The 117,541-nt window shown below is 38.8% G+C and overlaps 3 protein-coding genes and 1 non-coding gene across 10 annotated transcripts; 1 reads left to right on the top strand and 3 right to left on the bottom strand.

Annotated features, from left to right (window-relative positions):
• Positions 1–2,390: 2,390 nt before the first annotated feature.
• LOC105188504 (U6 snRNA-associated Sm-like protein LSm5) lies at positions 2,391–3,578 on the top strand. Its single transcript, XM_011150012.3, has 4 exons — positions 2,391–2,405; positions 2,841–3,063; positions 3,170–3,366; positions 3,527–3,578. Exons 2-4 carry the CDS (start codon positions 3,018–3,020, stop codon positions 3,557–3,559), a joined length of 276 nt encoding a protein of 91 aa, XP_011148314.1. The 5' UTR covers positions 2,391–2,405; positions 2,841–3,017; the 3' UTR covers positions 3,560–3,578.
• A 30-nt stretch (positions 3,579–3,608) lies between these two features.
• Positions 3,609–9,428, bottom strand: Mos (proto-oncogene serine/threonine-protein kinase mos). 2 transcript variants are annotated; one of them, XM_011150010.3, is made up of 4 exons: positions 9,013–9,428; positions 8,736–8,908; positions 4,194–4,579; positions 3,609–3,984 (listed from the first exon to the last, which is right to left on the bottom strand). In XM_011150010.3, exons 1-4 carry the CDS (start codon positions 9,102–9,104, stop codon positions 3,679–3,681), a joined length of 957 nt encoding a protein of 318 aa, XP_011148312.1. In that variant the 5' UTR covers positions 9,105–9,428; the 3' UTR covers positions 3,609–3,678. The 2 variants fall into 2 exon arrangements, with proteins under 2 accessions (XP_011148312.1, XP_011148311.1); XM_011150009.3 differs by having other exon boundaries at positions 8,736–9,428.
• A 7,291-nt stretch (positions 9,429–16,719) lies between these two features.
• Positions 16,720–111,171, bottom strand: Ae2 (anion exchange protein Ae2). Of its 6 annotated transcripts, none has more exons than XM_019843808.2 (10): positions 110,805–111,171; positions 84,307–84,509; positions 42,223–42,403; positions 38,432–38,513; positions 37,570–37,947; positions 31,321–32,008; positions 28,436–28,498; positions 21,837–22,431; positions 19,608–20,712; positions 16,720–18,050 (listed from the first exon to the last, which is right to left on the bottom strand). In XM_019843808.2, the coding sequence occupies exons 2-10, from the start codon at positions 84,367–84,369 to the stop codon at positions 17,387–17,389; spliced, it is 3,819 nt and encodes a 1,272-aa protein (XP_019699367.2). In that variant the 5' UTR covers positions 84,370–84,509; positions 110,805–111,171; the 3' UTR covers positions 16,720–17,386. The 6 variants fall into 6 exon arrangements, with proteins under 6 accessions (XP_019699367.2, XP_019699368.2, XP_019699364.2 ...); XM_019843809.2 differs by having other exon boundaries at positions 84,307–84,512; XM_019843805.2 differs by lacking the exon at positions 110,805–111,171 and adding an exon at positions 91,849–91,978.
• A 5,771-nt stretch (positions 111,172–116,942) lies between these two features.
• On the bottom strand, positions 116,943–117,015 carry TRNAF-GAA (transfer RNA phenylalanine (anticodon GAA)). The gene has a single exon. It is a non-coding gene; the product is annotated as a tRNA-Phe (tRNA).
• Between the last annotated feature and the right edge of the window lie 526 nt (positions 117,016–117,541).

The raw sequence follows: 117,541 nt of genomic DNA on the forward strand, positions 1-117,541 counted from the left end.
TCGACATTTGTTGCAAATTCGAAATTGAATATCTCGACACCTAAATATCCTAGCAGTAAATTTCAAAAACGGTTTGAAAGCTTTGAAACCGTACTTTTCGAAAGATCTATCGAAATTGTGCGCAACGATATTTTTTCAAAATGGCGGGTGATAAAAAGGAGAACATGAAAAGTTGCTAAAAAAAGGTTCGAGCGTGCGACGGCGCATGGAACAAAGTAAGTGTCGCAGCTCAATGGGACGAAAAGTACCTAAAAGTATAGAATGTTTTCTTTAAAATACTTCGTTGTAGAGCTTGATGCGATACTTATTCACTGAATTATGCAAATTTAACAAGAAAACCGCATTTTTAGCAAAATTTGGAACAACTCAGTGAAAAATGATCACATCGAGCTCGGTAAAGTAGCATTTTAAAGATAACACTCTATACTTTCATGTGCATTTGGTCCCATTATGCTGCGATACCTGATGCACACCATGCACCATCGCAAACACGGACCTTTGATTATCAATTTTGCATCCTCTCACTTTATCATCCGCCATTTTGAAAAAAATGGCCGAGCATAATTGCCATTCAGATATTCTTAAAAAGGACGTTTCAAGCTTCATTTTGCATTTCTGCGCATATTTGTATCTTCATTATTTACCAAATTATGATCATTTGAAATTTTGTAATTTTTTCCCAAATTTTTAGTGTACCGGGTTTTTTGCGTTTGAGTGTACAAGAACTGTCAGCGAAGATAGATTGGCAGAACATTGGGATTTCTCAAATTTTGCACGAGTTTCCCGATACCGATTGTTTTAACCGACTTGAAGGGTTCCCCTCCTTGCCACTAGAAACTGAGGAATCTTTTACAGGCTTTGATTGTTATTTAGATAATAAAGTAACATATTCTATGGTCATATGGTGAGTTCTCTATCATCATTCATAATGTAAGTACTATTATATGTTCATTGAGTACTTTGATTGACTTTTTCTGTGTTGCAGCTTAAATATTTGTTACGAAAGGGGAAAGGAGAGACAACCTCTTTCTTCACTTACTTTATTTTGTCGAGTCTACTCAGAAATAATCTGGCACGGTTCATTAGTTGGAAGGGTTCTGGAAGGATCAAGCTCAGTTTTGAGAAATTCAAAGTAAAAAATCTAGTAGAAGGTAAATGAATATCATATTGCTTTTTAAAAAGTTTTTAAAAATTTTTAAAGTTTTGAAAAATTTTCTAACTTTTTAACTTTGCTTTTTCCATATATAAACATGTACATAAATGTGCACATAATATATGTATATTAAACCTCTTCTTTATTTTTCTCAAATAGATGTTTGCTTGAAGAAATTTTCTAACATACAGATTTCGGTATTTGAAGAGATTTCGTCATATGAAATGATGGTTCAATACTTCCATGCAACGATCAGACTAAATTAAGTTCTTTTTTGGGATCTGTTTACATTTTTAAAGTGCAAAATATTTGTAAGTTAAACTGGCTGTGTCTATGTTTGAGATCTTCTTTAATTCTTTAATTCTCCCAAAATTTAATTAATAAATAGTATTTAGAGTTATTAGATTTTGAAAACTATACTGAAGTTTCTTTGTTTTTGGAAAAAGTGATACTAATAGTTTTTTCAGATTTTCTTTAATATTAATATAGTTTACTAATATAGTTTATAATTTCTTCTTTAAGAAATAATATATATTATACATACTATGTATTACAAACGCACTGTAATAAAAAATAATTATAATTATTTGTCATTGTTATCTTATCACCTATAAATTACTGATACTACTTTTGCGCAATATTGAATACAACGGTATGTATTAGTCACAATGACATCAAAATGACGTCCAATTATAATCATTTTTATTCCCGGTTTGATGTCATAGTGACTTCTGCTGTTTTGATGTTTCTTGACGTCATTTTGATATTATCATGACTTTTTGTTCTCCTTGGGTAAAGCTAAGATAGACTCACTGTTTTTGCTAAAGGCTCGTCTACATTAACTGTAAGAATAAGGCTGTAAGGTTGCAAGACACGAAATGAAATATTTTCATTCGCTGACAGCTTACTTTACAGCCTTACAGCCTTACTCTTACAGCTATTGTAGACGAGCCTTAATGGTTGCTTCCAGCAAGAGATATTTTTCATTAGTTAGATATCATCTAAAGATGACACCAAGATGATATCTAGCCATTGAAACGACTGTGTATCTCTTGTTGGAAAGCAATCAATGGTTACGTTCAGAAAACAAAACGCTCACTGAGCGCTTAGTAACTATTGACCCTCACTGTTAGATCCTTACATTCAGACCAATAATGTTGACTAATCACTCAACTGTTGTGTAACCGTTGTGTTTTCTGAACGCAGCCAATGAAAAATTGCCAAAATTTAATGGATGGGACGTTCGCAAAAAGTTTGAATAATGAAATGCTTTTTTAGTTTCAGTTTTTTTAATTTTCACGAATCTTTACAAATATAAAGTTTAATTATTTCTTATGACAATGTATCTCTATATTACATAAGTTTAAGTCAAGATTCGTCGAATGTCAAAATAATTAACAAAGTTCCTCAAAATGTACCATATACACATTATTCTATTTGAAATGATGAACTTTCCTCTTTAATTTATAAGTGAATCGGATTGCAATTTTTTTCACCGAATTATTCAACGTTGTAGCAAGAAAACGTTTCTTCTGTTTTAATCGCTTATCGAGAAGTGAACGACGTCCATTAACGAATAAATAGAAATTTATATATTTTCTTATTAAAATACATTTGTAGAGAGCGTTTCTTATGCAAATATCTTTCTGTTGAGAAAACATTTGGCACAACATTTTTCACACCATAGTGCAGGAAATCCAGCTAAAGGTGGCTAAAGAGAATTAACCTCTACCGGTCTCTTGGACTCTTGGAGCGTACAGTGTTTAGTTTGCCCGCGATTTGCATGATACTGATCAATCGTGCTAGTGATATCCATTATATTTTTGCAAATTATCACATAGATCGTTACGCTGTATAAATCGCTATGACTACTTCGGTCAGCACGAATCCGTCTACATTGTTGCCTTTAGGTAAGACAATCTGTTCTACTCCAATTTCGTCAAATATACGATTCTAACCTTAAACACATGAATAGCTGAATGGACATTTTGTATTGACAAACATTTACGCTTGCAGAATTGGTGGATAAATGCATCGGTTCCCGAATACACATCATCATGAAGAACGATAAGGAGATTGTCGGCACTTTGCAAGGATTCGACGACTTTGTGAATATGTTACTGGAAGATGTGACTGAGAGCGAAGCAACACCTGAAGGCCGCAGAGTCACAAAGTTGGATCAGATTCTCTTGAATGGCAGCAATATTACAATGGTACTGCAATAATTTTATGTTTTATTTTGGAAGTATTAAGCCTGAATTTTGAAGTATTGGATTATATATATTTTCTACAGTATAAAATAGAACACAGGATAAAAAGAGGACACAGATCCTTATAATTTATTTCTCAATTTATTTCTTTATCCTATTGCAGTTGGTACCTGGTGGTGAAATGCCAGATACATAAAGGAAACTGTATGCCATATCCAAACCATCATTATAAGACCACGAAAGCAATTATCTAACAGCAACTACTGCAAGTAAGACATGTTTCGTGCTTAAAAGATAATTTCAATAAAATAAATGTTAACAATGAAGCAAGAGGTCGAGTCTGTTGATTATTTCACCGAGCTTAGGCCTTTCTGCAGCATTCTGCGACCATGTTGCTCTATATAATTTTTTGTAGCCTCCATTGAACTCGTCATCCAGAGCCTCGTCATTAGGGCGTGTTCCTTTTGCGGAGATGTATATAATTGTATGGATGTGTAATCCATGGAAAGGCACTTGCCGAGACAACATTTGCCATGCTACAATTCCTAGCGAATAAATGTCAGCAGTGAATGTAGGTGCATTTCCTCTGAGCATCTCCGGCGCTGCATAGCCTGGTGTACCCTAGCGGGGACAGACAGAAAGTACCCATGAGAAAAAGAATTCTATCAAAATCTACTATTGTCTACACATGAGAATCTCGAAAAAAAATGCAGAAGATCCTAATTCGTTTTGCGAATTTCTCGGTCACGAGTTTGCCGGAAAATATTAGAAGCTACTGAAGATAGGAAAAGCTATTTCGTGTAAGAGATTCAACGATCGTGTATGCATACTCGCGGCTTGATAGAAATGTGCAGTTCATCGAGCAGGAGAGAGCTACCGAAATCAGTGAGTTTTGGTCGACCGTCAGCTGCCATCAGGATATTGGTCGGCTTGACGTCCGCGTGTATCACGCCAGAATTGTGGCAGAATCGGAGCGCGTGGGCGATATCTCGCCAAATGGAGACACGCTCCTGCCTCGGGAGAACTGTCTCCTGCAGCTTGTCCTGCAATGACGTGCCGCACAATTCCATCGTTATCAACGATAAACTACTGCCCTGTTCTACGTTCAATATCTTCACGATGTTGGCGTGCCGCAGGATCGCCGCATGCTTCTCCGAGTTGATCAGTTCGTCGTCGTTTTGCCTGTGCTGGATCACTTTCGCCGCCACCTGATCTCCTGGAGAGAAGAACGATGTGTAGCAACAGCAAAATGCAATTAATTTATAGCCTTATCGCCACATTCATGAGAATTCCGGGAGATTGAATTCAATGAGGAGACTCATCGTTAAAAAGATAGTCGAAAACTCTATCAAGAGAATGTTGATCTCTTGCGCAAAATTTACTTCACACTGGTCCCATGAAATTACAAATGCTTTTGTACGATGAAAGCACTTGTAGAAATAAGTCGGAACATTGTTCGATATATAATGAAAATAAAAATATAAAAATGTGTAAAAACGAATTAAAGATTTGCCTGATGCAGAATTTTTGCAGCTTGCATATCGAACGTATGTTTACTCCGCTCGAGAAATTTCCAAGAACACTGAGTTTTATCTTTTCGCAATTAAATTTCGAAGCTTAAAGATATACAAAAAGTCTGCAAAACCATTTCTATATATGTGTAGTTACGTTTTTTTACTAAAACTGATAAAATAGAGCAGCATACATCTAATTGAGTTTATTGGCTTGTTCGATAAGCTTATAAGTATTTCTGCGAATAGTTCAAGCTTGATACTTTTATAGTTGGACATAACTTTGCTCAATAATATATTGGCTGGAAAGAATTGGCATTCTTTCAGTATAGCAGAAAGTCATACGAAAAAAATGCTTCATTATCAGTTTATCAGTTTCAAAGTTTTCATGGAAATCCCTACGAACTTATCGAACAATCTAACATATCCAGCAAACGCAACAGCATACAACAGTTACATTATCGTAATATGACGAAATGTAACATATAAATGCAACGTAATAAAGTATCTAAGTTGCGAGTAACATACATGTCAATTGTAATTTCTCACACATACAAAATTGCAGTTATATAACATAAATATAATATATCGCTAAAATATTACACGACAGTTATTTTATAAAAATATGTTATAGGTTATTTTTTAAATAAAAAATGATATTTTTAGTTAGTAAAATAATATAAAAGATATTTTGTCACTCTAACTTGATCAGTTACTACAATTTATTCACTCCCATAAAACCATAAATGATATTTTCAGTGGAAAAAATTAGTGATTACAATTATCTTTTATCCAAAGCACCACTTCTCACTTTCTAAGAGTGGACTCCACAATACAAACTTCATCTGCGATCACCGTTCGCATCTAAGTTAAAATATATCATATTTTATGTATAAAGAACAGAAGTCATAACGGATTATCTGACATTCATATACAAAAGATATTACATAGAATATTATACAAATACTTATAGAAGTAATGATAACACTACACTTGTTATACGACGTGTCATGTATAAGTTACGTTGCTATCATAATTCAGAAATGACAAAATAATATAATAATTTTTAAACACAGTTACATATTATGCCTACAAAATTGTGTCAATTGTGTTACGAAGGCAGTCTGAAAAGTTCTCGGCCTGACACATAGATGACATTAGAAATTGTCAAAGTATAATTGTATTGGAAAGTGGCATCCCTGATATAAACCCATGTAAAATTTTATTTCGATCTGTCAAGTCATTCGAGTAGTAGCACCAGTTTAATATTGACGTGTCATTGTCTTTTTTAAAATGGATAAAATTGAATATCGTGCAGTGATTAAATTCTTTGTTTTGGATGGTTTAACACCAACAGAAATTCATCCGAAATTGTTAAAAGTGTATAAGGATGCATCACCTTCACTTTCCACTGTGAAAAAATGGGCTGCTCTTTTTAAATCTGGTCGTACAAGCCTCGAAGATGATCCACGCGAAGATTGTCCAAAAACTGCTACAACACCACAAAATATTCAACAAGTCCATGATATGGTGTTAGATGATCAGCGAGTGAAAATGCGTGAAATAGCTGAGGCCATAGGCATCTCAAAAGAACGAATTGGAAATATTTTGCATGAAGAATTACATATGAAAAAGCTTTGTGCAAGATGGGTGCCGCATTTGCTAACAATTGACCAAAAACGCATTCGAATGCGTATTTCTCAAGCGTATTTGGATCGTTTTAAGCAAAACGGAAAATGGATTTCAAGCGTCGTTTCATAACTGTTGATGAAACTTGGATCCACCACTATACACCAGAGCGAAAAGAACAATCGAAAACAATGGATTGAAGCAGGTGGACGTGCACCAAAGAAGGCAATGACGGTTCCATCAGCAGAAAAAGTTATGGCAACAGTTTTTTTGGGATTACAAAAGTGTTTTGTTGATCGATTATCTTCAGAAAGATAAAACGATTAACTCTGAATATTATTGTAACTTATTATTGTAATTTTGGATCTATTGGATGCAAAAATTCGTGAGAAAAGACCTGCTTTAAAGAAGAAAAGAATCGTTTTCCATCAAGACAGTGCACGTGTTCACACAAGTGTTTTGACAATGGCAAAATTCAACGAATTAAAGTACGAATTGCTTGAACATCCAGCGTATTCACCAGATTTGACTCTCTCTGACTATTATCTGTTTCCAAACCTGAAAAAATCCCTGGCTGGAAAGCGTTTTATATCAAATGACGAAGCTATTGCAGCCGTGGATGAATATTTTGCAGACCTTCCGGAATCACACTTTAATAATATGGTATTGAATTATTGGGAAAACGTTGGAATAAATGTATTGAAGTTTCAGGAGATTATATTAAAAAAAAAATATTTCACGGCAAAAAAAATTTTCTTTCATTGTTAGGCCGAGAACTTTTCAGACTGTCTACGTACCTCACTATAAATGAGAAATAACAGCCGTTATACTTCCCGCAAAAAAATAATTATATATGATTATCCAATCAGAAAAAAATCTTTAAAAAATGTTTCTTAAAAAGACATTTTTAAAATGTTAAAAATAATTTTAAAAGAGTTATTGGTATAAGATAAATATTAAATAAGCGTTAAATAAACGTTAAATAAAAAATCTTTCCTTAATCATTATTTTGAATGAAGAATTAATGTAAAATAAACGTTAAATAAACTTTAAATAAATTTCGACTCTATATGTTCACATATATAAACATACGTATAATTATATATATGTTCATATTGAAAAAAATGCTAATATAAAATATAATCAAAGCAACTGCTTAAGTTTATGGCAGTCCATGATTTACAATCGAACGAAGCAAATTCTTCTTTTCTCCATTTAACGGTGTTTTTTTCAATGTAAGAAATGTTTGTGAACATATACAGGGTGTCCTAACTTATCGATCTTTGAAAATTTTAAAATCATCAAATTAACAGAAGTCAGGGTACTATTGTAGCAATATATTTTTTAATAAATAGAGTAAAAAAGTCTAGTATCACTCTTTCTTCCGAGTACAAATAGCGAAATATCGTAAGTTAAATATTGGAAAAGTTATCAAGTTTTCCTTAAATATCTCGAAAAGTACTAGACAAATAAAGAAATGTTTCAGACAAAAGTTGTTCAAATTAATTGGTAGAAAAAGATGATATAATAAAAAATTGGAATTTCCATCTAGGAAAAGTAATGATCAATGAATATCTATATAAGTAATATCAGTGAATAAAAAGTGACACCATCTATAAATAAAATGATATAGTTATTTTATGTTCCCTTTGGAACTATACAACTTTTGTCTGAAATGTTTCTTAATACCTTTCATATTTTTTTAGATTTTTGCCTGGTTCACTTAAAATGGGACACTCTGTATGATTACGTATGTTTACATGTAACCATACAGAAACAATCCATGTATGGATCATATATAATAATATATACCATTTGTCATAATTATATATTAGATTCTAAGTATTTATATATAATTCTCTCTTTTCTTTCTGATTACTTGATCGGATTACTTTTACATTATATAGCAGTCATTCTGTTTGCTGGCTATATAGAAGAGAGACAAAAAGTGATTGTATGCCGATGCTTATCCGACATGATGTTTTAACGATCGTCTCTACCCTTGCAGAAAAGTATTGTTGGTTGTAATAAAATTGTCAGTTATAAATTATTGTCGCTCGGTAATTTTATTATTCATATGAGTACATTAGAATTACTGAACAACAATAATTTATCACTGGCCAATGTATATCACGGCCAGTAATACTTTTCTATGAAGGTTATCGACATTCTTGGAGTCCGTCATCCACTTTGGGATCCCCTTGACACGAGTCGAGAGCGGCACGCCGTTACCTTTGTAAAATGCCTTGTAAACGGTGCCAAAAGCACCCGCTCCCAACACAGGATATTGTTTCTTCGGCAGACCCTCCTTCAATATTTTCATTCTGTTGGGTGTGTCGATATTGAAAGGCGACAACAGCTTCTCATTGCCCGGCCTTCTCGCGAGGTTTCTCGGCGTCTTCGGACTTGCCGGCAAGAAGAGAAAGGTGAGGAACAAGCGACATCCCCGAGGAATTGCAAAAACGTCAGTCGTGGCTCGCGCGAGCGACCAGCGCGTTTCTTCGCTCACCTGACGTCCAATACGTTGTCGAACGATCGGGGCGACAGGCGCTTGAACGTGGACACTATTCGCGGCGAGGCCATTTGTTGCTGCGCTACCATTTATAATCGCCATAATAATTGCAAGAATAACGCGAGGTTTCCAATGAGACCGCGCTCTCGCTGGAGTATCCATTCACGTGCCACAATATACGCATCGCGCACAGACACTGACAAGGGAGCGAACAATGCGCGAATGTATATCGGCTATTGTGTACAGAGGCGTTATACGGGGTGTGCCGAAGTAATCTTGAGTGCACGTAGCTTGCAAGATTTTAGGGCTACATTTTTGCTCAACTTCGACTCGTAATCCGCAGGACTTTTTCGCACGGATCTGCTCGCTTTTCATGTCACCGATAGGATCATATGTATAAATTTTATTATCAAGCTGGCAAGAAAGTCATGTCATTTTTTTCTACGTAATTGAAAAGCGATTTTTTCATATAATACAAAATAAAAACTTTATTCTGTAATATATTGTTTAATTCAATGACCCTTTGCCATCTATTTGGTAGCTTCATGATTCCGGCCTCATAGAACTTCTGGTTCATATCGGAAGAACTCCAAGAACCAAGAACCGTTTGATAGCCTCATCAGAATCGAACTTTTTTTCCCTTCTAGGAATTTTACAAGGAGCGAAATAAATGGTAATCTGATGGTGCAAGATCAGGCGAATATGCTGGGTATGGTAACACATCCTACCCAAGCTGCAACAATTTCTGGCGAGTGACCAACGATGTATGTGGTCTAGCGTTGTCGTGATGAAAGACATCTTTACGATTTACCTTCTGGTTCTGGGCGCTTCCGCTTGATTGCTTCGTGTAATTTGTCCAATTGACGACAGTGCAATTTCGAATCGATCGTTTAATTTAACATTTAAGCAGTTCAAAAAACACGCTACCCTTGTAATCCCACCAAACAGATGGCAAAATCTACCTTTGGCGAATTTGTCTGCTTTAGAAATGCTTGGTGGCGGCTCATCACGTTTTCTTCACGATTTTTTTCGTTCCACCTTGTGAGCAATTCATATTTCATCGCCAGTTAACATTCGTTTCAAAAACGGATCGTTTTTGCTCACGTTTCAGGAGAGAATCGTTGATATTGATGCGTTTGGTGAAACGAACTTCTTTGAGCTCGTGGAACCCAATCGAGTTCGTTAACGTAGTCAAGTTGTTTGAAATGGTTTTCAATGCTCGTATGTGGTACGTTTAGCTTCTCAGCGATCTCCCATGTCATATAATGGCGGTTGGATTCAAACAATGCTTTTATGTTGTCGTCATCGATCTTAATCGGCCTGACCGTGGTGTGCATCTTTCACAGAAAAATCTCCTGAACGAAAATGAGCAAACCAACGTTGGCTTTGGCGTTCTGTTGAGGATTCCTCAGCATACACAGCACATAACTTTTGACGGGCTTGCACAGCGTTCTTTCCTTTTCCTTTTTCGAAGTAAAAAAGCAAAATATGGCGGAAATGCTCGTTTTAATTTTCCATTTTTAACTCAATGCCAAACAAACAATTCTTTGCCGAACGATGCACTTTTTTTTAAAAAAAGCTTGAAACGTCAGCTGTCAAATAATATAAAGGTTGTAGGATTTCGAATGAAGTTGGTTGCGTTTAATGAGTAAAGTAAAGCCATCTATCTGTGAAAAACGACATGACTTTGTTGCCAACCTGATATAATTATATATATAAATTATATATTATTGTATACGATCCGTGTACATAATCCATGTTTTGTGTTTAGATTTGCCCGATGACCTTGTAACTTGTAACGGTCTGACGTTACGTCCTTCTTTCTTCAAGGAATATTACATTGGTATGGAAGGCTCGTCGTATTCGTCAAACGTAACAGGGAATAAATTATCCAATTTCGAAAAATTAATCATTCTTTCTACGGATGAAACAAATAGCATTGACTCGGTGCTTCTTTAGATATCTAACGAAAACTTTTTATTTTCCTTTTGAGGCTCCTTTTTTTGTCGTCGCAGTCATCTTGAATAATGGCTCTAATACATACTCCGAAAATCTCTTTTTTGCCGAAGCAGTCAGCAAACAGGTGAAAAGTCAGGGCGACAAAAACATGAGAAAGGGGAGGTTGAAAAGGAAAGTTGTACGTCATGGTTAATTTTATGGTTATTTATCGCATGTGTTAGAACAAAAGGAAAATTGCCGGAGTACTTCAAAAATGTATGCTCAATCGACATTGCAAGTTTGATCTTACGGGTATATTTGTTTTATCTCGATGTAATCCCTAGGGAATTTCTAGCATGTAATTCCTAGGGGATTTCCTCGCCTTTGACGTCATCGATCAAATTAAGAACTCTAACACTCCAATCTTTTGCAAGAGAGAAACTGATAGAAAAAAATGACAAATTCTTTCTTCTTCTGCAGCAACATAACAACGGCCGGCGAGTTTGGCGGCGAGGTGTAAATGAGACAGAAGCGCGAAGAGCAATTAAAATACATTTTATTTCTTCGGTCGCTAATTTAAGGCGTAAATCAGCCACTGAGAGCTACCTATTGCTAATTATTATTATTATTATTATTCTCTCTCTCTCTCTCTCTCTCTCTCTCTCTCTCTCTCTTTAATACTGTACTTTAACTAAATTATTTACAATTACTCTATCGCACCGTAACAATATTCGCCTCGACAATTTCTCGTCACAACATAATACCAATGATATAGTGACGTGTGCACGTACATGCACGTGTGTGTATGTATATATGTATGTACGATGTGTACGTGTGCACGCGATATATCGATAATAGTCTACGGGTCGATTAGATAACGCTAATTAGAATCTGAGTTACAAAGTGGTTGCTAACATTAAGTGCTCATAGGTACCGTCTTGTTTCTGAGCGATTCTTGTTCGCTATCACAATGTTAAGTGTTACCTTCCCCCTCCCCCCCCTCTCTCTCTTTCTCTCCCTCTTTATCCTTATTTCTCTTTGTTGTTCTCGACTAATTAATTAATTAACAATCGGTAAATCTATAATAAGCGGAAACGACTTTACAGAAGTTTTTTTTTTAGTAAAATACTCTAACGAATGAAAATACGGTGTATCCTCTATGTATAATATGTATATATATATATATATATATATTTATATGTATATATATCTTTTTCTATTTATTTGAAAATAGTTCATTTAGTTAACTATAACACCGCCTCTCTCACCAGCCTTATTCCTTACTATAGTCCCGATCCGCTCTAATTATAGCGTCATCGATCGCTTGGTCTTACCTGAAACGTGCGCGTTCACGCGAACCTCATCCTCTTGCAGCTTTCGAGCAAATAACAGGTATTAAGAAAAAAAAAGATAAAGAAGTACAAGATTAAAATCGTAAGTGTGATCACTAAGTGAATAAGCTCGCGCGCAAATACCGGTCCGGTAGGAGGTGCGCAGTGATTCAAAACGTACGTAGAGATTTACAAGTTGATACAATAGAGATGAACGTCACGACGCTTCTTCGTCGAGTCGCAAGGATAATCTATCTACGGGCGCGAGAAAAGTTCACGAGACTCGAGAATCCGTGGATGTGTCTGGCAGATGTATAAAAATATGCAAGAATCTCTTTTCGCCGCTCTTTCCATTTCTCTCTCCCTCTCTCTCTCTCTGTCTCTCTCTCTCTCTCTCTCTCTCTCTCTCTCTCTCTCTCTCTCTCTATTTCTCTCTTTTTCTCCACTCAAGTGAATCGGCGAAGTAGTAAGTACACGTAGATGCGAGTAAGGAAGAACGTGTAGAAATTCCAGTGTACCTAAGTTAGTACCTAAGGATCTGATAGGGGATATGTGTATCACGCGAACGGGGGACGGGGGAGGGGGCGGAGCGACGGAGGGCGTAAGAACCGGAAGTTGGACTCGAGAGAGAGTGTGCAGGCGGAGGAAATTCTCCTTTCTCCTCTCGCCTTTGATTCGGAAAGATCGTCGTGTGCAGAATGTCGCGCTCTTTAAGGTCCAAGATCCACGCGTGGAAGGTCGTGGAAGCGACGAGCGAGCCGGAAGAGTCCGAAGAAGGTTTTCACAACGCGTACGTAGTCAAGCGCGTCTACGAAGGAGGATCTCGAAGGTCCACACGCTCGCGAGCGAGCAGCAGGAGGAAGTGGAGGAGGAATAGAGAGACGTCGCGGGCGGAGAGAAGCTCGACAGACACCCCGACGTGAGACAGTGGCGAACTCCTCGCACCGTCGTCAGACATCCCGACGAGCTCGAGGATCGAAGGAACTACATGTGTAACGTCCGCGGAAGGGGAGATGTGACGCGGGACGATTGATCCTCGCGGTCGTCGCCAGGGTTTCTCGCCCTCACGTGCGCGATATCTCGATTCTTTAGAGTTTGGTTTCTTCTTTTTTTTTTTTGGCACTCTATCCCTACGCGTGCCGTTACATTAACGTTTCCTGAGCATTATATCGTCGAGCGCAAACATGAGGCACTCAGAGGCACCGGTATCCCGTATAATTTCAAGAACGCAAACGTTATTCTAGCACTCATTAGGCATGCGCGAACAATTCAATCGCCTTGGAACGGGGAGCCGTGTTGTTTACACAGCTCTTGCACGCTACGAAGCGGCTGCGGAACCGAGTAGGGATGCCGATTTTAAATCAATTTAATTGAAAATCGATTAATCGGAGCCTAAAAGAGCGATTTCAAATCGATTTTCTGGAACTAAATTGATTCAAGGATCGATTTGTAAATTCTGAAAATCGCCAATACGATTTTTTCAGTTTCTACTAGTAGAATCGATCTGTTTGAAAAAAAAATCGGCATCCCTAGAACCGAGCGAGATAAGGCGAGAACAGCGAGCAGTTACCGGAAGGAAGAAATGACCGTTGAAATAAAACAAAGTTGTGAGACGACACGGTCGCGGAATGGAATAGGCACGGAAACGAGGAGCCGAGTTTTGACTTTTTGTTAACAATATCCACGTGGTAACTCTAATAGGAAAAATAATTATATGTAATTATATCTGTGAATTTTGAGTTTCCACACGGCTAGTCGCACGCGCAATTATACGTGTTCACAAGGAGAAATGCCGTTACGCGAATATAATTAAAGTGAGAGAAGAGAGCAGTTATCTCGTTCGAGTAACCGCTTATGTGTTTCTGGCAGCCTATGATATAGATTATAAATGTTTAATTGAACGAAACTACCTTTCCGCCTTCATTTTTAACAGCGTTCTTTTTCCGTGTGGACATGTACATGTATACGTGTGATTATATATGTGATCGTGTACACTCAGAGGCAGGTATAGTGTCCCTCGGCGATGTCGTATACGCCTGTAAAACAATCGAAAGCCATGACAGGCATATACGCATACGCATATGGGCGTACTGTACAGCGCGAGAGAAGCGAAGAGGGAGAAGTGGTGTGAGACGTTCCGATGTTGCATCCTTATCGCACGTCGCACGAACGAGAGAGAAAGCATTACCAGACGTGGTACGGTTAATGGTGTCCCCAATAGCTGTCTCACTCTCTCTACGCTTGAATGCAGGCAATATGAGTGAGACAGCTATAGAGACACCGCGCTGTCTCTATAGGTGTCTCGCTCGCTCTAATAGCCATATATCGCGCTTTCCTCTTTTCTCCTTAGCAGAAATGCCGATCAAGGAGGCAATCCTGTCTATAGGGCAGAAAAATAAGCTATTTTCGCGAATTTTTTTTTTCGGAAACTAAGCAGACGATTGATTTCAAACTTGATAAAAATAATAACATATATTTTATTGGTGAGAATGAATTTTTATAGCGTTATATGAATAATAATGTAGCAAATATACAAAAAATAACGTGACGTGTTTAGGCGCGCGCCGCTTCACGGTTCCTATAAAATCTCGAAATACGGTAGACTGGGACAAAAAGGCAAGTCAAATAATTAATCTACGAACTTGCCGCTAACTCGTTTGAATTAAGGAAATAAAAAACGAACTACTTTTTTAATATTTTAAGGCATTTAAAAATTATATTTGAAAAATCGTCATAAATACCGATGATTTTACGTTAAGAATATTTTATTTGAAGAAAACGATATTTCATGAAATTTATGAAAAAACTTATTTTATGCCGTAAGATATGTCAAATTGTGCAATTCTTTTTAGACGCAACATATCTTTACTTTTGAAAAGACTACGAGGAGGGAGAATAAATGCAACATCTTTCTTAAAATGCTACTTAAAATATAGGCTCCGCTCTTGAAAATATAAAAAGAAATTAGGAGACATTTAATAATAATAAAAATTACAATAATAATAACGAGACGCTATATAGCATCTCCTGAAATCAGAGAAAAAACATTTTTTATATAAAAAAGTCAATCGATCGACTTCAGCATCTAATTACATATTCGAAACATGTCTATCTATCGTGTGAACTAGCGAAATAAAAAAATATTAATTTTTTATATGCACCGCGCTATCTCTATAGGTGTCTCATTCGCTGTAATAGCCAATGGCATTTATGCTCGCAATTTGACATATCTTACGGCATAAAAAATGTATCGCGCTTTTCTATTTTATAACGCCATAAAATTCATTCTCATCAATAAAATATATATTATTATTTTTATCAAGTTTGAAATCAATCATCTGCTTAGTTTCCGAAAAAAAAAAATTCGCGAAAATAGCTTATTTTTCTGGCCTATAGACAGGATTGCCTCCTTGATCGGCATTTCTGCTAAGGAGAAAAGAGGAAAGCGCGATATATGGCTATTAGAGCGAGCGAGACACCTATAGAGACAGCGCGGTGTCTCTATAGCTGTCTCACTCATATTGCCTGCATTCAAGCGTAGAGAGAGTGAGACAGCTATTGGGGACACCATTAACCGTACCACGTCTGGTAATGCTTTTTCTCTCGTTCGTGCGACGTGCGATAAGGATGCAACATCGGAACGTCTCCCACCACTTCTCCCTCTTCGCTTCTCTCGCGCTGTACAGTACGCCCATATGCGTATGCGTATATGCCTGTCATCGGTTTCGATTGTTTTACAGGCATATACGACATCGCCGAGGGACACCATACCTGCCTCTGAATGTACAGACAAAATTTATGTACGTATCATGTACTATTATATGTAATTTTATACAATTACATGTAATAATTACAAATACATACAGTTACATATGTAATTTTATATAATTACGTATAATCTTTCTCGCTCGGGAGCATATGTAGATTCTGAGAATGTTCGGAGGATGTCGCAAAAATGCATCGTGTATTTTCCCTATATATTCAAGATGTGCACTGTATTATACAAAAAATATATCGAGTACGTCCATTTTTTTCGTTTTCCCGCTGCGACCGAACGTACTCTTTAGTATGTAATAATATATTTGATATGTACATACATATATATACATAAACATATACATGTATATACACACACGTATACATGTATATACACACACATATACATGTATATACACACACATATACATATATATATATATATATATATAATTTTGTGTATGTAAAATTTTAAGGCATTATTACATATAGTTTTATAGTTATATACTATAGAACTTTTTTCATATATAACCCAGCAAACACAATATTACATGTAACGTGCATGTTAGTTGTAATTTCCTACTCAACAATATAACTATTATATAACTGTGTTATATAACAGTTATGTTGAGTAGGAAATTACAACTAACATGCACATTACATGTAATATTGTGTTTGCTGGGAATATAATATATGTCTCGACTGTAATATATATGTGAAAATATATATGATCTACTTTTGCGATATTTTCCTCAGATTCTCAAAATCTACTTACGTGATGTTGGGATGAAAACTCATATGAAGAGATTCGTGAAGCTAACAAATTCACGCAGCGTAAAGTCTACGGGAAACCTATCTCGGAATACCGAATTGGCGCGAGACTAAAGATAACACGGAAACCAAGAGACCCGTGTAAAGTCAAGGATCGCGAGGAACGAAGGAACTATGATAGAGCGAGGATTAGAGCGCAATCAAAAAGATTCGTGCAACCAAGGATCCGCACAAACAAGAGATACATCGACGGCCCGGCGACCGTCGGCGAACCTCTATATACGCATATCTTATTTCTATCCTGAACTACAGTCACGCCGCTTAACAGTTTCCCTATCAATGGACCCGGAACACGTTATATACCCCAATCCGACGAAAATAAAACTCTGTACTGTCGGATAGAACGCTGTTAAAGACGCTCGTTTTTGTTCTCTCTTTCTTGCTTTTCCTTCTTTCTCTTCTCAAGAGACCCTGATGCGAGACAGGTATATAAGTTTAACAGTTTCGGAAGGTATGAGACAGGCGAGTCCAGAGAGAGACACGTCGCGCGATACAGAGTACGATTAAGGCACAGTCTAACCAGGTAGTGGAGCCTCCTCGTAGAAGTCCAACTCGTCCTCGTGTTCGGACCCCTTGCTGTCGAGGGCGCGTAGCTCCGCGGCGGTGAAGAAGTGGCTCATCTGAGCACGTAGCGGGATCATCAGGATGAGGAAGAACGGTAAGGCCAATGCGGCCCTGGTGCTTTTCACGATCCACAGCACGGCCAGGCACAGGATCTGTATTAAGGTGAACACGTGCATCTTGTAGGTCTGTACGCGGCGCACGTAATTAGCCGTGCCGTGATGCTTGACCGGCATGAAGAATAGCTTGACGCGATCGAACAGCTGCACACCGTTTGTCGACGAGATGCCCATGTAAAGGAATACACCCAACAGGACGGACATCGGCACCCGCCGCAGCAGCGGTGCCATCAGCACGCTCACCCCTATCAGTATGGCGACCAAGAGGGCGCTCACCCTCTGCTCCTTCACCTCGACGATGTGAGGCTTGTCGCCGGGCGCGTGCGTGCGCGACATCACGGTCACGGCCGACACGTGCGTCAAGGAGCGCACCGACGCAGCGGAGCACCAAGGTGCGCCCATTAGACCGCATCCCACATTCATCAGACAGACCACGACTATGTCCATGTGATAGCCGTTGCCCTTCCGCAGTTTGCGTTCCTTCTTGTCGATGATCAGTCTGTGAAGAGGGTGTCGTAGCGGTTAGTCGAGCTCGGGAAAGGAGGATCGAGTTGAGTCAACAGAACGTAAGACAGGTATTCTGAACTCTCGTTTATCGACAAAAATGGTTTAACCCTTTGTGTGGCAGTGATAAGTGCACTTATCTTCCTCTCTTTCATTTTTACGATGTGTTACAATTTAATGAAAACAGGCGTGATCTCACATTTTTCTGATATATTGATACTTCACACGTTTCCCGTGATTTTTATATCCAATTGTTCATTTCTAATTATTCATAAAAAAGTAAAATTTGAAACAGCGATTTAAAACAAATTTAATTTCTTGAAAAGTATTTAGAATTAGAGGCTGAAAATTTTATTAAATACTCTTCACGTGTCAAAATATAATATATATTCTTTTTCCAGAATTTTTCGCACATTAAGTATTTTTTATAAATAAATTACTTGAATGAATTTTGTAAATCTTACGTAAAATTCGTAACTGACGATCTGAAAAATTTTTCTACATTGTATATCTGATTTACATTTACAGATTTACAATAATTAATCCCTATATGGCAGCCATATTGGATCTACCATTTTGCATTTTTGAAATCTGACTTCAGATTTGTATAATCAAAAACTCGACAAACATAGAAATGCAAGATTTCATCGTCAGGTAGAAAAAATATACCATACAAAGAGTTAATCGTTAGTTTGAAGGTTTGCTGAATTCTTTACAGGAAAAAAATGTTCAGAACACCAATCTAAATGTCTAAAGCCGATATTCACAATCGGATTTTATACTTAAGCCGTCTTAAGTTCATTTTCAGGTACTGTACTGTTCATTTTCTTGACTATGAATATCTGAAGTTAAGAGGATCTTAAATATGAAATCCGACTATGAATACCGACTTAAGAGACGTCTTAGGTCGCTGGTATTCGCACGCAATAAACAAATCACGGTAACGTCAGTATTACTTTAATATTGTGATTTTTTACTCAACAATGGAATTATCATGTATTATATCATACATGGCTCAATATTGAGGAATTGTACATATAATAAAAAATATAAATTATACTGATGTAATGTCGCTATTAGTTAATGTCTATTGGTCATAATTCGGCCTTGTGTTTAAAACAGAGTTGAGAAAGTTTGGAAAATAAAGTATTACTGTTATACTCTCTATTCATTAAAAAAAAGCCAATTCGTTTCTTATTGATGAAAATAACTCGTTACCATTATTCAAGAAATAACGAATCGTTTTACAATTTCTCTTATTTTTTTCATCAGGTTTTAAAGGTCTGTTTTTAACAATTATATTTAATAACGACTCGTTACAAAGTCGTTACCAAAAAAAGTAACAATAATAGAGCTACAAGTACGTACTCGTAGCTCATTACTTTCCCATCCTGATTTAAAATCATCTTAAGTTCATCCTCAGATAATCCGTAGTCAATAAAACGATCTGTTAATATGGGTCAGGAATTCAGAAGACATTCCGCTCGTCTTATACGTCTTCCAAGTGTCCCTAAGCTACATTTTGAATATTTATGCTGTCTAGAGTACTTACTCTGATATCTGAGTCTCCATGAATACTAGAATGTAGACCAGTAAGGCCGGCACCACGCAAGCCACCGCCATCCAGAACGGAATGGGTTTCTCCGTACCAGCAGGTGATACGAACCAGCTTCTATCAGGTATAGTTGGGCTGAGTCCTTCTGGGACCAACAGTTTCTCCGTCCTCACCATGGCTAAATAATCAATGAGGACGAAGACGATGATGCTGATGGGTACACCGAAGTCACCGAAGGCTCTCCGGGCACTGCGGCCCAAGTAATGGCTGTTGCGGAAGATCCTCAAGTAATAAGCGCCCAGGAAAGTGCCGAGGCAAAGTATAGTGCACATTAGGGCGGTGTTGGGCTGGTTAATCAGCAGCCTGGCAATGTCGCGCCTCGGTATCAACTCACTGGCATTCTCCAAGCGATACGTTATCTCGGTTGCGTTCCACGGCGACGTGGTGATCTTCATCTCGGTGACGTAGAGCGGGTAAACGGTGTCGTTGACGTCCGGGCCGAAGCTGTACTCGTGCAGAAGCGGGTTTCGCACGAAGTAGTTGTAAAGTTTGATGAACGTTTCGACGATGTAGAGGATGGAGATCAGGCCGGTGAAGATCTCCTCGGTGAAGCGCGTGAACAGTCGCACGAGGACCGAGCCCTCCACGCAGGCGATCACTACGGCGATGATGCCCATCCACGCACCCACGTACACTCGAACGGTGAGGAACTCGAGCTCATTCGCTATACAGAAGTTGTACAGGCTCTCGTCGAACAGCAGCAGCGGCCCGGTCGTGCCGATGATGACCAACGGCTGGGTGGCGAACAACGCCATCACCACACCCGTCCACGAGCCGGAGACCAGAGTCTCGGAGATGCCGATCACGTTCTGCGTCTTGTCGCTCATCAGACCACCGAAGGTGATGGCGGTGCATAGTGCGGCGAAGTACATGAAAATAGCGGCCGCGAGGCAGGACGAACTGAGACCATCCGTGAAGTCTGACAGGTAGAAAGGGTAGCGACGCTTGATGTCGTTGATGAGACAGCCAAATGGTCGTCTGGTGCGCCGCAGTGGATCGTCATCTTCCGGCGGTTTCTTCTCTTCTTCGCCCGCCAGGAGAGCTGTGGACCGTCGATGACGATTGGTTATCAACAGGTTGTCAATAGGTCTGGGTGAGTTAGTGCATTCTTTTTTTTTTGAGTAAGTTACGTTTAAAGTTCCGGTGCTACGAAGTTAACTGAAGCAAGTTAAGTGTTGTTTACACAGAAACTAACTCGATTAAAATTTAACTTAAATTTGTATCTTTTATTTTTTCACGTTAACTTATTACACAGGGCTCCCATTCCTTCGCCGCGGAAGTCTTGACGTCAGAATGACGTCAGAAGCAAGGAGAGATGCATACTGAAAATTCCTACGGATCATGTCGAAATGAAAGAAATAGCCGTGAAACCATGATACGTGCAATTGATTGAGCACATTTCGAAGATTCTCCGGAATCTTCCCTTCTGTCAAAGCATTTTGAATAAGTGTGCGAAGAAGCAACGTGACAAAATCATGAGGAAAGGCCGATTAAAGAGGAAGATTGCGTGTCATTGCGTTAATTTTGCGATTATTTATTGATCATTAGAGCACAATCAAAGTTCTCGGAGCGATTGATTGTGTCATTTTGCGCGAGTATATAATTTTATTTCAACATGAATTTTTTTAAAACGAATTTCTCCGCTTTTCAAATATTATCAAGGTGGCTTAAAATTAAAAGTTAATTACGCAAAATAATATTTAAGTTTTTCCTATAATTAATTTTTTAATCATGTAATTAAGCAATTGAAAGCTCTTCCACAAGAATATACCGACTGTTTTGTAGTTAGAATTCCACATAAAAAAAGAAGGAGAGAAAAAAGAAAGAGATCTTACTGGCGTTATTTTTTATTATTTTGCATTGCACTGTAAGCATTCCACAATGATTCTAAAATCGATGAATTATTCTAACTTACATGAAAAAAAAATTAATAAAAGTCGATGTGTTAATATATTTTAAAATAATTAGTTTAAGCTAAAAGAGTTCACTCTTTTTAATAATTAACTGAGAGTTATCTTTTTAATTTAACTTTTTTTAACCGATTAACTAGTTATTGCTCGACTTTGTTTAATAATGTGAATGACAAAAGGCCCGACAGAATTAGACAGAAACTTCGATTAAAGGTCATCAAAAAATGCCATCTCACTGAAAAGTCCAAGCACTTACCTTTCTTTACAGCCGCTTCACTTTGCACCGGCTTGGTCTTCTCCTCGAGCGCCTTAGCCTTCCTCTTTCTGATGGCCTCGCTCTTCGCCTTGAGTTCGTCGAACGGCAGCAACGCTTGTCTCTCCCAATCACCAGGTGGTAATACGATCGAATCGTCCAAGAACTCGTTGATAGCTGATAATAATTCTCGCCTCTCGGTAGCCTTGTACGCGACTTTGTGGAACGACGTGTTCGCCATCAGAGTGGAAATAGATCGACCGATCTCGTGGTAGTCCAGATCCGCGTTCCTCGGTCCCAGTAGGGTGAACATGAACCTCACCGGTATCGTGACTTCCGTGATGGCCGGCATGAATACACCCTCGGCCAATCGTACGAAAGCTATCGTCGGCTGGTCCAAGAAGTCAACGGCACCGACGAGGACAACTGTTGCCTCAGCACCGGCTGGAATCCTCTTCAGGATGTACTCATTGTGGCCTTTCTTCAGATCCTCGTTGCTACTCGTATACGTCAGTTCCTCCTTGATATCGACCACGGTGTGGTTACTGTCTAGGGCCAAGTTCGATGACACGATCTTCGGTTTTGCGTCGTGCAGATTCTGTCGAATTTGATGAAACTGTTAGAGAAAACTGAACGAGAGAGCTCGGCTGCCACCGAGAAGAAAACTATACAATCTCTCCGTAAGAATTAAGAGTTGAAAAAGTATCTTTGATCGTGTTTCAATATCATGAAACTAGAACAACCTGTGTATCATTCAATTATTTGTTGGAAATGAAAGAATGTCCATTTGTTTTTTTTTTAAGAATATAATATTTTTATATTATATTTATATTTAATATATAATAATATATATGGTATTTATATATTTTTATATGATGTTTGTTAGGTGTAATATTTATATCAAATATGATATAAGCAACACAATGTTCTTAAATTGCATTCTTTTTCTTGAAATGCAAAAGTCAAACTCTTCTTCGAAACGAGTAAAAAATCAAAGCAACAATGAAAATACTGTCACTTGAAGTCACAAGAGTGAATGTTTAATTAAAAAAATTGGAGAGTTCTTAATGCATACGAGTGAATTTTCTAATCGATTAGAGTAAATTTGTTCGAGTAGCGGTAAATATATTATACATATTTAATGTTTAATTTCGAATGAAAATATTCACTCGACAATTCAGAGTGAAAGAATTCTGTATGAGTGAAAAGTTACTTCGAATAACTCGATTGTAATTTTACTTTCCGAGCGAAATATCGATCTGGCGATTAGGATAGTCATTTAGAGAGTGCACAATTGATTTTTTACCTAATTTCATGATATTGTTTTACGTTTAATGATTAACAAAGAAATATGTTCAAATGTAATAATTCCCCGAGAAAAAACTTAATCGACTCTTGAAACTTCAGAATCCAAGGAAAGAAAAATGTGCCAAAGAATGGAAAGAATATAATTGCTTTTCAGTATTTGCATTACGATCGAAATTGGAAAAGAAGACGAAACACTTCAAATAGAAAGAGTGCGCATGGCGAGAGTATTCGTTTTAAATCGAAAAGCGAGGAGAAACGCTGTGTGTAAATTATCGCACTGCCACAGAGTATACTCGTGCCGTACATTACAGCGTGGTGCACAAAGATATGACGCAGTCTCACGCTGAGAAAAAAAGCGGTTGGACCAAAAACTCTGCGGACACGTTCGTTCAAAGAAATATCACGTCCATTGAACAAAGTATGTATTGACGTAGCAATATATTGCGCTGATATAGTTGTTAATCGAATCGCCATCATTGAATCAATCGACAACTCATCGTAACAACTATATAAAAAATCATGTATAAATTTTACCTATGTAACCATACATACTTATATATTATATATAATTATATGTTTTTTATTATATGTTATATATATATATATATATAGTACATTACATATCATATATTATATATTTTATAGTATATACTATATATTATATACTGTATATTGTATATTATATATAATTATATAATATAATTGTAAAATATAATTATACTCAACAGCATTTGACATATAATTATATATGAAAAAATATATATATCATTATAATTATATATATATATATATATATATATATAATTATAATGATATATGGATCTACATAGAGATAAAATCCATATATGTAAAATTATGCAGAATAGTCCATATAAGGCTTAACAACTAAATATCTCCAGAATCAAGTGATCAATTTTAATCCTTCAAGTCTTGAATCTCTCATAAATCCCAAAGGTCTTTAAATCTGGGTCAAGACTTAACTTTACTCATCTCCATTGAAGGGTAGAGTGACGATAAACTTTAAAATATCAAATGGGTACTTTAGTCGACAGGGTGACATCGCTATTAGCAACTTTTCCAGCGTCACTTTTGGGATAAAAATATATACTTACTCGATGTTTTTCACAAGGATTTCGCCTATATGAAAAATATCAATATGTGTCAAGCAAAGCTATTAAGTTATTAATCTCTGGTAATCTAATTATTAAGTTCTACGCGGGCCACCTTGTGTGTGATTATATATGCGACCATGTAGAAATAAAATACAAATATATATGTAAGGAACATATAATTATATGTGAGTCAATATTTTATATAATTATAAATTGTTATTATATATAGTTATAAATTGTTATATAAATTGTTTTTCATATATAATTTTATATAATTATATATAAACATTCTTTTCCCGCACAATTTGTTCAATCGACTGAACGAGCGAATTTTTTTTCTGTCCAAACAAAGTTTTATTGACGCCACCCCGTATTTTTCTCGGTGTAGGAGTCAAGATCCTCGAGATCGCAATGAATCGTGAAACGAGGCGTTGCGTCGTACCTTCGTAATTTGTTGCATGTAAGAAAAAAAGAAAAAAACTTAGGCGTGAAAAAATTACGAAAGGAAAATCCAGCGAGCGGAAGACGTGATTGCAAACGTTTGCGCGGTCGCCGATATCGACCGACGAGCGCCGTTCAACCGCGAATATTTCTGAAATCAGTTTATAACCCGAGTTCTGGGGCTAGTCGCGTTAATAAGGTGTTCGCGGAGGCACGACACAATAGATAAAACTGTGAGAACACGCTGCGGTTTGGTCTTGCGGCGATTCATTTGCGACGATCGCGAGGTAAACGGAAACACGGCGATTTTTCGACGTGATAACTCCGCCGAGAATCCGGTGCAAAGATTCAGCCCCGTTTAAACGACTTTCTCGATAGTCCCGATGCTAAGGGCGAAAGGAAATAACATTTAGAGACTACAGATCTCGAAATTTCTTGGAGCGAAAACTTTCTACTCAAAAACTTGAGTTGCCGACGAGCGATGGCCGAATCACTCGAATTCGACGTTTTTTTCTCGCTGTAGATATCTATAATTACGTGTGATTATATATAGCTACGTATAATCAAGATTTATACAAAATTGTTCGTATAAATGAATCCGAGTCAGGAGCTGAAGTGATTCTTCATTCATGATAGAGTGAATTTTCCGCTCTGAATCGCCAAGTTAATACCTTCACTCGAACTTGAAGAGTAAATTTGATGTATATATCCGACCATAAGACGCAGTTTGCGTAAATTTTTCCCAATAAATAAAGTTGCAGCGCTTTGGATCGTCAAGAGGTTCGTTTCTCTTATCGCTGAACTGGTTGCTCTACCTCTCACGCACTGGTTCTCTTTTTTTTCTGAACATATCTCAATACATCTTTTTTTAAGTCCTGAAAGTGCACATTAACTTAGTGATAAAAAACAAACCTATAATCGAAAGGCACTGTGTTTGCGTAGTAGCCGATTTTCATAGCTGCTGATGTAAATATTAGTCCTTTATTATTCTCCTTTTATTTTATTATTTCTTAGTTTATTTCTTGTTTTTTAGTTTATTCCTTCGTTTTATTATTTATCATTTTTGTTTATTATTTAGAGGAAAAGGTAGTATGACCTTGTCAATAACCAATGACTTTGTCAATAATCGATATTTTAAAGTGAGAACTGAATAATTACACTTATCACAGTATTGTTTAATCAATTACAGACTCAAATTTACGTAATATTTATTACTTAGAATGTTATTTATAAAAATTGTATGATTGTAATTTATAAAAATGTTATTTATAAAAATGTGGCAACACAGCATAATGGGCGAGAAAATGGAGTGGTATAATGTGACCTCCCACTAAAACTGATACAAAAAATTGATTTTGTTCAAAATAACACAAAGTGTTTATACACTTTAAATAACACAAGTTACGAAATTATGTATTTATTCAAATTAAACTTTTGAAGAGAAAATAATAATATAATTGCGAATAATATATATAATATAAATAATGAATATAATTGCGAATTTTTAATGTGGATATTAACTTGCTTGGTAGAAAATACAATCTGCCAGAAAGATAGCGGTGTAGTGCAAGCATAAGTGGACAACAATGGACTACAGATTAAAATCGACTTATCGAATAATTACTTTGGCATTAAAACGTCGAAAAAGAGATAATATTTATCGGCACTTTTATGGGGCCACATTAGCAAAATGTCATGCTGTTTCATTTAACTTTGCACAATTTGAAAGATGTGCAGCCGAATAAAGTGTCAAGTGACAAACAAAATACTCAACTGTACATATATTCGTATGATAACACGTTCAAGTTTAAAAATAATGAGGAAACACGTCTGATTAAATGCTAAAATGTACCTTGAAAAACATTTTGAAATGCTCGAAAGTAAAAATGCGTTATAAAAGGTGCTAGCTATCGTGTATTGATATATTAGCGTTGTTGCGCTAACGACGAACTACTAAACAAATGATTCCATAAGTAATAACTGGAATTCGCTACCTAATAACAAAGATATTAAGAGTGGCCATAATACCTACAAGGGCCATAATATCATAAGACACCACCTTCTCCTCTCCTATTTACTTCTTAGTTTATTTTTTTCTTATTTTATTATAATACCCAATATTCTTATTATTATTGGCCACTTTATTACACTGTTGTTTGACAGATAAGGTTAAAAATTAGAGATGTGCAAACTATTCCAATTCGAATCCGAATCCCTATGATTCGAATCCGAACAATTCGAAAATTTTGAATCGTGAAGATTCGAATCAAATATATTAGCGTTTACGCGCATCAGCTACGAAACAAGCCATCTGGACCTGTATATTTGAACCCTTAACTTGTAATTAACTTAACTTATAATTAATAACTTAATTATAAATTACTTCAAACATTTAAATATATATTTTACTTTAAAATGATATTACAATATCAATATTCCCTTCCATATTAAAATCTTCCATCATTATTTGCATGTTTAATAGTCATGTTAAATTTTTTAATGTTTCGATTCGATTCGAATTCGAATTTAAAAAATAAGATTCGATTCGATTCGAATTCGAATTTAAAAAATGAGATTCGATTCGATTCGATTCGATATAAAAATTCTTGATTTGCACATCTCTAATAAAAATATTGTTTTTCTCCGATCCCGCGTTGCAACTATGACAACTGATGTCACGCATATTGTCACTTTGGTTCTTGTCATCATCGGTTATTGCGCAAACGCGTCAGCAATTTCTCTCAATTGCGACAACTTGAAGCGCTGCAATTTCATCAGGTAAAATGTGCGCAACTATTTTATGGCCGAATATACATTGAATTCCTAAACGCTTTGAACGCATTTTTTACGCAGTCAGCAACTTGTTTCTGAAAAATTCCTTAAGATTAAGTTCTCTTGTATCGTACATCCGCAGCCATCCGATCGCATGCACAAGAATATTTTCGCTATCGAGTAAAAATATGACCGTGTCTCACTCGTTTTGAAGTCCCACTCCAAGAAATTGAGAGAGAGAGAGAGAGAGAGAGAGAGAGAGAGAGAGAGAAAGAGAGAGAAAGAGAGAGAGAGAGAGAGAGAGAGAGAGAGAGAGAGAGAGAGAACTAAAATGAATCCTACACGCTAAGATCACACGACTCTATCTAGTTGTCTACCAGATCTAATGACGGCACTATTGATGAGTGTTAGCTTTCTCTCAATCTGGTATATCTTTGATATTAGGCGTATACAAGACACAAAACATATACCAAGAGTGAAGAGTGTGAAATGGAAAAAAACAATGAAGCCAATGAACTCTCTCGCTTCGTAACATAGTAATCGAGAAAATCGATAAAGTCGGTTTGATTCATGCCAGAGATTCAGGCGCGTATTAATCGGTCGTAATCTGAAACTGTCTCACGTGAGATACTCGGATCGAAATTTAGAGTTAGGCCTGAGACTTTGGGTTAACTTGCATACCCACGTGACGAATTATGCTTGCGACGGCGATTCAACCGGAAAATTCGCATCCAACTTTAAGCCCCGATCCGGGTATTCCTCGAGACGAGTCCCAGGCAACGGCTATTAATACAGACCTTAGAGAGTCTTAGAGAGACTTTACATTAGAGAGTTCCTTAGAGAAGAGGTACGAAAAAAAGGTACAAAATAAAAAGAACGCCGCGTGATAAAGTGCGGGCAAACAGGGTGAAGGACTAGCGGCAAGAATGAAAAGAAAACTGCGTTCGATCCGGGAAACGAGAGATTTACATGTTGGGTCACATGGTTCTCAGCGGCTTCCCGCGCAGCGTCTTCTTCCTCCAGCCAGATGGACTGTGGAAACAACATTAGTACACTGTCAGTCAGGCCTGTCCTCTTGCTACCAGCCCACTACGACTACTCGCTACTATTGCTCGCGACATTCATCGTCCTAGGCAGTCTTCAGCCGTTCTCGAGGCCCGTGGAGCGCGCCCGGGATTCGCGTCTCAAATTCATCGTCTAAGTTTACTACGGGCACAGCGAGAGAGACACGTCGATATCCGTCAGCAGCGATCGCGATTAAGCCACTTTGGTAAATATACTTAAGGGACTCATATCTAATAGTCTTGATGTCTGCATATATTATTGAACTCACCCTTCTGAGTAACATTCAAAAGGTTTTAGCTCATTGTTTATTAAAATATTACTAATCAAAGGAGTCTCACAAGTGCAGCCTATTTTTCCGACATAGTGTAAGTTAAAAATGTTAAACGGCACATATGAACGGGGGAAAGGCAGAGCCTCTCCCACCCTCGAAAAAAATCCAGTCTAACCTAACCTAATCTAATCCAATTTATTATATCTTTGTATATTGTTAGACATTGTTGAAAAGGTCCCTTTAAAACCCACTTATGCGAAGAAGAAAGCTAAAAGTTGATGCTTTTGTATGCCATTAACGAAAATTAAGAAAAAAATTTGCTACCGGTGCTACAGCGGCATCAAAACCCTCGAAATTGTCGTTTTTAACAATTTTTCGCCATTTTTCTCAAAATTGTGACGTGGTAATCAAATTTAGACAACGGATTCGTGCTCAACAGACAAAAATACATTGGAAATGACTATTCATACTCATGTTATTGGAAAGATTTGCAAATTGTTGCCTCAAGATTTGCGGCAGAACGCCCCGGAGCCGGAATTTATCATGGGCAAAATCGGGCATTGAATACAAAGGATCTAAAGAATTTTCCTTCTAATATAACTAATTTTCACATGCTCTTTCTATTTATAACATCCGTTTTTGAAAGTAGTTCTTACAACTTGGATGGGTCCCTTGTAAGCTTTTTTCGGGAAAGAAGTGCAGTCTCTCGCCTACTTATAACTTTTTAACTTTAACTTTTTAACTCACACTCGGAAAAATAGGCTCTATTTATGGAATTTCTTTTGTTGATAACTTTTTAATAAATAATGTGTGACAGCTGAAACCTGTTAAATGTTACTCAAGATGGTAAGTCCTATAATATTGGGTTGGCAAATAAGTTGGTTCGGTTTTTGTTTCAGTGTAAGTTTTATGCGGATTTGCTTTTCTTTTCTCAGCGCTATCGTGCAAATCGAATACACATTTGAAAGGTTATGTTTCACTATTGATGTTGTGCTGTGTTTGGTTTGGCTAACATCAGTATTGTATGTGCTGCGTAGCTGTGAACATGGAAATAAATAACGTGCATTATCGTCACATTTTGCTCTATTATTTTTAAAAAGGCAAACGAGCTGCGGATGCTCATAAAAAGATATGCCGTGTGTATGGAGATGATGCCTTAACAGAGCGCGTATGTCAAAAGTGATATGCCAATTTCCGTTCTGGAGATTTCGACGTCAATGATGCGCCCCGCTCCGGTCGTCAGACCGAGATTAATTCAAGTGACATTAAGGCTATCGAAGTAAATCCATCCTAATCGGTACAAGAGATTGCTACGACATTGAATATATCCCACACAAGCATAGAAAAGTATTTGCGCCAGCTGGGATACGTTTCTCGGCTTAATGTTTGAGTGCCGCATCAATTAACCGAGACTAACTTGACCACATATCCATCTGCAATTCGCTACGGAAACGCCAAGAAAACGATCCTTTTTTGAAACGAATGGTGACGGATGACGAAAAATGGGTCGTCTACGATAATGTAACGCATAAAAGATCATGGAGACATAGCAGCGAGCCACCGCAAACAACCTCGAAGGCGGGATTGCATCCGAAGAAAATAATGCTCTCCGTATGATGGAATTTCAAGGGTGTTATCTATTACGAACTGTTACCGTCAGGCAAAACGATTGATTCAACTGTATACTGTTCGCAATTAACGAAATTGAACCAAGCAATCCGTACAAAACGTCGAGAATGGACAAATCGCAAGGGTGTCATCTTCCACCACGGCAACGCCAGACTTCATATATCATTGACCACTCGGAACAAATTGCTTCAGCTTGACTGGGATGTTTTGCCTCATCTGCCGTATTCACCAGATCTTGCCCCTTACGATTATCATTTATTCTGGTCACTGCAGAACTCTATGAATGGGAAACCTTCAAGGATGAAGAGGCCGTTAAAAACCACCTGGATTGGTTTTTCACCGATAAGCCCCAGACGAACGCGGCATCATGAAATTGGTGGAAAGATGGCTAGAGCTCATCGATAAAGATGGCCAATATATAATTGATTAAAATTTATCTTGTGTATCAAAAAATTGTGTTTTATTCTACTCTAAAAAACCGAACAAACTTATTTGCCAACCCAATATACGTTAATATCAAAACCACTGGAGGTGAATTCCCTAAACAGCATATTTACCCTCGCTTTACTTTCATTAGAGACCCCGAGTTGTTACCGGCTATCCATAGAGTCGCGGAAATCGACGAAGATCCGTGAGAAAAAGATACGCTGATCGCTCCAACCGAGCGTCAACTTCGACTCGTCGCCAAATCGAATCTACACTTAGCAGCCCCGCAGCCTGTGAACGAACTTCACCTGTTGACGACTCATCGTCACGATTCCCCCACCTGCCCACCGTCTCACTACTCGTTTATTTTACAGCGCAAGCGAGCTTTGCAATCAACCGATTTATCCGGCCGTTGCCGATGACATACGCGACGGAGAGTATCGCCGATATAAGCGACAACTACCTGAAGGCTGGTGTAGCTGGAGTAACTCCTCTTAGCGCCGAAACGGAAGCCGCGCTCATGCTCGTGCACGTGCCGATGTCTCAGCAATAGTGCTCGCATGACGACCGGCCTGTCTTCGGCGAGGATCAGCTCCTCGACGACCATCTGCTCGACCACCCTGTAGGCCAGTCCCGGCAGGTCCTTCTCCTCCAGGTCGAGCAGGACCACGCCGGTCTCTAGGCAACGGCGGAGATTCAACAGCGAGTGGAAGCTGAGCGAGGCTACGTGAGGTCTACCCCACCTATCGGCACCCTCCTCGACATCCTCTTCGTACTTGATCCAGCGCGCGGTTTCCCTCCATTCGCGCTCCTCGCCCATGCCATGCAGTTCGTCCAGCTGGACGAACACTTCGTGCGGTGAGTGATCGTACATCTTCTTGAATGTGTCGTGAGGGATACCGCCCTCCTTCCGCCGACCGATCTGCACCACCGAATGGGCCGCTTTGTGTCGGCGCATGCCGCGCGGGTCGTCGCTGCGGTGCGATTCCAGGTCGTCGATGTCGAGTTCCTGCAGAGTGCTCGCCTCCTCCGGCTGGACGCTGACCCGACGGGTCAGCAGGCCCGAGCTGTCCGGTAAACCGGCGCCTGAACGTTTCCGCCATTGCGGGTCCTCCTGCAGGGAGTACTTGCGAGACTTGTGGTGATGGCGTCTGAAACAGTGGTGAAGTAGCCGATTAACACTTTATATGCGTGCGATGGAATATTCCGTTTTTTTCTGTCTGTGCTTTTTTCTTGTAATGCTTCCACACAACTGAAAGATTCTCAATTTCAGACCGAAGAACGGTATTATCGATCTGCAAGGCGGATTCATCTCATCGAAATCTGAATCGTTGTAAAAGTAAACGCGAAATTTCCGTCGCCCGCATAAGAAAGTGTTAACACACGTTGAGACATTGAATTTCCGCTGATCATTGTGATCGGCTCGACTCGAGACCGAATCGCCAAGTACGCGGTAAATATTGGGTTGTTTGGAAAGTAATTTCGGATTTTTCAAATAGATGGTATTAGTTGCCTTTTTAAGCAGTTAACCTTATTCTAAATCAGAAAATTATTTTACATTTTTACAACGCACATTTCAAGCTTCATTTGAAAAAAAGTGGTTTTGAAATCTGTCAAATTATTTTTGTTTGGCGTCGTACCAAAAATGGAAAACCAACGTGAGCATTTTCGTCACATTTTGTTTTTTATTATCGTAAAGGCAAAAATGTAGCGCAAGCAAGAAAAAAATTGTGTGCTGTGTATGGAGAAAATGTATTGACTGAACGCCAGTGCCAAAATTAGTTTTGGAAATTTCATTCTGGAAATTTAGACCTCAAAGATGCACCATGTTCTGGAAGGTTCTGCCAGTTCAGGCTGATGAAGACCAAATAAAGGCATTGATAGACGCAAATCGTCGTCATTTAACAACACGAGAAATTTCTGAGTGATTGAATTTATTGAACTCGACCGTGCATGAGCATTTGAAACAATTTGGTTTCAAAGCTCGATATTTGGGTTCCACACGTTCTCAAAGAAAAATATTTGATTCGTCGCATTATCATCTGCGATTTGCTGTTGAAGTGTGAAGAAAACGATCCATTTCTGAAGCAACTCAACATGGGGATGAAAAATGGATTGTGTATAACAATATTAAACGTAAAAGATCATGAAGAGGACGTGATGAACCAGCTCAAAGCACATCGAAAGCTGATATTCATCAAAAGAAGGTGATGCTCTTTGTTTGGTGGAATTAAAAAGAAATGGTTTCTTTCAGCTGCTACCAAACAACCAAACGATTGATTCGAATGTGTATTTTCATCAATTAGACAAATTGAGTGATTCCATCAAGCAAAAAAGACTAGAATTGGCGAACAGAAAAGGTGTTGTGTTTCATTAAGATAATGTCAGACCTCATGCAAGTTTAATGACTCGCCAGAAGCTGTTAGCGTTTGGATGGGATTTGCTATCACATCCACCATATTCACGTGATCTGGCACCATCCGATTATCACTTGTTTCGGTCACTGCAAAATTCCTTGGATGGTAAAAATTTCTATTCAAATGAATGTCAAAAACCATTTGATTCAGTTTTTTGCTAATAAGGACCAGAAGTTCTACGAGCGTGGCATCATGTTATTACCTCAAAGATGGCAAAAAGTGTTAGACAAAATAGCCAATACTTAACAGAATAAAACTTTTCTTTTTATTAAAAATATCGTCTTTCATTTTTATGCAAAAAACCGAAATTACTTTCCGAACAATCTAATAAATGCAATTCGCGATGCATGATATGTCACTCAGTTGGGCATTAAGGTTAGAATCGCCGACGATTAATTACGCGACCTACTTTTATTGCAGCTATCGAAATGACGTGTCATTGAAAATAATGTATTATGAAAAGATAATAATGTATTATGAAATGTATTATGAAAAGGTGGTCATATTTATTCAATTATTTTTTGTTTCATTCCATGTCCATGTTTAAAATATAAAGTGCATCGTTATTTTATAAAAATTCGAGTAATTTAAAAGAAATTACAAACTAGTCGAAAAGTTTGAAGACGTTCGGTGTGATTTGGTGTCAATCGATTAAAATTTCAATTGACCAAAATATCCGGCAAAAATCAATAAACAAAATTAATTAATCGTCATAAATATAAAAATATTTACTTTAAATTATTATATTATTATTAATTCATTTATATTAAACTGATTATATTGTATTAAATACCACTATTAAATTATTAATTTTAATTATTAATTTTACATGGACATCCTGTTAATATTCGTACAATTAAATTTTATTACATTAAATGAATTATGAATAACTCAATTTACTAGTGAAATTAATTGTTAATTAATGTATAATCAAAATAATCGACCGAAGCAATTGTACATATATGTAATCATAATTTATTCCATAATTTATCCCATGTTCCAATTTTAATCGGTCAATCAAAATTTCAATCGATTAATGTCGAACGAGGTGAAGGTTTTTATTGGCTGTATATTTAATCCGCTGTGTGCACATTTGTGGAGAGGAGAAGGAGTTGCGTTTTATGCGTAAACTCACGAGATGTATTATCAATATTAATGCATAGCGGTTATTAAAACAAATAATTAAAATTATCAAAATCTCTTGTACGTAGATAACACAATAACTCGAAATTCTAAAAGTTTATGCGAGAGTCAAAGTTGACTTGAGTTCGACCTCTTGCTTTCGCGAAGTGTCTTTCCAGTACGAAGCACGCTGAGGCCTCCGACACATCTAAACGGAGCCGCTGGTGGATATAATATTTCGCTTTTTTTGTTTTAGCACGTTTTATGAATCATCATCTAGGACTCGGTACCGCTCCGTGCCGGAATTGTCACGCCGCATATCCGCATAGGGCTCGTTGTCCGGGATGGTACGAAATAAAGGTCGGCCGTTTCGTGTTCATAATTGCGCGGTTTATACGGTGCAAATACGGAGCCCGTAAAATTGTGACATGAAATGCGCGACCGTCAGATTTAAACTTTCGCCTAAGTATCGAAGATGATCCAGTTTTCGTGCCCGTAATATCCGCGACAGACACGACAGCCGAAATGCGCTCGTCTCGGCTTCCTGCATTATCATCGCCCTTAGAAGGGAGGAATTTCCATCGCGACTATCACCGTGACGGAAATAGTCCGTCTCTTCACTCGAGACGCTCGAACGTGCTAATTTCATTTCGATCCTCTCCCTTTGCCCCTGTGTCCGCCCTCTTTCACCGCCTCTTTCGTTCTCCGCGAGAGCTCTAATCCGGCCTAATCGAGTCTAATCGAGTCAAACCGACTTGTATAAAGTGACTTTCCCCGAACAATTAATCTATAAATAATCGGAACAATCTAACCGACAATTAACACCCAGTTATCGAAAAGTCGTCGATAGAACGTTATTACTACGGCATTGAATGACGTATCACGTTTTCTAATATGTAGGATAGTTTTTAACGTTGTATTAATATAACAATCATCATCACCATTGTTATCATAACACTTCGACATTTTCGGAACATTTTTACAATATTCAACGAGATCGTATTATCCAGTAGTATATTTTCAAAATATATATTTAAAATGTCAAGCGGAAATGTTCAAAGGACACACATAAAAATCAACATTTTCAGATATTGATTCAATGTTCTTTGTTTCTTAGGTTAACAGAATTGCCAACTGTGTAACTCATCGACTAATAATATTCAAAAAGATTCATAATTCTCTATGCATTAACAGGGTAGAACATTTAATACTCGACTAATAATATTTTGAAACAGAGTTTATAGACACAAAACACGACAGTTTCCCTCTTGTTTCAATAACAAACTGTCCTCTAGCTTGTTAACGATTCTGCCGACTAACTTAATCGTCGATTGGTTTACTAAGAATTCATATAAAATCATTCTTACATGTTTTTATCTCTATAACCGATTATAATCTTCGTTGACTAAAACATCTGACAATCAATAAATAAAATAAATTAATTGTCATATATATTGTATATTAAATCATATTATCATCAACTCGCGCATATTAATTATTATAATATATTAAATACTATTATTATATTATTTAATATAATATAATATTAATATTTAAATATTATTATTAACAATATTATTTTCGAATTGTTAATTTTAATTATTAATTAAATATGAGTATCATATTAATATTCACGCTATTAAATCTTATTAGATAAATCAGTGATAAATCATGACAAAAAAAAAGATAAATAATCCTAGATAAATCAATGTTTAAAATTGGCATTTCAGTCAGGCCTTAAATGCTCTATTTTGCCAGCGTGTACAAAATTATAAAAAAGGAAGGTCCATCAAAGCGTTTTTTGCCTTTACAGAGTTTTCAAAAAACAATTTTTTTTTTATTATATTTTTATATTATATGGTCACTAGGAATATCTAAAATAACCATTAGATGAGAAAAATCTTGATTCATAAAGCCAAAATTAATTATTAGTCTAGGCGTATCATTGGTAACTAAATCTTTTCATGACTAATAAGTAGACTGATAAAATATTTTCACTATTATATTTTCCTGCCATCATATTAACGTCATTCTAACCCATCAAGAGTTTTTGAAAATAGTATAGATAATGCTGCCTACTATGCTAGTATAGATAATGCTGCCTATTTCTTCATTTGTCCTATTGAACAGATGAAGGAAGATGAAGAAGAATCATTGAATTCTGGGCAATCATCACCAGAAGATGCTTAAGAATCGCGATCATAGTGTTTAATATATCCGAAAAGAAGACAGAAAACAAAAAACAACAAGGACAAAAAAACAAAAAATAAGAAACAAAATAAATAAATTAAAATAAAAGTTTTCACTATAAGCCTATTTATTTTCATCTTGAGAACGATATATGTATTGTAACCTAAATTAACATCAATCCTCTTTTACTGCCAGCCCTAAATATGATATAAAATAAATGGTGGAAATGTTACGACCAATTTGATGTATTATCTAGTAATTCTTCCCGATGAAATTTATATAATCCAGAACAAAATTTAAAATTGAAATGTGAAATGTCGGTAGAACACGCACTGTCTGATACACATTTTTCAATAGTTGGCGATGTACGAATTTCATCGACTTTATAGCCACCAAGTTTCTATCGTGATGGAATTCGGCAACCGCCTAATAAATGGCGTAAGATCATCGATAACAACGGAGAATATTTCATTAATTAATTTTGTTCTTTTGATTTTTAAATAAAAATTGAAAATTATTGAAAATCGGAAAGAATTAACTACTAAACCTTATATACGTGTTATTTGAGAGGAGAAATAGTCTGAACGTAAATAAACAGGATTGACCTTTTTATCAACTGAACGTCGACTGGATCGCAGTAAAAGGGTTGATATGACGGCAGAGAAGAGTATAATGAACAAAAATATATTATTAATCCACTTATTAGTTATGAAAAGGGTTTAGTTATATACACAGTGTAATATACCTAGACCAATAATTAATTTTAACTTGATGGATCGAGTTTTTCTTTCATTTTGGTTATTTGTGACATTTCTAACGATTATAATATAAAAACAAATGATTATAATGCAAAAAACATTTTTGAGAATCCTGTGGGAACAAAAAAATGCCCTTATCAACCCTCCTGCTTTGTTGCTTATCGCCAAGCTCTCATGGTATTCAGCTCCATATAAAAAAAATGAAACCCAGTCAGCGAGTCTTACTTGTGCTCGTGTTTCTGGTGTCGTCGACACTTCCGGTCCTCCTCGTGGCCACTGGGTGTAGTATCCGCCGGCGCTTCCGGAATCTGCGCGCATGGTGCCTCCTCTTCCTTGATCTTCTCGAACTGCACTCGCGGGCTGCCGACGGACGGGCTATCGCTGAAACCAGAAGCTGCCCTCTCGGAAATCGGCGCTTCGCTCTCGCTGCTGATTACGTTCTCAGTTTCCTCCGCCGTTTCTTCGTCAACCTCAGCTTCGACCTCGGTCGTGCCGGCCGGCTGCAGCACGTTGTTAATTCCGTCGACTTCCTGCAGTTCGTTGCTCCTCGGCTGTGCGTTACTGTGCTCCTCCTCGGTAGACACTTCCGCCGCCGATCCTTCACTAGGTGACATCGCGAAGAATAGCGTTTGAGATTCGCCGTCAGCGTCGGCAAAAAAGTTCCCCTGTCTAATCTAATCGAGACTTGTCTCGAGATGAGGAAACTCACGGAATTCGATGGGACGTCGCGGTAGTTAGAGCGAGAACTTTCCTCGCATCTTAGGAGTTTGCCTCTCAAAGTTACACACGCGTAAGAAGTTTCAAGGATCGCCGGAAATATCGAATTAGCCGCGCACATGTGTATTCGGGTAGTAATGAGAATCGATCGCGCTTGCCCGTATACTATGTACTTAGCACGAGAGGATACATCGCTTCATCTAGGAGGCTTTTAGGGCTTTGAAACTGGCGAAAGGGAGATTCAAGTACGATTTACGGTGGACACTTTACTGAATCCCTCTCCTTTACACCTATTTGTGTTTACGGCGGACAAGAAGGACGCCCGCGCGTGACTTCTGAAATGTCCTGTATACTGTGAAGGGTAACTTACGGTGAAAGGTGCCGCCGCATAGATCTGGAATGCAGGCTCTTCAGGGGCATGTGCGGGTGAGGGTAGCTCTTTTTCCGATGTTCTGTCGAGGATTTACCAAGAAAATGAATCAGATGTAAAATATAAAACATAAAATATATAAAATAAATATTAAATATATAAAATAAATATATAGTTCCTCTTTCGTCCGGAAATCTTAGTTCGTTTAACTAAATAAGGATAAGATGAAAACTCGAGGACGAGTAACAATGTTTCTGTTATCGCGATCGGAAAAATTCCTCCGCTGGATATTCCGCTTCTTTAAAAGGAGGGCATATATAGTCCTGAACAAAAATTTACCGAAATCTATTATAAAAATTGCAAACAATTCCAATATAATTTGATATAATTGTACTTTGAAATTTCACCTTGGCGAAATTCGAATTTAGTTATTATGATTTTCCGGAAAATTGTCTGAAAATTTCTGTATTTATAGATTTTGATTTCTCGAGAAAATGCATGTCCTTAAAAAACTCGTTTGAGCTAACGAATTACTTCGATTGAGAAAACAATTAACCAAATAGAAAACGATGGACATATATCGTCCTGAAAAAAAAAGATATCGAAATGTAAAAAGCAAAAGAATTTTCCGGAAAAAGTCATAATACCGAAATCTGAATGTCGCGACAATCTTCCGGTTTTATCGAAATATTGGAAATGTCGAAATAAGCAAAATATTGTCTCATTTTTATAGCCGCATGCATTAATTTATTAATACGAATACAGCAACCCAAGGAGAACAACAGGTCACGATAATATCAAAATGATGTCATTTTGACTTTAAATAGTCAATTTTTCATCAAGACTCTATATGCAGTAATGTCAAGATGATGTCATTGTGATGTCGTCGATATATATCAATACATTGGAGGCATCGATATACATGGTATGACATTGATTATAAGTTGCCAACCCGAAATGTGAAGGTAGATTGGGTTAAGATAAACATAAAAGTCCCATACCGTTTTGCGAGATTCGCAATAATTATCGAATTATTAATGACAGAAATCTGAGGAATGGGAGCGCGCCGACATAGATAATTGGAGAAGCGTTGCAGCTGCTTAGGCCGCAGCACGGCCCAGTTGATCCAGAAACTGTTGCCGGTGCGCGGCGAAGGGAAAGACAATGCGCTGCTATTCGTTGTTTTATCTCGCCTACGTCTCGCCGCACGCCGCCAACAGTTGCTGGATCGAGTGGGCCGCGCTGCGGCCTGAGTAGCTGCAACATTTTTCCAATCATTTACGCCGGCGCGCTCCCACTCCTCAGATTTCTGTTATTAATAACTCAATAATTATTGCGAATTTCGCAAAACGGTATGGGACTTTTATGTTTATCTTAACCCAATTTATCTTCACATTTCGGGTTGGCAACTTATAATCAACCACCCTGTATATCCTTTCTATCCTTCTTTATATCCTTGAAATAATAAGAATTGTTTTCATTGGCAACTGACAATTTTTATAATGACTTTTTATATTATGGACACATTTCACTTCAAAACTATTATTTGATTTATATTTGAGTTATATGGTTTTTTGATAGATGATTTGATAGATGATAGAATTTCAAGAGCAAGTAATTCTAAATTATATACAAGAACTGTCAGCAAAGATAGATTGGCAGAACATTGGGATTTCTCAAATTTTGCACGAGTTTCCCGATACCGATTGTTTTAACCGACCTGAAGAGTTCTCCTCCTTGCCACTGGCAACTGAGGAATCTTTTGCAGGCTTTGATTGTTATTTAGATAATAAAGTATTTTATGGTTATATGGTGAGTTCTCTATCACCATTCATAATGCAAGTACTATTATATGTTCATTGAGTACTTTGATTGACTTTTTCTGTGATGCAGCTTAAATATTTGTTACGAAAGGGGAAAGGAGAGACAACCTCTTTCTTCACTTACTCTATTTTGTCAATTCTACTCAGAAATAATCTGGCACGGTTCATTAGTTGGAAGGGTTGGAAGGATCAAGCTCAGTTTTGAGAAATTCAAAGTAAAAAATCTAGTAGAAGGTAAATGAATATCATATTGCTTTTTAAAAAGTTTTAAAAAATTTTAAAAGTTTTGAAAAATTTTCTAACTTTTTAACTTTGCTTTTTCCATATATAAACATGTACATAAATGTGCACATAATATATGTATATTAAACCTCTTCTTTATTTTTCTCAAATAGATGTTTGCTTGAAGAAATTTTCTAACATACAGATTTCGGTATTTGAAGATCATATGAAATGATGGTTCAATACCTCCATGCAACGATCAGACTAAATTAAGTTCTTTTTTGGGATCTGTTTACATTTTTAAAGTGCAAAATATTTGTAAGTTAAACTGGCTGTGTCTATGTTTGAGATCTTCTTTAATTCTTTAATTCTCCCAAAGTTTAATTAATAAATAGTATTTAGAGTTATTAGATTTTGAAAACTATACTGAAGTTTCTTTGTTTTTGGAAAAAGTGATACTAATAGTTTTTTCAGATTTTCTTTAATATTAATATAGTTTACTAATATAGTTTATAATTTCTTCTTTAAGAAATAATATATATTATACATACTATGTATTACAAACGCACTGTAATAAAAAATAATTATAATTATTTGTCATTGTTATCTTATCACCTATAAATTACTGATACTACTTTTGCGCAATATTGAATACAACGGTATATATTAGTCACAATGACATCAAAATGACGTCCAATTATAGTCATTTTTATTCTCGGTTTGATGTCATAGTGACTTCTGCTGTTTTGATGTTTTTTGACGTCATTTTGATATTATCATGACTTTTTGTTCTCCTTGGGAATAATGTATGCAAATGTAATGTAAATTACTACACTTGATTAATACATTTGTTTTCGAGATAATGATTTTTCTCCACAATTCTCGCACATTATAAGAAAATTGCATTTCAGGATTCATTGTCTCGATATTCGGACTCCGATATTAAAACTTTTCGGGGAATTGTCCCAATTTCCGAATTTCCAGATTTTATTTACGTAGGACAATGCATATCCCCTCCTAAAAACCTCCTAGAGGAACCTTTTCGTTCTTGCAACCAAATTTTTGTCTTCAAATAACGATCAAATCAATTACACGAACTGCATTTTTTCTTGCAACACTAAAAACAACACACTAAAAAAGTTATTTTTGAGAAATAATTAATTATCTTTTATCGTTACTCAAAAAATAAAAAAAATCGTTCCCGTTACATTCTTCACCAAGTTTTAGAAATCTTTCTTTTGGGAATTGTTTCTGTTTACATTCTATGTAATATATCCTACTTTTACAAGATAACAAGATAAAATTATTGACTGTATTCTCTCTCTCCCTCTCTCTCTCTCTTTCTCTCTCTCTCTCTCTCTCTCTCTCTCTCTCTCTCTCTCTCTCTCTCTCTCTCTCTCTCTCTCTCTCTCATTACCATCATTCCAAAAATATAATTGTGCTACCGTTAACGTGAATGAGGAAAATAACAATAATAATTCTTATTGACAAAAAAATAATGAGAAAGTAATAATAATTGTTATTGACAAAAAAATAATTTGTGACGGCGTTACGTGCAATACATTATTTCTCAACCATGGAGGAAAGTAATTTGTAACATTAACAACATTCGTAACATTACATTTCCTTTTAATACTTATTTCCCAATCTTGATCTCGCCATTTTCGATCCGAAGCAAACCCGAAGAGTCGATGACCCGAAGAGTAATATGAGAAAAATCTCGATAACACGACAGTCTCGACTTACGATTGAAGTCGCGATCGCCATATCGCGATGGCGGTCCGCGATCGCGATCTCGATCCGATCCAACAGACTCCGTAGGCGAGCCAAGCCGGGCTACGTCGAATTTTTCTCCTGCGTCCATCGCGAAGACCTTCTCCATCTCCTCATCGAGTTCCGGTCCCGTTTCCGCGCCATGCCCGTCGACCTGCGCCAAAAGATGCAAATAAATTTATATATTATATGGTATATAATCATATATTATAAATTATATACGTATCATACATCATATGTCATATCATATATTATATATCATATGTCATACATCATATATCATACAGGATGTTCCACAGGAAGTTGCTAAAACTAAACGATTAGTTTTCTCTTCGAAGACTTTAGAACGGGTCTTAAGGTTAATGGTCGTTTGCATTTTTATCGTCTGCACTTTTATTCTGGTTGTGGTAAAAGCAAGAAGGAAAGGTCTATCTATCGAGTACTTCTTTTCTAAAGGAAAAGTATATTGTAGTGCATATAGGAGGTTTCGTATTAAATACGAGACATATAAAATTACGAGCAAAAATACACTAAAAAGATTAGAATTCATTAATTATTTAAACTTAGATTACGTCCTTCCAACAGAATTCATTAATTATTTATTAGAATTCATTATTAGAATTATTAGAATTCATTATTAGAATTATTAGAATTCATTAATTATTTAAACTTAGATTACGTCATTCCAATTTTTGGTAGTAAATCTCCATTAAAATAATTTCTGTGTTGTTTTTAACAGAATTATCAATAATTTAATATCCAAAACCGTAGGCACGATCTACCAGGTCCTTCTGTGTCTGTAGCCATAGAAGAAAATATTGAAGGAATTAAAAATTATTTTGGACAAAATCCAAATGCTTCCAGTCGGAAAGCTGCTCTTCAAGCTCTTCAAATAACAAAAACGATACACAGGATTTTAAAACATTTCCTCAACATGCATCCGTATAAAATAATATCTCATCAACTGCTAATCAATCGCATTATGAAACGTATGGAATTTTGCAAAACAATAAATGGAATGTTTGAAGATGGAAATCTTGATGAAAAATTAATAATTTGCACGGACGATGCATATTTCTGACTAAAGGCTTATGTGAATAAGCAAAATTATCGATTTTGGAAGTCAGAAAATCCTTAAAGGCAATTATTATGCCGTAAATTCAAAAACAGTACCAAATTTATTAGCAGTTATTAAAAACGTCGTCGATAATATTAAAGACGACATGTTAGAAAAAGTTTTTACGAGTTTCCGTAAAAAGAAATTGAATATTATACAAATTCAGACGGTGCGCACTTTGAAAATGTGTTATTAATAGCTTATTCGATCATTAGCATGTTTTTCATAATTTTTTATTAACAAAATTAATTGATACACTAACGTCTTGTTTTTTTAATTTTATTTATACTCATTAAAAACTGCAGAATTTCCTCTTTTGAGTGCAATCTTTGTTTTCACAATAACTGAATACATTCGAAAATGATAGCTGATTAATTTCAGCAATTTCTTATAGGACACCCTGTATATCATATATCATGTATCATATATTATGTATCACATATCATATATGATGTATCATATATTATGTATCATATGTCATATATCATGTGTCATATATCATATATCATATTATATGTTAAACACAATATAACATTCCATATAATATTCATCTTGTTACGTCATTTGAATTTAAATAATCCATAAACTTATATACACAGTTTGAATTCTCTTGTAAAGGGTGTCCCAAAATTCACGCAAGATTTGAATTTTGCGCCATTTGTGCGGTAAAGTGCTGCCAACGAAAAAAAAAGACAGCGTGTCAGCTGACAGTTCAGGGTTTTTAAAATAGAGTGTTACACGAAAGAACAACGCGTTTTCATTGTTTATTTCAACAACAACAAGTGGATGCTGATTTTTCGAACAAAATCATCTTCAGCGATGAGGTTCATTTTCATCTTGATGGCTTGGTTAATCGACAAAATTGTCGCGTTTGGGGTTTAGAAAATTCACGAGTGATTGTTGAGAAACAAATGCATCCACAACGTGTCACTGTTTGGTGCGGATTTTGGGCTGGAGGCACTCATCGGACCATTCTTCTTCGAAAATGCGGCTGGTCAGGCAATAACAGTTAATGGTGCTCGCTATCGCGACATGATAATCCAGTTTTTTGTGCCTAAATTGCAAGATATGGATGTGGACGACATGTGGTTTCAACAAGACGGTGCCACATGCCATACAGCCCGAGAAACAATTCAATTACTGCATGAATCATTTCCTGGTCGTGTAATTTCCCGTTTTGGTGATCAGATTTGGCCGCCCAGATCATGCGATTTAACGCCGTTGGACTTTTTTCTTTGGAGTTTTTTGAAGTCTAAGGTTTATGCCAACAAACCCACGACCACCCTTGACCCACGCCTTAAAGGAGGAAATTGAGCGCTGTATCAACGAAATTCAGCCACATTTATGCAAAACGGTCATGGAAAATTTCAACAAAAGAGTGCATATGTGCCAGCAAAGCCGTGGAGGCTATTTACCCGATATGCTATTCCATACATAACTCTATACTGTATACTTTATGAATCAATAAAAAATTTACAATTTTTAATTATAAACCTGTGTTTTCTATCAAAATTACTTCTCGCGTGAATTTTGGGACACCCTTTAAAAGGTTGAAGACAAAATGTGAAAAATAGCTACATTCCTTTATAATTTTCCGTGGGAATGTTATTATCGCCTAGCTTTCTTCAATAGGAGTCAAGATAAAGATCAGATGCTTGTGGCACAAGAGTCCTTTTTGGCTGAAGCCTCTCGGAGAGGAACTCTCACTCTCTGTACATTAGAGTACTGTGCGATAAGCAAGTGCATCGTAGAAAAGTCATGCGCCATTTACTCTCTAAAATTCCCAAAAGTTCTCCGCACTCTTAACTGAACCCGAAGAGGTCGTTCAAATTGTTTTATAAAACCCGATATAAAATCTGATATATTCTTTACTGAAACGCATTGTTTATAACTGGTGATTCAGTTATAAGCACCGCGTAAAATCTCTCTGAAAGAACCAGTTAACAACACCGAGAATTCCCATTATCGATGCAATTTGCAAAACATAAACAGTGTCATCGCGCGTAAAGTGAGTAAAGTGAGGGAGCAATTAATTCTGCAGCGTCAAACGCTGCAAATGCGCAAAGTTGGCTCTGGTCACGAATTTATATGCGATGTTCAGCCGAAAGGTTGTCCGTAATTTTCTACGCGAATTTCCGAGCACGTCCGCCCTGCTGAACTCTCCCGTTAGAAAACAATCAGGCAAGATGGATACGTTCCAAAACTCACACGAAAGATTACGGGCGACTTTTCTGCGCCCACTGCTGCAGACGTTTCTGTGGAATCTTGCTTCCACTGAACAAAGTCAGTGGGATAAGTAAAACGGAGCGCTAAAGCGGAAGTGTTTCTGCTGAAAATCAGCGAACACTCATTTATTATCGGCGAAACACTTCTTTTAGCGATTCGATCAAAGAGACGTTATTATCGATTCGCTTTAACAGAGCACGACATTAATTCTCAGTAAGGGAGACGAGGACATCACTCGTTCTTCAGCGCAAAGGAATTCGCGTTGAGCCAATGCTGTACATCACGAGATATCGCAAGGAGAGAAACGTTCGCTCTTGTCCTTTGTTTCCTCACCGTGCAGATTTCTTGATTGATACGAACAGATGGACAGTCAGAGACAGAAGCGAGAAAATACATTCAAATATTCAAATTCCCAAAATTCAATCACCGACAGCACCTATTCAGATTTATATTTTTATTTTAACTTTTATATTTTTATATTATAATATTTTTATATATATTTTAATTTTAATTTTTTTCCCGCTATATGGTGGTTTGAAAGTATTAAGTCTAAGCTTTAAGACGCACTATAATAGTTGGCAATCCTGCTAACATAACCTCAAAAAACAATAGAAAGCGATGTCGTTCGCAATATTTAAGGCACTGTCTCCTTTTCACATTTCAATTGAAAACAATTCAATGTTGCAGAGACTAAAGAAATGATTTGTTCGGCTTAAGGCGAAAACGCTGATTCCTACAGTTCATGTAAGAAGTGGTTCCAAAGGTTTAAGAATGGAAATTTGGATCTCAAGGACGAAGAACGCCCGAGGCAACCAAAAAAGTTTGAAGACGAAAAACTCGAAGAAGTTTTGGAGGAAAACTCCTATCGCACGCAGGCAGAACTTGCAGATTTATTTGGAGTAACCCGACAAGCCATTTCCAAATGCTTACATAAGCTGAGGAAGATCCAAAAGGAGAGCCGTTGGATTCTGCATGAACTCATTCCTGAAAACAAGAGCAAATATTGCTACTCAGGTTTAAAAAGAAGCACCTTTTGCACAAGATAGTGATCTGTGATGAAAAATGGATATTTTATGACAATCCGAAGAGGCGAGAATCTTGGGTTTACCCGATCAACTAGCACAGCAAACCAACCACCAATCAGCACAGCAAAACTAAACATTCATGCAAAAAAGTTTTGCTGTAGATTTAGTGGGACCGGAAGGGCGTTGTTCACTATGAGTTGCTCAAACTCGGCCAAACTGGCACCGCTGAACGTTATCAGCAGCAACTAATTCGAACAAATGACGCACTTGAGAAGAAAAGGCCTTTTACCGACAATGGAAGAAGAAAAGTAATTTCGCTGTAGGACAACGTGCGGTCATACGCAGCAAAAATAACACTGGAAACTATCTCCGCTCTGGGCTGGGAAATTCTCCCTCACGTGGAATATTTTCCAGAGCCCGTCCCTTCGGATTACCATCTCTTTAAATCTCCGCAACATCACATGGCTGATTTACACTTTGCATCAGTTGAAGATGTTGAAAAAAAGCATCGTTGAGTTTATCGACTCAAAACAGCCATCTTTTATTCGAAATGGAACTTGATAGTTGTCTAAAAGATGACGGAAATGTATAGAAAGTGAGCGGGATTACTTTGAAGATTAGGTAACTATTCGTTTTTTTATAAACAAACATCAAAATCTTGTAAAAAGGGCCAAGAACCCACAGGATTGTCAAAAAATAATTTTTCTTATTGTACGATCATTAGGAATGTTAAAAACAATCATTAGGTGAGAAGAAATCTTGATTCCTAAAGCCAAAATTAATTGTTAGTCTAGGTAAAATATTTTCACACATTATATTTCCCTGCCATTATATTGACGTCGTTTAGATAAAAAAATTTTGAAAGTAGCATAGATAATTATTTGCCCTATTGGATAGATGAAGATAAGGAAGAAGAATCGTCAAATTCTGAAGAATCAGAAGATGCTTAAAAATTGCGATCGTAGTGTTTAATATATCCAAGAAAAGAACCAGAAAACGAAAAATAAAAAACGAAATACTTAAAAACAAAAAACAGAAAATAAAAAGAACGCTTTTCTTTTTCTTTAACAAAAAATCTGTAACCGTAAAATCAGGTAACCGTAAAATTAACGAGACCGAGTTATGAGGAAAATACGTTAAAAAAATCGGTCGAATGTCGTTTTTATTATCTATCGACTGATATGATTTGCTTACTGAATTATTTATGAATCGGCGAAGCGAGAGGAACGTGTTCGAACTGTTTACAGATTCGCTCGATCGATTTATGACGTAATACGGCGAGACGAAAAAACGTATCCTTTTATCCCGTTGTATTCCGCAGGAATTTTGAACGCGTGTTTCCTCTCCCTGTTGACGTCATCCGCAAGATCCGCGGGGCGTGAGGAATCAAGAACCTCAATAACCCGCGTCGCTTATTGCGTAAATCGCGGTATCGCGATATCAATATCCCGTGAGGAAAATTGCTGCCTCGGGTTTAAGGTTGTCGGGCTCGTAAATTGGACGAGGGAAGGACGGTCGAAAATTCTGATGAGCAAAAAAGAAAAAGGTCGTCGGGTGGAATGCGTCTGTCATTTTTCCGAACGTCAATTTTCAACTGTATGTATTAAATAACCAAGAAAACGGTTCGTGCCGTTTCTAGGTTCTAGGTTTTGTCATTGTCAAACCGCACATGCGCACACTAATTAAAAGTGCGGTTATGAACAAAAGCTTATTTACCAGAGAATTTACCGGCGTATAACATTTACGGAAATTAATTGTTTAGAGTTTTGTATGTATTAAAATACGAATTTTTTTGATTACCTAATATTATATATTTCATGTATGTATATGTATACAAAGTATATAAAAAGTACCGGGACGATAAAGTATCTCGAAAACTAAGCATTTCAGAAAAAAATATTTCAGACAAAAGTTGTTAAAATTAAATGGTAGAAAAAGATGATATAATAAAAAATTGAGATTTTCATTTAAGAAAAGTAATGATCAGTGAATATCTCAAAAGTGGCGCCATCTGCAAACAAAATGATATAGTTGCTTTATGTCGCTCTTCAAACCATACAACTTTTATATGAAACATTTTTATCCAAAATGCTTAGTTATGCTCGAGATATTTCGTCATTCCGGTACTTTTTATATACACTCTGTACATTTTACATGTATATATTATTGATAAAAATATTATTAAGTAGCAACTATGATAAGTCACTGTGGCAAACAATTTGACAAGCCAAAAAAGCTCCTTCGATGCGATAAGGAGGAGCAAATAGCGTCCTTGGTCGGGCATGAAAATTTTGACTAGAACGAGGGACAATCCTTCGCAAAGAAGGACATCTCTGGTGATCCTACGCGAATTCGACGGCGAGGATATCGTATGGTCGCCATCGGCGATCAAGTCGTGACGATGCCGCGAAGGGCGACTCTCATTGATACAGCCAGCGTTAGTTATTGCGTAAGTTAACGCGAATGCGCGCGACAGCGCCTCAGGATTAGTGCCACGTTGTAAGGGTTTCGCCAGAGTGAAGAGCTTTATGTCCTGCGCGCCGCGCGAGTGAGAGTAAGCGACGCATATAAAGCCGCCGCCGCCGCCACGTGTTACGTAATGAGGTCTTACGCGCATGACGTCCTTACGCGGTAATGAAATACCCGCGGCCGAGACACGGAATGTCGTTTTACTCCCGCGTCCTCCCGCGAAAAACTCCCATCTATAAATAGAGGCTACTGTGCTCCAGTTTCCATACACCTACCCCTTCCCCCCTCGCCCTGCTCCTGCTCCAGCTTTCGAGGGATGCTAGTGGGACTCTCATTCGAAAAGTCCCTCCAATGATGAAAGCAACAAAAAGTCGATCATCAGTCTTCTCTTCCAGCGTGAACTCGTGTGTGCGGAAAACAGAAATCTATCCGATTTTGAAAGCGTTCGGAGAAATGCTCATCTCTCGTAATATTATACCGAGCGGACAAGATCCGTCGTGGTTCCTCAGGAAGTTAATTGCAAGTTTCACTCTCCGACGTGAAGTCGCGAAAAGCGGTGATTTTCCAACGGTGGAAGAATTTGAAAATGCTCGTTTCTCGCGAATTCTCAGGCGAAGAGAATCCGTGATCTCTTCTCTCAGGCAAATCAATCACGAAGTTTTCCCTCTGACGTGAACCGTGAAAAATGATCGGTTGAAGAAAAAAATTCATAATCTTTTCTCAGGGAAATCAATCACGAGGTTTACCCTCCGACGTGAATCACAAAAAATGATCAGTTCCTGGCTGTAAAGCGCCTGGAAGTGTTCGCTTTTCGTGAGTTTAGACTGAAGGAAAAGATTCATAATCTCTTCTCAGGGAAATTACAATTTCGAAGTTTCCCTCTGACGTGAATCACGAAAAATGGTATCAGTTTCTGGGTTTGAAGCGTTCACTTTCCGCAATTTCGAATTGGAGCGAAGGATTCATGATCGCCTCGCGGAGGTTCTTCACGGTTCCGTGTGGTCGATCCTTTCGACCGTAGCCTGCATACAAAAACCAGATAATTGCACGCTAATTGCTCCCGGCTACTCCATCTATGCAATTCAGGCGAAATCGATACCGATATCGACTTCCGCGGCGAGAATCGCGGCCGGCCCTCGCGAGAGACCACGTCCGCGCCACACATCATTAGCCGTTACGTTTGCGTTACTCTCCCCCCCCTCTCTTTCTCTTTGAGGAGATGCATATTGTCGATCTATTCCGGAGGACTAATGACTATATGGAACGGCGATAGCGTAACACGTTTTAGGTGCGCTCTACCGGATGTATCTGACCACCCGTTTACCTCGATTATTTTGTAAACGCGGCAGTTTAGAAAAAAATGTATCAGAGAAAAGCTGTATGGTTTTAAGGGGAACATAAAACGACTGTATCAGTTTGCTTACAGATGACGCCACTTTCGAGATATTCACTAATCATTACTTTTCTTAAATGGAAATCCCAATTTCTTATTATATTATCTTTTTAATTAATCAATTAATTTGAAAAATTTTTGTCTGAAATATTTTTTTATTTGCCTAATATTTTTTGACATATTTAAGAAAAAGTTGGTAACTTTTTCAACATTTAACTTACGATATCTCGCTGTTTGTTGGAAGGAAAAATGATATTCAACTTTTTTAGTCTCTATTTAGTCTCAAGAATATATTGCTACAGTAATGCCCTAACTTTTGTTAACTTATCGATTTCTGGAAATTTTAAAATTATCAAATTAGTCAAAAATCAGGGCTCTATTATAACAATATATTCTTAAGATCAAATAGAATAAGAAGGTCTGATACCATTTTTTCTTCCAATAAACAGTTAACGAGACATCGTAAGTTAAATGTTGAAAAAGTTACCAAATTTTCTTTGAGTATCTCAAAATATATTAGGCAAATAAAAAAAATGTTTCAGACAAAAATTGTTCAAATCTATTGGTAGGAAAAGATGATATAATAAAAAATTGAGATTTTCATTTAAGAAAAGTAATGATCAGTGAATATCTCGAAAGTGGCGCCATCTGTAAACAAACTGATATAGTCGTTTTATGTTCCCCTTAAACCATATAACTTTTCTCTGATACATCTTTTCCAAAAATGTCGCGTTTACAAAGTAATCGAGGTGGACGGGTGGCCAGATACACCCGGTATATGACCACCCGTCTTCCTGCGCCGTTAATAGTGAGCGTGAAAGACCGCACACTCGTATTAGAGGAGCGATTTAGAGAGTTTTTTCCCAAAAACTAATTTACATAAACAAGGTAATGAACGAGTAACCTTAATCGAAATATTTTCCTTCGCTTCTTACAACTTTTTTCCATCTTCCCGGCAAGAGATGGATTCCGCGACGATAAAAAGAAAAATTCTTCTTTGGAGTCGATCCAATTTTCAACAAATTTTCCCACTTGTTCGAAGTTACGAAAGTGTGTATCCTCTAGAGTACGTTGCATCGACCGGAACAAGTGATAATCGGATGGAGCAATCGTCTGGAGAATACGCGGGTGCGGTAAGACTTCCCATTCCAACTCTAATGGCGTTTGCTTCGCCGATGATGCAACACGAGGTCAAGCATTGTCATGAGAAAGGATCATTTTGCGTCGTTTACTCGCAATTGGTGGTCGTTTTTGGTCCAATGCTCGCTTCAGTTTATATCATTGTCGTCGATAACGATCAGCAGTGATAGTTTCATTCGGATTTAACAGGTCATAGTACACAATACCTTCTTGATCCCACCAAATACACAGCGATATCTTTGAACCGTGAATATCGCGCCTCGAAGTGGATGTTGCTGGTTGGCCTGGATCAACCCATGATTTTTTTCGTTGGGGTTATCGAAATAGATCCATTTTTCATCCCCAGTAACAATTCAATACAAAAAATTCTTTATCTTTGTTTGTCTGGCCATCAACGAAATGCAAATGTTCAACCGGTTCGCAATGGCATTTTCCGATAATTGATGTGAAACACAATTTCCTTCTCTGTGAATCTTTCCCATTATCATGTAAACGTTTAATGACTGTTGTACAATCAACATTTAATGCTCTGGCAAATTCTGAAGTGGGTTGCGCTGGATTTTCGTCCAATAATGCTTGCAAATCTGCATTTTCAAGCTTTTTTCGTTGTTCCGAGCGATCTTTGTCGTTAATATTGAAGTCACTACTTTTGAATCGTCTAAACCAATATTCACTTGTCTTAATTGATGGAGCAACATCACCATGAGTTTCTATCAGAATTCTATGATTTTCAGCCGCTGTTTTCTTTTGATTAAAAAACAAAAGCAACGCGTGTCGAAAATGCTGGAAGCTCTATTTTCAAGATGGTATTAACGCGATTTTTACGGCGTTTATTGTTAGTAAACGACTAAATATCATGGATTAATATTTAAAGCATTAAGAAACAATAGCTGTGACTAGAATGTCTTCAACAAAACTGACATTAGTGTCATCTCTTGCAAAACCCACAAAAAACTAAATCACGCTACTAATAATATGTACGCAATTAACGGAGACGAAAAATTGATTAACTCTTTACACCTTGAATTAATTTACCCAAGACCTTATCAAACTTTTGGTATAATTAAATAGCTTTTGGGATATATTACAAACATAAGAAACAGGAAAATAAATGTTATAACAACTTAATGATTAAACTTTAAAGGGCGGTACCTACAAGTACCAACAGCAATGCAGGGTAAAACACAGAAAAAAAGGTTCAAAGATACATGAGGATTTATATAGAGCGACACTTTTAACCCTTTGTTGCACGTTTCTTTCTAGTGCATATAATTTTGTGAAACTTGTTACCCGGGGGTTTCTTGGATCGTTGAGTACGAATCCAGTGTCAAAAGTACAAGATTCAAAATGGCGGATCCAATGTGGCGGATGGAATTTTCAAAGTCAACTGGATCCGCTTGAAACTTGTTACTCGCGGGTTTTGGGGTCGTTGATTACGAATCTGATGTCAAAAACATAAGATTCAAAATGACGAATCCAATATGGCAGACTGGAAATTGAAAATTCTTCCAAATTTCGACAAGAATTAATGTCTATGGGTTTTTTGACTTCTGGATTAGACTAAGAGTGAGAGTGATAACGGATTCATAACCGTAGGCTCAAAAAACCCCTAGATATCAAATTTCACGAAAATTGGAAAAACTTTTAATTTACGGTCTGCCATCTTGGATCCGCCATTTTGAATTTCGAAAATCCGACAACGGATTTATAATCAGCGACCAAAAAAACATAAATATATATATTTTTCCGTACATGTTTATTACCAAATTTTTCCAAAAACGATTTCTACAGGAAAAAAGAATATTTTTGCAATTATCTTGTTTATAACAAATAACTAATGCAAAATAATAGTTGTGCGACATGATGTATGCATAGAATAATATCCGAGAATCTTGTGAAGACTTATTACATGACAAGAAACCCTTAACCTAAAATTTAAGAGACATTAAACGATGGCTAAAAAGGTGTCACATATATGTCACATATATTTGCAGCAAAGGGTTAAGTACCGTCAGGATGTGAAAGGTTAAACGGATGCGATGATGAACGCGCCAGATGCGTTTCGTTCGACGAAAACAGAATTCTCGGTAAACAAGAGATTACTCGCGCGTCTTTCATTGGCCTAAATTAATTCTCGGGAACACCTGGGAGTCTCAATACGGAGCCATTGCGAATTTCCGTTTCCGAAGTCCCTCAACCATCTTCACGTCCGCTTCAGCCGAAAACGCATTTGGCTCGTTTCCTGTTACATTAATCCCATCGATCTTTTGTCTCCATGAACGAGTTCATGTTTTGAAAGTCAGGACTCCCGTAGGAATTCTCTCCGAAATCGCACGTGGACGACTCCTCGAAGCGACTTAAAACTGACTTTCCGCGCAATCTCTCGAATACACTCATCCGTTGCGCTTTCTCGCCACATCGGAGCTTATACTCATGAAAAATTGCCCATCATCTCGCGTAGGCAATCTGAAAATGGATTGTTCATTCTCTGCCGGCGCAGTGAATCGCAGCGATCACGTCAACGGCGTCATCAGTGCGCGATTTTATTATCAATCCCGTTTCGTTTCAGAACAGAAATCCGCTTGAAAGTTCGTTCTCGAGTCGGCTCGAATCGACTCCCTCTCCCTCTCCCTCTCTCTCTCTCTCTCTCTCTCTCTCTCTCCCTCTCCCTCTCTCTCTCTCGCTCGCGCAAACTTAAAAACAAGTCAGCTCCACTATCTGTCCAGGCGTGCACAATGCAGGTTGACAATGCTCAAAGAGCCATTGAAAATCGATCTCTCGCACTTGGTTACACGCCGTTGAAATCCGATTCCTTTCTATATCAGGCGACAGATTTGTAACGCCGCGCGTCATCGCTCGTAAATGTCACAGTCTACCCTCCCCTCCTCTTCAGCCGAAAAAGGAGAGAAAGATCCGCGCGAGAATTCCACCCTCCCTCTCTCGCTCTCTCTCTCTCTCTCTCTCTGTTTTTTATTCGCCCGCAGCCGCCAGTCATTAAGCCGGCGCACAGTAGGGCTAGATAATATTCTTAGGTTCAAAATTCTCTAGAGACCTGAATTTCCAACCGATCATCGACACCAATGGATGAGGTTGATCCTGAATAAATTCCGAAGAGATCTGTCTTGCCAAAAAAAAAAATCTTTTTCTCAAATTATTAGCCCCAAAAGAGGAAACATTATCGTTAAACGCGAGAAACTTGTGAAATACTCATTATTCAACACTTATTTCTATTTAATAGCGTATTCAGCGGATTGAAACTATGAAATCAATCAACAGACACCTCGAGATTTATCGATCTTGAACTAGAAACTTATTAACCCAAAACTTATATGCCCAAAATACAAAAACATCAAATATAGACCCGTTAAGCACAAAACCTAGGGATTTTGAGTCTTAAGCCCATCAACCTAGGAATCTATCAATCCAAAAACTTTTTAGCTGAGCTGACGAGCTTTGAAATTCTGAGTTTTCTAAAAGGTGATTATAAGTTCTAGGGTCTCGCGTTTAGTATCCATAGGCTCGAACCCAAAACACTATACTTTAAATGATAAACTTTTAAGACAAACCCTAAACCCATGAACCCTGAACCGATAATTTTTTCAAAATTTCGGCTGGACAGATCTCTTTGGAATTTATTCAGGATCAACCTCATCCATTGGTGTCGATGATCGATTGGAAATTCAGGTCTCTAGAGAATTTTGAACCAAAAAGTGTCATCTGGCCTCACTGTACGGCGGTTTTCTCAGCTCGAACTCGCGGACGGCAAGTTCTAAAAAAAGGAAAAACAGGCGAGAGAGCGAGAGAGATGGTCGAAAGAAAAAATTACAGCCAACGGGAGAAGTTTCGCGTCGCGCGTTACAGCAGCGACAGCAGCAGTCACCAGGCATCTCAGCGGCGCCAACATCAGCAATATATCGAACTAATCTCGCGCGTCATCTGGCGCGGCCATCAGGACGAACGTCGCGTTCGCGCTCGCGAATTGCTCGCGGGAAGAAAAACCGGGAGGAAAATAGCGAACGAACGTGCCGTGACGCGCGTTTCACGCGCGGCCCGGGCCGGGCCGGTGCTCTCCAATGCTGCCCGCGGCAAAATTGCCAGTCGCAATTTTACGAGCGGACTTCTCGCGATTCGCGACTCGCGCGGCGAAAAGCAACTCCGAGCCGCCCCGCGAGACGCGAAAATCGATGCGAGAGCGCGCGACCGCCGCTGTCGTTTAAATAGCCGCCTCGTTATTCCAAGAGAGCTGCATGCGTGTAACGATATAATTAACGCGTTATAATTAACCTCGCGGAATAATTAGCGTGGAAACGGCGAGGAGACAATCAGCGGGCGATGGGCTGGACTCCGCGGCCCGTTCGCGCGGTCTTTTTTCCAGAACCCAGAGCGGAAGCTTCGTCAGCTTCGGAGCGATCCCCCGAGCCCCGAAGCCCGCGAGGAGGCCACGGTTAGAGCTCCTCCCCGCAACGGGCCGTGTCGGGAACCCCCGGATTCTAAGCCCTGGAAGGCGTCTAGACTCTCCAGAGGCTCTCGGAGCCCGCGGGCTGCCTCTGGCGACCTTCCCGCGTCTCTCGCTCGACTGCCGCATCACAGACTCGAAATTTCACTGAACGCGGAGGGCACCCTCGAGGGTGTTGAACGGCAACACGATAACTCTCACTCGCCCTCTTTAGGCCCCTAAGTACCGTCCAACGGCGGATCGCGCGAGTCCGCAAATGAGCGCTGAGCGGATCGGGGGGAGGTGATTTCGGCGGGACGTTCACCTGGTGCGTCGTCCGCAGGGAGCGACGTAGCCAGCGGAGCACTTTGCCCCGCGCCCGCTGCAGGAACGACTTCCCGGAGGAACCGGCGGCGGCCTCAGGCATGGCATCCCGGGCCGAGTGACAACCCGGCCGGTCGGCGCTCAGAGCTGGAGGAACCCGAACTGAGGGTGGAGGGTGGTGCCGCGGCCGGGAAAAGTGAACGAGATAGAGAGGGAGAAGGGGGAGAGATAGGGGAAGCTACGGCTGGTGGGGAGGAAGCACGACTGCGGGGGAGGGATAGTGGATCGATATCAACCCCATACGCTCAATCGCGAGCAACCCCTTCGCTCCTCCCGCACCCCCGCCCGCACATGGCCGCTTGTCCTCTCGGTGTTCCATTCAATTTATAACCTTTCAGGCTTTCCAATTTACCGTCCTGAGAATCAATTTCCGAAGTGGGCTGGCTGCGAAACTGACGCAAAGATGAGGGCGATGAGGAATGGCGGGGTGTTGTGTGTTAGGCACTCTCCCGAGAGAGACGCGGAATTTGAGTGGAATTTTGGAAGCTGAGAGGACGAAATCAGAGACGGGTTGTGTAGCAGGGAATGCGCTGAGATAAGGGAGGTACTTTCGCGTGTGGATCTCCCGGAGAGGGAAATCCGCTCCGGGAAATTCGCGCTCTTCCCGCGAACGCGTTCTGGAATGCGTCGCGCTTTCCTCAGCAGCGGATTCGATTAATCGTGCTGATAACATCTATCGGAGAACTCCGCTTAACAGGTCGGCTCAAAAGAAGAAACTACTCCCTTGCCCCGGCAGCGGGGTTCTCCTCCGAGGGGGGAAATCCTCGCGAACCGTCGGTGTACCTGGGATCGAATGTGCCGCAAACGAGCGCAGGTGATTGGTGGAGGCTGACGGGCGCAACAAGTGTCAATCGGCCGTGAAATCCGGGATAGAAGGGTCCGCCGCGAGTGGAACGGCTCTCGCTGGAAGAAGGAGAAAACTCACGCTGGAGGAGGGGAGGCCGTAGCCGCAGGTGGGAAAGCTCAGCTGGTGGCGCTGAATAGAGCGGGCGGTTGACAGGTGGCGGGAGGGAGAAAAGCGGCGGCGGCAATAGGGGGGCAAGAACCGGACCGGGTCAAGCCTGGCTAGGCCTAGGTCATAGAGGTCTGATCGATCATTGCCAGCAGAGGAACACGTGAGGAAGAAGAGGGAGGAGCTGCGGACTACGATTACCATCGTCGATATGTACGCTGCGAGGTGTACGTGCAGCGTGCGCTTCCGTGCTCGTGAATAGGCTCTCGCGGTGTATTCAGTTACGGTGTATACAGAATGTTCAGAAAGGGTGTACGAGTTGGTCGGACGTCCACCTGCGAGGACACTTCGTAGCCGTGAAACGGACCGCATCTGAATGGCCTGACGAGAAGTGAACGAATGTCGATTGAGACAATCGTCAAAAAGTTCATGTCAGATGAACACTAACATGATAATAATATTCTTATTATACATATATTATATCTTATCTTATTATATATATATTAGGTGTACAAATGAAAAATCCAAATTATTTTAAGCAGTTATGAAATCAATTTTAAATTGAACAGATTTTCCCGTTCTTTTGTAATTATGCAATGTTGATATATAGCTATTAAAAAGAACATATAGTTTGGCGAAAGGCCCAACATAACCTTCAAAAATGTTCAGTTCAGTACAGTCGAAAATGGCAACAGATAAAGTGCATATCCGACACTGCATTCTTTACGAATTCCAACAAGGAAAAAATGCTGCAAGAGCGTGCGAATCGATTTGTTCCTTTCTTGGCGAAGGTGTTGTATCGTACGATGTGTGCGCATTTTGGTTTAAGCAGTTTAAAAGCGGTAATTTCAGTCTAATCGACAAACAACGCCCTGGAGGCCCTCCGAAGTGCAATAATGATGATTTGAAACAACTGCTCGCTGAGAATTCGGCACAAACACAAAAAGAGCTTGCAGAACAGTTGGGAGTAACGCAGCAAACGATTCCCAAACACCTACATGAGATGGGAAAGATCCAGAAAGAAGGAAAATGGGTTCCGCATGAACTCATTGAAACCAATAAAAATCAACGAATGGCAGCGTGTCTTTCTCTTCTCAATAAGCAGCGTCGAAAGCAGCTTTCTTGTGGAAAATCGTTACGGGCAATGAGAAATGGATACTCTATGACAATCCGAAACGCAGAAAGTCATGGGTAAATCCCGGCGAATCATCAAAATCGGTCGCAAAACCAAATCGCTTCGGAAAGAAGGTTCTTCTCTGCATTTGGTGGGATATCAAGGGCGTGCTTTATTATGAGTTGTTGGAACCGGGTGAAACAGTTACTGCGGACTGCTACCAACGTCAATTAATCTGCTTGAGTCAAGAATTGGAACGAAAATGCCCGTATACTGGCAAAGGAGAATGTCCAGTGAAATTGTTGCATGACAACGCCAGGCCACACATTGCCACACATTACAATACAAAAGACACCATAATGAGTCTTGGCTGGGACGTCTTGCAGCATCCGGCGTATTCACCAGACATTGCTCCATCCGATTATCACTTGTTCCGGTCGATGCAACACGCCTTGTCCGATATGCACTTCTAATCAGTGGATGAGATCCGAAAATGGCTTGACGATTTTATCGTATCCAAAGACGTAACATTTTTCTGAGATGGAATTTATCAGCTGCCTGAAAGATGGCTTAAAGTTATGGAAAGCAACGGCGAATACTTTGATTGAATAATTTAATTTACTTTCTTTTAAAATAAACCTTGAATGTAGCTGAAAAAATTGGATTATTCATTTGTACACCTAATATATACAGTTTGTTCAACAGGAAAGTGTTAGTGATAATCTGAAAAGAATAAAAGATAAAGTCAAGTTGTTTTTTTTAAACGAAAATAGAAGATTTTTAGTAATGCGCAATTATCTAATATTTGATCCAGTTGCTTCCATTATCAATTATTGCTTGACACCACTTTTGCATATTTTCGACCAGATTTTCGATGTATTCTGGTAAAGAACGCCATATTGTTTTTATTTTTATGCACAGCTGCTTAAAAGTAAAGACACGCTTTCCTTTAAGTTTCATCTTAAGGTATAACCACATATTTTCGATGGGATTTGCGTCTGGAGAGAATGCCGGCCAATCCATCATAGTTATGTCATTTTCGAACTTTTCTGACAGCAGCGGTTTTTTCATGGTGGACCGAAATGTGGTGATACCACGTCATTTTCATGCAGGCGGCTTCTGATGGTATTAAGTGAGATATGTTGACCTTTTCGGCGGAGTTTTACTTGGGCCTAACGCAGGATAAGACTGGGATTCGTCTGAAAGAGACACAATCGCTTTGTCCTGCTTCGGAGTCGTTGCATGAGACAGCCCTTTTTCTGGCAGGTCGTCAACATTTTCAACGGTTTTAAATCTATTTACTCACTTTTTTACGAAAGTCTCTGACTTTTTAATTACTCTAGCAGTTGCTGCGATTGTTAATTTTGGTCCTTTAGAATGGTTAATAAGAAACACCACCTTCTAACGCTTCAAATATTGTACACTCATTTTTAAAAATAATGTTTACTTTTAACGATTGCTCAACGCAACTTTTTGATGTACACTATGCAAAAGAAGTTAGTTTCAAGATTTAAACAGTATAAGATAGATGGTGCTACTGATTTTCTACAAAAATATCATCTACATTTTCTTGTTGAACAGTCTGTATGAAGATTTGCCTGACGATAGATATGAGTATATTCAACTTTGAACCCTCAATCTTGAATCTATCGCTAGACACAATAGCCATCATATAATTGTAGGTTAGGTCATTCTGAACAAGAAAGTTCTTTGCCGCTTTGCAAATAAGTACGCAAATTTTCAAGTTATCAATTAAAAGAACCATTTCATTTTCATTCATTAACTTAATAACTATTACAATTTTTGCAAAATGGTACTTGACGTTTTTCTCAGTTTGATCTGATTAATCTTCACAATTTTTCGTTTCCGAAAGATCTCGGACACCCTACATATACGAAAAGAAAATAATTTTTACTTAAAACAGCTAAAAAAATTCAGAGTACCAGCTAACACACATATATATATAGCTTTTTTCAGATAAAAATTACTTTTCTGTTAGCTGTTTTAGATAAAAAAAGAACTTTTCCTTTTATATCTTTTAGGTAAAAATTTTAACAAGACACCCTTATCTCTTTATTTTGACGGCTCGACCGTTCGTTAAACCGTAACACAGCGCTCAGCGCCACCTAAACGCCACAACACACGCGCGAGTCGATTGATGCGTGCCGATCGGGGTATAAATAAGAGCTGAAAATTTTGAGATCAATAATACGTCTGGCGAGATTACGACCGGTATATTCATAAGCTCGCCCCTATCTATGAACGGTTGTGATTTTGCCGGTCGTATTTTTATCTCAAATTTTTCAACTCTTCACTGTTGAATATGAATTTGTACTTAACAATATCTCCATTTTTCCGATGGATCCCTGTCTTTGATGATGATTTTGGAATTTCCAAAGGTCATTAAGTTAATAAAACTTAGAATATTATTTATTGTATATTCTTAAAGCCAAATAGAGTAAAAATATCTAGCATCACTTTTTCTTGCGACAAATAGTTAACGAGATATTGTAAGTCAAACATTGAAAAAGTTACTAAATTTTCCTTAAATATATCAAAAATTATTAAGCAAATAAAAAAATGTTTCAGACGGAAGTTGTCTAAATGAATTAGTAGGAAAGGATGATATAATAAAAAAAATTAGGGTTTCCATTTAAGAAAAGTAATAATCAGTGAATATCTCGAAAGTAGCGCCATCTGTAAGTAAAAAATGATATTGCTGTCCCTTATGTCCCCTATCAAATCAAACTTTTGTCTGAGACATTTTTCCATATCTTTTATACTTTTTGAGATATTCTAATCGAAACTTTAAAATGAGACATTCTAAATATATATGTAGCTTTTTTTAGATAAAAACTTTTTTCTGTTAGCTTTTTAGTAAAAATTTGTTTTTCCTTTCAGCTTTTTTTAGATCAAAGTGGCTCCATAAGTAGGTCACGCTTTCTGATTGGTTATATGTCACTTTTATCGGTAAAAAAGAACTCAGAATATCGATCATAGATTTTATATAAATGCGTGCTGCTTTTACTGTGTAGTGAAAAACGTAACTATGCATATATACGAATGTTTTTGCAAGCTTTTCGTATATATTAAGGCCGATATTCTGAACTCTCTTTCATCGATAAAAGCGCTTACAAAAGTGGTTTATAACCAATCGGAAAGCTTATAAGCCACTTTCAGAGGCATTCCTATCGACAGAAGAAAGTTCAAAAAATGGGTCAAAGTTTTTTAAATTCAGTCGCGAAAAGGTCTCTCTTAGAAGGATATTGAAAACTTTATACATAATTGAAAACTTTAATGAATACTGATGTTTTTCTACAAAGCCTGCCACATTAATTGATCAGAATTACAAGTATCGTTACATAAAGTACGTGCAAAAATGAATCTCGGAGCGCTTTTCGGTACATATAGCGCAAGTGACTAAAAATTTTAAAACTGACATTTCGTGCTCGTCGGAGAAGATATGTGTCTGATATGAAAATTGCATATCTTCGCTCCGCCAAGAAAAATTTCAAAGAACTCTGTTGCATCTTGCCAACTGAATTTAGAAGCTTAAAAATGTACTATATATGTACAGCAAATTAACATGCATAAAAATTCATCCATATGCATATGAATATACTAGGTGCGCAACTAAGTTTCCGGGTTTCACACATGGATGGCGCTAACGACACATGTCGACATACATGTCTGAAGTTGTGTTTTCCTTATAGCTTGGACATCTGTTAACAATAACCAGTCGCAATACCAACACATATCGTAACGCAATTTTTTCTAACAACGAAGATGTCGAGTTTTGTGCCAAATAAACAGCATTTGCGGGAAGCTTTGCTTTTCTGCTTCAACTTGAAAAAAAGTGCAGCTGAAGCACGTTATTTGCTTGAGGAGGCCTACGGCGAACATGCACCATCGAAAACTACCTGTGAAGATTGGTTTAAACGCTTCAGAAGTGGCGATTTCGACACTGAGGACAAGGAGCGCTCCAGAAGACCAAAAACAATTGAGAACGTCGATCTGCGAGCGTTATTGGATGAAGATGATACGCAAACACAAGATCAACTTGCGAAGGCATTAAACATGACTCGTCAAGGTATTTCCAAACGTTTACATGTCATGGGAAAAATTCAAAAGGACGGAAAATGGGTGCTGCATGAGTTGACTGAGAGACAGATGGAAAATCGAAGAGTCACTTCCGAAATTTTGCTTTTGCGGCATGAAAAAAAGAGTTTCCTGCATCGAACTGTTACTGGCGATGAGAAGTGGATATATTTCGAGAATCCACTTTCACCTGGCGAAGCATCAACATCGACGGCACGGCCAAATCGCTTCGGAAAGAAGACAATGCTCTGCGTTTGGTGGGACCAGAAAGGAATCGTGTACTATTGTGGATGCGTTAAGACATCCCATTTCAGGCTCTTTAGTTTGCGCAGCGTCTTTTTCGAAACGTGTGGTCTAGCGTTGTCGTGATGAAAGACGACTCCCTTGCGATTTGACAAAATCGGACGTTTCTCTTTTATTTCTCGATTCAGATTGGTTAATTGGCGACAGTACTTATCCGAATCAATCGTTTCGCCAGCGGGGAGAAGCTCGAAATAGATTATGCCCTTGCAATCCTACCAAACAGAGAGCATCACCTTCATCGGGTGCAAACTGGCCTTTGGCATTGCGTCACCATGCTCACCTGATTGTTTCCATGTCCGTTTGCGCTGAACATTGTTGTAGAGGACCCATTTCTCATTGCCTGTCACTAGTCGATCCAAAAACGACTCGTTATTGAGCCGCCCGAGTAAAGAAACGGCTGCAGAAATTCGCTTGATTTTGTTCTTCTCGGTCAGCAAATGGGGCACCCATATATCGAGCTTCAAATCGAATCCCATCTTTTTTAAACGCCGAAAAGCGGTTGATCGGTCAACGTTTAGTGCTGTAGCAACTTCTTCTGTTGAAATTCGCGGATTATTGAGCATTAAAGTACGCAAAACATCGTCATCAATGTCAGAAGGTCGACCAGAGCGTGGCTCGTCTTCAAGGTTAAATTCTCCGCGCCGAAATTTAGCAAACCATTTTTCCACAGTTCGTTTAGCTGGTGCTTCATCCTGATAAACATCCAGAATGTTTTTTACGGCTGCGGCAATGTTTATTCCCTTCCGAAACTCGTAAAGTATAACATGCCGTAAATGCACCTTATCGATACTCATTTTTAAAGTGATATTTCTCGAAGCAGTTTGTATGAAAACAAATGATTTTTTTTTTAATAACAGCTGAAGACGTCACCTTTCCAACGTTATATAATATGTAGATGGAAGTATTAATGACAACACTTTACGACGCTTATAACTCCATCTATTGAAACTCCGCACGAACTTTTGCACTCACCCAATATGAGCTGCTGAAACCGGGCGAAACTGTCAATGGGCATCGCCACCGACAACAACCGATCAATTTGAACCATGCATTGCTCGAAAAACGGCTAGAATGGGACACGAGATACGAACGAGTGATATTGCAGCATGACAACGCTTCGTGCCATTGCACTTCCATCCATCGTCCAGGACACTATCAAAACGCTGAAATGGGATCTGCTACCGCACCCACCGTATTCGCCAGACCTGGCCCCTTCCGATTATCACTTGTTCCGGTCGATGGCGCATAGCTTGGCTGGGCAACACTTGGCCAATTTCGAACAAGTGCAAAATTGGTTGGATGAATGGTTTCGGTCCAAAGACGCGTCGTTTTATCGTCGCGGTATTCATGTATTGCCAGAGAGATGGCAAAAATGTGTAGCTAGCGAGGGACAATACTTTGAATAAACCATCTTTTGTATTTCTCTTGAAATTTTCATTTTTCATTGATCAAAAAACCCGGAAACTTAGTTGCACACCTAGTATTTCCTGTCACATACAGTAAAACAAAACGTAACCTATTTAACGTCGATGTGTACAAGAAATATAGAGAAGTAGCTCGATTGTGTGTCGGTGTTTAGGCCGGGTCTACAATAGGTGTAGTAAGCTTTAAGTCTTAAGAAATTATTCAATCCTAGTCGATTTTTCCAAGAATAATCGAATAAAGTTAGCCAATTTCTTAAGGCTTAAAGCTTACTACACCTAGGTTAGGTTACAATAGGTACACCTATTGTAGACTCGGCCTTATCTAACATGACATCGTATTATCGACATTTTTGGAACTCGTCATCCATTTTAGTGCCCTCTTAAGATAAACCTAAGATATGATGACATAATGACATAGGAACTAGCTGTGAACAGCGCCTTAGGCGTTCCTCCCTTCAACCCAGATAATGAGGATCGCGAACAGTGTATGCTCTTATCTAGATAAAATTACACAAATGAGAGAGATCATCCAGATAAAGTTTTGGCACCGACTTATCCTTATCTAGATAACATAATTATATATCCTCTTCATCCACTTATCAAATCGAGGAAAAAAGTCTTATCCTTTTACAAAGTTACTGAAACACGTCGTCCACGGATGATTTAAAATCTACATTATTGCAAATGTGTAAATATTGAGACGCTTCATTTTACGTCACACACGTCGCGTCGCGTTGATGATTGCATGTATCAGACGACGTTGAAACTAAACGTTACATCAAGTTTCATCTGTAATCAACACAAGGGGCTAAGACGAATTTACATACTTCATCTTATCTTTTCATCTAGCTAATTTTAAAATTACCCAAATATAGAGAGGAAGAAAAAGCACTAATGGCGAGAATCACAAGTGATCTTCCCTTAGGGGAGGAACTTCGCGAGCCCACCGGGGAGCCGAAGACCTCGCGAGTCCCTTTGCGTGCATGCGAGCGATCGTCCGTTTGCTGTATTTCCAAATGAAACTAATTAACGTCCGTCACTGACCTCCTCCACCACCTTCGTCTTCATCCGCACGGTCGATGGACCGGCAATGTCCCACCACCGCGACCTCCTCCGCCGCCACCACCACCTCTACCGCCACCACCACTGCCATCGCTACCACTAGCGGCTGCAATCGCGCTGGAGAAAGCGGGACACAGCGAGAGAGAGAGAGAGAGAGAGAGAGAGAGAGAGAGAGAGAGAGAGAGAGAGAGAATGAGCGACGACGAGCTTTTCCACCATCGACCGCGTTTCCACATTTCCCCGCGCGACGTGTGCTTCCTCGCTTCCTGCTCGGCAATCGACCTTGAACCTGAATCGCAGCCTCTCCAGTTGATTCCCCGGCCGCGCCACCAGCGCTGACCTTTCTCCCCGAATGCCGACACTCACAGGGGGATCGATGGGGTATTTATTACTTGCTGAACCGGCGAGTTTCCCGTCGATTATTCAACCGTCCCCACAATCAGCGAGATAGCCGTATGGAAAAAAAAGAAAAAAAAAACGAAAGTGCGAGCCGATTGCGACTCGATTAAATTTATAGGGCATGAAATAAAAGGGAGAAACGAGGAAAACCGTGAATGGTGCTCTTGTCCTTTTATCTGCGAAGGATTTCACTACACGTGAGGAAAAAGCAATTTTGTCGGCGTGTAACGGAATCTTCTGTCGTCCGGTGAAAACTTAGTTCTAGGGACAGAGAGATTCTTGTGAGGATTTTTTACCGAGTCGGCCGAGTAGAAATATAACTAGTCAGTTTCGGCCAAAAGTTAGCAGTTAAATATAGCACAGGTTGATTTAAACTTTCTAACGTTCTAACTATTAGTTTGTTCATAGCTGATTGTTCATTAAAACATAGAATCGATTTTGTGGTCTAGTTATATAGTTGTAGCCTAGCAATTGTTTATTAAGTACGATGGAATAAGTGGAGCGCTGTGTCTGTATCTCAAAATATATAACCTGGCTGACTCAAACCGCAGTTAGCGTTTAAAATTATGTAGCAAGTGAAAATTGAGGTTATGTTATTTTCCAAAAATTCTCGGAAAATAGAAGTGAATATCGAATATTGCTGGCCCATAATTAGATGCGATTTTTCATCTAATAATTGTAAAACTTCGTTCGTTCTATCGTCAGATCGACTTATTTGTTTGGCCATTAGGAGAAGCGAGCGCTAAATTGGTGGCTAGTAACGAAGTTAGACGTAAATTTACTATCTTGTGGGTGGAGAGAGAGAGAGAGAGAGAGAGAGAGAGAGAGAGAGAGAGAGGACCCACGAGATTCACTTTCACTAGGGAATTCATTAGGGAAATTGCTCGCAGTTGTCTCCACTGAGTTTTAACGCTCTGAGCTGACTATTCAGATGAACATTTTCGATGGCAGTAACAGGCATATCGCTTCTCGTCAACGAGTTTTCGTCTAATTCTCATGAAGTTATGCGAGCTGAAGCGCCTCACTCTTAGGTAGAACCAATAGCGAAACTTCGGTATACAATGCGATCTTGAAACTTCGAATTCGACTCTACTTGAGGATCCGACGCATCAAAGCTCACGATGGAATGAATTTTGTAGAGCGCTACGAGATATGATAATGCAATTAGCATTGGTCGAATATCCAAAATTTCGTTAAAATATTCGGAATTTCGTTATTCGAATGCAGCGCCCAGGAATTCAATGCGTATCTACTTGGAGTACTTTTATGTGGAGCCGAAGCTTCAAATGCAATCTCTAGCTTTGGATATTATTCCCCCTCGTTTGCGGATAAGACTCCACTCCGGAGAGATGAGGGAAATCAATAAGCTTTGACGCCCACTTTCACGTGAAGTCATCGACTTCGCCGCGCGGGCAACGTATCCGAAACTTCACTTCGAGGCGCGTGATCTCGCAACCCTTCCGCATCGGCGAACGTGAGTAGAACGTGCGAGGTCGCCACGGCCAACTTTACACGGCGGGTTAAATGAACATCCGACCTTGAACTTGACTAGGAGATGAGCGCAGGAAAGGTGACGGGCCGCGGCTTTTTATGTGAGAAGAGGCGAGAGGAGAGTCGAAGGAGCTTGTCGCATCATCAGCTAGCGCATCCGTCACGTATTCTGCGGCTATTCTTACGACATTGTTAAATAAAGCCAGCTCGTTCTTAAATCACACTCGCGCTGCGAGCTATCTTCTTCCCGCGAGATCTTTCACCTGCCTCCCCGGCGTCGTTAAAGCAGCGATGGTGTTATGAAAGCAGCACAACAGTCGTAATCGGCATCAACATCTCCGCATCAACATCCGAATCTCATTGTGTCATTTATAGTAATCATTTTATATCATTTGTATCTCTTGTTGACAATAACATATGATGACGAAGTTTCGATAATTTCTAGTCGAAGAATTTGTCGGCGTAAACAGTTCAGACTAGCGCAGCATTCATAGTCGGATCGTCTTAGCTTCATCTTAAGTTATTATGTAGCCGATAAAACACTGCAGTGTGTTAAAGTGAACTTAAGACAACCTTGGATATAAGGTCATCTTAATTTCATCTCAAGTTAGTGCAAGCTCTCTAGCTCCTAGCTTCGAGCTTTATAGTTTCATTATGAACAATCTCGGAATAAAGCAGTTCAGCTTTCATTTCTCATCATCTCATTGTTATTATTATATTATACAGAGTGTTCATTTGAAAACTTTCCAGCTAATTATCTCGAAAACTATGAAAGATATTAAAAAAAAGCTGAAACACGTATTTCATGATTTCGAAAGGGAAAGAGAATGGCATTATCAATTTTTTATTACAATATCTCACTAACTATTCGTCGAAAGAAAAAATAGTATTAGACTTTTACTTATTTATCAACTACTAATTATCAAGAATCTACTATCATGAATTTACTATCAAGAATTTATTATCAAGAAGAATATATTACTATAATAGTGCCCTAACTTTTTTTAACTTATCGACCTTTGGCAATTTCAAAATTATTAAATTAACAAAAGTTTGGGCACTATTATAGTAATATATTCTTGATAGTGAATAAAATAAAAAAAGTCTAATACTATATTTTTCTTTCGACGAATAGTTAGTGAGATATCGTAAGTTATATGTGAAAAAAGTTACCAAGTTTTCTTTAAATATTTCAAAAAATATTAGGCAAATAAGAAAATGTTTCAGACAAAAGTTGTTAAAATTAATTGATAGAGAAAGAAGATGTAATAAAAAATTGGGCTTCCTATTTTAAAAAATTATGTTGACCTTCAACTGACCTTGAAAATGCCCTCCAAATAAAAAACTGGTAATGCCATTCTCTTTCCCCCTCGAAATCATGGAACACATGTTTTAGCTTTTTTAATATCTTTCATAGTTTTCGAGATAATTAGCTAGAAAGTTTTCAAATGAACATTCTGTATATATAATAATAATAATAAAAGTTGCTATTAGCACAACAAATGAAGAATAATTCCTAAGTATAAGTCACTAACACTAATTAACTGTATCAATGTTATATTAGTATTATTATTATTATATCAATATAATTAATTAGCAACAATGACTTATATCTAGAAATTATCCTTCATTTGTTGTGCCAATAGCAATTTTTATATTGCTTTATATATTATACAATTTATATATTATACAATATATATCAACGTACAATTGCTTCACCAGAAGACATGAAGATTGCTTCACCAGTAGCACGTGAAGATGCTTCGCACATAAAAGTGCTCTCGCGACTATCACTCTCGACTGCTGAGTGACTCCACGTGGCAAATAGCGGTGCTGAGTGTTAATCGATTGAAATTTTAGTTAACTGAAGTCATCAAAAATTAGCATCGAGTGAATCACGATTATGTGTAACGACTGTTTCAATCGATTACTTCGGTTCGGTCACGTTCACACACGCTGATTGACAATTAACTTCATCGATCGATGAAATTCCTCAAAATTACTCATACGACGATTGATTAATTTTAATTGCTGATTCGCCGATTACTTCGGACAACTAAAATTTTAATCGATTGGTGCCCGACACGGCGATATCCGAAAAAGCTTTTTCGGCCGTGCCGAAAAAGTTTAGATATAGGATTGAATTATGAATTGCCTGAGAGAGAGAGAAAGAGAGAGAGAGAGAGAGAGAGAGAGAGGGGGAGAGAGAGAGAGAGAGAGAGAGAGAGAGAGAGAGAGAGAGAGAAAGATGACTCAAACTGAGATAGATCGATAAACAATTACAATAATGTAACTATACAATGAATGGTAATTATTTAGTTTAGGAAAGTTAGCTCCAATATCATCTCGACCTTGGCACGTGTTGTTGAAGTCATCTTATTGGATAACCTATTGCAGGTTTCAACTATCTCTCATTGTTTATTAAAAAGTTACGAACAACAGAGATTTCATAAACAGAGCCTATTTTTCCGACACAGTGTACATTAAAAAAAAATGTTATATACGAGTGCGACACTCCCTCCTCGAAAAAAACCTAACCTAACCTAACTTAACCCAACTTATGCATCTTTGCATACGATTAGGCGTTGTAGATTTTAAGGGGACTTTTCTAACAACTTTTCGTCCAACCATACACAAAGATGTATAAATTGGCTTAGGTTAGATTCTTTCGAGGAGAGGATGCAGAGGGAGGGGAGAAGCCCCTTCCCCGCTTACATGTACTGTTTAACATTTTTTAATGTACAGTGTGTCAGAAAAATAGACTTCACTTATGAAACTTTTTTCGTTAGTAGCTTTTTAATAAACAATGAGCAATGGCTGAAACCTTTTGAAGGTTGCTCAGGGGGATGACCTCAACAACGCATGTCAAGGTTATGATCACACATTGGACAGTTTGGCTCCCCTGAACTGAATAATTAACCGATGAGTCGTCTACTGCTACAATGTTTACGCTAGAAAACGTCGTCGCATCTCCTACCTTCGAAGCTGTCGTGTACATAGAACCGAGATCTGCTTCACGTGGATCAGCGCGCAAACACGCTCCGCCATAAACGATCCAACTGTGACTTTGCTGGCTGGTAGCAATCGGCCGCTACATGACAGCGCGTATACGATTGACACCGCTCTTGATAATCGAATTTGCGGCTTCCGACCTTGCGTAAGCGCTATCGCGATCGGTGAAGCTGTTAACACTTTAAAACCGTGCAACACGTCGCACGACGGGAAAATGCGATGGAGAACTGATCCCCCGAGGTTTTACTCTACCGTCGTTAACCCGCTCGATTTACAGCTCGTCCTCTTCGAAAAGAGAAAACGTCATCGAATTTCCGAGCGTATTTCGCCCAGTTTGCGCGGATCCATCAGGTAGCTTCCGGCCTTCCGGAGGGGCCGAAACATACGTGACGCCTCGTTCCGCCGTCGCGAGATCGCCCGATTTGGGTCAACAGGGAGAAATCGTTCGCGACCTCTCTTCGACACACGGAAAATCGAATCAAAATCACCGGATTCGAATCTCTGCGAAGAGCATCGGAAGGATCTGCCTTGACATTATCGTTACACTGCGGGAAAAGTGCTCGGTATTTATGACTATAATCACATACTGATAGAGTTACTACTGTGATCAAAAAATAAGGTGAATTTTTCATTTAAACTTCGCGGGTACTATAAAATCATGAAATTATTTTTTGGTGGGTTGGTAGCACTGTCTTTGACATCTATGCAGATCTCAGAGTTTCATGTCAATATATTCAATTGCTGCAGAGCTATACGTGTTTTTGTAAACATACAAAAGTGAGTTTTTCGATTTTTACTATGTCTGATTTTGTTGAGCAAAGAATTTGCATTAAATTTTGTTTGCGGAATGAATATTCTGCCGCGGAAACGTTGAGGATGTTGCAGAAAGCCTTTGGTGATAAGGCTATGCCGCAAAAAAAATGTTTACAAGTGGTACAAAGACTTCAAAGAAGGCCGAGAACGAGTTCAAGACGAACAGCGCCCCGGACGACCATCAATATCTACCGATGAAAACCACGTCAAGGAAATCAAAGATTTGCTGTTCGAAAATCGTCGATTGACAATTAGAGACCTTACTGATGCTACGGGCATTTCATTTGGATCAACCCAAACCATTTTAAAAGATATTTTGTGCCTCAAACGCGTTCAAATCTCGATTGGTTCCAAAAACACTCAATTTTTTGGAAATAAAGCGTCGCGTTGACATCTGTGAAACAATGATTTCTGACTACCAGGACGTCATGAAACGCATCATTACGAGAGATGAGACTTGGATCTATGCATACGACCCGGAAACAACCGACCAATCGAGCGAATATCGTGCAAAAGGTGAACCAAGACCGAAAAAACCGCGCCAAAGTCGCTCAAAAATCAAGGTCATGTTGACAGTTTTCTTCGATTATCGCGGTGTTGTGCATTATGAATTTCTTCCGCCAGGCCAAACTGTTAACAAGGAATATTATTTGAGTGTTATGCGTCGTTTGCGTGAAGCTATTCGCCTCAAGAGGCCAGAATTGGGCAGACAATTCTTGGTTTTTGCACCACGATAATGCACCGTCCCACACTGCATTGGTTCTTCGAGAACATTTCGCCAAAAATTCGACCCATATCGTTCCACAACTACCGTATTCGCCTGATTTAGCACCGTGCGACTTCTGGCTGTTCAACAAACTCAAACGACCGCTCCGGGGACACCGTTTCGACTCGATTGAGGAGATAAAAGCCGAATCGAAGAAAGTATTGAAGACCATTCCGGAAAAAGACTTGTCTGACTGTTTCGAGGATTGGAAAAAATGTTGGCATAAGTACATTGTGTCGGACAGGGAGTACTTTGAAGGCGATGAAATTGACTTGGAAGAATAAATAAAGATTTTTCATTTTATAAACAAATTCATCTTATTTTTTGATCACAGTAATGCTACTACTGCGTTCAAAAGGTTCCGAGAAATCTTCATTTGAATTGCCTGCGTCAACCGTACCGAGAAAACTTTTCTTTTAGGTTCATAGAACTGTTTCTGACATGTGTCCAAAATTTCACACCATTACAATTGTTGATTTGCGAATAAACACTTGATTTGTGATTGAAAAAAAGCGCTTCTGGCGATTTTTAATACGTTGAAATTTGTTGAGCAAAGGATAAACATTAAACTTTGTCTTCGGAGTAATTTTTCATACGCCCAAACTGTGGAAATGATGCGGAAATGTTGATGATGAAGGACGAGCGCGTGTCAAAAACAAGGATTTACGGAGTGGTACAAATTGTTCAAGAAAGACAGAGATCGCGTCGAAGATGACCCACGCTCCGCAAGGCCTTCAACTTCAACTGATGAGCAACACATCAAAGAAACAAAGAAATTAGCGCTCAGTAATCGATGATTAACAATTAGAGAAATGGCTGAACGTACTGGAATCTCGTTGAGCTCATGTCAGTGAATTTTAAAAGAGAATTTGGGCAAGGGTGTTACATCTCGTCTTATTCCAAAGGAATTGAATTTTTTGTGAAAATCTGATTTTTTGACCAAATATTCAACCGATACCATTCTCTGATATCATTTCACAAACTCCGTATTGACTTGATATAGCACTGTGTGATTTTTTTCTTTTCCCACGGCTCAAGTTGCCTCTTCGTGGATATTTTGGTCGGTAAAGGAGATAAAAGAGAATGCGCTGCGGGTCCTAAAGGCTACGAACCAAAAATGAATTATAATAGGTGCTTTTGGGATTGGAAAAAATGTTAGCACAAGTGTATTGCAGTGGGAGAAGATTACTTCGAAGGGGATATAATAAATTTGGATGGTTAAACACACACACACACACACACGCGCGCACACGCATTCGTACACGCACACGCACACACACACACACACACTCTCTCTCTCTTTGCATTTTAGTCAAAACTTCTCGGAACTTCTCGAACACAATAGTACAGCCAGGAGAAGCATTTTTGTAGCAAGTAATATACTATATGTGTTAACGATAATAATCATATTGTGTATTGCGATTATTATTTCTTTTGTTAGAACAACGTGATAGAAGGTGTAGTTTGGGCCAAAAAATAGCTATAATTTAGTAATGTTAACTATTTATTTTCTCTCTATATAAATATTTGGATGGAAATCTCAGTGAAGCAAAAGGTGTGCTAGTGAAGGGAAAATTAGGGCATTTTTTTGGGTCATGCAGATCGACCACTCGACTACGTGCACGATTAAAGGTTGCAACACTTTCAGCTCGATGAGTTTCGCAACGCATCTCATATTCAATACGAAAATGTGTCCCTCAAGAATGAGTAAGAAACAAATCCACTTAATGGATGCGGGGTGCGTTTGCGAAACTCATCGAAGTAAGTGTTGCGACCTTTAATCAACCGACTGTACTTTTTTTCTCTGTGTGAGTGAAAAATTATTGAGACGACAAAAAATATTTGAAAATTATTTCTGGCGGGCGCTAATAACATATTTATTTATAACTAAATTCATTCATTTAACCCTTTCACTGCTGAATTAACTTCCCTTGAGAAAATTATTAAAATATTTAGTAATCCTACGTTTTTTGGGTCGCTGATTACGAATCTAAAGTCAGATTTGCAAAATTCAAAATGGCGGACTCAATATGGCGAACATGATGTACAAAATTAATGAAAATTCCAATTATTATTGATGATATATGGGTTTCTCGAATCGCTGATTACGAATCTTTTGAGTAAAATAATATTGATAGTATGGATATGATAGAAATACAGAATAAAGAAACTAGGAAAATAGAGCTAAAAGGTGCAAAAACATCAATTTCGGCCGTTTTTGTAGAGATATTTGTTTATAAAAAAAATCTAACCTGCAAAGAAATACTGAAAAAAGTATGTTTTTGTACATCAGAAAAATATTTGATAAAAATTTCAGACCTCTACATTCAATACTCTCCCAGAAATCGATTTTTCCCTAAAAAAAAAGCATTTTTTCAACTTTGATTTGTTATAAATAATCACAAATGAATAATTGGATATAAAAACCTATTGGAGTATATTGAACAACTATTCAGTTATCTAGAAAACTCAAATCCCCGATTAGTTCTTCAAAATTATGTTATTTACAATGCAAAATTGAATTAAGAAAAGGTGAGAAGTATACTTCCCATTAATAGTGAAAGGGTTAAATTGTTGTTTTACGATAAACTACAGTTTTGAAAAAATGTAGATTTTTCATTCCAAAGAATTTTTCAGCATAAAAATATATTATATATAAATAAATATACGTCATTGGTGACGAATAAATATTATTTTTTATTACTATAGATATTTTTTCTTGAAAAATTTTCCAAAAATTTTCGACCGAGCGCATTCGCTGCTGAATAATCATATATCGCGTCTGCTGATTATTCAAAAAGACGTCGATGGTATATCTAAGCAGCTGTGACGTTTTGACAATCTGACATTTCGTTCGTATCATTAAGGAGAATTATCAATTCACACCTTACACTTAGTTAACAGAAAAGCGATAGGGTTTAATCTAATGTGAGCCAATTATTTTGTGTTATGAAAATGTGAAAGCAGACAGCTTAAAACTCGTAGAATATTCCCTCCAGATTAAAGCCGGCGAGTGTTCGGAAATCTGACTACCCGAATAACCGATATTTGGTTCGAATATTTAAAACTGTACTATTCGGATAATTCGGATGATCCGAATTATTCGAATCCAAGTTTAGACTACAAAAAAATCAGGATTCAAATCCGAATTTATATCAGAATGTAAATTCGAACTATAAAAAACAGATATTCGAATATAAAAAAATAGATAAGTAAAAAAAACAGGCCAATTTAATGTGATAAAATTACTTGAAATAATTATTATTCAAATACATAAATAAGCACCACAGAGTATTCATTATGAAATTTTTAAAAAGTATCTACGAATGTGTGTGTCTGGCCGATTCCGCTCCAAATTCATATTTGAATTCAGGCTTGGCTTCAGATTCAATGCTTCAATTGTTGAATAATTCGAATTTGCGGTATCATGAGAATGTATTCAAATAATTCGGGTATTTAAATGGTGTCGGACCCAAACGACTATAGAAGCGTAAATTAATTCGTATATGCATATCCGAGTTAAAATTTTGGTCCGAAATTTTGTAGGTTATCGAAAATCAACAGAGATTTAATTTATAGAAACTGAAATTTTATTCGAAGTGGCAGAAAACACACAATCCGTTACTCGTGAGTTCTTAGGAGAATCTCTCGGCAAAGCTGTAGATTAAATACGATATAGACTTCGGTATATTAAATTAGCATTAAATGAGATATCGAGGTCGAAGGTAACATGAAAATTTCGACTTGGATGGCTTCATAATACCGAATGAGCGTCGAATGGAATATATCGAGGTCGGGAACAGGATGAAAATTTCGACCCGGATATGCCGATGCTCGAGATCGATTCGCGATGAATAAAAAGAAAATATTAAAACGTGGTCGCGCTTGGACTTTACGATGCGCGCATGCGTCACACGTCGATGACGATCGCGTTCGCGAGGATAAGCGCGTCTGCGTCTGGATTCAATTCGACGACGAGCTTACGCAAGCCGTCGTCGAACTAACGCGCACGCGAAGGCAGTACTTCGCGAACGACGGCGGACACCGGCCAGTGTTACGTTAGATGATTTAAAAATTAGCTAGATAAGGGGATAAGATAAAGTCTGTGAACTCCTCTTGGCACTTTGTCCAGATTATAGTTGAATCCCGATGCAATCTCAGTCTCAATTCAAGCCGTCTGATTACCTACGCAAACGTCTATTACGTAAATGCTTCAACATTTTACACATTTATAACAATGCAGACTAAATGATCTCTGAACGTCATCTTAAATGATTGAGTTGAAGAGATAACTGAGAATTTCGTTTAAAAGATTATTTTGCTTCAAAAGATAATACTACTTTCGATTTAACATACAAGTGGAGGTCGAAAATATACTTATGTTATCTAGATAAAGATAAGTTGGTATTAGAACTTCATTCAGATGATCATCTATACAGGGTGTTCAAAAAATAAAGTTCAGGACTTTAAGGACAGATAATACAAAATGAAGGAAAAAAATCCCGATAAAGGTGGATCGAAAAATAAAACCAATACTGTCGAAGTTGTGAACAATTATTTATTTTAACTTAATTAATAATTAATAATTCATTTAAATTTATCTAAAATTAAATTTATTTCAATTACAGCAAATGACCTACTCGCTTCGGGTGTTTACAAAGTTTATAGAAAATTTTTTACATATCCTTCTCCTATTTCTACACACGCTTCACATCTTGGGTGGACCTTATGGTGCAGTCTCATGTGTGTGTGTAGCCTCCTGATTTAAATCCCCTGGAATTATATAGTACGAAGATGTGAAGCGTGTGTTAAAAATAAGAGAAGAATGTGTAAATAAGTTTTCTGTAAACTTTGTAAGCACTAGGTCGCTCGCTTTAATTAAAATAAATAGCTGTTCGTACCTCCAACAATATTAATTTTACCATGTTTATCAAGGCCTTTTTCCGCCATTTTATGACTACTATGACTACTATCTGCCCTTAAAGTCTTGAAACCTTTTTTTCAAAGGCCCTGTATGATTCCCCTTTATACAATTTATACAGGTAAGAGCAAGCACTGCGATCGACGCTCCCGTCGACTCGTCTCGACGGGCTCGAATCCACGAGCCGCGTGAAGGGCGGAATCGTGAGCACGTCACGCTCAGTTCCGGCATGCGAGACCGTGATTACGGCGCGTGCATGGCGTTGCCGAGAGAGACCGCGAGCAACTTTCCTCCCGACCGAAGTCACGTGCGCGTCGCCGGTCGCCTCGCGTTTCCCTCCGGGGTGTCGTGCGATCCGCGCGCACGGTGTCAAATGGTTATTGACCCGCGACCGTCAACAATCAGGCCAATCAGGCCTGGCCGCTCGTCGAGGTCGCCCCGCTTTTCGAATCCATGTCAGAGCGCTGCGAGACAATCGGCGCGCGATGAGGGAAAACGTGTCGATCCGCTGTTCGGCCGGTCGCGAGTTTCGAAACCACCCCGCGGAGGCGTCGTGTCGCTCGCATCGCTCGCGTCGCGTGGTATACGAACGAACGCGGCACGTCAGCGTGACTCATTCACGAACCTCGTTACATCTGCTTACATATCGCGCGGCTCGAGCGATAGCACGTGCGAGGTCTTCGATCGAATTTGTTGGTTCGGTCGACAGTGACGAATGAAGATTTTACGGTCGTCGTGTTTCTACTTCGTGTTTCCTCTTTTTCTTCCGACACAACAGAGCAAAGCCGATTTGCCTCGTACATATATAAACTGCGCCCGTTTTTCTGGGAGGTTTGAAGACAAGATATAAAGGGCAACTCTAATATATTCTCCTTCCACTGATTCCCATCAGTCATGTTATCTTTGTCCGACTTTCTTCAATAGGAGTGAAGTTAGGCAAGGACCGAATGCCTGTGGCACAGACCGTCCTTTTCAGATGTGGTCTTCGTAGACTCTCATGGAAAGCGCTCGGCGTCTATTTATACGAGTCTGCGATTTGTTTACAGCGACTATTTTCCACGGAAATTACTTTCCGAGTGGAAATATAACTCTAGCCGATCTTATCTGAAAACTGATAGCTAGCTGGTAACAGTTTGGATTAAACGTTTCAGTTCGTCTCACTAACTCGTTACCGGCTGACAGTGGTGTAACGTATTTAGTTAAATGTGTCTAATGACAGACTCTATATATTTTTTGCGTACCTTTGTTTGTAATTGCGCTTTGTAATTATGTTTGTATTTACGTTCTCCAGTCCAATAACTGTTACTACAATTAATTCCATTTTTTTCTGTATTATCCATGTATTAGGTGTACAAATGAATAATCCAATTTTTTCAGCTACATTCAAGGTTTATTTTAAAAGAAAGTAAATTAAATTGTTCAATCAAAGTATTCGCCGTTGCTTTCTATAACTTTAAGCCATCTTTCAGGCAGCTAATGAATTCCATCTCAGAAAAATGTTACGTCTTTGGATACGATAAAGTCGTTAAGCCATTTTCGGATCTCATCCACTGATTAGAAGTGCATATCGGACAAGGCGTGTTGCATCGACCGGAACAAGTGATAATCGGATGGAGCAATGTCTGGTGAATACGCCGGATGCTGCAAGACGTCCCAGCCAAGACTCATTATGGTGTCTTTTGTATTGTAATGTGTGGCAATGTGTGGTCTGGCGTTGTCATGCAACAATTTCACTGGACGTTCTTCTTTGCCAGTATACGGGCGTTTGCGTTCCAATTCTAGACTCAAGCAGATTAATTGACGTTGGTAGCTGTCCGCAGTAACTGTTTCACCCGGTTCCAACAACTCATAATAAAGCACGCCCTTGATATCCCACCAAATGCAGAGAAGAACCTTCTTTCCGAAGCGATTTGGTTTTGCGACCGATTTTGATGATTCGCCGGGATTTACCCATGACTTTCTGCGTTTCGGATTGTCATAGAGTATCCATTTCTCATTGCCCGTAACGATTTTCCACAAGAAAGCTGCTTTCGACGCTGCTTATTGAGAAGAGAAAGACACGCTGCTCGTTGATTTTTGTTGGTTTCAGTGAGTTCATGCGGAACCCATTTTCCTTCTTTCTGGATCTTTCCCATCTCATGTAGGCGTTTGAAAATCGTTTGCTGCGTTACTCCCAACTGTTCTGCAAGCTCTTTTTGTGTTTGTGCCGAATTCTCAGTGAGCAGTTGTTTCAAATCATCATTATCGCACTTCGGAGGGCCTCCAGGGCGTTGTTTGTCGATTAGACTGAAATTACCGCTTTTAAACCGTTTAAACCAAAATACGCACACATCGTACGATACAACACCTTCGCCGAGAAAGGAACAAATCGATTCGCACGCTCTTGCAGCATTTTTTCCTTGTTGGAATTCGTAAAGAATACAATGTCGGATATGCACCTTATCTGTTGCCATTTTCGACTGTACTGAACTGAATACTTTTGAAGGTTATGTTGGGCTTTTCGCCAAACTATATGTTCTTTTTAATAGCTATATGTCAACATTGCATAATCACAAAAGAGCAGGAAAACCTATTCAATTTAAAACTGATTTCATAACTGCTTAAAATAATTTGGATTATTCATTTGTACATATACTAATATATTTACTTGTATTTAAAATCCGTAGATAAAGATGCAATTTTGGGAACTTCACAATATTATACAAATTTCGCCTTGTGGACTTAAAAATATATGAACGGAGACTTAGAATATATCCTATTAATGTATGACGAAAAGTTGACTGGCTATACAGGGTGTCCAAAAAAGGGCCCTAGATTTACAGGGTAAATAGTCATTATACTGAATAAAAAACGTTTAGTAAGCATAGGTAAAAAATTAACCTCTTCAATGTTACAAACTTTCTCCGATTTTGATAACACAAGTTATTTGTGTACTCTCATTGATCACTCGCGGTGAATAATGACGAACAAACATCTTACCGTTTTGTTATGTTATTATTGCTTTGTTTTACAATAAGTGTCCTACATGCCGCACTTGTAACTTTTCACCACGAGACACATCACTGAGAAGCAAAGCTAACGTATTTATCGAGAATTTATGATAAACTACGTTTGACAATCTATTCAAAAAAGCGACATATCAAAATAATAATACGAGAAGTCTCGTTCGTTGATTCACTATGCGTGATCAATGGAAGCACACAAAATAACTTGCATTACCAAAGTCAAAACGCATTTGTAATTCTGAAAGGGTTGATTTTTCGATCGGCATTTTATTCGGTACAGTAGATATTATCTACTCTCTCCGACCTGAAACTCTTTTCTGGGACATCCTGTATGTGGTCGTGTAGAATACATCGGCACAAAAAAGCATAATCTCTAAAATATTTTGTTCACGAGTTACGGCTGCGCCAAGATTTTGAAGGAAAGAGAAAAAATTTTGGTGCCATCATAACAGATATAACGCGCCGCAAATTGAAGTATAAAAGACAACGCCACCATTTTCGGACGAACGCGATGTCGTCGAGAGGGTCGCTCTGCGGTTTCGCATTACAGCCGCTCGTTAATTTTCGCGCGCGGTCTTCCGCTGGGAAAATGGGTTTCATCTTTCGCGATCGTCGTGCTGGCTGAATCGGCCCACGAGGAAAAGAAAAAAATTTTCCAAAAAAATTTTCGGAGTGACAAGCCAACGTGTCTCAGGAGATCTATTCTGCGATTTTTACGGAGAGTGTTTATCGTTACATTATTGTGTTTATTTACATTAATACGTATTGTCGTTACGTTATTATTGTGCAAATATGCTATATAGGATGTCCGATTTTAGATATCGCAGGTAAACATCTCGAAAAATATAAAAGATATGGAAAAACAAAGACAGAAGTTATCAAGTTTGAAGGGGGACACAAGACAGCGATATTATTTTGTTGGTGTCACTTTCGAGATATTCATTTTCTTAAATGGATTAATCATTACTTTTCTTAAATGGAAAAACCCAATTTTTTATTATATCATCTTTCCATACCAATTATTAGGTCAATCGGAAAGTTCCGTCCGTTTTCTTGCAAAACGTATGGCTTTATTTAAGAAACAAAATGAAAAAGTACATCAATCAAAGTATTGTCCATCGTTAGCGACGACTTTTTCCCATCTTTCGATCAGTAAGCGAATTCTGCGGCGAAAGAATGACTCATCTTTGGAGGCTATCCAGTCAGAGACCCATTTTTCGACGTTTTCATAAGAATTGAAGCATTCCTCAGCAAGTGCGTGTGCCATCGACCGAAACACGTGGTAGTCGGAAGGGGCACAGTCTGGTGAATAAGCCTCATGGGGTAACACTTCCCAGCGAAGTGTTTCTAACGTTTCCTTGACAGATTTTGTGACGTGAAGCCGAGCGTTGTCATGAAGCAAAATCACTTTATGCTGTCTCGTTTCATATTCTACTCGTCTTTCGTGCAATGCTCGGCTCAAACGGATCATTTGTTCTCTGTAGAGATCCCCTGTGACTGTTTGACCACTTTTCAACAGCTCATGGTACAACACACCTTTCTGATCTCACCAAATACAGAGCATTACCTTCTTTCCGTGAATATTCCGCTCTGGCGTCGATGTTGAGGGTTGGCCGGGATCGCAAATAGTTTTTCGACGTTTGGGATTGTCAAAATAAATCCATTTTTCATCCCCAGTGATGATACGATGTGAAAACCCCTTTCTTTGTTGCCTAGCGAGCAGAATTTCACAGGTGGTTTTTCGCCTTTCAATGTCTCTTGGCTTCGGTTCATATGGGACCCATTTTCCTTCCTCGTAAACCTTTTCTAAGGCTTTCAAATGATCGGAAATGACAGATTGAGCACAATTTAATGCTTCTGCAAGTTGCTTTTGCGTTTGACATGGGTCTTCGTCCACCAATGCCTGCAATTCTTCATCTTCGAATACTCTTGGCTGTCCAAAACGCTCTTTGTCCTCTACATCAAAACCACCAATTTTAAAGCGTCGAAATCATTCTGTGCATGTTTTATCGGGAGGAGCATTATCACCATAAACTTCTACAAGCATTCGATGAGCTTCAGCTGCAATTTTCTTCCAATTGAAGCAAAAGATTAACACTTCGCTCAAATGACGCTTATTTGGCTCAAATTTCGACATTTTCGATGCAGTGAAAAACAATGTTATTGATGCAAACGTATACTTTTATATACTGAATGTTATTGACAGATGTCAAAACAAACTATTAAGCTTCGTTTAAACATTAGAGGTTAACGACAGTTCTAGCTATAGCTACTTGTCGCTAAACGGACGGAACTTTCCGATTTACCTAATAATTGGAACAATTTTTTTTCTGAGACATTTTGTTTTATTTGCCTAATATTTTTTGAGATATTCAAAAACAATTTGATAACTTTTTCAATATTTTGCTTACGATATCTCGGTAATTGTTTATTGGAAGAAAAAGTAATACCAGACTTTCTATTTGGTCTCTAGAATATGCTGTTACATTAGTGCCCTAACTTTTGTTAACTTGATAATTTCGAAATTTTCAGAAGGCTCTATAATTTAATAATCGGCGTATATAAACTATTTTAACTATTATAAGAAAATTATATACGAATAATTTTGATCATGCGTCTAAATGTAATTTTAATCGTAATTCGTTCTCATCTTAACTTTCATGAATCCCAAGAGCTTCTAAATCCGTGTCAAACATACCTTTATTTTTCGCATTTGAAATATAGAACGGGAATAATTTAAAAATTTCAAATGAGAAAACTTCAGACACGGTGACATCACTACCGACCTAACTTCTTGCGCGTCATTTTTGGAATAAAAACAGACACATACTTACTCCATGATTCAAGGAACTCGTAATGTGTAAAAAATATAATTATATACGTCGAGCAAGATTCTGTTAGAGTTCTTTAGCAATCTAGTTATTAAGCCTAATGTGAATCATCCTGTACATGTCAACAGCAAGAGAGATGCTATCATATAAGCACAATTGAAGTAAATGCTTGTGTTTAAGCCCACGATGTTAACGCCTAATCGGCTGAAACTATCTTTTCTTTTCCCCTTTCAACGGCATTTTCTTACATCGTATAGACCGTATTGAATAATTATATAAGGTTATATGGCCGTACAGAGGCAATGTTCGTATATAATTATACAGGGTAAGCCACCTAAAACAGGTCACTTGAATAACTTTGGAAATATGCAAAATGGAAAAAAATGTTAAATATAAAAGTTGTAGGGGTTCAAGTGACCCATCACATAACAACACTAGGGCCCAGTTCCACAACTTGCTTTAAACGGAGTTTAAAGCAAGTTGTGGAACTGGGCCTAGTATGACCTTGAATAGCGTCATCATCAAGATTATGAGATCACTTTGAATTTTTTAAATGGAAACGCTTATTTTTTATTATATTATCTTTTCCTACCAATTATTTTAATTATTTACTTACTTTTATCTGAAACATTTTTGTATTTGCCTAATACTTTTTGAGATATTTAAGAGAAACTTGGTATTTTTTTTCAATATTTAGTATACGATATCTCAGTAACTATTTGTCAGAAGGAAAAGTGGTGCTAAATTTTTTTACTCTATTTAGTCTCAAGAATATATTACAATAGCGCCTTGACTTTTGTTAATTTGATGATTTCAGAACTTCCAAAGGTCAATAATTTAACAAAAGTTAGTTACTATCGTAACAATATATTCTTAAGATCAAAGAGAGTAAAAAATCTAATACTGTTTTCTCTTCCGACGAATAGTTACTGAAATATCGTAAGCTAAATATTGAAAAAGTTACCAAGTTTTCCTTAAATATTTCAAAAAGTATTAGGCAAATAAAAAAATGTTTCAAACAAAAGCCGTTCAAATCAATTGGTATGAAAAGATAATATTATAAAAAATGGAGGTTCCCATTTAAAAAACTCTAGGTGACTTGATGACGCTGAAGGTCGTACTAATATTGCTATGTGATGCGTCACTTAAAACCATACAACTCCTGCACTTAACATTTTTCTCTATCTTGCATATTTTCTAAGTTACTCAGGTGGCCTTATCTTGTATATAGATCATGTATATAATTACGCATAATCTTCGTACAAAAACATATGTAATTTTATAAAATTATATATGATCATTCTCCTCGAGTCTACATGCCAATCGATATCGCCGGCTGGCCAGGGAAGGTTCCACGGTTTTATGGACGCCATACATAGCCGATACATAGCTGTACAGCACATAAAGCACATTATGTCACTGAGGTAACGCGATGCATTTACTGTAGTATCCAGTCGCCATACCGAGCCCTGATACGGAACATCGTTTATCATCATATCGCTATTACGTTATCCGATATCAGCAGCCGATACCATTTGAACACTCAAGCCGGCATTCCTCATGCGGAAATTGCTCGCGCAAAAGGTGAGCGACGAAAGCCACGTTAACGGAGGAGTCGACTGCTTCAGTGAAGCCAGTAGTCTCTGGTCAAGTTAATCAAAGTTGAGGTCTGCTTACCGATACCCGTTTACCGAAGCCGAGGAAGGAGAGCTTCCTCCTGGATCCATCGGTGTTCTCCATCCTTCACCAGCCGCGACAGCTGGTGGCGCAGCTATCAACTCAAGGCTGAGTCTTTTTCCTGGGTGCCCGGCCGATCCTGAGTCGGGACGGCGATGTCCACATGTGGAGTAGTCGCTGTGATGGTAGCTCCGTTCTGCCGGCTACTGAAACACGAGTTATCGCGGCCACAATTAGGCGCTGAGCAGATAGAGACAAATAGAGACAAATATGCCCTCGTAGAAAAGTACCGCTAGCTTTAATAAATTGGCCAGTGGTGAATTGTTGCTGTTGCAGTAATTTCAGTACTCATGTGAGCGCTTATTTTTTTAATTAAATTTTAGCACTCATACGGAGTGTGTGAAATAAATTGGCCAATAGTAAATTATTGTCGTTCAGTAATTTCAGTACTCAGTATGGAGTAATAAAATTACCAAGTGACAATAATTCATCATCACTGTCCAATTAATTACCGACACAGCGAACGGTAAAACCGGTTGTCTGTACTTGATTTTACATTTGGACATCTCGAAAGATTGCAAATATCCGTTTCCGCTCGATAAAACGGCACATCGAGAGCCGATGAGAGATAAATCGCTCTTCGTCTCGTTTCCGGTCTTTTTTTTCTATTTCGGCCCATCGAGATCATCGACATAGGCACATCCGGACGAAGCGTTCTACGAGGACAAGCCCTAATTAGCGGTGAGGGCAAAGTTAAGACTTTGCGGTTATTATCCCTTTGTAGAAAAATATTACTGGCTGTAACAAGTTGGCCAGTGATAATTATTGTTGCTCAGTAATTTGGTTACTCACACGAAAATTGAGAAAAGTGTTACCAGCTAGTCGGCCAGTGATAAATTACTCATACGAGTAATACTAAAATTATCGAACAACAATAATTGATCACCGGTCAATTCATTACAGCTAATATTATTTTTCTACAGGATTCGCCGGGACTTCCGCGAACACGCTGAGCTTTGCGTCAACTCGCGCTGGAATCGCGATGTTTGTAAACAACTGAGGTAGCGCCTTTCGAGGCATTCGTTACGTCAATTCGCCGTAACTTGTCAACGTGTGTAAAACGTACACAACCAGGGAGAGAGAGAGAGAGAGAGAGAGAGCGAGTGCGTGTGAATAATAGTGAGTCGAACTGAATGACCCGAAGCGCTGTAACTTTCCCTTTTGCCGCAAATTGAGATACACCAGCTTTCAAAACGGCCGAAACGCTCGTTTTGTATGTTTCGCTCGTCTTGTGTAATTCGGAACGCAGCCGGTAGTCCAATCAGATCACCTATGTTTCCGGAGGATTCTCGGAAGTTGAGTTCTCTCATTGAATATTCGCCGCGAGTGCAAGAACCGTTTTGAAGCGCAACTTGAGTGTCTTTAGGCTCACATTCTGAACTCTTTTTTATCGTTAAAAGTGAGCTACAAAAGTGGCTAATAAGCCTCCTAATTACTCGTAAGCCACCTTCAGAGTCACTTTTAGTGACGAAAGAGAGTCCAGAATATTTCACCCAGGCCCAACATATTTGAACATTTACATACGTCACGAATGCTGGTTAATAGCCGGTTATTAATCGATTATTATTACATATAATATTACACATGTATAAGATCTTAATCAATCATATGCGTATATTTGTTTAACAATAATATGTGTTGTTATTAAATTTGTTGTTATTAAGTTGTTATTAAATTTAGATATGTATGATGCGCCTAACCAAACATCCCAAACGTCACTAGGTGAAGGAAACGGGGTTGAACTTGTGAAACTTGCTGTACATACTCGTGCACCTCCTTACTTAAATGAACAGTACATGCTCGGTCCGAGTATCCTCATGTCGATGGTTACGTCGAGCCTCACCTTGAGGTGATTTTTATAGAATTTCGCGGTCGAGCGTCTCGCGGGACGAACACGGCGCTGAAGAGCGTCGAAATGACCCAACCACCGCGAGACTCGCAGGAGAAGCGAGTCCTCTCCTGACAGGAGAAACACTCGCGATGAGAAACGAGGAACAAGACACGGCATACAACAACAGGACGAGATTACGCGGTTGCGAACTCGCGACTCACTCGTTCGTGAACTAACGATCGCGAGGAGCTCTCTCGAGCGGCACAGTCGCTCGGGTCGGCATCGGCGATGAAACGAAGCCTCGAGAGAGTGACCGATGACTACTAGTTCTAGTAAAGCCGCCTTACACTTAATCGTAATTAGACGACGCGTCACTGACACTCAAACTTATCAGTATATCGCGATATCGCCGCGGCATAATTCGACACGATATAAATAAATAACGGCGCGGCACCTATTCGTCCCCTCCTCTCTCCCTCCGCCCCTCCTTCCTCAGCGTCGAGTCGCGGTCATCGAATCGACGCATTCGTACGAGCGAGACAATTATAAGATAGTTATAAGGCATTTATTCTTTATAAGATAGTTTTCGATTAATTTATAACCGAATGGATGTTCTAATTCGTAATTAATTAAAAAAAAAATATCCAAGTTGTAAAGGAGATAATGATTTCTAATAATGAAGTTGTGAATAATCTCTTCCTCAGTGATAAGACTCGATTGATAAGAAGTCTTCAAGTTCCTTGGAGTAAAATCTCATTCACAGGATGAATGAAAATTCACTCGAGGCGACGACGAGACGATACCGTCGCACGGAATCGCAAGAAGATAAATATTTAACTCAAACTTATAAAGTTTTGCTCAAACTTTATTTTACTTTAACAAATACTCAAATTTATGGATTTTTAGTTCGTGCACATGAATATTTCCAGCCGGTTAGAGTTTTGTTTTCGTAATGGAATCGTATATAAAACAACATCATTATGCCTTATAATTTTTTAATATCATAACGAAATGTTAATTTAATAGGTTTAGAACCACTGAAACTATCCAATCGTACACATCTTATCTACATATTCGCCCCTAACAGAAATTTATTACTGGCAGTAATAAACTGGCCAGTGGTAATAAATAATGTTATTACTCGTAGTAATTTTATTACTCACCGGCCAATTTATTACAGCCAATAATAAATTTCTATAAGGGGCATATTACGACTCTTGAGTACTCAAGAAAATAGCAATGATATTATCAGCAAATACCATCCAGACAGAATTATACTTGTAACATAAAATATATAAGAGTATGTATATAATAAAAATAATGATATCGTTATGAGATATATCCTTCCTATTTCTTGAAATTATCAACAGTTATAATATGTTTTCTTACTTTCTCTACCTAAAGGTCATAGTAAATATTTCTTTTTATTATAGACTGCAGTTCCTAAAATATAAATAGCACATATAAAACGGAAGGATAAATTAATTAATTAATTAATTAAAGTAGAATATCGATGTTCCTCAAATTAAAAAAAAAATAATTAAAATAATTAATTGATTAATTAAACATTAATTAAAATTACTTAACTTAAATTAAATTAATTATTTAAACTTTTGCCAAATTCTACGCGATAAATTCTATTATATTCATTATTATTATTATTATATTTTTATATATTTGAATTGTATATCACTCAATATAATCATCATTGTAATCCTTTTTCTATAATTTTATATTTTGCCGCTTTGTGCACATCAGATATTATGCCTCACACCCGAATGAAAATATTCACTCAACATTTAAAATATTCACTCAAGGCAAAGAACTCTTGGAAGCACAGGATTTTAAGACAAAAAAGGCTCTAATTGCGCAGAAATATTATTTAGAAGAGATATAAAAATCGCAAAAATGCCAAATATAAAATACAAAGGCGACGAGACGTACTATTTTAAGGCGCAGTGCTTCGAGTTATCTTAATATTTCAAGGTGAGATGAGAAACATCCCATTGTGAATACGTAAGTGTCAAAAAGGCAGGACACTTTTTATCCCATTATGCCCGAAAGAGTTAAAGAGTACCTTGCGAATCGCCCGTGCATGTTCCCCTCTGATCTTACCTCGCGTTCCTTGTTATTAATTATTTATCTACCTCGTATTGACCTCACGGAGCAGCACGGAAATCGTCGGAAGAGCGGACACCTCAGTCGGCGCGACAATTCCTTTTACTCGTCTTCAATTACGGTCTGTGTAACGAGATGATGTAACGACACGCCCGACGAGCTTTTCCCTCTGTGTTTCTTAACACGCTCGTATCGGCAATCAACATAATTTAGCCTGTCCGCGTCGCCGCCGACAGCTGTCACGTAATTTTCATCTTTGTTCCATGGCGCGCAGTTATGCAAGGCCGATTACATCAACATGTTCGATGGAATCAACGACGATTTTTCAGGCGTTATAACTTACACACACACACACACACACACACACATACACACACACACACACATACACACATATACACGCACGCGCGCGCGCACAAACGCCGTCTCGTTCGCAGAGCCGCTTTTCTTTTCGACACATATCGAAATACGCAGTAGATATCCAACAGGAGAATTTCACGAGCTCACTTCTCGGAAGATACATTTTTCTCCCGTCGGACGCGTTTCAAAATACGCAGCGAAAAAGGTGTTCAAACCTTTCAGCTCCCGAGCATGGTCGCAGTTTCTCGCGCTCGGTCGGTGGAAATAAAGCCACGATACTTTTAGCTCGATGAGTTTTCGCAATGCATCCCGCATCCGATAGGAGAGAAATGTGCGTTTTAGTTAAAATTTTATTGTTCACAACACATTCGTCATTTATTTTCTGAAAATATACTTTCCTATTGGATACGGAATTGGTTCGTAATTTCTCAGGAAAATTACTCAAACTTTATTATATAATGACGCATTTTGTGTCTTTAATGAACATTGAACAAAACTAAGAGAAATAAATGTTTACCCTTGCATAATGTATTTTTTAGGTCAAAAGTGACACCAAGATTTCAAATCGAACATACCACTGAACTCGATAATTTGATTCGACTTTATTCGATTTCGGTTTTCAACTGTGATCTTTCCGCGCTCTAGATTATAGACGTAAAAGTATCCTCACCAATCATGTACAATCGGCTAATTGACACTAGAATTACCGACAATCAACGCGATCTATTTCCAGTTCAAATGGTAAGTTTTTGAGAAAAATACGTTATGCAAGGGCAAAAATTTATTTGTTTACTTTAGTTTTACTCAACGTCCATTAAAAACAAAATGCGTCGTTGTACAAAAAATTTGAGTAATTTTCATGAAAAATTACAAACCAGTTATTTATTTATTTGACCCCTTTGGTAATATCGTTAAAAGTTGCAACATTTTTCTTCAATAAATTTCGTAACACACCCGATGGGAAAATTTGTTTAAATTTGTTTACATTATTAAGTTTTTGTTAAAATAATATATTTTTATTTGTAAGGGATATATTATATGGTGAAATATTAAATATATTTATAATAAATATATAAATGATTAAAATAAAAGTTTTTGTTATAAATTGCAATTAGATATATATATTCTACTATTAAAATGAATTAAAATAAATAAAATATTAAATGTTTAATCATTAAATATAAAAAATCTGGGGAAATCAAAGAATTTGTTTAATAATCCCCAAAAGATCCATTTTCCTATTGGATACAAAATACGCAAAAGTCGACAAAAAATGTTGCAACCTTTCATCAGCTGACCGTGCTGTTAATTTAGGTGAAGAAGGTATATACTAATTTGCAGTGAACGAAAATTACAGTACTCAGTACCATTCAGTCCGCGTGTACTTACTATACATTTTACACATCGACAATCAATGTAAATCCGAATACATTCGAAGAAGCTGCGACGGTGAAGTGCCAAAGTGCCATAATTTCACCCTTATCTCTATAATTAGATCTCCCCTCGTAGAACGCCCCATCCAGATATTCATATGTCGCTGATCTAAATTCTCGAGTCGTTCGTTCAAACCATAAATTTATATGTGTACATAGACTGAGCACTCCACAAGAAGCTGCGAAAACCATATCTGAAAAGGATAGCCTGCGCCACAGACATTCGATCTTCGCTTAACTTGAACATCTATTGGCGAAAGCTAGACGAAGATAGCACACATATCCATGGACAATAGAAAGGGAATATAGCCATCCTTTATGTCTCGTCTTCAATTCTCTCACAAGAAAACTGTAGTCTATGTACATATACTCATGGACAATGATTCGTCTTACACTTGATCTAGAAAGACAAACCTAAAAGTTACGAATCTTTCTGTTATTAACTACAAAAATATTCGCGTGTCATACATTGACTTTCGCAAAATAAGTAACATTATACAAGTAGAGATTTATCATTTAATAATATTCAGTCACAATACCTAAATATCTCAAATATTGGTATGATATAAGATATATATATATATATATATAGTAAAAAAATATATATGCACAATAAATATAATAAGAGATATATGTCTAATAACTCGATATATATATATATATATATATATAACTAGGTTATATAAATACTATTGTGTTCAAAAAGTTCCGAGAAATTCTCATCTGAATTGCCCACGTCAACCATAAAAAACTTTCTTTTTTAGATTGGTAGAACTGTTTCTGACATATGTCTAAAATTTCACACGTTAATTTACGAATAAACACTTGATTTGTGATTGAAAAAAGTGCTTCTGGCGATTTTTAATATATCGAAATTTGTTGAGCAAAAGATTTGCATTAAATTTTGTCTTCGGAACGATTTTTCATGCGCCCGAACTTTTTTTGCGATACTCGATGTATGACACGCGAATATTTTTTAGTTAATAGGTTATATATATTTTTTTTTATTATGTTTATTAACCCTTTGTTGCACGTTTTTTTCTAATGAATATAATTTTGTGAAACTTGTCACTCGGGAGTTTTTAAGGTCGCTGAATACAAATCCGGTGTAAAAAATACGAAATTCAAAATGGCGGATCCAATATGGCAAATCAATCAATAGCCATTTTCAAATAGAATTGTTTCATTTCTATAATTATCTTCGCCATATGAGATCCGTCATTTTGAATTTTGTATTTTTCATACCGGATTCATATTCAACAACTCAAAAACCCCCAGATAATGATTTTGAAGTATACGTTATTATTTAAAATTTTATGTAAACAAATTTATTCTCTAAAAACGACAGTTTTGTTCGGTATATGCTTATTAATAATAAATTATTTATTTGATATGACTCTAAAAGTTGATGTATTAGTTAGAGAAACATTTTAGTATAGCCCAACAATACCATATATTAAACCATATATAAATATATTAAAGAAATATGTGAAAGAAATATGAAATTTAAATTATTGCAAAAATAAGCTTGAATGATGAGGTGGCACTCTGGGAGGACTACTATGCAGCAAAGAGTTAAACATTATGTATTGATGCATTTGTTTTGCTATACCCGGTACATGACCCACACACATATGATTCTACTAAACGGAACAGGGTGGACATTTTTTGGGCTCGACTCTTAACATCAATGGGACGAATCATTGTCCACGAGTGTACAAGTCTATGGTTCAAACGTACCGTGGCTCTCAATACCTCTCGCTCGGCTTCCGGGTCCGCGCGCAGGACCCCGAGGTATCCCGGAATCTCGTGACAGCCGAGGAGCAGCCCTCCTAAGTACCCGACGACAACAACACGATCGACTTTATTGTTGAACAACAGACTGCACAGAGGAACGCGCTGTTGTGCGAATATATAGATATATGGATCTTAAGGTCACCTCACAACGGGAGCGTGCAATTCCCCGTTCGCTTCGTTCTCGCAGAAAAATGCGTGAATGCCGTTGCAGAAAGCGAGAGCCCGCGGTTCTTCGCGAACAGTCACGATCCTGTGTCGCCCTCGGATGACCTCGCAGGTAGCTCGAGGTGACGTCTCAGTTCACGCTTACCCGGGTTTCTACTCGGAGCTCTCGCGAGAGGCTGCCGCTCACGGGCCGACTATATACCTGGCTCTCCGCAATGCAGCTCGGTGTGCACGCGCCTTAAGCCTCTCGCCAGGACACTATAATGAGGAGTTCTGCTGGCGAGAACCGGCCGCTTCAGCGCATTCGTCGTCGTTTGTTTGGCGAAAAGACACGGCCCTTCCCGTTGAATGCAACATCTGCCACGACGTTACGTCAAAAGTCTTCTTGTTTCACGACTTGTCTATTTTTGCGCCCGCGTGCCGTCCTTTATCCCGTCTTCAGGCTCGCTCGCGGGCAACTGCGCAATATTACGAGCGAGCGAGCGAGCGATCGATCGATCGATCCGAGATCGGTTCGAGATCCTTCCGGGAAACGCGATTTTCACCGACGACACGTGCTTCACCATGACACTCGCGGCGACTCGGTGTGTTTGATGTGGCTAATTAAAAGAGCGAAGAGACCGGAAATATCACGCATGCTCACGACGCCGGCCGAGACGCAAATACGACGCACATCCATCCGTCGGCCGAACGCGTCTCATCAAATTTTCAGCGACATCGAGACGCTACATTATTGCAGTTTATCGAGCGTATGCAAGAATCATGACCGAATGCGTCCGCCCGGGGGCGGGGGAGGAGGGAGCAGGGGGATGCGATCGATCGAATTTCACGTGGGACAAGTAGGAGCGACAAGTAAGGGGGTTTTCTATCCTCTGATCTGCATGCGAAATAAGAGAGTAACTGGCGACGAGAGTTATCACTGCGAATCGACGCGATGAATTTTACCGCCTGTAAAGAGAATTTATCGCTCGTGCGAACTAATCTCTCTCCCTCTCTGCGCGATTAAAAAAGAGAAACAGTGTTATAGACAAGCTCGTTTGCCGAATCGATCGTGGGTGACTACGCAGCGAAATAAAATGTGGATCGGGCGGACGCGGGCTGTTTAGTTCGACCGACATGCGTATATCTGCGCAGAGAAAAGATAATTTTACTATTAAAAAAGCGATTAGAGTTCACTTTTGTGAATAACGATTATCCCCAACAAGGAAAGTTTTCTTGACGATGGTTTTAAAATATACGCGTCATCAATTTTGCAAAAGCTCGTTATTTTACCGTGTGCCTAAAAAAAGAAAGAAAAATTTATTCTTCTTAAAAATAATATTATTATTTATTATTATTTATTCTTCTTTAATTTAATTTAATATTCCTCATTGAAATATAAACTCGCTAGGTTTCAGAATTTATCTTGAATAAATTTGATGCTTGTTGCAAACTTATGATGATACTTGCGGATATACAGGGTGTTAAAAAAAATGTTTCGGGACTTTAGATCTTAAGACAGATAGAACTCGCAAAATGGAGGGGAAAAGTCCTGACAAACATGAGTCGGAAAATTAATATCGTCGGAGTTATGAACAATTATTTATTCTAATTCAAGCAAGTGACTTGCTCCTGTCGCTTTTGTATTCTCTGATGCAATTTGTCTGTGTGATTTGTCAATAAAGAGAGAGTACCATGCTTTAAAGAAATCCTTAAAAAAGAAATTTCCTCGCTCTTACTCGGAATGTAAACAAACATCTATTTTCTTCCCATTCATGCGCACGTTTCCGCCAAGCAATTGTTAATCACATATCCTCGTGAGCTACCACAAAGTTTTCACAGTACAGTAAAAATGATATCATATGTGATTCTAATCAAGAAATGGCAGAAATGTATTTCACATATGGCCGTGCATCAGAAGCGAGTAAGCCACTTGCTTGAATTAAAAGAAATAATTGTTTATAACTCCGAAGATATTAATTTTTCGACTCGTATCTATTAAGATTTTTGTCCTCCATATTACGTTTGCTCTTAAAATCGTGATCCGTTTTTATCAAACACCCTGTACAAACTTGCAAAATACTCGTAACAAGTAACATTTACATGAATATATTTTTCTGCGTGTATGTGTGTGTGTGTGTGTGTGTGTACGCACACACGCATACGTGTGCATTTAACCTAGTAAAAAAAAAGAGATCTATAAATAAGTGAACGCGCATTACGTATGTGCGTTTCGCACGAACAGCCCGGATTATTAAATTATTCAAATGTTTTGTAAAAAGGGAGTAGAAGTATGTACACCGGCAGCAAAAGAACAACCGCGTTTTAATGGGCATCGAATGTCGCGGGGCACCTTTAGCGGCTCACGCACTCACGCACGACTACAGTACGTATTTGTAATATTTATGACATAACCTGAAAATGCGCGCGGTTACAGCGGTACGACGAAAGATAGCGGCGTACAGTCGGTTTCAAAATAGCTTAAGCACCTTTCTCCTCGACGTACTCTCTAAATTCCACGATGGAGTGGAGTCTCTCACGAAACGAACGAAAAGTGGCGGTATTTTCGCTCGAAGCGAAACAGTAAAAATAACGCCACTCGAAATCGCCAAAATGAACGTTCACAAATGAACACGCTCAGGCTTGGAGCGGATTTAAGATATACATATTTCGACTCCGTATTCGAGCGAATGTTTCAATCAATATGTTGCTATCGTTATCGCTAATATTGTTGTTAAATAAACGAGAACAAAATTTCCCTTTAGAACACGGAAGCGATCAAGTTTGTTTCGTTACATTTAAGAGGAAAATTAACAAAATCGAACGGCATGAAATTTCTCGAATTAAAAGATGACTTATTCTGTCTATAAGAATATTATGGGATGAATTCAAGAGATGTATAGTATCGGATTTCTCAGTGGGGCCGAAAGGCGCGAGCGACTTGTAGCCTTAAATATCCCATAAGCGTCCAATGTTTCTGCGAAATATATTTTCCGATGCATTTCGGGACGCAGCGGATGTCCGATGAAAGAGCTTAATTTCTTCGAGGAAATTCTTCGGAAGCAACCCTAACGGAAATTTGTTACTGGCTGTAATAAATTGGCCAGTAACAATAAGTAATTTTATTCGTACCAGTAATTTTATTACTTATATAAGTAATAAAATTACTTACTATCACTGGTCAATTTATTACAGTCAGTCAGTAATAAATTTCTGTAAGGGAAGTTCTTTTTTATTCGGCTGCACCTGAGAGAAGTGTATAGACCGTTTTGAAAGCCAGCTCACATGAATTCACCTCTTCAATTTCGAGCGAAAATATTTATTCGACCATGCGGAACAGAAATTTCACCTTGCACGAGTGAAAAATCACTCGAATTCGAGTGGCTCGCTGGTCACTGCACACCGTTCGAGTGTGCGAACTTCGCTCCGAGAAATTTAGAGAGCATTTCGGAATTTATTATCAGAACGCAGAGCATTATCGGAACGCGGCCGATGGTTCGTTGAGAGAACGGACTTTCTGGGAATTGATCAAGAGCAAGTCGGGGACTATCAGTTACGTTCATAGAACGGCGTTTCGTCCAAATAGTTTCGAAGAAAAGCGCACATCTCGAAGAAGATCAGCCTCCCGTCGCACAAATGAAAATTTATTGTTCAAAAATCGCTACAGATCGCTACAGACCGGTTATTCTTAACCGACCGAGACAAATCTCTCTTTTTTTTTTTTTAATCAATCATTAATGAATTCCCAAGAAAACTGTAAAGCTCGATTTGAAAAAAGGCTTCCTGAAGTATTAATCACAATCTGGAAACCATCGTTAACCGGAAGTTGAAGAATGTTATTTTCAAAGCACTTGACACTAAATTATCCTACATAAGGATTTACAGGATCGCTGATTACAAATCTGATGTTAAAATTGAGATTTGGCTATGCTGACAGCTGTCGATCTCGCTGTTAATTTAAAAAAAAGCATGTTTTCCAGATTGTTATTAATATCTCCTTTCTTCAAAATCGAACTCTGCAGTCTCCTTGGAAATTTATTAACGATTAATTCAAGGAAAAGGAATCGTCTCGATCGGTTGAGAATTACAGTTCGTAGCGACTTTCAAATTTTCACTCCTGTGTGCGTCGGCCGACGATAGTCCTCTCGAAGGATTGTTCCAGTGTTTATTATTCCAGCGCGATTATCGTCGTAATCGTTATTCCACGCTCATAATTATTCCACGTTCAAGGAGTCCCCTTCGCGGACTGACTCCGACTAAGCCGAGTAACATTGTGAACGACGCCGGGCGCAGGATCTCGAAGGATCCTGTCCTGTACGTGTGCGCGCAGACGAGGCGAAGCGACTCCTTACGAGAGAGAAAGGAGCGCGTAACGTTCCTCTTCCCCCTCGTGGCCCCTTTGTGGGACAAGGTTATGCAAGCGAGGGGGACTAGCGCGGAGGTTTTTGACCTGGTTTCACGGCACCCTGATATATATCTACTTCGCTTAGCACACACGTGCGAACGGGTGTGTTGTACGATGGAGCGCGTTAATGGCACCGATTCATCCTGCGTGCTTCGCAGGAAAGAGACGCTGCCCGAGCGATAGCCGAGACAAACTAAACAGCCCGCGCTTAACCTCGCAATTCCTGACTTCGCTCTTCGTTCATCCTGCCTCGCTGCTTCGTCCTGGTTGCTTCGGCTTTCGACGAGAACGTAAGATCGGCCGGGCAAACGGACAACGGACGCGTTTCAACGAAGGGAGGAACCAGGATTCGCGTTGTCACTAGGTCGTCCTGTTCGACCAGGTTCGTCCCGAATTTGCGGAAATCCTGTTTCCTTCGGCCGAAACGCTCGTCCGTTTCGCCCATTGTTATAAATACACCGAACTTCCTTCCTCCGTGTATTTATTTCTTGTACCTAACCTCGCACCTGCAACCCTCGACGTCGAGGCAACGTCGACGAGACTCCGCGCGACCGACTCTACCAACGACGCGTTTCCCCGCAGAATTCGAAGATGAAATCAACCGAGAGAGCCGCAGGGTGTATTCTAAATTTTAAATTACATGTCGCTCCGGTCGATTTAAAACTCGCCGGTTTACTCGAGAGAAGAGAGAGAGAGAGAGAGAGAGAGAGAGAGAGAGAAAGAGAGAGAGAGAGAGACGACCAATCGACGTCGTTAATGCGCTCCATTATGGTTGTGTGAGCGAGTGCGCGCACGTGTTTATGTCCTTTCGAAGTGCACACACGTGGTCCGACGGAGCGACTCGCCGCTCCAGGCGACATTTCGTTTCTCGCAGGAAAGAAACGGGTCGCGCGCGCGCGCGCGCGTTCCTTTTGTAACCGCCGCGGATCGTAAAACCTTCTCGTGGAAAATTCCACCACCGCCAGGAGCGCGCAAGAGGCCAAGAGAGACAGAAAGAGCGAGGAAGAAAAAGAAAGGGAGAGAGAGAGAGAGGGAGAGAGAGAGAGAGAGAGGGGGAGAGAGAGAGAGAGAGAGAGATCGGAAGATCGAGAGGAGGAAAGAGAAACCGAAAGAAAAAGGCCTTCTCTTCCTCTGAGACTGCTCTCTCTCTCTCTCTCTCTCTTTCTCTCTCTCTCTCTCTCTCTCCCTCTCTCTCGCAGTCCCTGCGGAACCGGCGGATTTTTTCGTCGAGAGAAATCAGTTCGAAATTGACGCAACGCCACGACGGCGAAGGCGTTGCAAGGACGCGCCTTAGGTCCGGCCATAGTATTTCAGTCGCAGCGCAATTACGTCCCGACGCACACACACACATACACACAGAGAGAAAGAGAGAGAGAGAGAGAGAGAGAGAGCCGGCTCTACTTGTCGCTCAATTACGCGTCCCGCCGATTAATTCCAGTCACGACTGCGACGACGGAGACGACGGCGGCAATTCTACGGGCGGAGGAAGAGCCCCGAATTGCGGCCCGGGGAAATTAATTCGGGGAAGCAACGCGCCGGAAATATCATGGCGCCGCTAACCGGTCTCGCCGCATGCTCACCCCGTAATGGTGACGCTTAATTGTTCAGCGATTAATGCACGCCGGCTGCGACGCATCAAGCGGCGATCCGTCACGATGATTACGCGCGCGGCGGGAAGCGGCGCGTCGCGTCGCGTGTCGCGCTCTTCTCTCTTAATCATCCGTCGCTCAATTCGCCGTAATCGTCTTGCCGCGTGCGTACGGTTAAAAATAATACGCGCGCCGCTGGACGGACGCGAGAGAGAGAGAGAGAGAGAGAGAGAGAGAGAGAGAGAGAGAGAGAGAGAGAGAGAGAGGGAGAGAGTGCAAGCTACGAACTGAACTCTGAGGGCTGCGCGTTCCTCCGCGTTTCACCTGTAATCGCCTCTTTCCACTTGCCGTCTCTCCGCTTGCGCCGATGCTACTCGCGTATGCCGGGCGTATCGCGACCCGCGGGTGTGACAGCGCGCGTGCACGGATTTTCAAACGCGAGCGTGTCGTTTCACCCGCGGCCGCGAGTCATCGCGCCACTGGGGCGCGGAATAGTCCGTTTTGGAGATTTGCGTCCGTCACCGATAAATAATTAACGCGCTCGTGGGCGTGAAACGCTCTTGCAATCTCGATATTGTACAGGGTGGCCGAAAAAGTTCCTAGGAAAGCTTTGAAATAGTAATAACTTTATTGTGTGTAACCTTTTCGAGATTTTAATTGTACAAGAAGATTTTAGAAAGGATGAAGATTTTTCAGATAACGCGCTCGTGCGACACTTTTGTAGTCTTGATATTGTACAGGGTGGCCAAAAGTTCCTAGGAAAACTGAAATAGTAATAACTTTATTGTGTAACCTTTTCGGGATTTTAATTGTACCAAAAAATTTTAGAAAGAATGAAGATTTTTCAGACAACGCGCTCGTGCACGTAAGACACTTTTGTAGTCCCGATATTGTACAGGGTGGCCGAAAGTTCCTAGGAAAGCTTTGAAATAGTAGTAACTTTATTGTGTGTAACCTTTTCGAGATTTTAATTGTACAAGAAGATTTTAGAAAGGATGAAGATTTTTCAGATAACGCGCTCGTATGACACTTTTGTAGTTTCAATATTATATAGGGTGGCCAAAAGTTCCTAAAAAAATTTTGAAATAGTAATAACTTTATTGTGTGTTACCTTTTCGAGATTTTAATTACATAAGAAAATTTTAGGAAGAATGAAGATTTTTTGGACAATGCTCGTGTATATAAGATATATTTGTAGCTTCGATATTATACAGGGTGGGCCAAAAGTTTCTAGGAGAACTTTGAGACAGTAATGACTATTGTATGAAATTTTCGAAATTTTAACTGTACACCAAATTTTTAGAAAGAATGAAGATTTTCTGAATATAACGCGTTTGTGCGTGCGAGATAATATTGTAGTCTCAATATTATACAGGATGGCCAAAAGTTCCTAGAAGAATTTTAAAATAGTAACTCTATTGTGTGTAATCTTTTCGAGATTTTAATTACGCAAGAAAATATTAGAAAGAATGAAGATTTTTTGAACAATGCGCTCGTGCGTATGAAACACTTTTGTAGTCTCGATATCATACAGGGTGGCTAAAAGTTCTTAAAATTTAGAAATAGTAATAACTTTATTATATATGAACTTTTCGAGATTTTAATTATATACAAAAATTTTACAAAAAATGAGAATTTTTTGACAAACATCAAGTGTAAAAAATAATATCACGTAAATATCTCCTGTTTTTAGTTTTACATAATTCTACTCGATTAGGGTCTTTTCCGTAACAGTTCTATGCGGTAAGGCTTGGATTTCAGCTTGGATGTTGTCCTATAATTACTAAAAGGTTCGGGATTTATTTCAGCATACTTTCCTTTTCAAATAACCTCATAAGAAAAAGTTGATACATTTGCATATGACATTGACATGCCCGCGATACGCTTTTTGAGTTCTAATTACTGAATGATTACTTTTAAAGTAAAATTGCATAATTTTCGTTCCCTGGTTCAAAATAATTCTCATAAATCTCCTAAGCTTGTAATATTACAAGCTGAAAAAGAGATTAACCTAAAAGTTCTTGAAAAAGAATAATTGATTTTTAAAATCACCTAAGAACTTTCGGCTCACCCTATATCAGCGAGTTGTGGAAAATCATTGAACGAGACACACGTTATTTGCACACGATCGTTATTGTCGTTATCTTTTTAACAACGACTTGCTAATTTGCTTGCTATTTTGAACGAATGAAGAATTACATTTTTCGCTAACGGATATAATCATTACTTTGTACACGTAGAGTACATACATGTATACGGAATAGGCAGCGTCGAATCCTAAAAAAAGAAATCTTGGAAATGTGGTAGAAAAAAATAATGGACATTGTAACGACTTGTCACTTGTTGATAACGATAATGAGTTATAAAACCAGTTATGAAAACGACAATAAATAACGTCCGCGAAGAAAAACGATGCATTAGTATGGTTGCGTTTTTCATCAAGAGTAGGAAACAAATGGAAAACGCTACAGGAACGGAAAAGTTTCTAATCAGTCAACTACTCTCGGTCGACTGTCTCAACCGAGTTTTAACGCAGCTGAATATTTTCGTCGCCAAATTCTCGTCTAGGTATCGACTTTCAGTTACACGAACTGGAATGTTTCTTCTTACCGTTATTTATCTCAATGGATAAGCAACGTGTCACTTTCCCGACTATGGTAATTCGCCGTAAAGTGCTTCATCCATACTGCTAGTGTTACTTTCCTTAATAGTAATAATTAGGGAGAAACGCGAGTAACTTTTCAGAGGCAACTTCTCCAAACTCGTTAATTCGCCGCAAAGCGATTGTCTGCAAGACTATGGGACTCGCGAGGAACGCGATCCTCGTCGCAAATTTGGAGACCGTCGAATCACGCGTCGAACGATTACGGAATTGAATTTACTTCGGCGGATTCGCGATCGTTCGACAACGATACAATATTATAATAACAGCACGTGAATTCTTTCTCGTTTTTGCGGATTGCAACGCATAGAAGCTGCGCGACAAATCTGTCGAACATCGCGCATGCGCGCGCGCATACGCCAAAGGGTTCGTCCTTTTCCGGAGAACTTTGCACCCTACTTTGCACTATTCTTCTGCTTTTTCTCCTTCCTCCAGCGAGTTTCGATTGTATTTTTTATGAATTTGATCGACTGAATTTGAATATTCGTCCAAATTCTCTTAAGGGGTTAGGTCACCTTGGACGGGTTAAAATCACTACCATTTCCGGGAATTTTTTCCGAGGACATAACAAAAGAAATACAAAAACAAAAATAAGGTATTTATTAAGCAACACTTTAAGGGAAAAAAAGTATTTTTCTGTAAATATTTTAAACAAAATGACGACATTAAAGCCGAGACACTAGGAGCTCTTTTCGACCGATGCTCTCAGCGGTGTTCAGTCTCACGGCTACAACACTGGACATAAAACAAAAACGAAAAGATTTTTATTATATAGATGCCAAAGACTGAAGAAGTATATATGGATATTTAGAAATATTTATTTTTATGAAAATGGTAAACACTTGAAAAAAAATTTCATGCTTTGACCTAAAAATTTCGTGCAAAAATATTTACAAAAAAAGTTTTTAATATTTCACAAAATCCATATGTACTTCTTCAGTTTCTAGCATCTAGATGATAAAAACTTTTTCGTTTTTGTTTTACGTCCAATGCTGTAGCCATGAGACTGAACATCGCTGAAAGCGTCGGTCAAAAAGTGTTTCGGATTCAACGCCGCCATTTTGTTTAAAATATTTACAAAAAATACTTTTTCTCTCTTAAAGAGTTGCTTAATAAATGTCTTATTTTCATTTTTGAATTTCTTTTGTTATGCCCTCAGAAAAAATTCCCGGAAATACACACACATCTCTGTTCTTCGGGAGTCCCGAAAGTGTGTTCGTCGGAAAACAACGGGCCTAAAATATCTCACATGTCTGGTCCATCCGTAAGAACCGGTTCCACGCGAGTGCGCATGCGCGTGCGAGCGCGAATCTGCCGACCTTTAATTGCGTTCACACCGCTTAACCTTCGAAGCCCTTCGCGCGCGCGCGCGCGCGCACGCGCTCTCGCGACTTTCGCATGCGGGCAATGGGGAATCGTGCTTTTCGTTCGCAAGAGAGAGCTAATCGTTTCTGCGGGAAACGATAGCCCGCGGAGAGCCGCGGCGCTGTGTGTATTTTTAGTCGCGCTCTCCTATTCCTCCAGAGTCCGCAAAGTGGCCGCTCTCGCGAGGACTCGTTTCGCCTTTGGGATTATGCAAATCGATTAGCGGCCGAAATCCCGCATGGGGAACGAGGACGGTACCTCCTCTCCCCTCCTCCTCCGCCTCCTCCGTGGTGCTCAAACGCTGCCCACCGCAACGATGATTCATCGTCACGAGACGTCGCGTGCGCGATTAAGCTCATTGAAAGCGAGACCGCCTCGTGACTTCGATCGAAGCTGCGCGAGACTTCGATAATCGCCCCGGCCGATACTTTTCGCGCCGGCGTCGATGGCGACGGAACAAAATACAGCCAGCCAGCGAATCTATTTGCGAGCGACCGGCGAGCTGCATCCCGGCTCGACTCGCTGCTGACGCTCGTAACCGGTAGTCGTCGAGATTGCGAATCGCGCGCTGTTCATGTCGCGGACACGCTCGCCGGTTTATCGCCGGGCTCTGATGAATCACTTTCTTATCGTAAAACGTGAGACGGGACGCGCGCACGTCGGCATGGACATTTGCCGTGCGACCTGAGGCCTGTTGCGAAATCGGTTTCCGAATCGGTTTGGTTTTAGTTATAAGGTTGGTAGGCCTTAAGCTAACTTAGATACGTTCCGTAAGGTCTCGCCTGCAATAGATGATTTAAGTTAAGTAAGAAACTGACCAATTATCTGTGATTAATCAATTTCTTAAGACTTAAGATTTGAAATACCAATTTAAGTTGTAATTTCTAGCCTTAAGTAAGTTCGGCAATTGAATTCCCATTGAATAAGCACTTTAAACCTTAAGCATTAAGAAATTGACCAATCACAATCAAAGTTAAGGAGAATATTCGCCTATAATTAATCAGTTTCTTAAAGCTTAAATCATCTGTTGTAGACTAAGCCTAATTGATCAGCTGATTCGTGCGATCAACTTTACGATCGGGAGATTCGGTAACCAAGATAATAAGTAATAAAAAATCTATCCACTTCTCTATCCAATGTTACAAAATTAGTAACTAAAACCAAGTTTGTAAATAGAAATAATACATGGCTGCGAACATCCAAGCATGATTAGCTGATCAATTACGGAACGTATATAAGTTAGTTCTGAAGGTCTATCAACCTTCTAACTGAAACTAAAGTTTCCAAAACCGATTTCGCAACAGGCCTGCGGTCTTCACGGATTGCTAGCCTCAGGCGCGAGGAAACCGGACGCCATCGGTCATCGGGATCGAGAGTCATCGGCGAGTTTAACCCTTAACACTACGAAGAGCGACTAGAGTCGCCGGTCGTAAAACGATCTCTGGCTATTGAAAGTGATTATATTGTTCGATGAAAATAAAAAAAGACACCAGGACGGGACTGGTTACCCCCTGCAATTTCTTGATCGTTAAACACGAATTCGATTTCTAAATTGCTCCATCACGTTACGATTTCGAGAAATTTGCAGCCGAAGTTGCAGAAAAAATTGTTTTCACGCGTATTATGTTACATTATAATGAACTGCGAAATGTGATGCGTTGAAAGATTTTATTGCAATTGAAATCAAGCATGTTGTTGGGACTTTCAGGACTCGGAAGGAATTTTTGTTATAGACTATAGTTATTTATTAGTATGTTATTTGCTATAGTTAATAAGATATTCATGATTAAATGAATTCGATCGTTGACAATTTACCAAATAGCTTTCGATCGTGTTTATTTAAATTTGATAGTTTTTTAGGTTACTGAACACGATGTCGAAATTGACAAATTTCGAATGGTGGATTTTCAACATGATAGATGTCGTGACTTAAAAGAATTAATGTATATAGCGGCTTTTCATAATATTGAGAACATGAATCTAATGTCAAAATTAACAAATTCAAAATGGAAGATGAGAATTAACCCTTTGAGCCACGAATTTTTCCTTTTAACCGATTTCTATAAAACTTTGTATCCACAGATTTTCTGGGTCGCTAATTACGAATCCGTTGTCAGATTTTCGAAATTCAAAATGGCAAATCCAATATGAGGGACGTAAAATTTAAAATTCAACCAATTTCCATGAAACTAGGTATCTAGGGGTTTTTAATGTTGCTGATCACAAATCCGTTGTCAGATTTTCAAAATTTAAAATGGTGTAGAAATTTGGATTTTTTAAAATTCTCGCTTCGCTGTATTGAATCAGCCATCGTGAATTTTGAAAATCCGATGATGAATTTATAATTAGCAACCCAAAAACCCTTCAATATCAATTTTTCTAGAAATTGAAATATTTTTAAGTTTTCCGACATATTGGATTGGTCATCTTGAATTTTGAAAATCTGATGATCGATTCGTAATCAGCGACCCAAGAAAATCCTAGATATCTCGTTTTACAGAAATTGATTGAATTTTTAATTTTACGTCCGCCATATTGGATCTGCCATTTTGAATTTCTAAAATCTGACAACGGATTCGTAATCGGCGCCCAAAAAAAATCCCTGCGTATCAATTCCCAGATAAAAATAGTTAATTCTTTGCCTTGCCATACATTTATTCTTAAAGACATTTTATTGTGTTTACTTATTTACTATTAGCAATAATAAATTTAAAGAATTTATAAGTAATCACAATTATTTTATACTAGTTAGGGTCTTAAGAAGCTAAAAAATATAATTGCTAAGAAATCGATCATTAAAACTCATAAAATAAAAAAACTGACGGAATATAGGTGGGTCTCTGGATGTCCGCCTGCGTCACAAAGGGTTACACCGTGTTATGTAACATATTTTCAACTATGAATAATTTATCAACCATCACCGACGCAAGAAATTTATTTTAGACGCTAGAAGCTCCAATAACGTATTTAATTTTTACTACAACAAAACTTTTCCATCGCGTCATATTTCGTAATTATAATATGAGAATTATAATAGGACAAAATACGTGAAAATAGCCCTTTTTGCACACTTTAACTACAAATTCCTCGAAATTATGACATGATGGAGCCATTTCGTATTCGGAACCAGATTCGTATTCACTGTCCAAAAAGCAAGAAACTTGTCGCGTTTTGGTACTCGAAAAGAAAATCATTTTTTGTCGAATTGCGTTTTAGTCACTCTAACATTAAATGTACTTTGAGAGCTGAGAGCAACTTTGATCGCGAAAACAATGACTAAACAGCGATAGCTTCAGCCGCAAACATGTTGAAATTATTGTATTTATGCCGATATGCATATATTGGGTAATATATTGCTCGTATATAGTCTTGTTTGCGCGGCTAATGCCGGTTTCTACGTCGAATGAACCTTGATATCTGAGCTTCGACTCTATTAATGCCTGTTTCCACCAACCTTGGTTAACCTAACCTAACCGGCTGGTTATTCCAGCGAAAGTGGCCAATTGCATCTGTTGTTAATCAGAATTGACAAATGCGATTCGTCGATTCCGATAGAATAACCTGTCGGTTAAATTAACTGCAGTTGGTAGAAATGGGCATTAGACTAGAAACACTTAAAATCAAGTTATGTTTTAACTTATCGAATTTCGGATATCGGAAGTGTGCAGAAGATACAAACGGCTTTGCGACCGTTGAGTGATCATCGATTGAGTCGTACTTTCAGATTCATGATAGATTCAGAAAAATACCTTAATGACAATGAGCGCTCAGTCAACCGTTGTATTTCCTGAAGGTAGCCTCGTCTCGCGATGGCCGTGACATTAAAACTGCAATTGACTAAAATAATCGAACCCAACTTCGAATAAATTATGATCACATATTAATAATCGCTTGAATTATTTACTTCGACTTGCATGATTATAATTTATATTAACAATTAATCTTTTCCTGAAACCTAAACAGTTTCAAGTTAAATATAATTTCATTTTTTAAGCGATTCTGAACGGAAAACACAAAACTTTCCCAACATTCTTTCAAATTCTCATTTCACACTGGAATTTTGTTCTTTTGATTTTCTGTTCTTGTTAAATTTTTATTATCATTGAATATAACTGTGATAGCAAAAATTGAATGCAATTGAATGAAATTTTTATTATTATTGGATAGTTGGTAAGAAAATGAGATATGAATGGGTCTCTTAATTTGTTATCGTAATAAATCGGACAACTAATTTTGCAGCAAATTTTAATATTTTAATCGCAATGTATGCTGGGCCTGAGAAACAATTCTGAGAAATTTTTATGCGGACTGTAGGAAACGGACTGTAGGAAGTACCGGACTTCTAGGAAACATCAACAAAAAGGAGTAAAATGTGTCTTTAAGCACCTTTAAGACATTTTTGAAGGCTTTGTACTATCCTCGTCGCTTTTCGGCCGGATTTTGTCGCAATGAAGAGATTGCGACCGGTCCTGAACTCACCGGATGAACCAGTGAAAAGGAACCACTCCGTTGAAAAAACCTTTTGTGGACAGGAAAATTTCACGTGCGGCGAGGCCGGCTGGAAATTCGTGCAGACGACATTTGTCACCGACGTAAAGGAACGTAGCAAGCTCGCGGATCCTGGCACCACTGATCCTAAGGATCGGCTTTTCCGTGTGTACGCCATAATATTTAAAAATAATTTACCTCGGGGGAGGTCACCCTGATTTGGACGTAGCTAAATGGCCTCGTTGAATAATAAGCAATTTTGCGATACGTATCGGCGAAACGATTGAACTTGAACCATGGACGAAGCACACAGCTGCGCGTTTAGGAAAATTTGATTAGACGCTCCCGCAATAAATAACGAGGCTCGCATGCAACTTTGATCGAGTCAATCGCCCCTGACAACGGAACGAACGAGCCCCGTTACGATTGCAAATCAATGTCGCGAGGTTTTACGAGCCGTTTCTATTCCACGCGAGATGCACGCGATGCCCATCTCTCTTTCTCTCTCCCTCTATCTCTTGAACATCTGGCGCTTTTAAATTTATCCGACGTTTCCATCTTGCGAGATCTCGATGAACGGCCGGAAAGATCTTGTCGAATTTCATATATCGAGTGCATTGAAAAAAATACAAACAGCTTCATAATCGTCGAGTGATCAGTGTTGTTTATTACTTTTACTGGATGTACGTTTAGATTCATCACAGATCTAAGAAAAATTCTAATGACAATGAGCGTTCAGCCAACCGTTATGTTTCCTGAACGCGATTATATCTCGATGGCCGCGGCGATAAAATTGTAGTTCCCCCTTGTGTGTGGCAATAAATATACCTTGCCACCTTTTTCTTTTTTCATTTTTACGATGTGCTGTTTACAATTTAATGAAAATAAATATGATCTCATATTTTTCTGATGTACTAATACTTTACATGTTTTTATATTCGATGGTTCATTTTTAATTATTCATAGATAAATAAAGTTGAAAAAAGCAATTTAAACAAATTTAATTTCCCGGGAAATATAATTGTCCTTAAATAAATTTGAGATTAAAGGCTGAAAATTTTACTGAACATTCTTCACATGTCAAAATATAATATATATTTTTTCCAGAATCTTTTTATAAACAAATAAAGATATTTTTAAAGAACTTTTTATAGACAAATAAAGTTGAGAAAAAACCATTTAAAAATAAACTTAATTTCTTGGGAACTATTCAAAATTAAAGGCTGAAAATTTTACTGAACATTTTTCACATGTCAAAATATAACATGCATTTGTTCCAATAGCTTTTTATAAACAAATAAGAATTTTTTTAAAGAATTTTTTATAGACGAATAAAGTTGAGAAAAAAATTATTTAAATGAATTTAATTTTTGAAAAATATGAGATTAGAGGCCGAAAATTTTAATATTCTTCACGTCAAAATATGATATATATTATTTCCAGAAATTTTCGCAAGCTTTTTTTTATTTTCTTGTAGACTTTTTTGTATAAACAAATTACTCGAATGAATTTTATAAATCTGACATGAAATTCGTAATTAACGCTCTGAAAAATCTTTATATTGTATATCTAATTTACATCTGTTCAGGCTTATATTAATTTACTTTTACACGGCCGCCATATTGAATCTGCCATTTTGAACTTTTGAAATCTGACTTCAGATTATCAATGATCCAAAAAACATAGAAATGCAAGATTCCCTAGCAATCTGTTAAGTAAGAAATGTGGGGTTAACAAAACACAAAAGGTTAACGAAAATAATCAAAATCGACATCCAGCAAGTCGCGATTACAACAATCGATGACGATTGTCTCAACTGATTCCCTCGATTATAATGCACACGAATAAAGAGCTTCATCGCACGACCGACGAGATTATTCGCAACTATGTATTATTCAACGATGAATTAATTTTCGCCATTGATTCGCCGATTATCACGAAACTTCAAACGTGGCAACGGAGACGAAATTTCTCGGGGAAACTCACACGGTCGAGAATTTCGTCTCGCCGGCACGGCGAGAGGAGGACAAGCTCGCGTCGTCCCATCATCTCTCGACCTAATCGCAGCCGTATTATTATGCCGCATTCTAGCGCCAGTTAACAGTGGCGCGGCGGCGCTCCATCAATCATAACCGTTCAGCCGTGTAACGACAACGGACAAGCGTGGATGTGAAGAAAGAATTGTATAATGTATGAAACGCCAGCCTAGAAAACACGTACGACCTCCGCAGGCGGCGGGTCAGAATTTCAGGAAGCGCGGCCGAAGTCCGCCGATCGTGGAAACATCCCGATCTCCCATCTTCGCGCGAACCTTTGCCCCCGGCGCGATAAAAGGGAAAAGAAAATTGCCCGCTCGGTTACACAAACCGAGCGTGCATGTAACTCAAAAAGGGTTACGAGACAAACATCCGCCATGTTGTTCGTTATCGCGACCGAGAACGTTCCTCCCGACAGCCCGGATGGAAATTTCTCGGTTCGTGCCGCGTGGCCGAATTTTCCACCCAGTTCTTGTTCTTCCCGGGCAACGGGAAATTCAGTTACGCCATTTTCCTGCAAGTTGCCTTCTTCAAACGCGACCGGACGGCTGTTTTTATTACAACGAAGCGAAATGCCTTCGATCGGACGACGTATCCTCGCACAAGAAGAGGATTCCCCTTTGTTCCCTTGTCGATCGATTTCTCCAACTAGACGCTCCAACAAAGCTTAGCCTCCCCCTCCTCTCTCTCTCTCTCTCTCTCCCTCTCCCTCTCTCTCTCTTCCTGGTCTTGCGTTCGCACGCTGTTCGCTCGCGAAACTATTTCGCGGCTATTTCACGATGACTGGCCGATTTCTCGTCGTTTCAGCATGTATATGCCACGAGTGCTGATGCGGCAGCCGAAAGTCGCGCGCCATCGAGGGGAGGAAGAAAAGCAGAAAAGGCCGTTTCAGCTCGACGCCGAGCGCGAAAATTTCCGGTAGATATCAATATTAGTGGCGACCTCTCAGCGATTTCCATGACCTTGACATGTGTTTTCGAGGACATGACTCTGACTAACTTGCAAAAAGTTGTAGCCGGCGTTCGTTGTTCGTCGCGAAGTAATGAACAATTGAAGATAATGGCTGAACGAAGTTTGGAGAATAAGATTGCGCATATTGCCGCACGAATTACACCAACTTTACACGAAGAAATAGAAAGAAGATAGAGAGTTACGATAAATTGTGGTCATACGGTAATTTAATAATCTAATCTAACCTAACCTAACCTAATCTAATAGCTAATAAGCCCTTTTCCCAGAGAAATTATCGTCTTCTCAAACGAATGCGTCTAACATAAACTAAAAGTGGAAATTATGTAAAGATCAGCGAATATATTTACGCAAGATTTGCTAAACTATTATTTATTTATTTCTTTGCTTAATCCTTTCTTAATTCTTTCAATTCTTTCTTTATCGTTTTTATTTTTAGTACATAATGGACTCATTTATTCTCACAAAGGCGAAGAAAGAGAGCTGACTACATTAAGTTAATTTATATTAGTTTAAAATTAAAAGAAAAATTAGAAAAAATCCGCTGAGGAATGTATATTTACATACGCCACGTCGTCGGTCATTACTTTTAATTGTTCGCAATAAACAACGAACGACGGCTACAACTTTTACAAGTTAGCCAGAACCCCGTCCTTGACAGCATATGTCAAGGTGATCGAAATCGGTGAGAGGTCGCCAATAATATTAACATTTAACAAATTCCCTTCGCTCGCGCGGCGAGCGCGTTGCGCAACGCAAAAATCGGCTTTTAATGATCGCTGTCCGGCACAACGGGCACGTACGCAAGTAATAAACAGTCTGGCGAGGCGTTTTAATCGCGACTGATGTCACGTTGCGGAAAAAGAACGTGTGATTTTCGCGCCGCGATAACGCCAACTATTCGACGCTGCATTCATGACTCCCTCTCTCTCTCTCTCTCTCTCTCTCTCTCTCTCTCTCTCTCTCTCTCTCTCTCACCCTCCTTTCTCTCTCTCATCCTCCTTTCTCTCTCTCTCTCTCTCTCTCTCTCTCTGCTCCTCGGCAGAAGGACGACCGCTACTGTATGCTAATTCCAGCATGCGCTCACGCGAGAAAAAGGCGCAATCGATCTTTCATCTCGCTCCTGCGCGAGATGCGAGGGTCCGCGAAAGGGGAAGAGCAGAAGCAGCGTCGCGTCGCTTTCGGCCATTGCTACTTCCGGCCGTGAGGAATGATCCACGATCTACAGGCGATCTACGTACCTAGGCTGCGAATCGACCGTTCGGCGCGCACCACCCGCGCGGACAGCAGCGTCGTGCAGGCGGCGTTCCCAGCCGCGAGGAGGTCCCCGACTGCGCGCGCGCGCGTTCGCCTCCTCAGCGTCCGCGGGCCGCGTAACTCATCTCCGGCCGGCTGCTTTTCGCGACGAGGAAGGAAGAGCAGGAAGAGACACAGGGGACACGCGCGCGCGCGCCTGTGTGTATGCGTGTACGTGTGTGTGTTTACTCGCGGAGTCGCGGAGACGAGGAATGGCAATCATGCGCGCGAGACCGACGCCGTCGACGTACTGACACTCGGCCATCCGCGCGACCGGAACGGGCTTCCCTTGGGAAACGCCGTGCGTCTCGCTTGCTCGCTCGTTCGCGCGTAAGGTGAGCGGCGAGAGATGCGGTGGAGAGAGAAAGGGGAAGAGAGAGAGTGCGAGAGAGAGAGAGAAAGAGAGAGAGAGAGAGAGAAAGAGAGAGAGGACGGGAGAAAGACGTGACGAGAGAATCGAATTTCCGCGACCGGCCGGCCGGTCAGCCAATAGCGCGCGGCCGGCTAAGCGACTCCGCTCGCGCGCGCGCAGGCGCAGTAACCGCGCGGCTCGACACGCGCGATCGCCATGTTCTGTGGGAAATCGGCTTGTTTTCGTGTCGCGCGGCTTATATCCTAAGAGGATGATGATTACGAAGTGTACGGTATCTGTGTAAAAATGCCCGGCTTCTCTCTTCGTACCTCCCAATAGCTATCTTCCAAATAAATATAGCCATCAGGTAACCAAAAATTCCTTCTCCTGGCTGAAACCTCTGATTACCCTGATAGCACATGTTCTCCTGGGGACGTTCTCTGGACATCTGTACTATTAGGGTACGTATCTAAGGGATAGCTGTTCTTCGCACCATTAGCTTTCGGCGCTGTAAATTACCATATTCTGCCGGAGAGAGACTGAGAGAGAGAGAGAGAGACCCTTAAGAAAAATTACTTTAAGATGTTCAAATTAACCTAAAGTTACTTGTAGTTAACTATAAATTACTTACAGTTAACTATAGATAATTTTAAGTTAATTTAAAGATTTGAAGTAATTTTTCCTAAGGGGAGAGCACTCTATATCTTTTTCCAAACGAAGTCGTTAGAAAAATCAGGTGTCATCCAACATTTGAAAATTGTTCGGTTTATTTGTCATTGTATAGTAACTTATTGTATAGCACTTATTGTATATGTAACTTATTGTCTAAGATCCAGAAATACATGATCATCATCATCGCCATCATCATCAGATTAAACAATATCGATATCCACGAGCAACTGTTATGTTTGTATTTTCATAAAAATTGCAACGATTACGTACTCTTGTAATCTTTTAGGTTATCAGGTTATATTTAGGTTATATTACAAATCGATATCTACCAGACATTCGCTACTTCAGGTAGAGGATAAGTTTATCTACCGGATACAAACCTCACAAGAATGAAGAAAACCGATTCCAGGAAATGTCTGTCGTATGAAGTTATCGAGAACTTATCTAGGAGTGAAGAAATTAAACATAAGTGCAGGAGAGGGTCTTTCTCTTTCTCTTTCTTTCTTTGTTCAGGCAAATGATTACAAGGCTCTTTGATACAAATTAAAAGTAGAGAGGAAAGGACGAGAAGAGGCGATCACTCCGTCCTGTGGATCGAGTTGTTTTAATCGAGCAGTTCTCTTCTTGTACGTGCATATTAAAAAGATAAACATTACGGAGTTTTTGAGGTTATATCGGATTTGAAATATATTTATATAAAAAAAAAGAGAAAGATATCTCTCTCCTTCTCTCTCTACTTAAATAAATAATTATAAGATTCTGTGATTCTCTTTAATCAAAAGGAGGATCTTTTATACAAAACCTAAATGTTTTTCATATCTAATTTGAAGATATTTATAATATACAATAAATATTACGCACCATATGTGCACTGTATATTAAAAATATATGCAGATTAAACCTGCAATTTGGCTCTAATCATCTTCACTTTCTATACTTTTTTAATCTCTCTTACTTTCTCCCAAAGTGAACAGGCGAATTTAAATGTAGAAAATTTAATGTAGAAACGAAAATTGTTTATTTCTTTCTTTTTCCTTTTTTGTAATAAGAATCGAGCGAGGCTTGCTCGTTCCACTTGAGAAGACACTCGAAGATTCCATCTTTATACGCGAGGAAAAAGGAGACGGGGGATCGAGGTTCAATTTAAATATTGATTCCTTCGATTAGTCAGCGCGCGTTATGGACGGCGAAAATAAGGAAACGCAGCGCTAATTGGTCGCGCGCAGAAGTGTTTTCCCACAAAACAAGGAAGAGGATCAAAGGAGGACGGTGAAAGCTCTGATGGTAAATAATCAGTAAGAATGGAAGACTAATAAGAGCCACTGCTGCATTGGGCGCGACGATTAATTAACATTTAGATTATTAACTCTTCATGTGGCAATGGTAAATGCACTCATCACTTTTTCATTTTTATAATGGATTGTACTGTTTACAGTTTAATGAAAATAAGTATGATCTCACATTTTTCTGATATATTGTTACTTACTTTACATGTTTCCTATACTTCTTATGTCCGATTTATTTCTAATTATTCATGGACAAATAAAGTTGAACAAAACGATTTAAAGAAAATTTATTTCTTGGGAAATATTTTAAATTAGAGGCCGAAAATTTTACTGGATATTCTTCGCATGTCAAAATATAACATATATTTTTTCAGAATTTTTTTTATAAACAAAGATTTTTTTTTAACTTTTTATAGACAAATAGACGTGAGAAAAAACGATTTAAAAAAAATTAATTTCTTGAGAAGTATTTGAGATTTTAGAGATCAAAAGTTTTACTGAATATTCTTCACATGTCAAAATATAATATAATTTTTCCAGAATTTTTTTCAAGCTGCATTTTTTTATAAACAAATTATTTGAATAAATTTGGAATTCTGACATGAAATCCGTAATTAACAATCTGAAAACCCTTTATATCCTGTGTCTGATTTATTCAAACTCATACTGACCTAACCCCTATAAGGCAGCCATATTGGATCTACCATGATTTGAATTTTTGAAATCTGATTAAAAATTTGTAATCACACAAAGCGCGTGATGCAAGGTCGAAATGAATGATGAAAGGTTTGACCGTGGCTGACTGGACTTTACGGTATTCCATATACGTTGAAGTCTAGAAAATAAATCTATAATGTACAATACGCTATCGAACAACTTCTTATCTTCCCGTTAAGATTCAAGCTATCGGTCGACATCCAACACTAACTCTTATGTTAATAATCTTTCATCCTTAAGATTCCTGTCTCTTCGCCGCGGTCATCTTGGTTTATGACGTCAGAGATGAGAAAATGCCTCTCAACTCTTGCAAAATATGTTGAAAAAGAAAAAAAATATATATATATATAAAATATATTTTGCAAGAATTTTTAGAATATATATTCTCGCTTCTAACTTATGTATATGTTATAGATTTATTTTTCAGATTGATTCCTTAGACTAGATTTATTAATGTATGTGTTGAAAAACATATGCAAAGAAGGACATGTTTACAAAATGACGTGATCGACTGAGGAAGGATTTAAAAATTACTCCAAAGAAAACTGTCCTTTCGCTCAAACGATCGATCAATAACCGCGAAATTAACGCGACAGAATCCTGAGAAAAATTAAGCTGAAAAGATAACTGTTGGGGCGAAAGGTAAGCATGTTCAGATAATCTTCAAGACCCGCTCGAGAGATCGATCATCATTTGACGAGCATATCTTCTCACTTCAACGTCTCTCCCAAGGACCTCCGTTTCCTCGTTCCAGCCGTCGTCAGTCAAGAGTTCGGCGGCAACGGGACAGGAATAAAGGACGAAGACTGTCTCGTGGGGACGAAGAAGCACGCGTACCTTGCGCAGGAGAGAGAGAGAGAGAGAGAGAGAGAGAGAGAAAGGGAGAGCCTCCTCACTCTTCTCCAATCCGGGCCGTTGCGTTCGTGACACGGCGCGATCGTCCTATTTCGACGATTTCGCGGCGACGCTCGCAAGCGCAAGTTCTCCTCCGACGACGATGACGACGACGACGATGACGGCGGCAAATTGGGTCGCGGCCGTGCGAGAGCCCGAAACTCCGGACTCCCCCTCCTGCCGGGGGGCCGCGCACTTTTTAATGAATATACATCGCCGACACCGCGCTCGGATCCGTTTGTCCCATTTTTGTGCTCGTCATTTTGCGCTATCAACCGGCGTATATGTAGATCACCGGCGCAACATCGATCGCATATGCATGCGTTCGCAACAAGTATTCAGAGTGCCTCCACTTTGTACGTTGCATATGCATTTATGCAAACGCCGAGATCAACGTAACGGCGTGTTTATACGGCCGCGGCGTCGCTGTGTTGGGCGAACAACCCCGAGGAGCGTGCACCTTCGAGACTCGCTCGCACACGCGCATACACACACACACACACACACACACACACACAAGCGCGTTTACTCGCACTTCGCACCGGTTCAGTTCAGATCGCGAAGTTGTCGCGAACGAGAGAAAAACGAGGGAAAAGGTGAGCGCGGAGAGCGGCCGCGTCGACGAGCGACGATGAAAATCGCGCCGTCGGTCGACGTCGCGAAGGCGCGAGATCGCGCGCGGCAAATTGTTGTCAATTGAATAATGAAGAGAGCGCGGAACGTAACGGCGCATCGAGTCGCCGTCGATATCGCGCACTTTTCCAATCGGCTGCCGCGACGACTGCGGCGGCGACGTTCTTTCTTCCTCCCTCCCTCCCTCTCACTCCCCCCCTCTCTCTCTCTCTCTTTCTCCTTCGAGTCGACTCGCGACACGCGGAACTAATTAATCTTCGAGTGTCGCGCTCGGGACACGTCGATCGCATGCCGTTAGAGAAAATTCCACGACCGCCTGCGGCGACTCGATGAGGTCGATTTCGCCGTTTAGGTCGGCCGACGGATCAAATACAACGAGATTTCGTAAGAACAAGAGAGAGAGAGAGAGAGAGAGAGAGAGAGGTGCTGGCCAGAAATAGATGTCTCACGTTATCGGTTTTCTCTTATCCTGCGGATTCTATTCGCTTCGTACAAGACGTGCGAAAAGAAGAAAAGAGACGCGGGTTTCTTCCTTCCTTTTGATCTGATCGAGACGAATAAGGGAGAAGGGGGGGAATCCACGACGAGAGGAAAGAACGCACGTAGGTCGCGGAGAAAGACCGTAATCGATGTTATCTTGTCCCCGCGAATTTTTCGCGCTTCCGTGCGAGATATGCCAAGATACGGATTTCTTCCTTACTCTCTTCACTTCGCCGAGAAGACCACGCAGGAATTTCGCAGGAAAATCCGCGAAAGAGGATAAGTCGCATTGATCGTAGCGAAGGACTGAGAGAACGTAATATCGTGTAATCGATATTTTATCTCTTCCCCGATACTGAGAAAGAATATTCAAAAGATAACAAGTATCTATTCGCGATGAGTACCAATCGCATACTTTTGTACTTGTAACATGATATACAGGGTGTTCCATTTGTAATGCTGCAGGCAAATATCTCTCGAAAAATATAAAAGATACGGAAAAATATTTCGAACAAAAGTTGTTCGGGTTGAAGGGGGACATAAGGCAGTGATATCTCTTTGTTTACAGATGGCACCACTTTCCAGATATTCACAACTTGTCTTAAATACGGAAATCCCAATTTTTTATTGTATGATCATCATTGTATCACCAATTAATTTGAACAACTTTCGTTTGAAACATTTTTTACTTGCCTGATATTTTCTGGGATATCTAAAGAAAATTTAATATTTTTTTCAATATTTAGCTTACGATATCTCTGTAATTATTTATCGGAAGAAAAAGTGGGGGTAGGGGGTATTAGACTTTTTTTACCTTATTTGGTTTCAAGAATATGCTGTTACAATAGTATCTTAACTTTTGTTAACTTATTGACCTTTGGAAATTTCAAATCGTCAAGTTTGTAAGAGTAAACTTGAAACCAAATAGAATAAAAAGGTAGTATCTTATCTAGTATCACTTTTTCTTCCAATAAATTCCGACAAAATTATCGAAATATAAAACATAAGCTAAACAGAATGCTAACTGGAGGGCAAAAAAATCTTGCAGCTGCCGAAACCCGGGATCGAACCGGGGACATTTAGATCTTCAGTCTAACGCTCTCCCAACTGAGCTATTTCGGCTCGTTGTTGTAAGCTAAATATTGAAAGAAATGGTGAATGTTCCTCAAATATCTCAAAAAATATTAGGCAAATAAAAAAAATATTTCAGACAAGTTATTTAAATTAATTGGTAAAAAAAGATGATAAAAATTGGGGTTTCTATTTAAGAAGACCCCATTTATAAGAAAAGTGATGATCAAGTGACAATTACTTAAGAAAAGTGATGAATATCTCGAAAATGGCCATCAGTAAACAAAATGATATCGCTGTCTTATGTGCGCCTTTAAATCGAAAAATTTTTGTCTGAAATGTTTTTCTGTATCTTTTATATTTTTCGAAGTACTTGCCTGCGGCATTTAAAATGGAACACACTGTACTTGTTCTTATTATCTTATTCATTTTTATTATTTATTTATTTATTTCTTATGTTCTTATTTTCTATAAGAAAACATTTGTTTCCAATTAAAGAAACTCTCCAGAAACCGTAAATTCTCGCGAAAACAATCGTTTTACTTACAATAATACATATATTTTTCACTAAAAAAAA

Source organism: Harpegnathos saltator, unplaced genomic scaffold, assembly GCF_003227715.2.
Source record: "Harpegnathos saltator strain DR-91 unplaced genomic scaffold, Hsal_v8.6 scaffold54, whole genome shotgun sequence".
NCBI lineage: Eukaryota > Metazoa > Arthropoda > Insecta > Hymenoptera > Formicidae > Harpegnathos > Harpegnathos saltator.

What these genes read in the sequence shown, in the direction of transcription:
- Ae2 (XM_025303335.1), bottom strand. Translation starts at nt 56,481, where the DNA reads ATGCCTGAGGCCGCCGCCGGTTCCTCCGGGAAGTCGTTCCTGCAGCGG. An exon ending in ATGCGGCGGCACCTTTCACC is followed by an intron (nt 37,948 to 38,431) that starts GTAAGTTACCCT and finishes GATGTCACCTAG; the next exon opens with TGAAGGATCGGCGGCGGAAG. An exon ending in CACCAGAAACACGAGCACAA is followed by an intron (nt 32,009 to 37,569) that starts GTAAGACTCGCT and finishes CCACTGTTTCAG; the next exon opens with ACGCCATCACCACAAGTCTC.
- Mos (XM_011150009.3), bottom strand. Translation starts at nt 9,177, where the DNA reads ATGGATACTCCAGCGAGAGCGCGGTCTCATTGGAAACCTCGCGTTATT. An exon ending in TTACAAGGCATTTTACAAAG is followed by an intron (nt 4,580 to 8,735) that starts GTAACGGCGTGC and finishes TCTTCTCTCCAG; the next exon opens with GAGATCAGGTGGCGGCGAAA. An exon ending in ACATTTCTATCAAGCCGCGA is followed by an intron (nt 3,985 to 4,193) that starts GTATGCATACAC and finishes TGTCCCCGCTAG; the next exon opens with GGTACACCAGGCTATGCAGC.
- LOC105188504 (XM_011150012.3), top strand. Translation starts at nt 3,018, where the DNA reads ATGACTACTTCGGTCAGCACGAATCCGTCTACATTGTTGCCTTTAG. An exon ending in GTCTACATTGTTGCCTTTAG is followed by an intron (nt 3,064 to 3,169) that starts GTAAGACAATCT and finishes TTACGCTTGCAG; the next exon opens with AATTGGTGGATAAATGCATC. An exon ending in ATGGCAGCAATATTACAATG is followed by an intron (nt 3,367 to 3,526) that starts GTACTGCAATAA and finishes ATCCTATTGCAG; the next exon opens with TTGGTACCTGGTGGTGAAAT.